The sequence below is a fragment of the Lynx rufus genome, unplaced genomic scaffold (genome assembly GCF_022079265.1).
Source record: "Lynx rufus isolate CCGP_SWC_20201006 ecotype Redwood Valley unplaced genomic scaffold, mLynRuf1.p SCAF_11, whole genome shotgun sequence".
Classification (NCBI taxonomy): domain Eukaryota; kingdom Metazoa; phylum Chordata; class Mammalia; order Carnivora; family Felidae; genus Lynx; species Lynx rufus.
Window position 1 is genome coordinate 4468120 of NW_025814825.1, and position 144179 is coordinate 4612298.

At 37.7% G+C, this 144179-nt stretch overlaps 1 protein-coding gene and 1 long non-coding RNA gene across 3 annotated transcripts in view; both read right to left on the bottom strand.

Moving 5' to 3' along the window:
* The window catches only part of LOC124506832 (uncharacterized), a 14418-nt gene extending 14202 nt beyond the window's left edge, over window positions 1-216 (bottom strand). For both annotated transcript variants that reach the window (XR_006960885.1, XR_006960884.1), the window contains exon 1: window positions 1-216. This exon is cut by the window's left edge and continues 3635 nt beyond it. This is a non-coding gene — a long non-coding RNA (uncharacterized LOC124506832).
* Window positions 217-18914: 18698 nt separating this feature from the next.
* On the bottom strand, window positions 18915-67032 carry TMEM26 (transmembrane protein 26). Its single transcript, XM_047072820.1, has 6 exons — window positions 66842-67032; window positions 51264-51342; window positions 45427-45540; window positions 43288-43508; window positions 25750-25826; window positions 18915-23000 (listed from the first exon to the last, which is right to left on the bottom strand). The coding sequence occupies exons 1-6, from the start codon at window positions 67030-67032 to the stop codon at window positions 22576-22578; spliced, it is 1107 nt and encodes a 368-aa protein (XP_046928776.1). The 3' UTR covers window positions 18915-22575.
* Between the last annotated feature and the right edge of the window lie 77147 nt (window positions 67033-144179).

Consider the following 144179-nt stretch of genomic DNA (forward strand, 5'->3'; position numbering starts at 1 on the left):
AGCCACCATTCTTTTCCAAGCCACCCAAATCACTCCCCTGGGCCACTCTGGTGACTTCCAGGTAGATTTCCTTGCTTTACCTTCCCCTCGACAGTCTGCTTTTAGTGCAGTATCTCAAGAATCCTTTCAAAGTGGAAGTCAAGAGGCTGTGGCACCCGGGTGGCTCAGTCAGTTAAGCATCCAACTTCAGCTCAGGTCGTGATCTCACGGTTCGTGGGTTCCAGCCCTGTGTCAGGCTCTGTGCTGACAGCTCAGAGCCTGGAGCCTGCTTTAGATTCTGTGTCTCCCTCTCTCTATGTCCCTTCTCTGCTTGTGTAGTCGCTCTGTATCTCAAAAGTGAATAAACATTTAAAAAAAAAGCAGAAGTCAAGGGGTTCCTGGTTGGCTCAGGGAGTTAAGCTCTCGACTCTTGATTTTGGCTCTGGTGATGATCTCACAGTTCCTGAGTTTGAGGTCCGTGTGGGGCTCTGTGCTGACAGTGTGGAGCCTGCTTGGCTTTCTCTCTCTCCCTCTCTCTCCTTGCTCTTCCCCTGCTCATGTGTGTGCATGCTCGCACCCTCTTTCTCTCAAAATAAATACACTTTAAAAAATGGAAGTCAAACCATGTCAAGTCTCCCTTCAAAAGCCTCTAATAGCTTTCCACCTCAGTAGGAGTAAAATTAGAAGACTTTACCATACCATGGCAGCTACTCCAGGATCCCAACAACTTCTACTGTGTCACTCTGGTCTTCTTTCTTTCCCTCAAGCAGGTCTATACCTCGCTCTGGGCTTTTGCATTTCTCTTCCCTCTCCTGCAGTGCTGTTCTCCAGATGGCTCCCTATCTCACACCCTTATTTGCTTCATGCCTCAGATGTTATTGCCTTATTGAAGCTTTCTCTAACCAATCTACCTAAAATAACAACCCTCACGTCTATCATTCCCTGCCAACTTTACAGTACTTTTTTTTAACTTCCTTTTATTATCTGTCATACAATGTATTTACTTGCTTTTTAAATTTTTACATTCTATTTCCCTCTGCCAGAACATGAATTCCATTTGGCAATGTTTTATTTTATTTTATTTTATTTTATTTTATTTTATTTTATGGCTCAGTGCTCTACCCTTATGTCTAGGGCAGTGTCAGGCACATAGTGGAGGCCTGTAAACATTTGTTGGCCAAATGAATTAGCTTGTGAATGGTTAATAACAAAATATTGTGAGCTCACTTTATGTTTCCACAAACCCTTGATAGTGGGTCAGGAATTTTTAGTTTTGTGGTAGAAAAAGAAAGACTAAGACTTCAAAGAGTGTCTTAGGACTCTCGCAGTCGCAGGTAACAAAGACCCACAAAGTCTAGACAAACGATACAAGGAACTCCAGCACTAAGACCCATGGTGTCTCACAGAACCAGAGGGTAGGTGTGCAGCCACGTCTGTCTAAATGAAGGCTGTGGGACAAGAATGTTGTCAAGATTACTTTTCCTCCTTCCCTAGGTTGGGCTAAGAAGTATCAAAATTCAGTCTTCCTTTCCTTATATGCTCTTTCATCCTGTCCACCACATTATTTTATTCCTGCAGGTTAGCTTTCTTGCTCCTTTGTTCACATGGCAGAAAGATGTTTTTCACAGCTTACCTTTCATCAACTCTGCTTGGAGGTCGGGGGGAGGGGTGGTGAGGAGACTGATGGATAAAATCCAAGGAGTATGCAGACAAGCATGGCTTCCCAGAGACGTGGGAATCATTTGGAGCTGGTCAGATAACCTTAAAACAATCTACTAAAAAACACGAAAGACATCTTCCCAAAGTAAGACATGTAAGGAGGGGCAGAGGCTGGACTTGACTGGGGTCTTGTGCTCCATATCTTGGGGTTCCCAAATTTCCCCACACATATGCTCTAGTGAGTTACCTGTGAAGCTTTTATAGCCCTTTGATAACTGTAAGCAAGAGTAGTTAGATTAAATAAAAAGATAAAATAAAATTAACGGGGCTTAGGGGAAGGAAAAAAATCAGCATATAGAGATGGGGACTTTGATATTCTGAGAACCCAACCCCAGTTACCATGTTGCTGGAAAGATGGCTGCAGCGGCCAGTGAGTCTGCCCAGATGGTTTATTCATATCCACGGTACTGGAGAGTTTGGGGTTAGAGAAGTATTTGTTTCATATGTAGTTCCAGAGATTGTGCCCAGCGGGACATCAGGGGCGTTGATCTGGCAGAATTCCACCACTGGTGAGCATAGGCCTGCTCTGTAAAATATTTATTTTGTCAAATTTGTATCAACTTCATTCCTTCCTGAAAAAGGAAAGGAGGTAGCTCAGCACTGTTACTGGTTTATAAAAAAAAATGTAATTTACTTTACTTTCTGCCCACAGTTAATTTAGCCCCATTGTGTCCTTGCCCCAAGTTCATTGAAATGTGACTTTAGTAGGGAAGAATCCATGTAAAGATTGTACGTTACACTTTAATGTCGGAAGGGTGGATGAGTTGACATCATATAATGGAGAGTGTATCACCCTTTTACTAAGAGATGTAATAGGAGAAACAGTCTTGACTGTGGAAACTGCCATAATAACTACTATGCTCATTTTTTATTGATGATGGATAAAAATTCTCATAATACTGAAGCACAGGAACTTGCTGGAATATAGCTCTGGGCTGCCCCTGGGGCAGACTTTATTTATGCATCCCTACTTTCGCTATTTGTAATTATAATAATAATATTATTATTAATATTACTACTAATAAATATTAGTACTCTCCAAATTACGCCAGGAACTAGAAGTTTCAGCCATTTTCACCTCGACCTATTCTGCCGAATCTTCTTTTAAAGATATAATGCAAGAAAAACCATAATAACCCTCACCATTGTTCTGGTTGTTAATAGACCTAAGGTAGCAATTTGGAACAGAAAGTGAAATCTGCCCACTGTGGGTTTTGCTGGTTTTGCAACTATTATTGTAGGCTTTTTAAAAATTATTAATTTATAAAGTGCCCTGAGCCTTACAGAATAGAAGCAACTGAGCAGGCTTGGGAAATAAAGTTACATAAATCGCTATTAAGTTAGTAGCACAAACCACAGTGACCCTACGATGGCTCAATATAGTAGTTTCAGGAGAACAGGCACAATCAGGAATTTTCAAAACTGAAAAAAGAAAGTACTTTTAAAAATTAGTATATTTATCTAAACATTTAAAACTGGAGTGTCATATGGAGATTAATTAAGATTCCAGAGAATCAGGGAAAAATACAAGAAGGTCAGGATAATGTATAAAGTTCTTATAAAATTTGATATTGTAATGACTTTAGAAGTATTCGTGAGACTCAAATTACAGTCAGCATAAGAAGGACAGTTCATAAGATGAACACAAGGGAAGAGAAGAAAAAATAATATTAAAACAGGGAGGGGGACAAAACATGAGACTCTTAAATATGGAGAACAAACAGGGTTACTGGAGGGGTTGTGGGAGGGGGGATGGGCTAAATGGGTAAGAGGCATCAAGGAATCTATCCCTGAAATCATTGTTGCACTATATGCTAACTAACTTGATGTAAATTAAAAATATTAAAAAATAAAATAAAATAAAAAGGACAGGTCATAATTGACAACCATTCTTTTCCTGAACTGGGCTTACCCAGACTTAGGAAACTCATCACTGGATGAGATTGTTTGAATGGTGTTGAAGGTGCTGTCTGATCTTAGCACGCAGAGCAGTGTACTTCTGAATAATGGGTTTATTTTTCTCTAATGGGCTCTTGCAACTGTGTAACTGACCAGGTTTCTTTTGAGAAGGAGTCAATTTCTCATGTTCAGGCCTAGCATGGATGGGTCCTTCTAGGACATGTTGTGTTATCATTTCTGAATCCACTTGAAGTTCCCAGGATGTTTTATTATGTTAGTTAGCTTTCTACATCAGGTTAGCTGCCTTACCCACATCCTTACTGGAAAAATGTGGGGGGTTAAGGAAGAAAAAGAAAGGGGAAAAATTGAATTGTTAAAACTTAGACATAAATATAATCTTCTAATGACAAATTACAAAATCTAATTTTTCTAAATTTGCAAAAGTGGTAACTAAATTCCTCTTAAGGGATCAATATCCTTAATGTTAAGTAGCTTTGACAATAAATAGCTTTAATTTGTATGATGTTCATGGGTATAACAATCTTAAGCCACAATTGAACATCACCTCCAAGTTTAATACTGTGAGATCCTTGTTAACTTTCTTAATCCCTGTTTCAATTTATTCATCTATAACATGGTGGTAATTACATGTACCTTGAACAAATCTTAACCTTCGTGCACCTCAGTTCTCTTATCTGTCAAATGGGTATAAAATAGTACCTATATCACAAGTGTATTGTGAAGATTAAATAAGCAGGCATATATAACAAATTTAGGAAAATTCTTTGCACAGTAAAATGTAATTATATTATTATTATTCCTTATACACTTATTTTACAAAGGTTTTATAATTATCCAACATTAATTTCCCCAACTTAGGGGATGGAAATATAGGTTTACCAAAACTGGTGTTATAGTAGACTCTTAATTGGGCTTAAAATGACTATTAAAAAAAATGTATGGATGGGGCGCCTGGGTGGCTCAGTCAGTTGAGCATCTGACTTCGGCTCAGATTATGATCTCACAGTTCATGGGTTTGAGCCCCACATTGGCTCTGTGCTCACAGCTCAGAGCCTGGAGCCTGCTTTGGATTCTTTGGGTTTTGTGTCTCCCTCTCTTACTACCCTCCCCTCTTATTCTCTGTTGCTCTCTATCTCTTAAAAATAAATAAATGTTAAAATTTGTTTTAAATGCATGGTCTGCCATTGTTTCTGTGGGATTCTTTGCTCATATTCATCCTAAATACCACAGGAATTAGCTGCTGCAGAGCTGTAGTTCTCCACTAGGTGATTCAGCACCTTCCCCCCCACCCCACTCCCCCGCTTCTCTGGGACATTTGGCAATCTAGAGTCATTTCCAGTTGTCACAATTGGGGAGGAGTGTGCTAATGGCATCTAATAAGGAGAGGCCAGGGAGGCTACTAAACATCTTAAAATGCACAGAACAGGCCCTGCAATGAAGAATGATCTAGCCCAAGAACCCAGAAATGGACCCACAAACGTATGGCCAACTAATCTTTGACAAAGCAGAAAAGAATATCCAATTGAATAAAGACTGTCTCTTCAGCAAGTGGTGCTGAGAAAACTGGACAGCGACATGCAGAAGAGTGAACCTGGACCACTTTCTTACACCATACACAAAAATAAACTCAAAATGGATGAAAGACCTCCATGTAAGACAGGAAGCCACCAAAATCCTTGAGGAGAAAGCAGGCAAAACCTCTTTGATCTTGGCCGCAGCAACTTCTTACTCAACATGTCTCCAGAAGCAAGGGAAACAAAAGGAAAAATGAACTACTGGGACCTCATCAAAATAAAAAGTTTCTGCACAGTGAAGGAAACAATCACAAAAACTAAAAGGCAACCAATGGAATGGGAGAAGATATTTGCAAATGACATATCAAATAAAAGGTTAGTATCCAAAATCTATAAAGAACTTATCAAACTCAAAACCCAAAAACCAAATAATCCAGTGAAGAAACAGGCGAAAGACATGAATAGACACTTCTCCAGGGAAGACATCCAGATGGCCAACTGACACATGAAAAAATGCTCAACATCACTCATCATCAGGGAAATACAAATCAAAACCACCATGAGATACCACCTTACACCTGTCAGAATGGCTAACATTAACAACTCAGGCAACAACAGATGTTGGCAAGGGTGCGGAGAAAGAGTATCTCTTTTGCATTGTTGGTGGGAATGCAAGCTGGTGCAGCCACTCTGGAAAACAGAATGGAGGTTCCTCAAAAAACTAAAAATAGAACTACCCTACGACTCAGCAATTGCACTACTAGGCATTTATCCACGGGATAAAGGTGTGCTATTTCGAAGGGACACATGCACCCCCATGTTTATAGCAGCACTATCAACAATAGCCAAAGTATGGAAAGAGCCCAAATGTCCATTGATGGATGGATGCATAAAGATGTGGTATATACACACACACACACACACACACACACACACACACACAATGGAGTATTACTCGGCAATCAAAAAGAATGAAATCTTGCCATGTGCAACTATGTGGATGGCACTGGAGGGTATTATGCTAAGTGAAACTAGTCAGAGAAAGACAAATATCATATGACTTCACTCATATGAGGACTTTAAGAGACAAAACAGATGAACATAAGGGAAGGGAAACAAAAATAATATAAAAACAGGGAGGGGGACAAAACATAAGAGACTCTTAAATATGAAGAACAAACATACGGTTGCTGGAGGGGTTATGGGAGGGGGGATGGGCTAAATGGATAAGGGGCACTAAGGAATCTACTTCTGAAATCATTGTTGCACTATATGCTAACTAATTTGGGTGTAAATTTAAAAAAAATAAAAAATAAAATAAAAGAATGATCTAGCCCCAAATGTCAATAGTGCCATGGTTGAAAAATACTAGGATAGAATTTTGTGACCAAAAGGGGAATAACAGAAGGAAGTGGCATAGAGCTGATGGAAATCAAAATCTTTTTTACTCAGTTACTGCTGTTTCTGTATGTTTTTTTAAATTTTGGTTTCTACTTTTGTCAGAAGCTTAAAAAATATGGTAAAAAAAATAAGGAAATGTGATATCATATAGTTTCAAGAGTCCCAGAGACTGCCATTACCCACCTGAATTACCGCTAAATTCATGAACTGGTCTATTTTCGAAAGGCCACTTAGACACAAATTAAGAATCTCAAAAAGATGCTTCAGAGTCTACATCTAACATACATCCTAGAGAAACTGTTGCGTGAGTGAGTCTACAGGGCTTTGCAGAACAATGTCATTGGTAATGGTGAAAAGTTAGAAAATCTAAACACCCATTGAAAAAAATGGATGATGGAAAAAATAATCATAAAGTAAATGAGCCAAATATGTATCAAGTGGCTGGAAGTCAAGCATAATTTGAGTGAAAAAAAACAGGTTGTTAAGCTAATATCATTTCTATAAAATTTTTAAAAACAAAATAATACATTACCAGTTAAGGTGGTGTTTGGCTGTATTTAAAGAAATGTAATGACAGTGGCTTAACAAAAATAGCAGCTTATAATTTTGTCCTGTAAGAATTCACCTGAAGGTGATCCAGATACCAGTGGCTCTAAGGTGCCACCAGGCAAGTCCCACAAAGTGAGGGATGGGACAGTTGTACAGTTAACCAGGCTTGGTCCAGAAGGGGAACAGGGTATGTACATGTCTAAATAAGTTTAATTAGTCCACCTTTACTAGAGGACTCAACAAATTATTTTCAGAGATGCTGAAGCCTATACCCAGGGTTGTTTGGTCACGGCTCATGGCCCATTCTATCTTCCGCTCTTCCATGGACAAGATGACAAGATGGTAACTTCCATGTCACACATTGCACCCATGCTTTAGATCTGAATCTGAATATACCCACTTTTACCAAGAAAACAGTGGTTTTCTTAGAGGCCTCACTTTCTAAACTTCTGCACTAAGCTTCTTGACCAAAACTATGTCAAATCTGTCCCTACTCATCCCTCCAGTCTTTAGCTGCACCAGAGGCTGGGAGGGGGGTGTGAAAAGACCTTCCTGGGACAGGACCAGGGTTCTGATAGAATGTTAGAAGGCAATGTGACAATGATTAAGTAGGCAATTAGAATTGTCTGCCTCAAATATTACATAATGTTTAAAGCTAAATAATAAAGATATAAAAACACGGACTGGGAAATTATATCCCAAATTTATGGAAGTGTTTGCCTCTAGAGAGGGAGAAAGAAGAATATAATTGAGTAGGAGTACAAAAAAGGATTTTTACTTAATCCCCACTTTATTTATGTATGTAATATGAAAAAAATCTAAAGCAAATGTGGCAAAATATTAAAATTGTTTTGATCTGGGTGGTAGATGCATAAATGTCATCCTCAGTTCTTTCATGTAATTTTTCTAAATTAAGGGAAAATCACCACTTTTGTTAACCTTCAACATTCCGAGGCTAGTGGTCAGTATTCTTTTGCCTTGCAAGAAAGGGAGACATGGAAGTATGTGCCAAAATAATGAGACAGGAGAGCTCTGAGATGAGATTTCCAGGGAGCTACATTACCACTGACCACTAAGCTGGGCCATTTTTGGAAGTTCTGACTCCCAACCCCATATTGTATACAGTGTCTCCCAGGTGCATACTCTGAAACAATTCAACTAGGATTCAAGCAGAACTATGGGGAAGGAATTTTAAGTATTCATGATTCATCTTGTTCTCACTGAAAGTCAGCATAAAAGCTTGCACATACAATGTTTCCAAATAGCTGACTGTCCTAACATTTTCTTTCATAAGAGATAGGTCACACAGGATACTCATACAAGAGGTGTTTTTATGAAAGGTACTTTATCCACCCCACCACCAAAAAAAAAAAGTATAATGAATTATTTTCTAAAGCTGATGATTTCGGAGCCTTCATTTTCATGAAAGTCAAAGTCACCCCCACTCAGTAATGAATTCCTTTTGGATGCAATTCAGACTTTCCAAGGTTACCAATTCAGGTTTCACAGAAAAAAAAAAATCATACCAGTCTGACAATAGATATCCAGGAGAAGTTGAGGGACAAAAAGTTAAGGAAGCTGAAAACAGGATGAGGTGACTGGGCGTTTAATGAAGGCTTGGAGGACTTATTTTCATGCCAAAGGAAAGAAGACAGTTTAGAATGGGTTTTAATTTATGCAGATGAAGAAGTCAGAGGAGGAAGAGAAAGGAAGACTTACTGTTTTAGTTTCACTTTTACCTGCTGCAGAGTCACATTCTCCTGACCTAAAGTGCCTCTATGAAAAGGAAGAACCTGGAAGGGAAGTGAGGGGTAGGGGAAGAAGGGGAGGGGAGGGGAGCAAGGGAAGGGGGGGCGGGAGGGAGAAGTGGGTCATGGAAACTCAAAAGGTCTTCTTTCTGTAAAAGAACCCCACATCTTCCCTGTCACTGTGTTTTTCTTTTATTATCTTAATTGTTTTAGAAAACGTGGAAAGGCTTCAGTGTGGGAAAGAGGATAAGTGAGTTTTAGATTTCCCAGCTCCATTAAATATGGAAAAGGAGACAAAAGAAATCACTCTGACATAATTAATCCCAGTACCACAGAAACAACAGCAACAGTTTTCTTTGAACAAGTGTGCACAATACCAATCTCTCATGGGGAAGAGGCAGTCAAATTACTTTAATACTACTGAGGTTGGAAGCTGCTGGGAGCAAACCAGTTCAGGGCCCAAGGAAGTAGAGTGGTAATTTAATCCCTTTCTGATTATGCTAACAGATGTTGTCATTTTATGGATGTGGCTTTGGACCTACTTCCAGGGACATCAGGACAATTTTTCTGGTCAAAGCTAAGTTTGGAAAATTTCAAACCAACGGGAAAAGCAAATCTATTTAGATTTTTAAGTTGGTTTGTGCTCAGTGCTGCTTACTTGTGGAATAGAATCATTTCACAAAGCATTCCTGCCCAGGAATCAGAACCTCTGTTCAGACCCAAAAACTTGTTCATACCCAAAGACCTGACCTTTGCAAGTGTTTTGGCCACTCTGACTGTTCATTTCCTCATTGCTCAAGATACAAAAAAAAAAAAAAATGTTTCTAGAGCAGTTGTGAGGGATTAAAACAACTGATGTGAAAGCATTGTGTAAACTCTAAAATGTTGGGCAAGTGAGATTATTTTAAGGGTATTAGAGATATTATGTGTTATTGGCAGAGAAGTAAACAGGTTTAAGTTTTTGGTTTTGTTGCATGTTTTTGTTTGCATTTTGCTTTTTTATGCAGGTCATTTTGGTCTCAAACTTCCCGTTCAATAGAGTATGTCTAAGATGACCCTGCTTTTATTTCTTCACTTTCAAAGAGGTAAGGTGATATAATATCCCTTCAAGCTCAAACACTCCAAAGCTATGTGACTCAAAGTACAAATAGAGAGCAGAATCTATAGATCTAATCTACCTTGAGTAAAATCCTCGTGTGGACAACATCTGAAAGGAAGTCAACAGTATGACACTGAGACACTTGAAGCTAAAAAGTAGAAATTTTAATAGTTGATGTTTGCTTGGGCTTCTCCAAGAAGTTGGAGAAATGAGGTCTGTATTCTTTGGAAGATTCTGATTGAAAACAGGATTTTTATTCCATTTTAGAAAAGCCATAAGGCAAGGATGCATTCTCTGATAGCCGCTCAAATATTTCCTGAACATTATCCCTTTCAAAGGACTGGAGCTTTGATGAATGTGGCTGTCACCCCCAGAGACGACATGTACCGCATAACAAACAGATCAGCGCCTGGGTGTTTGGTCTTCTATGGAGGAACACAGAAGACCAACATTCTAGGGTAAGCTTATTTTGCTTGGTGCCGATTTTACATCTGTGCAGGTAGGTGTGCCATTTTAAAACACAAATTACCAGGATGCTATAGATCACCAGCACTCAGGCTGTGAAGAGGCACATGTGTGCCGCAGAACCAGAGACGGCTGTGAGTTCAGTCAGGTCTGACTCAACAGTCTCTGAAGTAGAAGCAGCAGCAGACCCAGAAATACCAGCCATTGCCCACTCATGGCTGCTGACTCTCAAGCCAAAATAAACTGGGCTGACTGAACTTTTTTGTCACATCTGATTCAGCAGCATGCGGCTTACTGGGCTGCTTCCTCCAAAGAGAGAAGTGGTGGACATCTGCTCTTAAAAATGACTGACGTGCTCTCCAAGCTAGCATTTTCTCTAAAGTTTTCACGCCATATATCGCTTATGTGAAATTTTAAACTTCTTGAACAGTATTTGCAGAGTTAGGGAGACATTGTGATCTGATCTTCAAGTACAGAGCAGGCACGTTTTCCTTCTAAGATGTGTTGCTGTAATTGAGATTGCTGAATGTGATGGCCCCAAGTGTTCTTCCTTTCAGGCCAATGAATGTTTAAAAATAAATCTCGCTGCTCCCTCCCATGTACCAAATGAGCATCTTCTGCCTTGGACATCTGCTCGGAATACTTTAGATTATCCTGAAGGTCCACATGATGCTTTTAAGTCTCCCATGGTGCTTTCAAATGAATGGTGTCCCACCACTTTGAGCCTAGAAATATGGCTGAGTTCAGACACAAGCCTCTGCAGAATAGCGGCATCCTTTGAAAGAAGGCAGCAGATTATAGCCAAAGTCATTATATGACCAAGATGAGCTCTTGCAATGTTTGAGGGATCCCACAGTGGCCATCCTACAGTGATCAAGAGCCATCAACCTACAAAACATGTTTTCAAAAAACAAACAATGTTCATTCCTTTTAAATCAGTTTTCTCAGATCTCCTTTCTTTTTTGCATCCCCTCTCATATTTCAAAGTGTGTGTTGGGAGCAAGGCCCGGGGACTTCAGGTTCTACACAAAACCTATAGAGAACCAAAAGGAACTCTTCACAGGCATGGAGATAGGTGGGAGGTAGCAAAGTTTAAGGAGGCCATAGGGCATTTTTTTTTGGAAAGACTATGGCTATATATTTCCTCAAAAGCAAGGGGAATGTCTTATTCATTTGTGTATATCTCACATGGTTAGCAGTGGCTTGTGTATAGAAGATATTAAAAGATATTTGTTGATGCCATTGATAATTCACAGAGCAAAAAATTCGCCCACATGTACCATGAGAGTCTCCATGGGGCACAAAAAGATGAATAAAATAAGGTCCCAATTCCAGAGTCTGCCACAGGGGCACCATTTGGTCCAGACTTCAAATTCACAAAAGGCCTAAAATACAGACATTTTTCAATTTTGCACATGAGGTTATACATGCCTTCATAGAAGTAATACTGACAAGATTGAGACCTGAAGTTGTTCATCATACAAATTTAAATTAAGCCACAATATGGGGTGCCTGGGTGGCTCAGCTAGTTAAGCATCAACTTTGGCTCAGGTCATGATCTCTGTTTGTGGGTGGAGCCCAGCGTCAGGCTCTGTGCTGACATCTCAGAGCCTGGAGCCTACTTGGGATTCTGTGTCTCCCTCTCTCTCAGCCCCATCCTTGCTCACTCTCTCTCTCTCTCTCTCAAAAATAAATTAGCATTAAAAATTAAAAAAAATAAATTAAGTCACAAATTTGGAACTCTTCTGATGTTTTGAATCTTTAAAGATTTAATTAATATGGTGTCTTATTTATGTTTATCTATCCAGATATCATCTATCTATCATATTTCTACCCAAAATAAAATATTCACAAATGAATGGCTTCCAAATTATTAATTATGAACATTGTAGTTAGGGGATTGGGGTTCTCTGTGATTTTTACCCTCTTCCTTTTAGTTTTCTGTATGTTTGAAATCATTACATGGAACATATAAGACTTATATAATCACAGAAAAGCAATATAATTACATCATTACACAAAACAAGAAAGAGGATTCAGCAAATGTATGAATGAGGAAAGTCAATCAAAGATGACAACCTAGCTTGAGCCAAAATGGCTGGAATGATGGTGGTTGTGTTAACAGAAATAGAAGGTTCAAGAAAAGGAACTGATTTAAGAGAGGGCATGCTCTGAATCCAAGTGTGGACGTGTTGACCTGGAAGAGCCAGAAGGGCATCTGCATGGAGACGTGGAAGAGAAGCTTGGGGGAAAGCTGGCAGTACAGACAGAAGAGATCATTGGTAGGAGTGAAATTGCAAAGGGATAGATGAGCCCAGATGGACAAGATAGAATTTGTACATTTAGAGAGTGCAAGAGTCAACAGACCCATGGATGGAGAAGGAACCAACAATGAGGGAATATGAGAACTGAAAGTGAGGGTCTCACAGCACCACAGGAGTAGAGGGGACCACAAGGAAGAGGCATTCCACAGCACCCAAGGCAGAGTGTTAAGGAGGAAGATGGCTGGGAATGTCTGTTGTGTTTGGTGGTTAGGTTTTCCCTATGTTCACACATAGGAGTAGGTAAGCATTATGTTCTCAAAGAATAGTTAACTTTAGGAAAAGCTCAAGAAATGACAGTAAATGAACAAAGTAGAATAAATAGATCCATAGTATGATTTTAGTTTTGTAAAAGAATTAACGGCATAAATAAACAGAAAAAATAATGCACTCAACAGTAGTTTTTAAGCAGCTACTATGTGCTAGCCACTGGGGACAAAAAGATGAACAAGACAGATACCCTTGACCTTTACATTTTCACGACAGGTAGGATAGACAGTAAAGATGATTTCAACTAGTGAAAAATGCTAGGAAAAAGAAATAAAGATCGATATCGTGGAGATTATTGAGGAAGTTAAAAAGTGATGGGCTCTCTGAGGACCTTGCATTTAAGTTGGAATCCAAATAAAAAGGATCCAGGGTGAGGGTTTCAGGAAGCACCAGCAAGAACAAAGTCCCCAAAACAGAAAAAAAAACTTGGTGTTTTCTGGGAGCAGACAAAATTTCAGTATGTCTGGAGCTGTGTGGTTATTATAATAGAATATAAGATATGGCCCATGCCCTCAAACAGCTCACAGGTGTGGAAGAGACAGACACACAAACAAATCATTACATACATTATGATAAACATGAGGACAGAGACAAGAACAAAGTGCTGTGAACACACAGTAAAGGAGGAGAGTCACTCAGTTCCGTAAGCAGATAGATGTGATCTTTGAGCTGAGCCTTTGGAAACTTCTGGGGGTTTTTGTTTGTTTGTTGTTTTTGTTTTGTTTTTGTTTGTTTTTGTTTTATTTTTTTGCCAAGATTGGTGACCACTGATGGGAAGTATTGCTAGAAGGGGGAATCTTTGTAAGGAGCAGGGGAAGGCATCACTTAGGCAATATAAACAGAAATATAAATAAATAAATAAATAAATAAATAAAGGAAAAATTACAACTGTCAGCTGAGAAGACCTGAGAAGAAGAGAGGAAAACTTCTGAGAATCACTGACCTGTTGCTTCTCCTGTAGCCTCTAGACTGGGACCATGATAAGTGATAAATCCCCTAGCTCTACCTAGCATTGTTTCTTTGAGGGAAACCCTAGAAATCAGAGACCTGAGACTGGAGCATTTTCTACTTTCAGACAATACCTGCACTCACTCTGCTGGAGTTCCTAAAGGCTACAGAAGATCTTGGCCAATGGGACCATTCTTCCTTCCTTTAGCCATCAAGTCTGGATGGGAAAATGGGCCACCCAGAAGAGATAAGGGGTCAGTAGACAAAGAATCAGTAATAGAGTGGTAGCATTGCTAAAGAACTACCTTTAAAGGCATTGCTAAAAAAAGAAATAGCAAAGTACGCAAACTTTACATTGCTGTGTAAAGGATAATGACATGTTTTGGGGAGCATGAGGCATGAGTACTATGTTATGGTGGAAGGGATGTGTGTGTGTTTGTATGCGTGTGTGTGTGTGTGTGTGTGTGTGTATGTGCACCCACACATGCAAAGTGGTGGGAAACAAAGCTGAAAAGTCTAATTAGGGCCAGCTTGTAAAACATCTTCAATGACTTTCCTGGGACTTTATGCTTGATCTTGTTGGCAATGAGGCATCATCATTTTGAATACAAGAGAGACATGATCCACTGTGCATTTTAGAACAGCTCTGAATGAAGTTTGGAATACTTAGGGGGGATTAAACCAGGAGGGTGGAGGGCCAGTTGAAAAATGACAAGAGTCCCGATGCAAGAAATGATGAGACATTAAATGAGGGCATTAGCAGGTGAAACAGAAAGGGTAGGTTAAAGATTTAAAGAAAATTATGAACAGCATAACTGAAAGAATGTGAGTATTACTTGAGTAGGAAGGATCAGAAAGAAGAGCCATGGGTCAAGGATATCTCCAGTTTTCATGTGGGTGCCTGTGTGGCCGGCAAAGACTGCTAACCATTATATGGAACACATGGAGGGGAGTCTATTGGGACTGGGGTATGGTCAGATAAGCGTTCTATATATACTAAGTGTGAGAGGCTTGCAGAGTGGCCAGGGGAGGTGCAAATCCAGGCATGGAATCCAGGAAAGAGATTGAGATTAGATACCCCAAATCCCCACAAGTTATAGAAGTTAGTTGAAACCAAGAGACCTGATGAAATAATTACAGCTTTTGACCCAGCTGTTAGCTGTCACTCAGGTCATTTGGGAACATTTGAATAATAGGGAAGAACATTCTTTGCCAGAAGGTAGAAACAATCCCCAAGATCCCAGAACCACAACCATCTGAATTCTCCAGCTATGCACTTGGCAGACGCTGAAAATCAGCATCCACAGAGAAAACATATTTTGTCTTGTAGATTCAAGTTTCCTTGCCCGAAATTCTTAGTTTGGATACAAAGACTATATGATATCTGACATATGGTTGGTTTAGGAATTTTCGTTTTCCTCAATAATATGATCAGACTTGCATATGATCCATTTGATCACTCAGCACAATCAATTTTAAGCTGAGTAAATATTTGACAAAACCCTAAACAGCTTACATACACAAGTTAGATGGACTATGAATATGGACTTGGAAACAGATGCAAAGATTCTTTCCGAGTTTTCTTTCAGGGCTCTTCAGTTCTCTATCTCTCCTGGGGAAATCAGTTTGACTCTGTAATTCAATGTGAAATAACTCTGTGGTTTGTTTTGGTGGCTTCATAAATGTCAGGAGGTGTGAAAGTGTCAGACTGGCCATTTCAAAGTTTCTCCATGGTATGCATCAAGAGCCACTGAATTGTTTTGGTTGGTTTGATTTTTCTGTGGTCTTATAGATCTATTCATTATTTAATTTCCCAAGGTTTCAAGCTTCATAAGGCAAGCAGAATTTCACATGGTTTAAACCTTTGATTCATCTAAAGCATCTAAAGATCATTCTTAGTTATAATGGCAAAGTCTATATTTTCTTGAGTGAAAATGATTGATGTGCTTTTGCTTTATTTGCAGAATGATATTGGAGTGTCTACACGTGGCAGAAGGCTCTGTAAGCTGGTGAGGTTTGTTTTTTATTAATAATTGTTTTTTTTTAATTTTTTTTTCAACGTTTATTTATTTTCGGGACAGAGAGAGACAGAGCATGAACGGGGGAGGGGCAGAGAGAGAGGGAGACACAGAATCAGAAACAGGCTCCAGGCTCCGAGCCATCAGCCCAGAGCCTGACGCGGGGCTCGAACTCACGGACCGCGAGATCGTGACCTGGCTGAAGTCGGACGCTTAACGACTGCGCCACCCAGGTGCCCCTTAATAATTGTTTTTAAAATCACTAAAATAGGGTCGCCTGATTGGCTCAGTCAGTTAAGCGTCTGACTTCGGCTCAGGTCATGATCTCACAGCTCATGGGTTCGAGCCCCATATCAGGCTCTGTGCTGACAGCTTGGAGCCTGGAGCCTGCTTCGGATTCCATGTCTCCCTCTCTCTCTGAGCCTCCCATATTCACACTCTGTCTCTCTCTCCTTCAAAAATAAATAAATATTTTAAAAAAGCTCACGGATGTGCAAGTGTTGTTTAAAAAAATAAAATCACTAAAATAATGAATACTTAAGACTTTCAAATTGTGAAAAGTAAAGGAGCTACAAAAAAAAAAAGAATAGAAAAGGTGGGAACATCTATGATCATCAGAAACTTGGGGATCATTTTGTAGGTTTACCAGTCACTTGTAAAGATGAATAACATTTATAAAAAGAGTGACATACTAACCTCATGGTTTGCTCCCTTAGTTTGACCTAGCAAAATATCGAAGTGATTGTTCCTTAGCAGCACTTATGCATCTGCTTTATTCCTTTAAAAAGCTACACAGTATTATGTAGTATAGCTATTTCATAATTTAATAATAATCCTATGGATGGACACTATGCTGCTGCTATAGAAAATACTGCTTTGAATGGCTTTATACCTACATTTTTGTGCACATTATCTGTAGGATACTTCCTTGGAAAGCTGAGTTGCTGGGTCAGATAACAAATGTATTTTTAACTCTGACTAATATTGCCAAATCATCTTCCAAAGAAGTTATACCAATTTATATCCTCACTTGCAATGAGTAAGAACGCCTATTTCCCTTGAGTCCTTCTAATACAACATCCTAAAACATTTTTGAATCTTTGCCAACCTGATAATTGAAAAATGGTATCTTGTGGTTTCGTCTGCATTTGAAAAATGGTATTTCATTGTGGTTTGATTTGCATTTCCTTAACTATTCCTTTTGCATTGAATCATATATCTTTTGCTTATTTTTCCAAAGGATTTGTTTCTCTTATTTGTAAGAGCTGTTTGCTCATTATGAGAAAAATAACAATTTGTTACATTTGTTGCAAGAGTATTTACCTAGGTCATTATTCAATTTTTGAATTCACTTACGGTTTTTTCATGATGCTAAATTTTTTAATTTTTTTTTTTTTGAGAGAGAGAGAGAATGAGTGGGGAGGGTCAGAGAGAGAGGGAAACAGAATCTGAAGCAGGCTCCAGGCTCCAAGCTGTCAGCACAGAGCCCAACGCAGGGCTCGAGCCCATGAACTGTGAGATCATGATCTGAGCTGAAGTCAGAGGCTTAAGTGACTGAACCACCCAGGTGCCCCTATGATGCTAAAATTTTTAATTTTACAAGTGGAAATTTATTATTTGCCTATGGTTTCTAGTTTTACGTATAACTTAGAAAACATTCTCACAATTGCAATTATAATATATTTTTAAAATTTGTAATGTTTAACTCTTTGATCCATCTGGAAATATTTTGGACATAAGGGTTGAGATAGGTATTCAATTTGATATTTTAAAAACCTTAAACCACATACTATACTTTGTCACCCCTCTACTCATGATTTATCATATATCAAAACCCTTATGTATTTCAACCTATTTCTTGACCTTATTCTGTTCCTTTTTTTCTGCCTGACAGAACTGAATTCTCTTGGTTATTGTAGCTGTATAATATATTTAAATATACTGAAAGCTCTTTCTCATTTTTTTTCTTACTTTCAGTATTTTCCAGACTTTCTTTCATCCTTACTTTATCAAAAAGTCTTTAGAATTAGCTTGGGTAATCATTAAAGAGTAAAATCTTATTGCTGTCATTATGGTGGTTGTGTTAAATTTATAGATCAATTTAGGAGAAATTCTTTAAAATATCAAGGCATCTAACTGTTCTCCAATAGAAATGTAACTTATGATGCTAAATTATCCACTGAGGTCTTCAAAATCATTTTTGAAGTTTTCTTTACATAAATCTTGTACCAAGTTTACCAAGTTTATTCCTATGTACTTTATGGTTCTAGTTTATATTGTAATGGAAATCTCTCATTCAAATACATATTTTATGTGATGTATGTTTATATAGAGAAAAGCATTGATTTTTGCATGATGTTAGATTATTATTTTTAATACTGCCGTAGGTTTTTGCATGTTTTTCTGGGATGTTCAAGACTCAATCTTCTAGAATTAAATAGTAAACTTGACTTCTTTCTAATTTCTATATCTCTCATTTCTCTTGTATAACTGCACTGACACCATTCCCCAGAAAATGATAGTGATGTATTTCTGACACCTTTGGCCATTCAGAAATTTTAAACCTTTATTGATCTGTCAATCTTTTCTCTCATAGCTTCTGGGTTTCATGTCTTGCTTTGAAAGACCTTCCCATTCCCCAATGCTAAAGACACATTCCATATTTTCTTCTAATATTTTATAGTTTTCACTTTTACATTTAGTTCTTTAATCCATCTGGAATTTATTTCTATATATTGCGTGAGATAAAAATCTCACTTTATTTTTTCCAGATGGTTCACAAAATTTCCCAACATCATTTATAAAATTGGTCAGTCTTTCCTCGCTAGTTTGAAATGCCACTTTAGTCACATTCTAAAGAGATGTGTTTTTTTTTAAATCCAAGTTTAAAAACTAAATGAAACTAATGACAGTAGACAACAAAGACAAGAAATGCAGACAGATAACAGACATCAAGATAAGGTTCTACACAAACTGTTTAATGTGTATAATAAAATACAAAGGTCATTCATAGCAGAATAGTATAAATATAAATAATTCAGAGAAAATATTCTCACAAAATATTCTAGAAAGAAGGATTTAGAGGAGGGACGTGTGTAAAATATAAAGTTGCAACAGTTGATTATTCGAACATTGTTTAAAGTTCCTCCCATCATAGGGAAAGTTATTTGAAGCCTCAAGGCTATAAATGTTCTCCAGCTGCCTTGTATCAGATATTAGCAAGAGTGGATAAGAATGTCCAGTAAGTAAAAAGAAGTTAGAAAAAACAACAACAACAAAAGGAACAGTCTCTTATAATTCAAGATTTTTTTTTTATGTGCATCTTTAAGGCCCTGCAGTATATTTCAACATTCCACTTTCGTAGAGCTGAAGTAGAGTGAAGGTGGACAGAGGCTTGGCCTTTTGCCTCTCTATCTCTCTTTTAACAGGAGAATGGATTCCGAATCATTGAAATTAAATGCCAAAGAGAATAGAAAGAAGTCAATGTTGAACTCTGAAACTTGGGAGGAAACCCTAAACCATGTGAACAGACAATGCATGCCTTTCCGGGGCTTTGGAAACTTTCCAATAAATAAAAAATTCACAATTAGTATTACAATAGTGAATCCTGGTACTTCTTGGCTCTTTCTGATCTTACAAGGCCTGAAATGCTGCCGCATGTGAATGGAAGCACTGCAGAGCCAACTGATAGATCTGTGCAAGATTTTTCATTTTGGAAGATTAGAGGGGATGTTATTGGCCGATACGAATTTTTATTTTTTTATGTTAGTTCCAGTTTATGTTATCTGTAAATAAAAATTAACAGAATGATGAAAGACAAAGACAGCTAGACATCTTGCACTATGAAGTCACGTCCTTTGAGACCTATCTTACTAAGGTGAAAAGTAAACCCACGAGATGGTTATAAGGTTTGTTTGCACGCAGCGTCGTTGAAACACATACACTGTTTTCTCACAAGGAGAATATGTTTTTATGGAGGACGTTTGATCGGGCTTCAATCAAGCCATTCAGGAACAACTACCACAACAATAACCACAGCACCACAAACAAGCCACTCTCTTAGGTGGCCGGGGATTAGCGTGTCACGTGTCTTGTGCAAGGCTGTAGAGAGGGATGGCTTACAACACATTGTACAGATGGTCTAAATCGTTATCTGATTAGAAATAAAATGGAAGCAAGTCCCAGGCTGTCAATCAATATATGGGCGGTAACTACTGATCTAGCCACTTTACATAGCAAAGGCTGGGATGTTTTCAAACACTCCAACGTTTAGCAATCTACAATAAAAGTATACAATTAAATGAATACAATTCTAACTCTTGCCATCAGGGGTCCTAGGGATAAAACCTGGATTTAGGTTTTGTTTTTAAATAAACGAAATGAATATAGGTTTTTTTCTGCTATAAAAACAGTCGAAAAGAGTGAGCGTACTGGCAGTTAGGTTAACAAATGCTGCCCTTAGCAGATTTTCCTGGAAAACCTTGTACAGCGTGTGTCTATTTTTGCCACTATTCATTGCGGAGTCGGTCCTCTGTGCTCTCTGCCATCCTGGCACTCTAAGGAAAGCAAGACTCTGGACTTCCCATTTCCCAGGCCTTTGGAGGAGTGCTAATTACAAAATACTTTACTTAAACACTAGGAATTCATTCACGAAGCCCAGCCAAGTCTCATTTTTGAAAGCATTTAAAAATATCCTTGCAACAGCTCGTACTACTTTATAGTTTATCTATTTTTAGATGTTCAATGTTTGTTTTGCTGGGAGAAAAAAAATTAAAACATGAAAAGTATGCCATGAGCAACTCTGCAGTAATAAGCAGCACATACATGTTGTGGAGGAAAACATTCAACATAAAACAGTCAACATAAAAACAGATTCCGCGAGGCACTCTTATAAATAGTAGCAGTTATTATTTTGCTTCCAATTGCTAAGCATTTTAAATAACACGCCCTTAAAAGTTGTCAAGTTCTTTACTTTATATAAATATAATTTCCTGATCTTAAGGTTCACAAAATTATTATGAAAATTACAAATGTACTCCGTTAGTTTCACATGTTTAGTTTTATAATCATCACCTTGTTAAAATTAGAAACACAAGGAAGAAAAGGAAGAAACAGAAAGGCGTTATGAGGCACCAAAGCTATGAAGTGGAAAATACCAATTTCTCTGTATAAAAACAGAATTTGCCTAGGAAACTTTTTACCCAATGCTTTGAGCAGATATCATTCACACAGAATTATAGGTAAAATTGTCCTGATTGGTTGTCACACAGCCACACCCAACTTAAGGTCATACTGTGTCTTATCTTTCATGTCCCTTTGAATTCCTCAGCATACTAACAAGCAGGAATTGTGCCTTGAACCCTAAAAGAAGAGTTTTGGAACCGCTTGCCCCACATATAATTACTGCTATATAGTCAGGTAACTTTCCACACTGCATCTTAAAAGCAAAAATCATTTCAAAAGGTTCTGAATGACCTCCATCTAGAAAGTACAGATGTGTATAAAGGGTAACGTATGGCTATTTCAACACTGGGGAAGTGAAGTCGTTAATGCAAGCAAGAAAAGCGAATTTTCTGACATCCACAATGCGGTGGCATCTTCTGAGCCCTGTCACTAATCAAGGGCTGTTGGCTGTGTGTAGGGCTGGTGCCAGCCTCCACCCCCAGTACCTTCCCTGAGACCAAAGGCAGGCTTGGCTCCATAGTGGCAGCTCAGAGGAGTTCTGCCTACCACTGGCGGACTCCAGAAACTATGGTAACACTTAAAGGGACTGAAACACCTTTATTCACTGCTTCAGTGCTTCCTTGCTTCCACCCACATAATTCGACTTGGCAATGGAGAAAACGGTAAAGTAAAGAAAAATACTGACGAATACCGCAAATCATGTTTCAGGGTGGAAATTGTGACTTTGCTAGCATTACCAGTATTTCCTGCCTTACAACCGAAATGGCTTGCTGTGAATTTCGCAGTGCCCAAGCCAAAAGCAATAAAATTTCTGTAAGAGCATATGCGCCATGACAGAATACCACATCAGCCCAGAAAAATGATTTTCCTGGGAAGGTCTGTGCAGCGATGAAGAGGGCTCTCAATGCCATGGAAGCTGGGCAGAGATTTTCACTGCTTCCAGCTCACAGTGAGGTAATTTTAAAAGCACTTTTCCCTTCATTTGTTCTGCATTCACTGAATGTACATTTTTTGATGTCAGGGACATTGCAGAAAAGATCAGATGAGATAGTCTGACAATGGAGCCAAAGTTCAAAGCTTCTCTATTTTCAGGTAACAGCCGTGACAGTTTGTCTGCACTAAATCTTTTTGAGGGCATGTCACTGTAACCCTGTCCATAGCTTTTCAAACAGTTCAAGACAAACAAATCACTTAGTCGTTGAACAACTATAACATCTGATACCATCACACAGAAGTTGTAGCGATAGCCACTAATCAAAGTTCTTTCCATTCAGTCGAAAAAAAAAAAATTCCTCGGCTTTGGCTTAAGATCGCTTTTTATGTTGTTCCTTTGAAAATTATTACATGCCAAAGTTAAAAAAGAAGGGGGGGGGTAGATTCTGTCTGTAAGAGGAACCAGAAAGTCGAACGTTCTAGCTGCACGCTGCTGTCAGTAAGGAACTACGGTGTGGGGTGAGAGTGCTCAGGGGTGACAGGCAAGGCCTGTAAGGGGGTACCCAAGCCCCCATTAGAGCCACTCGCCCAATCTCCAGGTGAGATCCCACTCACAGCTGCCTCACACGGGCAGCTGTGCTCTGCTTTCAGTCTTCCTGGCCGATTTCGCAAGGAAGCACGGACATCCAGCCCCAGCACCACCAAGCGATAGAGTTGCAACACCACCACAAGAAAATTCTTTGCGGCAAAGAACACCAGCATCTGGTTTATCACTTTGAAATAGATCATCAATATGAGACGCACGACAAGGAAGGGACCATCTTGTATGAAGACGCTGATTCCAATGTTCCACAGATCGGCACTGTACTGGCAAAAAAACAGACTGGGGAACCCCTTCATTGCCACAGACAAGGGGCAGACGACATGCTGTACTGAGAACACAAGACAGAACAATTAGCACATCCCTGAAATGTATAAGGCAGAATGAAATGGGGAAGAGCCATTAACAATGGGTGCTGTGCTAGTTAACAATTGGGAGTGATTCTATAATTTAATTCTGGGGGGGGCGGGAAGGTGATACCACCCTTTACATTTAACACCACCCTTAGTCACCCCTTAACTATTTAATATCCTTAGTAATTTTATATTTAAAATCAAGAATCTGTTATAATTTCAATAAAACACCAAAGAAAGCCAGTCATCATGTTTCTATCCATGTAACAAATTTTAGATCACCTTTTACTCTGAATCCTGGGGAAAGCACAATCAATTAGTCTAGCAAGAATATAGAACAAGACAAACTGCTGGGTCTGTCCTTGGGGTCTACTGCATAAGGAGACAGCACAGCCGGGCACTCTAGGCCTCAAGCCAGATAGACTGGCTGCCTCGTTTTTTTTAGCAAGATTCTGGCCAAGTTACTTAACCTTCCTGGGCCCACTTCTTCCTTTGAAAACTGAGGTAACAATGATGTCTGTGAGGAGAGGGGCCCCTATTCACCAGTTCTTTTTGTTTCCACTAGCTCCTCTCTGATTTCTCACTTCTCTCTTTCCCTTTGGATAATGAATGACTTATCTGACTGCTGAGTTTGGGAGACAGAACAGAGTATAGATACAAGGCCCAGATCCTTCTGTATCCTCCCTTTGGGATCTACCTGTTTCCTGGTTGACTTAGTCAGGCATATGTATAAATTATGTTGTGGAAATTCAAGTGTTTATAATTCAAATTGAAACTCAATTCATGTTGAACATATTTTTATAATGGTGGGGGGACAAAAGCCCAAAATAAATGCCATTATTATTTCATTTTGTCTAATGCCTTATGGTTTTGTTTCACAGTTTACAAGAAACACTGGATATAATTACTGATTTTCCAGTTGAACAAAAGGAGGCCCAATCAACAGACGAACCTTTTTGTTTTAATTTCTAAAATGCTAATTTAATTCAAGGTCAAGGGCATAATATAATCCTTTATAATAATGAAGCCTTCCATTTGGAATTTTCAAACAAAGAATGCCTTCGTCTACTGGAGCCTGAAAATATTATGAAGCTGCTTTGATATGGGTGAACATAATGTACTGTTTGTTGGAAAATACAATAGTGATTTAGTCAGAAGTAACATTTGGTCTTTGTTTTTCAAACAGCTGCATAACATTATCACCCCCGAAAGTTTACAGAATTTCTTTCCCAAATAAAAATTTTCTTAGCAAGTCTATAAACCACAAGATAGGGGAGGGTGAGGATCAGCAGAGTGAATGACAAAAGAAAAACCAACATAAGATCAATAGTGGCCTCTCCTAAGAAGTTAGGGTCAGGAAATGGTTCTGAAGGGACCTCCTAAGACTGTTATTCAACATCTAAAGTGATGGTACCTTATATTCTGTTGGGAGACACCACCTGATCAATAAGTATAGACTGGGCACATTATGACAAAATGTGTGTGTGTGTGAGAGAGAGATTTGTGTTACTGGCAAAAATTTGTTTGTAATTATTAATTAGTAATGAGATTTGGGGTATTTTTAAAAAGCCACAGTCATTCTTTCCATCTACTCTGGTGAAAATTTTGTTTCATAAAGTGGTTGCTAAATTCTAAAATTACCTCTGAAAGTTCTGGGCCTATTAACATAAGCCAAAAAAAGATGCAGAGAAGATTAAAAATCCCTATTCTAGATTAATTCTAATCCTGATGCCAGTGGGTAGGGTGCCATAAAAAAGAAGTTAGGTTTAAGGAAAATGTAATTACTAAATCCTAGAATTTCTTCAGAGTAAAGTGGCATCCTGGAGAATTCTCAAGTCAGAATTCCAGGGATCCTTCCTAGAAGTTAAGGGATAACTCCAGATCAATGCTGTCCAATTGAAACTTCTGTGATGGTAAAAATGTTCTGCCTAATCCACTGCCTACCACAGCAGCCACATGTGGCAGTGGAGCACTTGAAATGAGGCTAGTGTGACTGAGGAACCAAACTTTGGATTTTGTTTAATTTTAATTAATTTTCATTTAAATTTCAATAGCCACATGTAGCTAGCAGGTACCATATTGGACAATGCAACTCTAGGTTAGTATGATATGCTTAGAAAACAGTTTCTTCTTGCAAAGTCTCAGGAGTTTATGTATTTATGAAAATAAGGCCAATGGAATTCCAAGGACTACTTCTAAGAAGAATTTTAATTTTCCACGAGACCCCAGAACTGCTCTTACTCCCTTGTGATGTTCTGACAAAGGGACAAAAATGAGCTCCTAAAATATCAAGAAGGAATATTTATATTCCAGCAAATGCGCTAAGCATTTTACAAACCATACCTTATTTAGTCATCACAAGAACCTTCAATCCTAGCTACTATGATTATCAGCCCCATTTCATCGGTGAGAAACTGAGGCACAGATGTCTTAACGAACTTGAGGGAGATTTTCCAACTCATACATGATAGAACCACTTTTGAAGAGAATGTAAACCTGTGCTCTGGTAACGTTCAGTTATCTCCCGCTCACCACGTAACAGGGTGGATCCACTAGTGTATTTCCTGAGTTTCAGTTGACTTTTCTTCTAAACTGAACTGGAATTAACACTGGGATATCAAAATTATTAAAATGATAATCCTCTCAGATGCCTCCTTAGCTTTATTACGGTTTTTAATCAAGAGTTAATCGTTTTCTGTTTCTTTGAGCAAACATCAAGACATTCACCTGCCAGGTCAAGTGGAAACTGCAGCATGCTCCAGGTCCATATAACAAGGATGGCATAGACTAGGGCAGGGCTATTCCTAAAATGCAGACATAATTTTAAATTAGTAATAAAAATATGATCATTTTTTAAGAAATAATTTATCTTTTTTTATATTTGAGTATGCACTAATAAACCTCTTGAGACTTGTCAAAACATCTTGGTGATATAAGAAACCCATGAAACTCCATGCATGATTATAATGGAATAATGAGGAAGTAAAAAAAAAAAAAATAAAACACACAAAGCAAAACTGACACTTAAAATCCAACTCCCACATGTGCCAACATCTGTGTAAATTATGGCAAAGCCTCTTTGTCCCATATTGTTGTCTTTAGTTTTACAAAATCATGGAAACATTATTGGAGATAAATGCTAAGAATAATGTTAGACATTGACTCACAAATTCAGAGGGCTGATTTCAAGAATTCTCAAGAAAAAGTGAGAACTTTTTTGGTAAGATCATGAGACTCTAACTTAAAAATATATCTCAAAAGGACTGGATGATGCTCAACAATGAAACGCTCAGCATATAAAAGAAAAGTGTCTTCAGGTCAGAAAAAAGCGGAAAGATAAATCCAATAATCAAAAATTTACACTAGAATATGTAAGTCAAGGAATATGAGAGTTTCTTTCACTATTGTATCCCCAGGGCCTAGAACAGTGACTGGAAAATAATAGACTCTCAACAAATATTTGTGGAAGGAATTGTTGAATGTACAGAAGAAGGATCCATACTTGGCAAATATACAAATGTCATCGACCTAAAAGAATGGTCTTGAATACTGAAGTCAGAAAGAATAGATGTTATAAAAATACAAAGGATACTATAGAAATGTCAAAGTCGATTTTTTTTAGTGAAAATACAAAGGAAGTTATCAATTTGAGATTAGTGGTATTATAGCAGATTTGATTGCCAACTTCTCTGTCAGGAGGGATTTTAATGTTGGAGAGGAATAGAAAGGCATCAGGGAAGAGTAGTTGAAACCAAAAGAAATGAGGTGATTGTAAAAGATATCTTTAAATGCCTCAAGTATTGAGGCCCTGAAAAATTAGATCTCAAAAACTATGAGCCATCATTATCTTGGCAGTTAATGGCAGAGACAAGGGTGGAGACAAAAAAAATAATAAAGTCTTAATTTTCAAAATGAAGCAGAAGTGTATCTTAAAATACAAAAGGCACATTTACTATTAATCCCTAGTTAGGTTATATAAGTGATTATTTAGAAGATTTCTGAAAGCCCTTATGGAAGACAGTAATTACTAGGAATTAGCACAGCTTCCTTGAGAACAATTGCACTCAGTAAATACTAAGATCATTCTCTCTCTTTCTCTCTTCAATAGAGTTAGGATTACCAAAGAAGTAATGATAAATAAATTAATATCAGACATTTGGGTTTAAATAAGGCTTGTAAAAAAAAGCCTCCCACAGTGTTCTTATTAACAAGATTAAGAAATGTTCTGGGTGTGAGCACAATTAGGTGGATTTCTAACTCTGTAAATGACTCCCCAAAGGGAGCTCTCTGAGGGTTGCTGCAGGCTCTGTCTTTGATTCTGTTCTACTTCACATTTCACCAATGACTTGGTTGCACATTGATGGAAGGCTTCTCATATACACATAAAACATGGAGGTTGGATGGGAAACCATTTCCCCAGAAGACACAATCAGGATCCTAAAAGATCTTGTCAAGTTGTAACTGGAGGACCTAGAATAGGATAGAAGAGATACCATTTCACAGCAGCCACCATAAAGAAAGCTCAAGGATTTTCCCTTACTATTATCTAATTATAAGTCCACAGTGTGACATTATTGATGATTTTCCAAGATCAAATGCAATCATAGGTCTCTTCATAAGGAGTTTAAAGTCTAGAATTTTAAGTGGAGATACCTAGGGAATGGAGTCTATAACTTTTCCATCTTTGCAATGTCAATGTCTATATATAAGAGACCTCCAATAAGTTCCTGAAGTTTTAAATAATTTTGCCCACAGTTTCTGAAGCTCATACTATTTCAGGAAGCTTTCTAAGGGTTTCTAAGGGTCACACTCATATCAATTCTACAAAATAGTTACACTTATCCCTATTAGACCAGTGAGGAAACTGAGGCACAGAATTGTAGAAACTTGTCCAAAGTAATGTGGTTATAAGTGTTGGAAGCAGAAATCAAAACTAGACAGCTGGTTTCAGCATCCACCCTTTTAACCATTGTGCTAAACTTATTTACATAAAGGAAACAGAAAGTTTTAGCCTGCTATATTCTATAATGTTCAGAATATATCTGAAATATTAGGTATTGTGCTTCATGGTTTAGGAGGAAAGTTTATAAAGTTTTTGGTCCAAAGGAGAGAGACTAGGATGGTGAGAGATCTTAGAGCCATGTTCTATGTGGGATAGTTCAAGAAACTAAAAACAAGACAAGAGTCCCTAAAAACTTTATTTCATATACTTAAAGGCTATCATGTGGAAAAGGAATTAAACATTTCTTGTGACTTCAGAGGGCCAATTCAGATTCAAAGGATTTTAGTGGCACCTATAAGAATCCAAATTTTATCACAATAGAGAAAAGTACTTTCTAATAATATCAAGTCAAAATGGAATGAGATGGCCTGGGGTTAGTATATTCTCTATTAGTGAAGATTTTCAAAGAAAGTCTGGACAAAAACTTGTTGAGAAAAAATTCTGGAGAGGATTTTGCAACAGATGTAAAATAGATTGTTCAATAGATGACGACTTTTGAAGTTTCTTCTAATCCCGAACTTCAATAATTCTACCAAAAACTCATGTGCAATTTGTCTGCCAGACAGCAGAAAGCAATGGTGAAGCATGAGGTCTGGTGTTGGGTTGCTGGAGTTCAAACACCAGCTCCAGCCCTCACTAGAGAGATAGGATGTGGGCCTCCAATCCCAGAATATTTACTGACTACATGAACATGAACAAGTAATTTCACATCTATATGCTTTAGTTTACCTGTCTTCAATATGAAGATAACAATAATAATAACTACTGGATTTTACAGCATAATTTCATTAAGTATGTTGTTAAAATATGTTAAACATGTAAAGCTCTTAGAACAGCACTTGAAACAGACTAATTATGCAGGTATTATTTTTTTATTTTTTATTATCTTATAACCTTGAGACTTTCTCAACTTCTCTCGCCTGGCTCAGTTCAGCTTATAAATGGTGATAATGATAGTATCCCCTCATAGTCTATTGTAAAGACTAACTTATCACAATTAAAACCCTTAAAACAGTACTTGGATCACAGCAAGAGATAAATAAACATTATCTAGTAGTAGTAGCAGTAGTAGTAGTAATACTAGCAGTAGTAGTAGCAGTAGCAGCAGTAGTAGCAGTAGCCGTAGTAGCAGTAGTACTAGCAGTAATAGTAGCCGTAGTAGTAGTAGTAGTAGCAGTAGTAGTAGCAGTAGCAGCAGTAGTAGTAATAGTAGTACTAGCAGTAGTAGTAGCAGTAGTATCAACAGCAGTAACAGCAATGGTAGCAGTACTATTTTTATTATGTTGAACATATTTCTTAAACTCTGTGTTTTCATTCTATCATTTCACAAACTAGGGATAAATAATAAATAAATCCTCGCCCTATGTAAGCCAAATTCTAACCTTACAATAATAAACATATATCTTGCATATACAAGTATCTGAGTATACACAAAATAAGGGGAAATGTGAGTGTTGAGAAACATATTAGTAAATTTATCAAAAATAACTTTGGAAAAAATGGCCAGAAAAATTTTGAAGCAGATAAATTTGTATTAAGTCAGATAGTAAAAGTTACTCAGAAAGGTTAAAAGGAAAGTAAATAAATCATTGAGCTTAAATGGCAATCACTCAAAATTTGTAAAGGAATTTTGGAGTGAATTTATCCAACATCATCTCCATTGTCTAACTGTCTCCCCTAATTGTCTCACCTCATTTTCTCATGTGTAATGTCTTCATAAATGTCAACTGAGAAGCTTGTAAGCAGACACTGAACTCTATTCATGAAGAGACAAAAGATCTTGACAAATATAATTATAGATGTGAGTATCACTTCTCCACCTGGAAAGTTAGGGGGATAAAAGACTGGAATTTGGTAGATCAGTGCACCAAATCTACTGGATGAAAAGTAAAAACAGAGTCATACATTGCTAATTTGCTTAACGATTTCTTTTTGGAAGTGTAAATGTTCCTGTAGATAAGAGATCAATGGATAGAATTCACCTAGTTTTTAGAAAAGCATCCAACAAACCTCTTCAGAAAAGGAAAAAAAAAATGAAGGAGAGAGAGAAAAATAAGGTGAGAAAATTAAGTATTATCCTAGCCCAGAAAAAATATTTTACCAAGCAAAAGGAGCTAAATGGACAGAAAACACAGTGTAAAAATAGGAAAATTCTCCTTTGTGTGGTCAAATATAGTGAAATAACTGTAATGTTATGAGAATAGAGTTTTTCTCTTTAAAAATGATCTGTGTCCAAAAAAAGACTGTACATTAAAGATTACTTCTAAATGTGTGAATAACCAGTTAACTCTTCCTGGCAATGATATTGAAATTCAGAATTGTTAAAAATGTTGGAGGATGGCTATAGCAGAATGAAAAGGTCAGCAAAACCTCTCTACAACAAACATACATACTAGACAAATTGTCAAAAACAACCACTTCAGATCTCTGGAAATCAACCAAAGGCAAACAACAAATTGAGTAGCATTTATTTATGAAAAACTGGTGGAGCTTCGGTTAAGAATAGTGGGAGTTTGAGGTATTCTTGTCCATGGATTTTCACACCCCTCCAGCTTGGCTATATCAATGAAAAATTGCACTAGACAGAGTTAAACAGGCGAGGAAGACTTTATTCAACTCTGTTGAAATAAGAGAGAAATATTGAGTTCACCCCTACTGAAACAAAAGGCAAGAGAGATTTTAAGCACTGACGCGAGTTAGTGCAAAAGTACTAGAGAACATTAGAAGGGGAGATTAGTCAACATGATTAGACTATTTGTGTTTGCTAATTGGCTACTAACAAAACCGATTTCTAACTTCTAACCAAGTTAGGCTTCTAACGCCCCAAAGAGACCAAGAGATAGGGGTGCTATCTTTTTTGATGATCACATTTCAAAGGGACATCTTCTACATCCATTACAAAGATATTCCTGGATAGTAAAACACGAAAGAGGCTAGGAGAAGACTTAATCTCAAAGGAGCAGAGAAAGAATTGATAATTGCAAGTTTTCTAAAGTAAATGCTATAAGGAAAGGAAGGCCAGAAGTATATACTCAACAACAGACCTTTTTAAAGTTTAGTCAAAAGGAGGGGAATGTCAATGGTGTCTTGGTCAGTCAGAATAGTAGTTTTACCAGAGAGGTCTTGACAATGAAAACCAGAGGTCCCTCATGGTCACAGTGTGCTGACTTGGCTTGGAGTGATTTGTGAAATGTTATGCTTAGAGGTGTGGTCAGTAAGAGTAATGAACTTAGTTGGAAATGAATGAGAAAACCTACAGCCTTGCTACTCTGAGGTTGCAATCTCAGTTGGGGTGACTGGCAGACTAACTTGAATTTTAATGGAGAAATTTTGAAAATAAGAGCCTTAGAAGGGCTAGATAAGGTCTCTGTGTATGCCAGACATGTGCCAGGAAGATCCAAGAAAACCCAGGGGAATTAAAAGCTGAATATATATGAAAACTTTCTGAATTTAAATGTGCTATCCAACACACATACATATCCATTGGCAGAGGATGGAGGTCATAATGGCTTGAAGTGTTTGATCACAGATCCTGTCCAAATCATTGGCTGATTAGAGTAGGTATAACCTTAATAAGCCATGCTAAAGACAGATAAATAGAAGAAGGAGTTAAAAAAGAAAAAAGAGCAGAGACATCAGTGGCTACAATCCAATGGAAGAGAGAGTCCTTAGATTAAGTTCAGGCAATTTATTCAGACAACAAAAAATAAGAAGCCTGAGTTAAAAGGGAAGAGTCGGGATAAGATTTGGTACAAAATATAATTTAAAATGTCCAGTTACCACCAAAAATGTAAAACATGCAAAGAAACAGTAATGTGTAACCTATACTTAGGAAAAAAAAATCGTAGAAATTGAAGTCTAGAAGGGTGCCTGGGTGGCTCAGTCTGTTAAGCATGCAGCTCTTGATTTGTCTCAGGTCATGATCTCACTGTTTATGGGATTGAGCCCCATGTCAGGCTCTGTGCTAATAACACAGAGCCTGCTTGGGATTCTCTCTCCCTCCTCCCCACCCCCACTCTTTCACCCTGAAAATAAGTAAATGAACATCAACAAAAAAAAAAAAAGAAATTAGAGTCTAGGTGTTGGAATTAGCAGACAAAGGCATCAAAGTAACTATTATAAATATGTTCAAAGAATAAAATAAAACTATGTTCCATGAATTAAAGAAAGTGTGATGACAGTGATTCAACAGATAAATAAAGGAGTATAAGCTGTAAAAAGAATTAAATAGAAATTCTATAGTTCAAGCTAGGGGGCCCAAAATGAAAAATTCACTAGATAAACTATATAATTTGACTGTACATATAGATTTAAGATGATGAAAGAAAGAACCAGTGATGTGGAAGATAAATCAATGAAAACTATCCAATTTGAAAAAAAGAGAGTCAAACAGATGGGAAAAAATAACAGTCTCAGAAACCTATGGACCACACTTAAACATACTTATTTGTGATAGGAGTCTCAGAAGGAGGAAGAGAGAATGAAACAAAACATGTTTGAAAAGATGATGGCTGAAAGTTCCTAAATTTGAGGAAAAAAAATTAATTTACAGATCCAAAATAAAAAATGTTGTAGTAATAAAGACAAAGAGAACCATACCTACATACATCACAGTAAAATGAATGAAAGTCAAAGAGAAAGAGAAAATCTTGAAAACAGCAAGTTGTACTGGGTAACAACAAAGCAATGGTTAACATCTCATCAGAAATAATGAAGAAACAGTGGAATGGTATATTTAAAATGCTGACGGGCACCTGGGTGACTCTTTGGGTTAAGTGTCCAACTTCAGCTCAGGTCATGATCTCGCAGTTTATGAGTTCGAGTCGTGCATTGGGCCCTCTGCCGTTAGTGCAGAGCCTGCTTCAGAACCTCTGTCTTCCTCTCTCTCTTCCCCTCCCCACTCATTCTCTCTCTCACTCCCAAAAATAAACATTAAAAATTTTAAATAAATACATAAATAAATAAAATGCTGAAGTAAAAATTGACAACCATGAATTCTCTATACAACAAAACTATTTTTGAAACATGAAGGCAAAATAAACACATTTCTGGACAAAGATTGGGAGAATTTGTTGGTAGCAGATTTGCCTTAGAAGAAACAATAAAGGAAGTCTTTCAGGTTGAAAGGAAATGATACCAGAGAGTAACTCACATCCACAAGAAGGAATAAAGAGCATCTTCAAATTGTAGGCAAATATAAGAGAACACATAAATGTGTGGTTATCTTTTCTTCTAATTTCTTTAAAAAAATTAAAGTCTATAAAATAATAATTATAAAACTGTATTATTTGGTTTATAACATACAAAGATGTAATATATATGACAATAATAGTAAAAAAATAGGGGGAATAAATGGAGCTGTTGACTTGTAATAGAATGTGAAGATTTAAAACATATTGTAATCTCTAAAGTAACCAGTAATAATACAAAAAATCAATTAAAATTGTTTATTAAAAATTTTTAACTAGTAAATGAGTAACACAGGAATAAACACAGGAATAAAAAAGACCTAGGAAAGAAAAAACAAATAGTAAAATGGCAGACAAAAATCAACTGAATCAATCATTACATTGCATATGAATGGAATAAACACACTGTAATAAGTTGAATGATGTCTACCCAAATTTCATGTATACAAACTTCAGAATGTAATCTTATTTGGAAATAGTCTTTGCAGATGTAATCAAGTCAAGAGGAGGTCATATTAAATTAATGTGAGTCTTAACCCAATGACTGGTGTCCATGTAAGGAGGGGAATATGTGGAAACACTGGCAGAAACACTGGGGAGAATGCCATGTGAAGACAGAGGCAGAGATTGGAGTGATTATGTCTACAAGCCAAGGGACACCAAGAATTGCCAGCAACCACCAGAATCCAGGAAAGAGGCACCAAACAGATTCTCCCTCAGAGCCTCCAGTAGAAACCAACCTTGTCATCACTTTGATTTGGACTTTCAGCCTTGAGGACTATAAGAAAATAAATTCTGTTGTTTTAAGACTTTCAGTTAGTGGTATTTTGTTATGGCAGCCCTGGGAAACTAACATATACTCCAATTAAAAGACAAAGAATGGGACGCCTAGGTGGCTCAGTCGGTTAGGTGTCTGATTTCGGCTCAGATCATGATCTCGTGGTTCATTGGTTGAGCCCTATGTGGGGCTCTGTGCTGACAGCTTTGGAGTCTGCTTCTGATTCTGTGTCTTCCTCTCTCTCTGACCCTCCCCAGCTTGTGCTCTCTCACTCTCTCACTCTCAAAAATAAATAAACTTTAGGGGCGCCTGGGTGGCGCAGTCGGTTAAGCGTCCGACTTCAGCCAGGTCACGATCTCGCGGTCCGTGAGTTCGAGCCCTGCGTCGGGCTCTGGACTGATGGCTCAGAGCCTGGAGCCTGTTTCTGATTCTGTGTCTCCCTCTCTCTCTGCCCCTCCCCCATTCATGCTCTGTCTCTCTCTGTCCCAAAAATAAATAAACGTTGAAAAAAAAAATTTTTTTAAATAAATAAACTTTAAAAAAAAGACAAAGATTGACTGGGGCAAAAGATGCAAATCCAACTATATTTAGTCTATAAGGGACACCGTGTAGATGTAAAGATACAAAGAATTTGAAAGTACAAGGATGGGAAAAGACATCCCATATCATAAGAGATGATATGAAAAAGTATTGAAAAAGGAAATAGACAACTCAGTAATTAGAGCTGAGGATTTCAATGTCCCATTCTCAATAATTTATAGAACAACTAGACAGAAAATCAGTAAGGATATAGAAGAATTAAATAACCTAATAACCAACTTGACACAACTGACATTTACAGAAAACTCGAGCAAACAACCTGTAAATACACATTCTTTTCAAGTACATATAGCACGTTCTCCAGGATAAGCTATATGCTAGGCCATAAAATAAGCCTCAATCAATTTAAAGGATCAAAATAATTTAAAGACTACAACAGAATTAATAGAAAAAAACAGAAGGAAATTTGGGCAATCTCCATATGGAAATTAAATAGCTTACATTCTAAATAATCCATAGGTCAAATGGTAAATTGCAGGAGATATTGGAAAATATTTTGAACCATATTAAATAAAAAGATAAGATATCAAAGTTTATGGGATACACATAAAGCAGTGGTTAGAGGGAATTCTGTAGCTTTGAATGTCATGTTAGAAAAGCAAAAAGATCTCAAATCAATAATATAAGCTTCCATCTTAAGAAACTAGAAAAAAAAGCAAATTAAATCCAAAGCAAGCAGAAGGAAGGGAAAATTAAACATCACAGCACAAATCAATGAAATGGAGAACAAAATAATAGAGAAAAATCAATGAAGCCAAAAGTTCGTTATTTTAGAACATGAACAAAATTGATAAATATGACTAAGTAAAAACAGAGAAGACACAAATGACTGATTCAGAATGTAAAAGGGGGCATAATAAGTGACCCTATAGAAATGGACACAAGTATAAGAAAATCATTTTATGGACAACTTTATATAAAAGACTAGATAATTTATTTAAATGGGAAAATTCCTAGAAAGAAAAATGCAATCAAAACTAACTCAGGAATAAATAGAATAACTGAATAGGCTTACAAATAATTATGTTGAATTAGCAATAAAATATCTTCCAAATAGAAAAACCTAGGCCCAGATGGCTTCATAGATAAACTCTTTAAAATATTTAAAGAAAAATTAATACCAATCCTTTATAAAATCTTTCAGAAAATAAAGAAAGAAGGGATGCTTCTTGAGGTATTCACTGAGTGCAGTATTATCCTAATACTAAAGCAAGAAAAATGTATCATTAGAAAATATTCCTATAGATCAATATGCTCATGGGCATAGTTGTAAAAATTATTAACAAAATGTTAGAAAACAAATAACAGCAATACTTAGAAACCATTATATACTATAATCAAGTGAGACTTATGTTGACTCAGGACATCAAGGTTGTTTTATCTTCTGAAAACTAGTTAATGTAATACACCATATTTATAGAATGCAAAACACCATCACATAATATTCTTAATAAAAATAGAAAAATCAATAAACAAAACTCAATTTCCGGGGCGCCTGGGTGGCGCAGTCGGTTAAGCGTCCGACTTCAGCCAGGTCACGACCTCGCGGTCTGTGAGTTCGAGCCCCGCGTCGGGCTCTGGGCTGATGGCTCAGAGCCTGGAGCCTGTTTCCGATTCTGTGTCTCCCTCTCTCTCTGCCCCTCCCCCGTTCATGCTCTGTCTCTCTCTGTCCCAAAAATAAACGTTGAAAAAAAAAAAAATTAAAAAAAAAAAAACTCAATTTCCATAAGAAAGAAAAAAAAAAGCAAGCAAGCAAGAAACTCTCAATACCCTAGATATAAATAGGAATTCCCTCCAACTGATCAAGGGCATCTATAAAGTGTATCTGTGCAAACCTATACCTAACAACATCCTTAATAGTGAAAGACAGAATGCTTATCCTTTGTGATTAAAATGCCTACTCTTATACTTCTAGTCAACATTGTACTAGAAATTCTAGCCACTGCAATAAAGTAAGAAAAAGAAATTAATGTCATGCAGATTAGAAAGAATGAAAACTATCTTAATTACAAATGGCATTAACTTACATGTAGAAAATCCTAAGGAATTTACAAAACTAATAAACAAGTTCAGCATGGTTGCTGGGTACAAGATCATAATAAAAAAAAGTCAATTGTATTTTTATGTAGTAGCAATATTACATATTAAGAAATTAAGAAATTTAAAAAAATTAAGAAATTAAGAAAATAATTTTGTCAAAAAGAATAAAATACTTAAGAATAAGCTTAAGGAAAAGCATAATAAGGCCCATATATCAGAAACTTCAAAACATTGATAAGAAAAGTTAAGGAACATCTAAGTAAATGATGAGATGATTCATGTTTACATATTAAAAGACTTAATATTAAGATGTCCTTTCTTCACAAATTGATGCTTAGATTTAATACAATCCTTATCAAGACTCCAGCAGGATTACTTTATAAAATTTGACAAACTGATCATCAAACTTAAATGGAAATACAGAGGACCTAGAATACCCAAAAACTTTTTATAAAAGGACAATGTTAGAAGACTTATAGCATCAAGTTTCAAACTTATCATAAAATTCCAGTATCACAATAGTATGTTATCGGCGTAAGGATAGATAATATAGAGCAATAGAACAAAATAGAAAATATAAGAAAACTCTTACAGATGTGGTCAGTTGATTTTTGACAAATATATCAAGGCAATTTAGTAGGGAAAGTCTTTTCCACAAATGGTGCTGACATAATTGGTCTCAGCTAGGACAAAATAATGTTCTGGTACAGTGCCAAAAAACAACAACAACAAAAAAGACATAACACCAACTTAGATCCTTATATTACACCACAAAAAAGTTAAGTCAGATTATTATACACGGAAATAGTTCCAGTTTTGATGAGGAAAATATTTCCTAGATATGGCACCCAAAGCACTACTTAAAATAAAAAAATTGATATGATACATTATCAAAATTTTTAAAAATAGTCTTTGAATGACAAAAAATGAAAAGAAAGCTGTATACTTGCGGGGAGGGGGGGGGAATTACATTTATATACCTAAAGAAGAACTTGTGTCCAAATATAAATAATGTAAAGAACTCTTACAAATCAACAATAAAAAATCGAACAAAAAATGGATGAAAATTTGAACAGACACTTCGCTGAAGGAAAATATAGGATTAGCTAATTAGCACATAGACAGATGCTCAACATGTTTAGTCATTAGGGAAACAGAAATTAAAACTATAATATGGGGGCATCTGGGTGGCTCAGTCTGTTAACCCTCTGAATCTTGATTTCAGCTCAGGTCACAATCTCATGGTATGTGAGATGGAGCCCTCCATGCTGTCAGTGTGGAGCCTGCTTGGGGTTCTCTCTCTCCCTTTCTCTCTGCCCTGCCCCTGCTCTCTAAATAAATAAATAAATAAATAAATAAATAAATAAATAAATAAATTTTAGAAACATACAACATGTTGTATGGAACCACAAAAGACCCTAAATAGCCAAAGTAATGTTGAAAAAGAAAATCAAAGCTGGAGGCATCACAATCCTGGACTTTAGCCTGTACTCCAGTACAGACTGTAATCATAAAGACAGTATGGTATTGGCACAAAAACAGACACATAGAACAGTGCAGTAGAATAGAGAACAAGAAATGGACCCTCAAATGTATGACCAACTAATCTTCAACAAAGCAGGAAAAAGTATACAATGGAAAAAAAAAAAACAGTCTCTAGCAAATGGTGCCAGGAGAACTGGACAGCAACATGCAGAAGAATGAAACTGGACCACTTTATTACACCATACACAAAAATAAATTCAAAATGGATGAAAGGCCTAAATGTGAGACAGGAAAGCATCAAAATCCTAGAAGAGAAAACAGGTAACAACCTCTTTTACCTCAGGCATAGCAAATTCTTACTTGACACGTCTCTGAAGGCAAGAGAAACAAAATTAAAAATTAACTATTGAGACCTCATCAAGATAAGAAGCTTCTGCACAGCAAAAGAAACAATCAACAAAACTAAAAGACAACCAACGGAATGGAAGAAGATATTTGCAAATGACATATTGGGTAGAGGGTTAGTATCCAAAATCTATAAAGCACTTACGAAACTCAACACCCAAAAAACCAATAATCCAATGAAGAAATGGGCAAAAGGCATGAATAGACACTTTCCAAAGAAGACATCCAGATGCTCAACATTGGCTCATCATCAGGGAAATACAAATCAAAACTACATTGAGATACCACCTCACACTGGTCAGAGTGGCTAAAATTACCAATTCAGGAAAGAACAGATGTTGGTGAGGATGGAGAAAGGGGAACTCTTTTGCACTGTTGGTGGGAATGCAAACTGGTGCAGCCACTCTGGAAAACAGTATGGAAGTTCCTCAAAAAATTAAAGATACAACTGCCCTACAACCCAGCAATAGCACTACTAGGAATTTATCCAAAAAATATAGGAGTGCTGATTCATGGGAGAACATGTACCTGAATATTTATAGCAGCACTATCAACAATAGCAAAATTATGGGAAGAGCCCAAATGTCCATCAACTGGTGAATGGATAAATAATAAGTGGGATATTTATAAAATGCAATACTACTTGGCAATGAAAAAGAATGAAATCTTCCCATTTGCAATGACATGGATGGAACTGGAGGGTATTATCCTAAGTGAAATAAGTCGGTTAGAGAAAGACAGATATCATATGTTTTCACTCATATGTGGAAGTTGAGAAACTTAGCAGGGCACTGTGGGGGAAGGAAAAATAAATAGTTACAAACAGAGAGGGAGGCAAACCATAAGAGACCTTTAAATACAGACAACAAACTGAGGATGGAAGGGGTGAAGAAAATGGGTGATGGGCATTGAGGAAGGCACTTGTTGGGATGAGCACTGGGTGCTTCATGTAAGTGATGAATCATGGAAATCTACTCCCAAAGCCAAGAGCACACTGTATACACTGCATGTTAGCTAACTTGACAATAAATTATATTTAAAAATGAAACTAAAAAGTAAATAAATAAAACCCTGCAATATGATATCACAAGAACATAACAGAATGTTTATAATCAAAATACTGAAAAAATGGTGAAAATGAGAAGAAATGGAATATAAAAATATACAGCCACTTTAGAAAACAGTTTGGTAGTTTCTTAAACAATTAAACATGTACTTAACATAAACCCAGTCATTCTACTCCTAGGTATATACCCAAGAGAAATAAAAAAAGATCTATACAAAGGATTTTAGTGTATGTTCATAGCCATCTCATTCTTAATAGCAAGATAATAGCAGTACACACATATATCAACTATTAAATGAATAAATAAAATGTGGTATATGCATGGAATACTATTTATCAATTAAAAAGCGGCTAACTACCAATACATGAAACAGTGTGAATGAACCCTAGAAACATTCTAGGTGAAAAAGCTACACACAAAACACTACATATTTTATGATACCTTTTACATGAAATTTCTAGAAAAGGACACTGTGCAGAAAGAAAGCATATCAGAGGTTGCCTAGGGTTCGCTGTAGGAATGAGTGAGAATTGACTCCAAACAGCTATAAGGAATCTAGATTCTGATTATGGTTACACATTAATAAATTTACTAAATATCGAACCACAGAATTAGAATAGTTGAATTTTATGGTGTGTAAAGTTAAGCTCTTAAGAAAAATTTGCAGCATCTCACAAGTCCATGTAAATTCATAACTATTAGGCAAATGAACTTAAAGTGAGCATACAGAAAGAAATTGATTTAAGTTTAAAAAATTGAATTTGAGATATTTAGCCAGGATGCAGGAAAGAGAGCTAGATATCATCGTGGTGTATACATTATTGAAGGTTTTCTCCTAAATCTGTCAGCCCAAATTATGGAATTAAATAAAAATAGAAAATAAAATGTTATAAAAATAGGTAATGCTAAGTGGGTTATAATGAAGTAGCCTCCTTTACTATTGCACGTGAACATCTTTCACAAGCACATTAAATTTATTTTTCATGATCGTCTTTTTTAAGGTCAAAGGGGAAGGCTATACCCCAGTGGGAGAGGTTTAAGTCTCTCCTCTGAAGAGATGACATTTGCAGTGTCTACCCTTCCAGTACAGAAGATACTGGTGACAAAATCAAAACTCAGAAGGTGGGTTTTAAGAGGGAGAAAAAATTCTAAATTCTTTCTGAGTCTGAGTAGTGATGGAGTCGTGTGGGAGGAGACTACAGAAGGTCACTGACACCATGTAGTTATATCAAAAATAAAATGAGAGGAGCTTGGATGGTTCAGTCGGTTAAGCATCCAACTCTTGATTACGGCTCAGGTCATGATCTCACAGTTTATGGGATGGAGCCCAGTGCAGAGCCTGCTTAGAATTCTCTCCCTCCCTCTCTTTCTGCCCTTCTCTTGCTCATGTACTCTCTCTCTCTCTCTTTCAAAATAAATATTTTAAAAAGTAAATAAATTAAAAAAAAAAAAACTTCAGTCTGAAACCATGAAACCTAAAAGAAATTTTAAAACAGGGGTGCTTGAGTGGTTCAGTCGGTTGTGTCTGACTTCGGCTCAGGTCATGATCTTGCGATCTGTGAGTTGAAGCCCCGTGTTGGGCTCTGTGCTGACAGCTCAGAGCCTGGAGCCTGCTTCGGATTCTGTGTCTCCCTCTCTCTCTCTGCCCCTCCCCTGCTCATGCTCTGTCTCTCTCTCTGTCAAAAATAAATAAACATTAAAAAAATTAAAAATTTAAAACAATAACCAGGGCATACTTTATTTGATCCCTTCTCATGACATAATACAAGTTTAAAATGAGAAAAAAAAAAAGGTTTTTGAAATCTTCACATTAATTTGTAGGTGGCAGGAGAATTTGCTGAATTGAAATTACCTGGATTGGGATACGACTGTGTGTCCAGAATTTCTCTCACTACTTACTCACCATTTGCTCTTCAGTATCCACCTAGCACATTGCCTGGTACACACCAGATAATCAATCTACAGTTGATGAATGAATGAGTACCTCATGATTTTCAAAGTTTTTTGGTGGAATTAAGATTTTAATGACTAACCTATTGAATATTTAACATCTATTGGCAAACACTGATCTGTTAAATGCACCTTGGTGTCATTTCTGGATGGACCTAATAAACAGACCATTAAGATAGCCGAGTTAGTCATTTCTTATGTTTTTATTTTATTTTAAAAAATATTTATTTCTTTATTTTGAGAGGGAGAGAGAGCACACATGCAAGCAGAAGAGGGACAGAGAGAGGGGGAGAGAGAGAACCCCAAGCAGGCTCCAGACTGATAGCGTGGAGCCAGATGCAGGGCTTGGTCTCACAAACCCATGAGATCATGACTTGAGCCAAAATAAGATTCAGACACTTAACTGACTGAGCCACCCAGGTGCCCATTTCTCGCATTTTTATTATCAGCCCTACAAAACATATTCCTCCTGAATACTCCATTTCCTACCCTATATCCCTCCCATCTCCCTAGATATTTAGCATGTATGTGTTTATTTCTATACAGTTTGGCTAGTCATATTTGTATTTTTATGGCCCTGTCACTGTGCCTATATAGTTACTTATTGTTTTTATGTGCTTGGTCATGATTTTTTCATGTTTTTCTTGTAATCCCATTGTGTCATAAGTGTCCTAAAGTATCTGAAAATTTGTTATACAATGTAAAACACTGGCTAAATGTAAGGTATTAAAGATACAAAACTGAAATCAACATTTTGAGGACAATGGATCAATTTAAATTGAATTCTTTTTAAAATTCTACGTGTACTTAATAAAGTATAAGAAAAATCAGTACAAGTGGAATAGGAAATGATTATATACAGGTAACCTATGGTTACAGATATACTTTGTGCTATAATTGGGATATTAAGTTTACTCAGTAAGTTAGTGCATTTTGCTCAGCTTTATGTTTCGTTATTTGAGAAACACAGCATAAAGTAAACTGTAGCATTAAAAGCCAGCTTCATTGCAATTTATTTTTATAGCATAGTGCAAAACAACCCAAGCTGAAAGTACATACAGGCACTCAGACTTAAATCCCTAAAGGTAAGAAAGTAGTTCCATAAACAGATGTGATCATGGATTCTGAGTTTATTTGCTTGTGGCAAAAATAAAAGTACCAACTCAATAAGTTTTAATTTATAGGCATCTCCACCAGAAAACCTTTGGGCACTTTGAACAAAACTGACTAAAAATAAAATTTAGTGAAAAAACAACAACAACAACAACAAAAAAAAACCCCAACCTAATCTGCCCCATTCTCCACTCACACGAGGGAATATAAATTCTCACCTGGGTAGATGAGAGATTTCCTTATGTCTTTTCTAGGTGATTTCCTGGAACAGTAGCTATGCTCTGCTCTAGAAGAGAATTTTATGATTGGGGGCATTCCTGGACATTTGAGAATATGAGAGAGGAGCTATGGATGGTGACTCTACCTCTAGGTTTTCTGATCACCACAGCCCCATAGGTTAGCTATGGTCATGCAGACATGTAGAGCCTTTCTGTTCTCACCCAAAGGAAATATTATTTGCCCATTTTCCTTAGCAGAAAGTTCATGTATATATAAACTGGGCTCATACCTAAACCTGAACATCAGGAAATTCTATGATTGTATCACTGGTCATATGATAGACTGGAAATCCTTATATTTCTTCTGTAAATAAAAGAATAGACACGTATGAGGGCCTGACCTTGCAGGCCTACTTACCTCACATTTTGTTCCTCCAGGGTCTCACTTGTGAATTCCAGTATGTCAGCAGCTGTTCCCACAAACATAAGGAGAAGTTGAGAGAGTTGGTCCCTAGTGATCCCGCCTCCAATGGGTAGAAGCCATCTTCCAATTATGAGCATTAGCAAGAATGTCTGATGGAGTCCCAAAGTCCAAACTTTTTCACATACTGTAGATAAGTTATTTACAAAAACTTTGGCCTGTGTAACAGAAATGTCATACAGAGAGAAGGACCATGAGCTGCCACCTTGGAAAGTGATGCCATGTTCACCATGGCTTTCAATCCACAGTTTTTGTGGAAGGTCATTTTCATAAAAATGATTCTTCACTTACTAAAGAAAATAAAGCTCCTTTCAACTGAAGACTCTGGAGAAAAAAAGCTAAGATGGTTCTTAAAATGGGGCAGCCTTATAAGAAGTAATTTAAACCTCACACTTGCTAGTAGGATTGTAACATTTGGTATTTAAAGAGCCAATCTGATGACGTTTTAAAGATCACTTCTCATTTTACTTTCTCTGTAACAAAGTATGACACAACACATAGCAAAACTTTTTAAATACCATATTAAAATCACAAAAAAAATCCTTGTATTTTTCTTTCAGAGATTTCAAGTCTGAATTTAGTAATCTGGAAATATTTTAACATGGTAAAAATCTCTTGTTTTTTATTGCTCTAAAACACTGCTCCATCAAATGAGAGAATGTATAATAATGTTTATTAATTACGTAAATGTAAAGAAAGAGACTAACTATAGTTACTATTTTTATTTTGAACATTTAACATAATTGAAAAATCTATAAGCTAGCAACCAAATTTTATTCTGCCTTTAATCTTGGACTCTGAGAAAAATTTACACCCCTTTCTTGTTTTCTGAATGATATCTCTTGCCTGTTTAACTTCTAAATCAGTTTTAAAATATATTACTGGCCCTCAGAGGCTATAATCTTTTAAAGACCAGGAATGTTGGTCTCCAGTGGATTGGATAGTTGATTCTGATTTATACAAGTAACTTGACTATGTTTGTGCAAATCTATTTACTCCTCTCAATTACTTACTGATGTACAGGTAAAGGCAGGATAAGACAAGGCAGGATGCTAACCTGATTGAAGCCACGCATGAAGATCAGTGATCTTGCCTTTACACACTATTTCCTATTTCTTCTATGAGACTTCATATACATCTTACTCAATTCTTTTTTTTATGTTTATTTATTTTTGAGAGAGAGAGGGACAGAGTGTGAGTGGGAGAGGGGCAGAGAGAGAAGGAGACACAGAATCTGAAGCACGCTCCAGGCTCTGAGCTGGCAGCACAGAGCCTGACGCAGGGCTTGAACTCATGAACCGCGAGATCATGACCTGAGCCAAAGTCAGACACTTAACCGACTGAGCCACCCAAGTGCCCCATACATCCTACTTAATTCTTATAGGAAGCATACTAGTGGGGTAAATATTAATACTTTCAACTGTCAGATGAAAAACTGAGATACAGAGAGATTAAGTGATTTTTTCAAAGTGATGTCAGTCAGCTGTGACGGGAGCTTGATTTAGAATCCATGAATTAGACTGAATTAAATCTCTTAGAATCAATAATCTATCTTATTGTTGAAACCATGGCTCATTGGTACAGGCCTGGGCCTTGAGTCTCTCTCCCATATATCATTTCCTAATAGGCCATGGTTAGTTTGACAAATATCAGGCATGTGAAGAACAAAGAAGTAATTCTATTTTGGCTGAAAATCTTCCCTATTTTATTAATGTAAACTCCTAAAATATATACAGGACAGATCCCAATCTTTTAACTATATCATTCCTTTACCAAAAATATGTATCTCCCTTTGTGCATACATTGTCTGACCTAAGTGTTACAGGTTACTTAATGCTGCAAGTTAAATATACCTATTAATATACAGGTATATTAGATATATATGACTATTATGCATGTTAAATGTGTTTAATAAATATAAAAATACAATTGTTTTGCAAAATCCTGAGCAAACAATTAAATGATTGGCAAATTTCCTCAGGAAAGAATGAGCTGCAAGGTGTAGAGCATGTTATTCTCACCAAATGAAAAGGTGATTTGCCAGATCCTTTAAAATACAGTGGAAAAAGCTCTCACCGTCTTAATGAGATCATCTGCTCCATTGGCTTGTTCACTTGACATCAAAGTTTGATTGAAGTTTTCTTTGCTGCTGGTATTTTGTGACATCCCTTCAGATTGGCTACTGCAATGCTAAGAATTTTGTAAAAAGGCAATATGTAAAAAAAAAAAAACAAAAACACAATAGGTAGAGTTCCAAGTGGCTTCAATTATCTAAGCAATTATGAGTAGATATGCGGAGTTTACACAGCATGCATAAACATTTCCAAAAATCAGATTATAGTCTTGAGATAGAAAACCACTTTTCAATTAATATGAGAGCAGACTCAACTATACATGTTTTATTTTCCCACAAGTCTATGAGGATGTAGAAGCTCCAAGTTCATTGTGCAGAGCTGTAGAATGTTTTAAGTTTTAATTTTAATTCCAATTAATACACATACAGTGTTATATTAGTTTCAGGTGTACAATATAGTGATTTAACAATTTCATACATCACCCAGTGCTCATCTCAAGTGCACTCCTTAATCCTGATCACCTATTTAACTCACCCCCACCCCCACCCCAGCTCCTCTCTGGTAACCATCAATTTGTTCTCTATAATTGTCCGGTTTTTTTGTTTGTTTGTTTTGTCTCTCTTTTTTCCCCCACTTTGATCATTTGTTTTTTTCTTATATTCCACATATGAGTGAAATTATATGGTATTTGTCTTTCTCTGACTGGCTTATTTCACTTAGCATTATACTCTCTAGCTTTATCCATGTCATTGCAAATGGCAAGATTTCAGTCTTTTATATGGCTGAATAATATTCCGTTGAATATATATACCACCTCTTCTTTATCCATTCATTTATCGATGGACACTTGGGCTGCTTCCATAATTGGTCTATTATAAATATGCTGCCATAAAAATAGGGGTGAATATATCCCTTTAAATTAGTGTTTTGTATTAATCGGGTAAATACCTCATAGTACAATTGCTGGATCCTAAGGTAGTTCTAGCTTTAACTTTCTGAGGAACCTTCATACTGTTTTCCACATTGGCTGCACCAGTTTGCATTCCCATCAACAGTGCACAAGGGTTCGTTTTTCTCCACATCCTCGCCAACACTGTTCTTTCTTGTGTTTTTGATTTTAGCCATTCTGACACGTGTGAGGTCATATCTCATTATAGCTCTGATTTGCATTTCCCTGATGATAAGTGGTGATGTGCATCTTTTCACGTGTCTTTTGGCCATCTGTATGTCTTCTTTGGAGAAATATCTGTTCATGACTTCTGCCCATTTTTAATTGGATTATTTGGTTTTTGGGTGTTGAGTTTTAGAAGTATATATATATACATATATATATATATATTTTGGATACTAACCCCTTCTCAGATATGTCATTTCCAAACATCTTCTCCCATTCAATAGGTTGCCTTTTAGTTTTGTTGTTTCCTTCACTGTGCTGAGCTTTTTATTTTGATGTAGTCCCAGTAGTTTATTTTTGCTTTTGTTTCCCTTGCCTCAGGAGACAAATCCCAGAAAAAAATTGCTACAGCCAATGTCAAAGATGTTAATGCCTGTGTCCTCTTCCAGGATTTTTATGGTTTCAGGTGTCACATTTAGGTCTTTAATCCATTTTGAATTTATTTTTGTGTGTGGTGTAAGAAAGTGGTCCAAGTTCATTTTTCTGCATGTTGCTGTCCAGTTTTCCCAGCACCACTTGTTGAAGAGACAGTCTTTTTCCCATTGAATATTCTTTCTTGCTTTGTCAAAGATTAGTTGACCATATAGTTGTGGGTTCTTTTCTGGCCTTTCTATTCTGTTCTACTGATCTACATGTCTGTTTTTGTGCCAGTACCATACTGTCTTGATCACTACAACTTTGTAATGCAACTTGAACTCTGGAATTGTGATGCCTCCAGCTTTGCTTTTCTTTTTTTAAGATTGCTTTGGCTATTTGAGGTCTTAGGTGGATCCAGACAAATTTTAGGACTGTTTGTTCTAGTTCTGTGAAAACTGCTGTTGGTATTTGAGAGCTGTACAATTTATGGAGTCATAGTTGGGTTTCCTTTCTTGAATCCTGGAACAATTGCAAAACAAATCAACAACCAATGACAGCATTAAAACATGTATGATCTTGGCCAAAGTGTTGATTCTAAGAGTTTATTTCTTGTCCAGAAGGCTCTTTATCTAAAATACCATTTGCTTAGGTCGGTAATCCAATTACATTCAATCTTGCCTGTTAAGCACTGTAACAATCAAAAGAATTATCATGTTCACCCATCAAAATATACATTTTAGTGGCAGTTTGAAAGTCAACTTAGGTTTACGAAAAATTTGACAAAGACCTAAACTAAATGTTTTCCCCCCTCACTCTTTCATTTTGTGTGTAAATTTCTGCAGGTGGACTGTGCATGATTTTTATCCAGATGCTGGGAATCTGAGGTAGAGAAAAGATTTATAAGAGAGAAAAGGGGTGGCACTTGAAAATGTAGTGGTAGCCACTGATTATTTCACACACTGTTTAAAAAAAAAAAGATTGAAGATTTTGTTTTAAACACCTGCAGGGCTAACATACTTTTGAAACATACACAAACAGATGCACACAGCACTGCCATCACCACCACCAGCACCACATATCCACACTCATGTATTTGGGTTTAGAGAAACTATTTTTTTTCAAATGCTAATGCTGTGAGAAGTATATTTTTCTTAATTATTTTGGATACTGCATCGATCATTAAATAAACCACTTGAAAAAGTAAAAAGAAATGTCAAGAAGCTATTTTTTTTTCTAGTCTCTCCCAAAACAACTAGTGTTATGAGTGAAATGACAAGAATAATTAGGAAAAATGGCCATGTGCCATATCTCTAAAAGCAAAAATCCAGCTGTTTGCACACTATTTTTTTCTGTACAGCTAAGGCTCCAAGAAAAGATAATGAAGATAAAAAATTCAATCTTTGAACCAAGCAACAAATCCTCATTGCATAGTAGCTTTGTGAGAATCAAATAGGCAATAGGAAACAAATTTTGACCACTTTATTTGCAGGCATGAAAGCACAGTGTATATTAAAAATGGTGACCTTCATATGTTTTTTTACATCCTTATCACCAAAAATCCATAGACATATTATTTAAACAAAGTCATCTGCACTGCAGTAGCAAATAGCTTTGTAGTCCATATTAAGATATTACAACCTATCTGAGTCCCATTCCATTCTTGTAATTCTACTTACTACAAAATGATGAAATTTTCCTTTAAGTGGCAACTGCATTTGGACAGCAAAAACCAACTGGTTTGATGCCTACAACCTAACCCAACTTGTATTGTTTTCATGGTAATATTATTTACATTTCGCGTTGTATAGGTGAGTCATGTAGATGTTCTGGGTACCAACAAGCCACTTTTTCATGGGCTATGTCTTAAAAACTCTTACTAGCTTCAAAAATATTCCTTTGGGTCAAACCAGACTAAAACACCTTCAAGACTAGAAACTTTTCATTGCTTTAATTTTGCTACTTTGTAAATAGACTTGAGAGTTACGGTCATAGTTGTTTTCAGCTATGTAGACCTAGCCAGATTCAGAAATGAAGGCACAGAATTGATCATTTAAGATTTGGAATCTCTTCATGAAATAGGTCAAGATGTTTTACGAATGCCAAAACACAGGTTAGAACTTTTAGGATGTAGAATACATGGAAAATGTGAAAAGAAACTAATTATTCTTTCCTGTCATGAAAAAAAAGTCAGATGATTTTGATTCAAAACTCCTGTAAAACATAGAACATGTAACTGAGAAAGGCAGTGTGGGTTAACAGAGCAGGGATCAAGGCCTAGGTGCTAAGCCCCAGAATTCTTACTGATTAGCTGAGCAGGCCTTGAGAAAATTACTTAATCTTTCTGAGTCTTAGCCATCCTCTTTTATAAAGTAGAAATATATATATATATATATATATATATATATATACACCATGCCTAACTTATGGAGTTCCTGAGTTCATAAAGGAGAAAATGTATTTGAAAATACTTTTGGAAAAAAAAGGATGATATAAAGAAAAGTGGTTATTATCACAACCAAACATTTTTAAATGAATGGACTAAGAGAATTGCTGTGCCTCCCTTTTTTCTGCCATTTATTTTCCTTAGATGCAATTCCACTACTGTTTTGTCTCTCTTTCTCTTACTTTTTTCTACTTCCATCTCTGCCCACCCTGCCCAATTCAATCTTTGGGCATTCATTTTAATTTTTAGTGTCAAAATGAGTCAAATCCATTACTACTAAAGGTCCAATTTCTTTTGTAGTATGAAAATTAGAGAGGTACTGCCTGGGGCTCAAAAATCTTTTTTTTATTAAAAAGAGAGCTTTTGGTTGCATGCTATTTGTTGTAATGGGATTTGACCTGTATATCAATTAACTGTGCAATGCATTTATATTATAAAAGCGTTTGGGGAAATGAATTGTTATTGTGGATGATAGTCATGTTATAGAATTGGATGTGAAGGAAAGAAATGATTCAAATCACCAGAGCTTATTTCCATAACCCTGAAAGTTGTAAGTAGTAAGGAAATTGAAACAGTCCCCTAACTCCTCATGGTACAGTTTTAAAAACCATGATAACTTGAACCAGTCTATCTATTGTTACAAAAATATTTTTGCCACAGACATAGAGATAGCCTATGACTTTAATACTTTTTAAATAGGAGATTTAAGGCAGATAAATGTTTTCTTTATGCCTGTTTTATTGGTGTGTGCTTGTGGAATTCTTCAAAAATAGTCCATAGAGTTAAATTCCCCTGTGTGTACCTAAAATTTGGAACATTTTCCAGATGCAGTTTGAATATCTGAAACATACACAAGAGGCTTAACTTTACTATAAAATGATTGACTGTAGGAAAGAAATCTGTATAGGGGCAAAGTCTTATCTTGACTAAAGCATTTTATCAGTAAAGGTACTAAAATTATACCATAGCGAAAGTTCATCTGTAACCTAGTTCCTTTATCCACGCTCTGAAGATGTGAAGTGTGGTCTGGAATCTGATGGGATCTGCCATCCACAGTATGGAGCCTTAATAACAACAGATTGTGAGACTATTCCAAGAGCCTGAGACTTAGGGTTGCCCATGTGAGAAGCAACTCGCTTAGCAGCTCTTTCTTTATATATAGATTAGGGACTCTTATTGGAAACCACTATTTTTTAAATCAGTGTGGTCCTCATACATATAGTCCACCTTTCCCAATGGTGGGTGCCATACTCCTCTCCTTTACCCTGAGTGTCTGGCTCCAGAATAGAATTCCTATTTCACTAAAACAGATCATAGGACTTTAGGACTCTCAAAAGGGAATCTTTTGTAATCTGTAAGCCCTAAATTTTAAGATAGACTATTTCAAATAGACCCTCTAAGTTTGACTGTATTTACATAGCAGGGTATAGACAATGGGTTTCTATTTTTTTTTTTTTTTTGCTATTTTTAAAAATATTTCAGAGTATGCTGGATTATTGAGCCCTGCCCATTCTTGGTACAATATAGAAACTCATTAAATCTGTAAAGTTTAAAACCAAATTTTTACACACAGCCTGCCCCCATATAAACTCTAGCATATTCGGAGGTTAGGGGATGCTTAGGAACAAGATCTCTAACATAAATTGTTAATTAATTATGTAATTTTAAATCTTAAACAAATGTAACATTTTTATTGGTTTTGACAGATTGTGAATTCACTTTCTTTTGCTAATGGCCTCTTACTTATTCAATTCTTGATAACTCCAATTCCTCTGAGACATGCATTTCTGAAACAAATTGGATTATAGTATGAAAGTAGTTTATTGATGAATTTTCCACTTTCCTACTTTCCAAAAGGCCATACCTGGGTCTCATGGTGCATTTCAAGAAGCCATAATGATGGAACAATGCTAATCAGATATATAAATATGGCTGGTGAAAACCTGTGGAAGAAGAGAAAAAGATAGTTTCGTTTTTACAAAAAAAAAAATTTAAAGAAAACAAAACAAATGCACATACCCTGATCACATCCAGTCAATCCTCTTTATCTCAAGTGTTCATTTCAATGGGGAAAAAAGCATTATGTGATTTCTGCCATATGGATTATAGAGAAACAAAGTAACTGCAAAAGGCACTAGCAGCTGTCATTCTCACTGAATTTCTAATCCAATTAATAGAAGTTAATTTTAATATGGTTTAATGGGACACTGCCAACTAGTTGCAGGCACAAAACTGGATATTTTGTGTTTAATATGTTTTACAGATAGCAAATACAGCAACAGTAAATCTTCTTGGATTTCTCAGCATTGCAATTTCAGGAAAATTGGCTGCATTTTTTAATATTAACCTAGAATTCTGAAAGCTCAAATAGTAACATCCTGCTAGAACACAAAAATCAGATGATAATGAATAGGAATGAGCAAAATCTACTGACTGTATCTGCTAAGCCTAGTGAAAATAAAAATGCAAACAAACAACAACACATGAAGTGCTCGGTATTTTTTTAAAGCTATCTACATTCATTATTTCTGGCTCAAAATTCCGAGGGCAGTTCAAATAGTGGGCCTTTATAATCAAAAATAATCAGTTTCAAATATCAGTTTTGCCAGTGACTCTCAGTTTGCTTCCTAATCCACAAAATGGGGACAGTCACTGTATTAGTCATCTTGGACTGCCATACCAACATACCACAGATTGGGTAGTTTAAACAACAGAAACTTATTTTCTCACAGTTCTGGAGGTTGGTAGTCTAAGATTGGGGTTCAGAGATGATTGGGGTTTGGTGATGTCTCTCTTCCTGGTTTTTAGAAGACACCTTCTTGCTGTGTCTTCACACGGCCTTTCCTCGGGGCACATGCACTTCACAAGGAGAGAAAGAGAGATCTCTCTTCTCCTCTTAAAAGTCTATCAACCTTATTGGCTTAAGATCTTACCCTTATGACCTCATTTCCTAAAACCTCTATCTCAAAATAGAGTCACTTTGGGGGTTAGGGTTTCAACATATGAATTTATGGGAAACAGAATTCAGTCCATAGTGGTCACATTTATCCCACAGAGGTCTTTATTATACTTTCTGTAAAGAATGCCTAGCAGAGGTAGGCACATCATAACAGGTAATTACTATTAATATTTTTATAAGACATTATACAATGAAAATGTGTCCTTAGAACTTTGAAATAAGAGAAAAATAGCATACTTTCCAAATTTATTTCTTCAAATTGCACTTCATTTTAGATTGGACTATTGCTTTATAGACCATCTCAAAGTCAAAATTGTAAGCTAATATAATTTTATTAAAATACTTATAGTATATGCATGTGGTGGTTTAAAATGACCTAAAAATTAGAAATGCTAATTCCTCAATAAATACAATTATTCAAGATGAATTGGTATTAAAACCATATTATTATAACCCAGGAGAGAAAAGTGACCAGACCTAAGTGGAAGAAAACATCTAGAATGGACTTTTTAAAGAAAGGCTCTTAACCTTTTCACTAATATTGCCTTTTAACTTCTGGGGAGAAGAAAGAAAGGACAAAAGAAAGCGAATTCTTTAAAAATCAGTATTTAATATAGAAATTCCTCCATCTTTGATTTCCTGCAAAGAACCAATTTTGAAACAAAGGTTATAGGTCATGATATTATTGAAATCTTGGCAGATGGCTGGGCGATGGAGAGAGAGCAAAAGCCCCATGGTTGAACATCCGCCTAAAAAAAAGGGGGGGGGAATTAATTCCTTGACCTTACATATCAAGGGAAACATCAGGAGAGAGTATTTCCCTTGTGTGACTAAGAAAGGAAATGATTTCCAGTCGCAAGGACATTTGGAATATGTAAATGTTTGTTCTGCTATGTCAAATGTCCACTGGACTGCAGTTTTCTTGACTCTCTTGGGATTAATTTTGAGATTGACTCCCCTAACAATGCCATTACAATAATATCTAAGGAAACTCTGGACTGAACATATGATAGCTCTTAAACAAGGTTAAACAGATAACAACAACTCTTAACATCTTCTATGCATGAGGCTTATTTCTATAATTGAAAAATAAAATACTATCCCATTTCAAGATACTTCCTCTAATTAGGAATCTGGTTATATCAAAACACCAAAACTAAAAACTTCAAGATCCAAGATTTTCTATGTTGCCTGCCACAGAAAATCTAAATTCTGTAATCTGATATTCAAAGCTTCAATATTCTAGTCTTTCCACTTCCCTTTTCTCTTCCTGTGTCATAGCCCCAAAACAAAATAAAATGTTTTCTCTAAAGTTCCCCTCACTTCAGTTCACCTTCACAGACTTTTTTGACATAAGTGAAAAGGAGGTAGAAAGAAGCAATCGCACCGAAAGCCCAAGAATTTATCCTATTCAACTCAGTCCATAGCCTTTTCCTCACATGTCCCATCCTCTTAACCCTACACCTGAGAGGATTTGCTGGAATTTCAGGAAGCTTCCAGGTAGAGTTATTGATGAAATGCACAGCACCCCAAGGTAAATAATAGCAAAGCAGCATCAGGAGGTCCCTTCTCTCCTTCCTCTCCTTCTAATTCCCTGCAGCAGGCAGTGGTCATTGTACAGCTGAAATTAAATTAAAACAACAGCAAAACTTATGGAGAAAATAGAAGTCTCAATTATCTAGGGAAGTGTTAAAATGTGTCTAAATATATTGTATTTTGGATATGAGGATTACATTTTAGCCATATATAGAACAAAGTGTTCCATGCTCCGTTAGCTTGATTAATCTGAGAAGAGAGGTTCTGAAATGGTTTTAGAGCAAATGTCCTCCCAAATTATGACTGCCTGCTATGGAATGCTGTCCTCTTACATCTCTACCCATCAACATCCTACCTGTATTTCAGAAGCATAGCAGGAATTAATCTTAGCTTATATTTCTCCCGTGACCCAACATATTCTCCCCTATTTCATGGTTATGTGTATATAAGCCTTAGCTTTCCTAATAAAGGCTCCTTGAAGGGAGATTTTTGAGTCTTCTATATATTTATGTCCCTTCCCTCTTACTTCTCATTCATCTTTTCCTCTTCTCAGTGGTATCAGGTGTCTTACTAAGTCTTTAATAAATGCTTACTAAGCACATCCTTAAATGTTTAATCTGTGAATTTATGAATAATGGGAGGACTAAGCAAATGGAGGGAATGAAGGGTACTAGCATCTACCTGACTTTTATTCCCATTCCATGAGATCTAGTATGCTCCCGGAGTGTGTCCCTTGAGGAATTATTACACTGCAGTAGAAATTTCACAAACCTAGGAGACCCAAATTTGAATCTTGTCTCTTCCAGGGTAGTGGAATTCACTACCTTCCCTGTGACTCAGTGTCCTCATCTATAAAATGGAGACCATAACACCCACCTCCTAGGATGGGTGTGAGGATTAAATGAGGCAGTGTGTGCCACGGGCCTGATGGCGTACATGCTTAATACATGTGAGCTACTCCCTTGTCTAGGCTCCGTTCTACAAGTAAACTCACAGCTACATAACTGGTACCTACCCAGAGGGCACCAGTTCGGAAGACTGTTTCTTCAACCAACTCACAATCAATCCTATTTTCAAACTATAATTCCCCAAACTAAAGCTATTTAAGACATCTTGAATCAAAAGAAATTGTTTGCGCTGCTGAGGACAAACTCCATATTCGATGTTATGGCAATTACTGTTATACAGTTGTGGTTTGCATGGGCCATTTGCCCATGATGACCTACAGAATGTTGCACGGTCAGGGCCCGGGCTAACTCTTGGGCTTTGTTGCTTGCCATTTTTCCTCACTGTGCTCCTATAACATTGTTTTTCATTCATTTCTGGAGAAAACCTATGTGTCTTCCTAACTCAGGCCTTCACACATGTATTTCTCTCCCTTGAAATATCTCTTTATCCCACCCACTTTTCACCCGTGTATCTCCTTTTCATAGCTCATGTCAGGTATATGGAACTCTACAGAAAAACTTTTCTTGTCCCTCCAGTCTCAATTAGATTTCCTTGTCATGCTTGTCTATAGCACTCTTCACTTTTACCTTATAGGTCCTCAAAATTTATAACTGTATGTGTGTGCATGTGTATGTGCAAGTTTCCCATCAGTTGTCTCCTGGCAATTGTAGGTAGTATAAGCACAAAAAGTGTGAGTGCATCATTATACCCTCAGGTCCTCCCACAGTACCTGGCCCAAGGTGGGTTACCCATAAATATTTATTGATTTGATAAGGCGTTGGTTGATTTTTCTGTTTTCTATTTTCTTGACAATCTGTTGCTGGTTTAGCTAGAAATTTCCTCTTAAAATATTATCATAAATGGAATCTTATCAGAAGTTTTACTGAAGAAATTAATTATTCTGTTCTTATATGAATATAATATTGTTTTGCTACTATGAAAGATTTAATATTTCAAGGTGACACTCTAGCCACTACTTATTAGTTAGAAGGTTTGCTATATTCTTGATCATGCATTGTCAGTGTAATTCACCTTTGGAACCAAGGAGAATCTGAACTCTAAAAATTAAAAACTAGACCCGACCCCACCTTTTTCTATGTAATTAATCAAATTGTGTGCCTTTTCTTAGGAGCTACCAAATAATTTTACTCCAGTCTTTATGTCTTAATGGCATCAGAAGTAAGTCAATGCCAAGTATTTTGTACGAAGTCTAATACCATAGAAGGATCTAGCCAACCCAGAAATAACTTAAATCAGGTTTCTGGATACTTGTTTTTAAATATAAGATACACTATTTATTCACAAGCTAACAAAAACTGATAAACTTATGATCAAATTCAGAGGATATGTCCAAGTGGGAAATTTTTATAAAATGTGTACTACCCCAGTACTAATCCACTATCTGCCCTTAGAGACTCAGCTTTACTATAATACCAATTCCTACTACTCTGTCAGAATACAGAATGTGTGCAACATTAATACTTTAGTGACAAATTATTTGAATTAGCTATTTTTTAAATTAATATCTTCCTAAAGATATTCTTTCTCTCCACAGAAGTTTGGTATTTTAGTTTTGGTTTTGAAACTTCAGGGTTTATTCACCCTATCAGTTCTCATTAAAGTACATGGCAGGAGTATCACCTATCTTGAAGGTTTTTTTTTCCCTCTATTTGTTTATGTACTCATTTGTTTACCAAGTAGAGATGTTTATTTCCTACATGCTAGACACTTCCCTGAGCTGTTAAAGGTCTATCCTCATTTTTTTTTCAGTTCGTTTCATCCAAAAATATTATTTATCATAAAAAGTTGTCATTTCAACAAATTACAGTATTTTTCACAAAATGATTATTTCATGACATTTAACAATTTGGCCCTACAAAGGGATCTTATTTACCTTAGTTCACCATTAGTCTAAAATCAGGATTCCATTTTATTTTTTCTAAAAATGAGTTAGTGCTTCCTTATTGAGAATGTAAGATTCATTCATCTCAGAAGCATATCACAATATAAATAAGCAAATAGAAAAATTAACTATCCTATTGCCTACGACCCTGTTTAGCTTTCCTCTCTGCAAACAATGAGGATTCTAGTCTTCTAATCATACGCATGAATCAGAAAATAGATAATATTTAAGTGAAGCAAAATAATGTTCCAAGATTACTTCAATGTGGATCATGATTTTACTTGTATCTCATTCTTCAGTATTCCCTACTCTACAAAGGTGCATTGGAGTTGTAAGGATACTAGTTTCACAATCTCACGTTCAACTGCCTTGAGTATCCTCAATAAAATTTCCAGGGCATTTTATAATAATAGGCCTAATTTCATGGAAATCAAGAAACTGGGTCAAGATACCCTTTCACAAGCCCCCAAAGGGTATCTCACAGTTTAAGGATTGTCTGCCCTCTTTCACGCAGACTGCTTTCTCCAAGTGGGCCTTAACATCCACGATTTCCCTCTGGGCTGCTCATCAAGGGCTTTATGTCAATACAGAGCAGGAAAGAGTGGCCAATATGACAGCCTCAGCATACACCTCCAAATGTGCCCAATGCTCTTGCAGACCACTGAACCTCTGAACACTTGGGAAGTCACTAGTTCAATTCCAGCCCCCACCCTTTTGGTGGCCTTCTTAACTAGCTTACCATAACCTCACAATCACCTCCCTCCCAGAGCCCTTTGCCTGTGCCCGCCCACTAGGGAGGGGAGGAGGCCAAAACTAACTGGGCATTTACTCATGAGACCTGCCCCTAAAAGGAAAAATTTAACAAGGAGTGTGCGTGTTTTAATAGGTGCCAAAATCAGATGATGGGTTTGTCTGTCTGATCTTATGAGAGAGCGGACTAAGCACAAGAACAGAGAGCCTGGGAGGAATTTCATAAGGGCTGGAAATACCCCCTGCAGTGGAACCATTCTTCATACCTCAAAAGCCCTTTAAAAAATGCCCACTTTTAGACTTTGCAAAGAGAATACCTCCAAAGGTGAATATTAGGGCTCTTAATTGTAATTTTCATTGATTGCTGCTGCCGGTTGTTTTTTTTTTTAAATAAAGTCATATTCCCAAATTATGATATAAGCTGGCAGCAAAATTAGTACTATATACTTCACTTAAAATTTTCCAAAAGGATACCTAAAGCAAGAACAAGCTTTATTAACATTGGAGTCGCTCACGTTCAAAACTCAGCAGTGTGCTTTAGGACGACTAAACAAAATCTGCATCAATTTTAGGATCTATGTATTATTTTTCTCATGGAAAATTTCCGAGGCAAAGAAAATCGTGGCATCTTCTTAAATGAATTGGTTCCAACTAAAACCCTGCCATCATGATATTGCCTCCACCTGAAAAGCCCTTCTCTCTTCTCTACACTCTTGTAAAACCCCAGCTACTACAGAAGCTCGTACATAAATCACTTACCTGAGAAATTTTCCTTGTCTAACAAGCCTACTGTACTGATCATATCTTTATTCTGCAGACATTCTGCAGTCTTGGGCTTAATTCGTGGAAAATTATTTTGTTCTCAGAGTGTTGTTTTCTCCTGTTCCCATATAACTGCCTCTATTTTATATTCCTTCAAAAACATCATTATAGCACTTAGTACAATAAATGATTGTTTAATGATTAAGTGAACTTAAATGTTAATGACTACAGGAATTTTAATGGTCTCTGAGAGGATAAAATGCATGATGGATGGTATTTATGTAATGCTTTAACTTATTTCATTCTATAAAAGACAGTGGTATTTATTTCTGGTCTGTAGAAGAGATTGTTTCTTTACTTTGGGACCCAAAATAAAGGCACTCGAGATTTTTCCTTCTCTTCTGTTTTGTTTCACATCCTATTTTGGTTTTACAAGTATGTCTGCTTGTGCAAGTATGTCTCTGAGCCACGTCCATGTGTAGTCTGGACTTTCCCAAAGTCTGCACTAGGCAAAATCATCCCAGTGCTCATTTTCAGGTCCCCCAGAATTTTGCCAACCCAAGTTTGAAAAATAGAAAAATACTCTGACCCTTTCTTTGCTATCGGGAATCCTTGATCCTAAAAATTTATGTAGTTGTATTTTCCACAGAGAAAACCCAATCAGATGTTGAATGCAGAGCACAAGAAATAGGCTGATGGAGTTCAGTGCTGGGATGGAGACTCCTTCTCTGAGGTTTTGCTTCCTCCTTTGCCAGGAGAAGCAAGAATAATACCTCTGGGGTTATGATGAGGACCAAATCAGGTAATGTGGACAATGTGAATTCTTGGCTCAGTAAATGTGAGGACTCAGTGGATGCTAGGAATTGTTTTTGTGATTTTTTTATAACTAGTTGCGACCTTACATAAGTGATGGAGTCCTGCTGTGCAGCAGTATCCTCATCGTAAAATGGGAATGAAGATTAAAACTAACTCATGGGGCACCTGGATGGCTCAGATGGTGAGGGACCTCAACTCAGGTCATGATGTCACAGTTTATAAGTTCAAGACCAGGATCGGGCTCGCTGCTGTCAGCGCAGAGCCCGGTTTGGATCCTCTGTCCCCCCTCCCTCTGCCTCCGTCCCACTTGCGCTCTCTACCTCTCAAAAATAAATAAACCTTAAGAAACCTGAAAAAAAAAGATAAAAACTAACTCATAGGGTTATTGCGAAGATTCCCGGAGATAATGGATGTAAAGCAGGCTTGCAGTATTGTTAGTACTCAGTAATTGATAACTGTTTCCACCCCCATTATCACCATCACCGTCCCCTTCATCATCATACTCATCACTACTGTTAACGCACTGTCAGAAAATGGCACAGCCAATTTATCAGGAAGCTATTCGAGGTGGATTAAAACAGGTGTGTGAGATAGGAGGCTAATTCAGGGAAATAAGAAAGTAAAGGAATACTGAAGGACCCAACAAGGGCTGGCAGCTGCACTGATGGTAGAGAGCACTTTTTCCCCCCTAAGGAATATTAATTGTTATTCTGATAAGTGCACAACATTGTTAGCTGTATTCCAGCTGGCTCTGTGAGGTCAGACAAATCGAGGATAAAATATAATACCCCTTCCTAAACAACTACTGTGGATTCATACTCAGAGAAAAGAAACAAAATCAGGCGGCGCCTCAGTGGCTCTTGTCCGTTACGCATCAGACTTCAGCTCAGGTCATGATCTCATAGTCCATGAGTTCGAGCCTCGTATGAGGCTCTGTGCTGACAGCTCAGAGCCTGGAGCCTGCTTGGGATTTTGTGTCTCCCTCTCTCTTTCTGCCCCTCTCCGCTCGTTCTCTGTCTCTCAAAAATAAACATTTAAAAAAATTTATAAAATCAGTCCCCACACTAGCATTTTATACCAACAATCTGTATGTCCTTAATATTATTTCCATGTGACTTTCAAAGAACACTTTTTGATACTTGCATATAAAAACCCTATTTTATTTCAAAACAAAACACTGATTTTTTTTAACAGAATAATGTAGATACCCTAGATCTAACTCTTCTGATAACAGTCCTTCAGAGGACCTTCTGGAGTAGTGAGGGATGTGCACGTGAGGCGGATAAACCTTGATGGAAAAGTGAATGTTCCACTGTTGGAAAAGAAGTTAAACTATTCAGATTTGTCCTGATGCTGAATGCAAATAATGGCACTACCATGAGAAAGGGAAGTGCATGGAATTTAGAAGTAAAGATATATTTATACTGACTCACGAGAGCTGCCCACACCAATTTGCACTTTGCTTCTCTTCCTGTCAAGTACAAGAAGTTACAAAATATTATAACCATAATTTTCAGTTCTAAATGTCTCAGTTGAACATACTCATGGAAAAAGCATGGCCATCACTTAATGGTTCAGTTTCCTGGGGGTCCCATTCTTTTAGAATTATTATTAATTATGCAGACACAATTATTGCTTTCGTCCCAAGTCCATTGTGAAATAAAAGAAGAAAATACGACTTTTTCTTGGGAGTGAAGCACAGTACTAATTCAAGTGAGGGTAAGACTCTTCTTAAGCTATGACTCAGATCACTAAAAACAAAGTCATTTGCTGCTAACATTCAATGTGTGCCTCCAAAAACATGCAAATTTAAGTCATCCTCATGCATTGGGCTCAAGGTTCAGGATATAAAACACATACACACAAACACATGTGAAGACAAGTATTATAAAACTGTACACACACTGCGGACAGGGCTGATAAACCCAGTGCACTGTCGGAAGTGTTACTAGAATAACTGAAAAGCTAAAGAGAGGTTTTAGGAAATCGGGACAGCAAGTGCAAACAATAAAAGAAATAGTCTATCTGCAGGGAGAATGTCCAGTGTGCAAGTTGGCCATATGGAAATCACAGGGTCTGCTTCTAAACCCTTTTATTTCATCCTCTCTGATAGCCAAAAAGATGAGCAGGAGAAGAATGCTTTTATTTCCCAACTTTCTCGCTGGCATTTTTGTAAACAATTTGTCGAACACTACAGAATTAACATCAGACAAAGAATTTCTCCTACACTACCCAAGACTCCTTCAAGATCAGGCTTCATGTGGCATCTGTCAAGTCTAGGTTTCCATCTCTGCTGTTGAACCTTCCAAATACAATTGAGTATTCAAAACAGATTTCATTCAGCTTTTGTTTTTTGTTTTTGTTTTTTACAAAACTGTTTTGAATTTGAAACCAGTTTAGGATAGAATCCCTTCTGATTCTTAATTCGTCTTTCCTATTTTGAGTTCGGAGATACCCAGATATTTGCTAACACATGATGCTTCAAATAAGATATGGTAACAGTATAAAATCCAGAAGGAATTTTTCTGTATTGGCAAAGGACATGGGGAAGAGTAGAGATAAGGAAGAGTAGAAAAGAAAGCCAGTTTTTTTTGTCTTCTGGGGGTGTGTCAGAAATGTCCCAGGGCACACTTAACTCTTCCCTCTCTCTTTTGTGTTTCCCCGGCTCTTCCCACACTGGCTTTTCCTCCTGACAGACTCAGCTCAGATGCTGCCTCCCCAGTGAGGCTCTGACCACCCACTGGAATCTTCCCCTGCTGCTTCATCCATCTGGAACTCCTGCCACTCAAGCCTCCAGAGTTCTGATCACTCATTTGTTACTTACTAGCTCACTTGTTTATTATTTACTTCTTTATTTTCTGAGTCCCCTGACCAAATGTGAGTTCCCTCCAGGCAGGATTTCACCCATTTTATTCACTTCCATATTCCTGACACTCAATGTCTAACACATATTGGCTGTTTCAGATATTTTTGTTGAATCGAGAATCATAAGGCTGTGTGCTTCCTCCGGAGAAATCTGCTCAAGTCTCCCTACACTCACCTCCCTCAGGATATCTTTTACCTACACAGCCTTTGCACTCCTGTCTCTTACCCATTTTTCCTGATCCAGCTCAAATGCCATGACATCGCTTGTCTCTACCCACCCCATCCCCAGTACACTTCGTCACATCTTTTCTCCTCTAAACTGTTGGACTCTTAATACCTCTGCTCCTTCAGTTGATTTCACAGTTCTGTGCCTCAGTCTCCTCATCTAAAAATGGGGGAAGACAGAGAAACAGAAAATCGTTGCAGTTGCTGTTAGGGTCATGTGGGCTAATCTGTGTAAGACACTTAAAAGAGCCTGCACGTCAACAAATGCTAAATATTCATAATTATTCTTATTCCCACACATTTGAGCACTTAATCAAAATACTACCCTTTATTTTAAAATCTCAGGTGTGTTTGTTTTCTGTTTCTTTTGCCTATTCACACAGTGTCTAGCATAGTATTGCATGTACTTATTAGGTGATTCAACAAACAAACATCTGATTAAACTCAATAAAGGAAAAAGGAAAGAGAGATAATGAAGAAAGGTGACCAAATAAGTGAAGTATTTTATTAACTCAATTATATTTACCTTATATGCTTAGGATTCTGAGGAAGAAAGCTCAGTGCTTAAAATTCTGTACTTTTACCAATAAATTCAACTTAGATTTCTATTTATTCTTAGATACCTCCTGCTTTCATGTGAACAGGCTTCAAACTTGTCACAGTCTTGGTCATTTCTCTAACCCTTGAAAAATACCTGATCGGTAGTGGCAAAAAATCAACAGAAACATCGTCTTGTGCTTGACTTTACCTAAATGGTAATTCATGGATCTATTGAATTGTTAACTGGACCATAGAGAATAAAATCAAGAAACAATACAGCAAGTGATACTAGTCTCCATCTTAAAGAAATATAAGTGAACATGCACATGAAATCAATAAATACCAGGTGAAAAGGAGCGAATTCTACTAGCACACATTTATTGAGCTTAACAGGGGATGTGTCCGTTGGCTTGCCCTCTCTATTCTATAGGATTCCAACACATTAAACTTGTCCAACTGTAAGTTATTAGTGTTGATGTAATGTTGCTGTCCCCCGACAGCTGAGCTCAGCAGTGCTAGTGCCATGTTTCCTTTCCAAAGGATAGCTAAAGAAACATTCTTTGGACAAGTGTAATATGTTTGCTATGTTTTAGGAAACTTTGTTCACATTTTCCTCTATAGCTCAATGTATCATTCCATGATTTCTGTAAGTTTGATTTACTTGGGGCCACGTGCACATTTTAGTAAAAAGAACAATGTTCAAAGTAGCTCTGAGTAGTCTAACGGAGGTTCATGGATCCGATGTTCCAGAAAAGAATCATTCACCTCTTGTGTATACAGACCTTAATCTACCATTCAGGCATTATTTTATTAGTTGATTGAGTTTAAGTATGGGAATGATTCATCTTCTTATTCTTCTTCTTGACTTATAAATGGATAATGTATTCAATTGATACAAAGGATAATTCTTTAACAAGTTTTTTAAAAATTTAGCCTATAATACAAATAATTCTGTAACTTTATTCTCCTGACAACATACCATAGACATCCATCTAGGTCAATAGCTAAACTCTAGCTCATTATTTTTAATACCAGTAAACTATATATAGTGTGAGTATATTACAATTTTTCAAACAGTCATGATAGATAATCAGGTTGTTTTTAGCTTTATTTTCTACGTACAAAATGGAAATTAATATTTTGTACATATGCCTTTACATATGAGTACTTTTGGATCTATAGGGTAGATTCTAAAATGTAAGGCCAATGAATCAAAAAGCATATAACATATAGATCTGCATGCAGATAGATGGATAGATGGATAGATCTGCATTTTCCTGTATACAGATATAGACACTGTCATAACATGTACTTATCTCTTTTTTTATTTCATCAGTCTTGATTTTCTGATTGAAACTGTTTTTTAACAATCACATATAACAAAAACTATGCCTTGCCTTACTCAGAAAACTTCAGCCCAGAAAAGAAATATGTCCCAAATCAAATCCTTTTTCATTGTTACCATGTTATATCAGGTATAATTTTCTATATTTTTCTATATTTTTTAAGCATCCCATCTTCTGACTTTTTTTCCTTTTGACAGAATAGTGTGTGAACTTTGTCCACCACAAAAAATGACCACATTTGCAGACTCATAGAACAAAGCATTTGGTAAGATCAGTAGAACAAAGCATTATCAATCACATTTCTACTTACATTATTTATAAGGACTCATTTGTTCCTGAAATTTTATAAGCCAAATCTACTGTTTTCTTTGCTTATTTTAAAATATTAGTCTAGATATGGAGCCAGCACAATTTTTCTGAATTAGTGCTATAATACACAGTATACATCATTGGACTGTTCCGAAATAAAGGTGAGAATGTTTTCTTTTTTTACTTCTTGATTCTGAATCAATGGTTTATTGGCCAGTCCCTCAAGTAAAGGTTTTGGACTTGTACAGACAGAAAATGTGTCCAGTTGACACAAAGTGTTTTTTAATAATAAGAAGAAAAAGAAGAAAAACCCTAGGATCTAGAAAAAACACTCCTTTTTTATTCATTGACTATCAAATATATTATTTCACTTGATTTATAACAACCTATATGTATTTATAGATGAGGAAACTAAGGGTGAGAGAGGTTAAGTAACTTACTCAACGCCTCAAAGCAAGTACGTGGGAAAGCCCAGATTACTCCATTTTTCTTCTGATCTTGAGACCACACATGACTACGTCCCCAGTTCCCTATTTAATTCTACACATTGATCACCCATTTTTGCCCCAATCTCTTTCCTCTCTTAGTGGTAAGTTACATACCAGTCTGAATCAGCTGCCAATGATGGTATAGACATGGAGGTAAAGTTTCAACTGGCTACAGTATTTCTATACAACTGAAGAGGAATTTTGACTTCACATGAGCTAAGGCCTCTGGTTTACTCTTGGAGGGAGTATATTTGGAGGGAGTATATTGAGGGAGGATATTTTAGGGCTGGTTGAGTTGGTCCTTCCTCTAAGGTTGACATTTCTCCCAGAAGCTGTGATAGTTGGTGACAAGATTATCTTTCATGGAACACTTTTCAGCCTCAGACCTCATGCTCCTGTTACAGAAGGTATTTTCTACCCTAGCATCTTAAAACTGATCAGTAAAAAACTAAATAAATCTCACATGACCTGCTGCGTGAACACTTTTCTCCGCTTCTGTTTGTTTAACCCTAAGGCTTATTGGGGGAAGCTAATGCCATTTTTTTTTTTTGACGTTCTTAAAAGGTACATTGGAAAGTACCTCAAATCTCTCCTGCTTAATAAGCTGTTCATAGTGAGAGGGAGGGATAGTAACATTCCAATCCTTATTTTTGTTATATTAGGATTCTACTTGAATAATTTTCTCATTGATAATTCCAGAAATTTTTCAACAGTGGAAAATTTAAGCAAGATTCACATCATCTTAAGAGACAACAGGATCTCATCCTTGAACTGTCACGAAATACACAGCCTTTTGCAGCTTAATCTATAAAACTATAGAGAGGGGTTTTCTTTCCCCTTAATTTGGTGGCTAACTATAATGCCATCGTGTATGTAACATTTGAATTGACTAATAATATTTTCTTGTAGATTAGGTATTTTTAAAAGTATCGACATATGAAAACACAGACTTACTGGTGGTTTTTGTTGTTTTGTTTTGTTTTTGTTTTGTTTTTACTAATGTATAGCAAACATTTTACTGAATTTTTATGTGACCATAGTTTTAGTTTTTAAAAATTAATATAGGAAGAGGCCTAACTTGGAGAACTTTGGGATGAAAACCTCCTGGGAGTGGAGGGATGGAGGTGGAAACTCTTTGTAAATGGCAAAATAATCTTTTTCTCAATTCTTCTATTCCATTCAAATCTTCAGGGAGCAAATAAAACGTCAGGCAGTTCTTGCAGGTTGAGGTTGCATGGCAACCCTTCTTTGACAAGATGAACTTACCATTAACCAAGCTCGGAAGGAACCAGGACACCTGAAGCGGGTGCCATGCCAGGGCCCCCGGCTAAAGGAAGCAAAGAGGCACAGAAGTGCTTCGAGGGACTTCTCACCCTGGGAGATTGTTCTATGCACACAAGCTCTCACAAAAGTCGCTGGTGCCCAGCGAAACGTATCCCCACACCTGCATGCGAATGCACACGCACACACCCCAGGGAGCAGGGCCCATGGACACCCCCTTGCCCCACGACTCCCCAGTGCACACGCACACAGCCCAGGGAGCAGGGCCCGTGGACACCCTCTTGCCCCACACCTCCCCCTCTCTGGAGCCATCCCCACACCTGCATGCGAATGCACACTCACACACCCCAGGGAGCAGGGCACATGGACACCCCCTTGCCGCACGACTCCCCCTCTCTGGAGCACCTTCTGTAGAGCAGGCAAGCGCCTCCTTTCTTTTTTCATATCTTCCAAGTTACCAAACCTGGGACTGGGTGACACCGGGCAGCGACTGAGCCTTCCCTGTGTAGCCCTGGGACCGCGAGGTACTCCGGCGGGTCCCAGAGATGCGCAAGGTCTCGCGCTCCTTGGAAGCTCCGGGCGAGGACAAAGAGGGTCCGTACCCGAGTAAGGAATCGGCGGGCTGCGGGGAGATGGGTTCTTGGGCTGCCCGCGAGCTGTAGGGCACAGCGCCCAGGGACTCCGCGCGCCCGCCCTTTCCCGGGGTGCGCTCACCATTTGTAGCCTCTGCCGCGCTTGAACTTGAGGGTGAGCCCAGTCTCCAGAAAGAGCAAGAGGTTGAGCAGCGCGAGCAGCCAGTACAGCGGCTCCTTCTTCACCTCGGTCACTCGCCAGACCCCAACCAGCGAGTGCAGCAGGAACAGCAGCCGGGTGGCCAGGGCGTTGAGCAGGACCAGTCCCTCCATGCCGGCCCGCGCGCTCTGCCCGCCGCCGCCCCCCGCCCGCGCCCGGCCGCCCCTCTCGGGAGCCCCGGAGCCCGCCCGTGGGCGGGGACGTGACAGCTGGAGACCCGCCGCTGCCGCAGTCCCGGCTCAGCCTCCCGCGCCCGAAGGGGAGACAGCGGCTCGCCCCTCCCCCAAACTTCCTGAGAACTCTCGGAGAGGGGAGAATCTAAACCCAGCACGTCTAGACTGTTGGGCTTTCCAGGAAGTCTGGGGCTGTGCCGCCGGGGCTCCGGGTCCGGGGCGTTATTCCCCAGCGCTGCCCACTGCCCTCCCAATGCCGGGAGTCAGGCTCCATCCCGGCCCTCAAGCCCGTCCCACCCGCAGGGGCTTCCCCCAAACTCTCCGAGGGCTGGAGGGGAGTGAAGGTCCAGGTGCTACGGAGTCTGGAAAGGGAAGGGGGCCACATCTGCGGCATCTGCTCCCTGGCTCTTCCGCCGAAGTGGTTTAATTCACTCACTCTTACAGGAACACGCTCTCACAGTGACTCTGAGATGGAACCCAGGAGGGCCAAAGAATCCGCTGTCCAAGCAGTTTTAGAAACGCTGTTCCTGCGCCGCTTGGAGAATGAAAACTTCACGGGAGGGGAGGGAATCCGCCGGGGCTTTCTGAGAGCTCCCCGCACCGCATTTAGGGGGCAGGTGGTCCAGGTCACTTGCAGTCTTTGGGCACGGTGTTACCAAAGCAAAGGGATGTTCTTTATTAAGTCGTCCCTACTCCCCCCCCCCCCCCGCCCCGCCTCCACTAATTTCATCTGAAAGAGGGAGGGTAGTAAGGCAGGAAGACAGAGGGGAAAGTGAGGGAGGAGGTAGAAGATAAAGACAGGAGTTGGACTGGAGGGAGAAATTCATGCAGCTGGAAACTGCGCCCTGGAGATCAATGACCAATGAATTAAACTTTGGTGTTCCAGCATCCAAGGCGAAGAGGACACTGAAGTCAGGGTTTCCCAAAACACCTTCATGATTTAAAAAAAAAAAAAAAAAAAAAAAAAAGTTTTTTAAGTTAGTTAGTTAGTTTATTTATTTATTTATTTATTTTGAGAAAAACAGACAGTGTGAGCAGGGGAGGGGCAGAGAGAAAGACAGAGACAGAGACAGAGAATCCCACGCAGGCCCCACACTGCCGGCGCAGAGCCCAACACAGGGCTGGATCCCAGGAAACATGACCTGAGTAGAAATCAAGAGTCAGATGCTTAAGGGATTGAGCCACCCAGGTGCCCCATGATTTTTGTTTTCCTGTTTGGTTTCCTACCACCTGTATCACTATTTATTTTACATTTTTATTTAAATGAACTCAAATTTATACTGAAATAATTTTAAATGAAACTTTATATCACTCATAAACGGAAAAAAAACAGTATAGTAGGCCATAGATGGAAGGTAATTACAAAATTAAAATAAAATGAAACTAAGTTATTGAAATCTCACTAAGTATTAACCACTGCCTTCTAAGGCTCTTGTACCTCAGCACCCCTCTTTCTGGGAAGAGAAATAAATGGTAGTCATGTTACTACCAAGCAGGAATATTCTCTCAACTGCATTAGTAAAATTGAGAGAAAAACACAAAAGGAATATTTTTCTTGGTTAGGTTTATTCAACTTAGAATCATCCCATACCTTTCTTAAAATTAGGTTGCAAATTCTGAATTCTATGATCCATGTGTTCATTAGGTGAAAAAAAAATCCAGTTGCTTAGATGCTCAGTTATTTCTGATTAACTGTTATTAGGAAGATTTTCTTCATCCTGTGGATGTGCATTCTTCCATATCTTCCAGGGAACCCAGCAGTGAAATCTCTGGGATCGCTTATTATAGTGCTTTTCATTGTAGGCGGATAGCACAGTGACCAGTGACCTCACTCACACTCTTCAGTGGCACACAAGAGCACTGTGCAGTAGGGCAGTGGGGGGCAGGGTGGTGTGGACCCCGGTGCCCTACAGCCAGGCCAGCAGGCTGTCTTAGACTCCTGGCTCGGTCACTTAGTAGTGCTATAAACTTTGTACCTCAGTTTCCTCATCTGTATATGGGGTACTAAACTCATCAATTCATAGGGCCATTGTGGGGATGAAATGAGTCAATCCATATAAAGAACCTGGCAGCTAAGACGTGCTTGGTAATCACTGATGATTCTTGCCTGGACCAAGAAAGTTAGTTCTGGGAGTTGCTCTTTGACGATCTGAGACAATTAATACTCAGAGTGGAGCAACGAATGTGACCCTTGCAAGGCCTGTCAAATCCCGGCCGAATGCCACCAGGAACATATCTGTTGCTGAACAAATGAGGTTTACTGCTCTTTGAAGGAAAGAGAGCACAGTCTGGGGAGAACTGAGCGCATCTCAGGAAGAAGGCATTGGAAAGGACTCACTAAGAAGCGCTTGAACTTCTGTTCAGTGATTTGAGGACAGCTAAGAAAGTGGGGTGCTACTCTAATTGGATGCTCCCAGGAAGTGGGGTTAATTCTATGATGGGGTGTCTTAATAAAGCTTATTTAGTTAGGGGTCAGTTAGGTCAGTTCCATGGTTTGGGCAATGTTCATATTTTGTCTGAGTTCAGGCAAAATTGCCCAGTGATCCTACTTCTGTCTCACTCCATCAGCCTCGCAGAGTGGCCCTGCTTGATGTTCATGTTCTGTGAAATTTTTGTCTTCACGGGAGGATGGAAGGGCCTGGCTGCCTCTCTCCTCTTTCTCAAGCCTCCTGGGAAGGGCTCCAGGAGAAGGGTTTAACAAAGAAGGGAGTTGCTCTGCTAGCTTCCAAACATCTATATTGCTTCTTGATTTGAAGGTTTAGATTCAGTCTAAGTTCCATTACCTGGGGGTCTGAAAAACAAAATTGTCATTAAATATAACTTTAAGGTTATTTAAAAAAATATTGTTCCTAGGCTCATTTTAGAAGACTGGAGGCTTTGAGAACTACCTTGAGATCTCCAATCCAAATAGATCACACATCTTTTAAAAAGAAAAAAATTAAGCAATTTAAAAAAATCCTACTCTTCTTTCTTTTTATAAAAAAAAGTGTACTTATTTATTTGAGAGAGAAAGAGCATGAGCAGGGGAGAGGCAGAGAGAAGAGAGAGAAAATCCCAAGCAGGCTCAACACTGTCAGCACAGAGCCTGATGAGGGGTTCGATCCCACAAAACATGAGATCAGGACCTAAGCAGAAGTCAAGAGTCTGATGCTTTTTTAAAAAAATTGTTTTAAGGTTTTTATTTCTTTTTGAGAAAGAGACAGAGTGCCAGCAGGGGAGGGACAGAGAGATAAGGAGACACAGAATCCGAAGCAGGCTCCAGGCTCTGAGCTATTACCACAGAGCCCAGCGTGGGACTGGAACCCACAAACTGTGAGATCATGACCTGAGCCGAAGTTGGACGCTTAACCGACTGAGCCACCCAGCACGCCCAAAATGTCTCTTCTTGAAAAAGCAATCTTAGCCTCATACACCCAGTTCTTGTGATATAGAGTTGGATTGCATGTAGTGGAACCAGCTCACCCTATTGTCCCAGGGGACAGCAGTCGCCACACTTCTCTTGCCTTCTGAATGCAAAGTGAAACCGTTGTCAGGCTTCTCTGTCAATTAGAGTGGTTTTGCTTGTATGGAAGAGTCTCTTTCATGCTAACTCAAGTAAAAGGAGTAGTTACTGGAAGGTCTAACAAGGTCTAACAAGGAGATGAAACCCCTTGGAAATCAAGCACAGAAGTACAATAGAGGCTTGAGCAACTGGAATTGTAGGATAGCTGTGGACTGGAGGGGCTCTGGGATTTCCTAGTTGCAGTTTATAGACCTTTTCACAGCAACTCTCTGCCACTGTCCACTTACAAGCAATCTCTCCACATTCTGAGTTCAAACTCCTGAGAAAAGGAATTCACTGAATTTTTTCAATTCTAGTTACCAGCCTGGTAGGCCACACATTGGACCAGTGAGTAGGCTATTGATGGACTGTAATTCAATCATTGGCCATTCCAATGCAAAGCCTGGTGTTGATGCTGCTTTCATCATCCTTCACCATGGGGTTCTGGGTAGGACAGTTTGAGCAGAGGAGGAAGGGCCACAGCAGGCATATTGACTGATGCATCTAGGACCATCCGTCCCTTGGCTGATATGTACACATCCTATTTCTACAGTGTTAGAGATGACCCTGTCTGATACTATTTAAACATTGTAGGCACAATTATGGCCTCCAAACAGCAATGCAATCCAAAATCACATCTGCCTCCAGAAGCCACCAAAGCTGCAGTCGGGTCTCAAAAGCCACAGCTTCCTATTAATGTTCATTCCTCCCTTGACTCCATTTTGGTCTTTAGACATCATTCATATACATACACACATACATACATACATACGTATGTATGTATGTGTGTATGTATATGACATGATGCATCGTAAAAATCATACACTGTAGGAAAGTACACTTCCACTCCCCAGAGAAATTGTTCACAATTAACACCTTCCATTTGCATTTTTCTTGGCAGTTACAATTACATCTTTTAAAATATACCTTATATTTCTCTGTTTCTTAATTTGCCAACTCACAAAATTTGAAAGCTGGGGAGTCTGATACTCCCACAATATTTTATTTCTTCTTCACTCCACCTCTACTTCCCAAATTTTGTTAGAGATGATGTTGTCTATGAAAACAACATACTGCTCCCTAGATATAATTAAATATATTGCATTGGTCTTAAAAACTGAAAATCAACACAAAATATTTAAAATATGTAGTTAGTATTCAATGTAATTTTCATATGCAATGTACGTTTTCCTCAGAACTTTGAGAACATCTATTATTTTTCAGAATCCAGTATTACTGATAGGAAGTTTCATGTACATCTCATTGTCTTCTCTTTGTAGATAAGTATTTTTTAATCTCTGGAATTATTAGGATTTTTTTCAAATCCCTGGAATGTTTATCATTTGAATGTGTGTAAATAGATATTGGACTTTTTCCATTTACACTACCCTACAGATTAGTCTTGTTTCTTTATTTAGGAAAGTTGATCTTCTGTTATTTCTTTGATAATTTCTTCCCTATTGTTTCTGTTTTCTCCTTCTGGAATGCTTTATATTTTCCATTTTTGTCTTTTTGATCTATGTTCTGATAGAGCTTCCTAACTTTTTCTTCCCGATGTCTGACTTAATCTTCAGATGATTTTATCTTATTGTTCAACTCTATCAGTGTTTCTTTTGGCCAATTTATTTTGTAACAAGCCTTTCTTATTAACTGATTAATTAATTGATATCCCATTTTTTTCATAGCAGCTTGTTATCATTTGATGGATGCAATAGCTTTTAAAATTCCTTTACTATTATTCATAATTTTATCTTTCCTGATGATCATTTCTGCTTTCACTTCATTGATTGCTCAGTTTTTATTCATTCCTTCTTTCACTTTCAGGGTTTTATAATCTGGTGATCTTCAAAAAATAGGATGATTCTTTGTTGTCCATTTATATTTGCAAACAATGAACTAGGCTGGCCAGGAGACAAATTTGGTAGAGGTGTTCTGAGTTGCTGTCTACTGAATGAGAGAGTCGGTTATGGACCTAAGGACTAGGGCAGGATACATTTGTCAGATCAGCTTCCCCATGGGATTCAGTGAGGAGAAGCAGACTGTGATGTCAAGGTAAGGAGAGTTCCTCTGAGAGCTGGTGCTTAGGGTATTCATTCAGTCCTTGATAGAGCATCCTTGATTTATATTCTCTATGTCATTCCCCAGCCCTGGCTACTGTAAATATCCATATCCACTCCTCATGAATGCTCTGATTTTCTTTATACTTTTACTAGGAGTCTCACCCCACTCCCATCTTTCTCAAAAGTACAGCTCTCAGATTTTAGCTTGACATCATCAATAACTCTGAGTAAGGAAGCAGAGAAGATCCTCAACCATTTCCACTGTCCTGAGTAGAGTTAATGTGTAAATCCCTTGAGAACAACTTCTGTTTGCTCTTGCTGGTATGACTTCAGCTTCTATGGGGCTCTCACAGAAGGCCTGTGCTCACTTCTGCTTAACTCAGGCTATTTTCTTCCCTTCTGGTTTCTCCACTGACACCAATCCTGCCTGTCCAATTCTATCTTCCTGAAAGTCCTCAAAAGTCCTGGTCCACCCCCTCACACTTTTCCAGTACTGTTTTTATTGTGTCCTCTTTGTTTTTAAAAATTAATTCTACCATTTCAAAGGTGAAATCTTAGTTTCTAGATCAAAATTTGAATCCAAAAACTCAGATTTCTTGGCTGTTCTGAAATATGTGGATTAAATAGAACAGCAACTGTTTCACATTATGTATAATAGTGGAGCAAAAGGAGAGTTCTATTAAGTTAGCAGTAATAGTAATGATTACTCTTCTTTAAAAAATTAAGTAAATTTCAGTGGTAATTATCAATTTTCAGACACTTCAAATTTTTTTTTAACCTTTATTTATTTTTTTTTTTGAGACAGAGAGAGACAGAGCATGAACGGGGGAGGGTCAGAGAGAGAGGGAGACACAGAATCTGAAACAGGCTCCAGGCTCTGAGCTGTCGGCATAGAGCCCGACGTAGGGCTCAAACTCACAGACCGTGAGATCATGACCCTCAACCAACTGAGCCACCCAGGCCCCCCATTTTTCAGACACTCCAAAAGCTAGCAAGGAAGATAAATCTAAAGTGTAGGTGAAGGACTTGGAGGAAGGTTGCCTTCTTCAAACTGCTTTCTTCAGGCTCTGGCTTCACCTCCTAAGTGATGCAGTTGTAGGCAAATTACTTAATCTCCTTGAGCCTTGGTTTCTTCTCTATAAAATAAGAATAATGATAGTACCTTTGTATTTATTGTAAGGATTAAATTGGTTGATATTTCAATAGTGCCTATAAAAATGCCTGAAATATAGCAGGCACTCGGTAAATAATTGTTGAATAAATAAATGAAGATATGCATGAGGGTTGAATAAACAACACCTTAAAACAGAATTGTGTGACTGCCCAGCTGGTAGATACCATAGCTGAATCTTCTTCTAGGGCTAGCTGCTTGTAAATGATAGGGTAAGTAATAAAGCTGGTAAATGTCATTGGTATGAGCTCAAGGCCTCATTTCTGAAGGAGATGACAGATAAGTGGAGTCACTGCATGGTTGGTTGTGAAGATAACAGCAAGTCTGACAATGCTGGTCATTTTTACTGCCTGGAATAGTGTGAGACTCATCTTCCAGGATTGCTGAGTAATTAAGATTTTGACTCTGGAGTCATAGGGCTTGGGTTTGAATCACAGCTCCTATTATGAACTGAATTATGCCCCCCACCCCAGTCTACATATTAAATCCTAACCTCTAGTGCCTCAGAATGTAACCGGATTTCAAGATAATATCTTTAGAGGTGATTGAATAAAATCTCAGCCATTAAGGTGGATCCTAATCCAATTTGACTAGTGTCCTTCTAAAGGGAGGAAATTTGGGCACACAGGGAAACACCAGGGATGCACAAGCACAGAAGAAAGACCATGTGAAGACATAACAAGATGGCAGTCATCTGCAAGCCAAGGACAGAGGCTTCAGAAGAAACCCAACCTCCCAATCTCAGACTTCTTGCGATCCAGACTGTGAGAAAGTAAATGTCTACTCTTTAGACCACCCCATCTGTGCTGTTTTGTTACAGTAGCCTGAGCAAACTAAACACTTCAAGCATGTGATATCTGTAAACGTGGGTGGGTAGGTTTCTCTCTCTGAGCCTCAGTTTCCTCATTGGCAGAATGAGGATATTAGTAGGACTTAATCCATAGATTTTGAGGATGAAATGAGATTGACATTTAGCACAAAGCCTGCCTCACAGGCAGAGCTAAATATGTTAGCTATTATTATTATTATTATTGCTATAATTATAAAAAGTGATCTTTATTATTGCTGTTATTAGTGTCTTCAGAGGGACAGTTATCAGGTTCCCTCCCCATCTGATTGAAAAGTGATTCACACTTTTGTTCTGAAACAAAATGTCACATCCTTTTGTAATCACAAGCTTATTTTATGGATGAGAAAACAACCTTCTTTTGAATGATTTTTGGGGTTTGGTAAGAAAGCTTGAATATTTACAAAAGTAAAGTATGACTATCAAACACAATATAATCAGCTTGAGAAAGAAAGTTTATTCAAAACACGAATTTAGATCATGATATTTAGTTTATGTAGTTCATGTACTTGATTCATTTAAGTGGGCATTTTGACCCATTTTAAATTTTTTCAAACAAGCCTACGGTTACAACTATGATTTGAATATACTCTATAGCATTTAATCATGAAAACTTATTTTAAGTTTTTTTTTATTGATGTGTAGTTGACATACAATATTATATTAGTTTCAGGTGTACGACACAGTGATTCAACAATTATATACATTATTTGGTGCTCACCCTGGTCATTGTAGTTACCATCTGTCATCATACAAAGTTATTACAATATTATTGTCTACATTCCCTATGCTGTACTTGCCATTCCAATGACTTGTTTATTTTATTTTATTTTTAATTTCATTTAAATATAAGTTAGTTAACATAGTGTAATAATGATTTCAGGAACAGAATTTAGTGATTCATCACTTACGTATAACACCCAGTGCTAATCCCAACAAATGCCCTCCTTAAATGCCCATCACCCATTTAGTCTATCCCCCTGCTTAACACCCCTCTAGCAACCCTCAGTTTCTTCTCTGTATTTAAGAATCTTTTATGGTTTGTTCCCATCTCTCTCTTTTTATTTTATTTATTTTATAACTGGAATTTTGTTCCTTATTTTCCACTTCATCTATTTCACCCATACCCCTATGCACCTCCCTCTGGCAGCCAGTAATTTGCTCTTTGTATTTGTGAGTCTATTTCTACTTTTTTGTGTTTGTTCACTTGGTATGTTTTTAGGTTCTACATATAAGTGAAATCGTATGATAATTTTTTTTTCATCTGACTTATTTCACTTAGCATAATATCCTGTAGATCCATCCATGTTGTTATAAATGGCAAGATTTCATTTTTTATGGCTGAGTAATATTCCATTGTGAATATATACTACATTTTCTTTATTCATTTATCTATCAATAGACACTTAGGATGCTTCCATACTTTGGCTACTGTAAATAATGCTGCTCTATAAACACAGAGGGACGCATCTCTTCTTGGTTTAGTGTTTTTGTTTTCTTTGGTCAATACCAAGAAGTGGAATTACTGGGTCACGTTAATCATGGAAATTATTAACCACAGGAACACTAAAATGAATTTACACTGAAAAGCATTGTAATGTGTTACTTCCTATAAATGCTTCTTCTAGATATGATTTAGAAGGTGGGTAGGGTGCCATGAAGAGATTGATGAGGTGGCAGTCCTAATGCCTTAGTTCTAGCCCTGCCTTGGGGTCTTTCTTTGTAAAATCGAGCTGAAAGGTCCAGCCTTGCACACTCTATGATCCTTAAAAGAATCGCATGAGGAAATGAACATGAAGATGCTCTGTGAAAATACATTGTGGTCAAGGTTAGCATTACAATGTCAAGTCATGATGATAGTATGTGCCCTTGATGTGATGTGATGAGAATGGCACCTTATCTCTGAGGTCTTCCTCCCCAAAGCCCATACTCCTAGTCCAACCATGAGACAAACTCAAAATGAAGGACATTCTGTTGGATACCCTACCAGTATTTCTCAAAATTGTCGAGGTCATGAAGAATAAGCAAAAGACTAAGAAACTTTCACAGACCAGAGGAAGCAGACAAGATAACTAAATGTAATGCAGTTTCTTGGATGGGGACAAAAAGCATATTGCTGGAAAAACTAGTGAAATCCAAATAAGGTCTACAGTCTGATTGCTAGTAATATATCAATGTGGGTTCTGTAGTTGTGACTAATGTAACATGGTAACATAAGTTGTTAGGAAGAAAGAAACTGGATGAGGGGTATATGGGAAGTCTTTGAATTATCCCTGAAATTTTTATGTAATCTAAAACTATTACAATATTAAAAAGTTTATTTTAAAATGCTTATAATATTTTATTTGGTTATTTCTTGGCAGACATAGGTGCCAAGAAAGCTCCAAGGAGAGGCACCTAGTCCAACTACAGGACCAATTTTAAGGAATCCTTCATGGAAGAATGACCACCCTAGATGCCTTAGAAGATAATTGAGGAGTTAGCCAGATGGAGAGAAAGGAGGTAGGGATACCAGGCAGAAGTAATTTGTCCTCTGAGATTGCAAGGAAGGAAGGAAGGGTGTGAGTTTAGATAAAGCAGGGGTTGAAGGGCAATGGGAAGTCAGCCGAGATCAGCCCTGAGGACACCAGTCATCACAGTGAAGTAGGATCTGAGACCGTGTGCTGAATTGAGTGGGCAACTTGGGGAGAGTGATAAAGATTTGGACTGTGGCTGAAGGAAAAGTCAAATGTAAGAAAAGGTAAATAAAAGGCTAGTGAACAATTCTGAGCTGGTTTGAACACAAACAGGGGAATAAGCAATTTCCTTTGGCAGCGTTCAGCTGTCCAAGTGTAGAGAAGGTACAGAGGAAGTGGATCTTGGGTTCAGTACTCCCAGGCAGGATGTGCAGACTATAGGGATCTAAAGGAGCCAAGAATGGCTGGTATCAGTTGTTCAGTCATCAGCTGTAAAGTCCAGAATTGGCAGGGCCAAAAGGGAAATTGAAGAAGCCAATGGACTAAAAGAAAATTGAGGTAGCAAGACATTTGATGTTTCTCTAGGGATAAGGGCAAGTAAAAAGAAATCTCTTAAAAGAAAATTTAGTAGAAAATAAGACCAATCAATGTATGAAGCTTCTGAGTAAATAAAATGAGATGCCCAGAGAGTTGAGAGAGGCAGAGGCCTTTCAACCCAGGTGACACTGACTTCAACAGAGGATACTTGAGGGTAAGAACTCGATGGGGTGCCAGGAGAATGCATCCTGGGTGTTGGTGCTGTCGGGGGTGCAGAATGGCAAGGCAGTAAGGGATGGAAATGTAGCAAGAAGAGGAGATAGGTGGAGATGCCTTCTGCCTAGTGACCAAGGATTACAGAAATGGGAAGAATGGCTAGAAGGGATTGCTTCTAATGTGGCCAGGAGGGAATCAGTTCATGTTGAAGGCATGAGCTTTGAGATCAGGCCAACCTACCTCTGTTAACTACAGGCAAGTACATTAACTCTCTAAGCCTCCCTGTCCTCACTTATAAGAGCTTTGCTCTCAGAGGCTATTGTGGCCCTAAAGAAGGCCAAGCTCTTGTACCACAATAAGTGGGAGATACATACTAGGTGGGAGCCAGTGGGTTTTTTCTCAACTTTGAGTGTGGCTGAGCATCCTGGTGGCCTGGGCTGTGTATGCAAGGCCTGCACACAGTGGGCAGAGAGCCCCAGTGGGCAGAGAGCCCCATGCTGCTGCCCTGGTGCCAGGCAGGGAGAGTAGCAGTGGCAGGTTCTGGTATAAGTAAGGGCTCTGGTTTCAAAACCAGTAAGCAAGAGTTTAGTATTGAAGGCTGTTTTGAAATACAAAACAAGGGAGAGGCCAACATCCCAAATCATTTCTGTAGATATGTGTTCTAAAAACAATTCCCTTTGTGTCCCTGATTGTTTTCCAAAGGGCTAATCTCTTGTCCACAGGTAGGGAGGAGGCATAGACACAGTAGGAAATAAGGAGAGGGGAAAGAAGTTGAATTGAGGAAGTGGCAGGAATAGAGATGAGAAAAACCTGTGTAGAGGCAACACTGTCAAGTGAACTCAGTAGAATTCCATGGCTCTGGGTTTAGATTGTGTTTATAAGGAAAGGGCCATTCATGAGATCCATGGGGTCTTTAATTCTCATTATATATAACATGTTGGTTATATTTATAAAATAGAATCATAACTACATCTGGAACCTTTACACAGAAATTAAGGTTGACGTATGTGCCAGATTGATTTATATTCTCTGATAAGATGGTAAAGTAAAGATTTATTTTACTTTGCACTCTTACAGCTTGGATTATTATTCATACTTTATTTTGCAAATTGGTGGTAACCCAACTGCAGCCAAATCAAGAGTTCACATGCCAAGTTTTGGTCTGAAAAAGTTTTTGCATCCAATATATATTTGGCCACAAAAATAAGGAGATCGAATAATAGAAGAGAAAAGAAAGTGCTTTATGTACTTTGGAGGTCAAAAACAGATGTGAATAGGGTTCTCATGGAGTGTGGCTAGCTAACATCTGGTAATCCCTAATGCATTTCACTGTCCATTTGTAAGTTTCCCCCAATGTTTAATATCAACAGCTATATAGGAACGTAGTGACTTGCACAAAGAATAAAATTTATAGATATCAAGGACAAAGCCAGAAAATTACTCTGTTCTTGGCATCCATCCTTCCTGGGCAAGGACTTCATATTTTCTTTCTGTTGATGCTATGTTTAATAAAGCTATGTGATTGGTTCGGTTGAGACTGAGCTGAACATGTTTTGTTTTGTTTCTTCTCTACGACTCAGTGACAAAAGAAACATAAAACCTTCTGCTTACTTTAATCACAGACCTCAGGTTTCTTCTATGAAATCTGAAGAAGAATTGAGAAAACATCCCCAGAAGGACTAGTTGTACCTATAATGGGGGAGGAGGGTGAAAAAAAGGTGGTGAGGAATGTGGATAATTTAGCTTATTTTCTTCTCTTGGCACACAATCCGATTTCTTGTTCCCTTTCAAACAACTCTCTTCTACAAAGACAACTCCCATTTGCAATGAAATTTGCAGATGACAGCTGACCTGTCTGCATTTCTGACCACAAAGGTTAAAGATGGTGGGGGTTGTGCTGCAAAGCAGATGAAGAAGTTATGATTCTTATTGCTAAATGCAGTCACTGAGATTGGATATATATTCTCCATCTCATCCACAGATCCATATTGCATTACATAAATTAACAGTAATCTACACATTCCTTTGACAGAGCAGGCTGGGCTGCAGAATTGCTGGATTTGTAACTAATTCAGAGATGACAGCAAGGTATCAACTTGTGTGCCTACTCAGGTCCACTGATAGTGTCTGCCAGGAATAGGAGACATTAGAAGAATCCCAAAGTTCTTCAGAAGCTCTGTGGGAAAGTGCCTTGTTGGTAGGTTTGATATGTTTGCCAAAGAGTAGGCGTGGAGGGTAGCAGCATATGATCCCTGGTTTAACCAAAAGAGTTTTTCATAATAAGATCTGTTTCCTAAAGTTGGGAATTTTAAATTTAAGATCAGCCTACAGTAACAAATGAACATGTGTGTTATGCAGTAATAGTAATACATCCAATCATATGATAATGCTTTGTGTCTTCAGAAGAATTTTCACACGAGACTCTAAAGTGATTTCATGAGATAAAACTGGGATGTATTTTTATCCCCATTTCCAAATGAGGAACTGAATTTCAGAAAAAAATAAGCAATTCATGCTAGGTCATGCAGCCAGTAAATTAGAGAATTTAGGAAATATTTTGTCATCATTTGAATATTTTGTAATCACTCAAATTTCTGACTCAAATTAGGAGTCAGAAAACTGTAAGAACTATGGCTATGATTTTCTGATTCCTAAATTGTGCAACAACAAACTGTAACCCTGACTACATAGGAGACATTTACAATAAATGTGTGCATACACGATTAAATGACAATAAGTTGGAGATAGCTGACCTTTGAAAGGTAGGGATGATTGTATCAGTCAACTTCTCCAGAAAAAAATACATAAAGAGATTTATTATAAACTGTTGATTTGTGTGATGATGGAGGCTGGCAAGATTAAAATCTGCACAGTTTGTGTCCCAGTTGGAATCTAAAGAATGGCAGGCTAAAGAACCAGGAAGAACAGATGTCCCAGTTTGAAGGCCATGAGACAGGAGAATTCACTCCTACTTGAGGGAGGTCCAGACTTTTGTTCTATGTAGACCTTCAACTGGTTGGATAAGGCTCACCCACATTATAGAGAGCAATCTGCTTTACTCCATCTATCAACTTAAATGTTAATCTCATTTAAAAACACCCTTACAGAAAAACCCAGAATAATGTTTGATTTGACAAAAAATCTGGGCCCATTCAAGTGGACACATAAAATTAGTCACCACCAGGGGCGCCTGGGTGGCTCAGTCAGTTGAGCGTCCAACTTCAGCTCAGGTCATGATCTCGTGGTCTGTGAGTTCGAGCCCTGCGTCGGGCTCTGTGCTGACAGCTCAGAGCCTGGAGCCTGCTTCTGATTCTGTGTCTCCCTCTCTCTCTGCCCCTCCCCCACTCATGCTCAGTCTCTCTCTGTCTCAGAAATAAATAAATCTTAAAAAAAATTTTTTTAATTAGTCACCACCAGTCCACCCTTGTCAACTTGTCACCCTTACATTTCTCCTTAAACCATACTTAATCTTAAAATAAGGCAAATAGCAAGATCGTTCTTCTACCTAACACAATATAACTATCCTGGGTACAACCCAAAATACTCTAACCCTTTTCCCAGAAGAGGAAACAAAGCCCTTGAGTGATATTTACTCTTCTCTTTGATATCTCATAACTTAAGTACTTGGGAAATCAGATGTTATAGACTGAGTTCCCTCAAAATTCCTGTATTGAAACCCTAATCCCCAATGTCACTGTACTTAGAGAAGACTTTTAAGGAGGGAATTAGAGTTAAATGAGGTCATAATGGTGGGACTCTAATCCGTTAGGACTGGTATCCTTGTAAGAAGAAGAGACACCAGATCTCTCTCTCTTTCTCTCTCTCTCTCAATCTGTGCATGCACAGAGGAAAGACCATGTAAGGACACAGCAAGAAGGTGGCATTTGCAAGCCAGGAAGAGAGGTCCCATCAGAAATCAACCCTGAAGACACTTTGTTCTTGGATTTTCGGCCTCCAGAACTGTGAGAAAGTAAAACTCTGTTTTCTAAGACCCCAGTGTGCGTTATCTTTCACAGCAGCCTGAGCTGACTACTACAGTGATCAAGCCTAACCTGAGATATTTGTTACTATCACAGAAGAGGGAATTTATTTGAAGTATATCAGTCCAATTATTGTCTGTATGTCTTAAACCATTCCATTAAACTTCCAGTCTGGGCACAAACCCTAGATGAGGCTTTTTTTATAAAGGGTATCTGAAGACATACTTTCCTGGTATTTTGAGGGCTGGATTGCAAATTATAAATTTCTAAATCTTCCCATGTTTCTTCAACAAAATTTCCAATAGTAGGAGGATGACTGTGAAAGAGAAGAGACAGTCAATATTATGGGGTGTTTACCATATGTTGAGCCTGGTAGATAAAATGGGGGAAAGACACACTTTATCCCCATCCTCAGGTATTGTTCTAGTGAGTGCCTTAGATTCCAGGGTGGGGATAGAGTATTTCTTCCTCTGAATCTTTTTTTTCTAATTTTATTTATTTATTAGGTGGGGGAGGGGCAGAGAGAGGGTGAGAGAGAACCCAAAAGAGACTATGCACTGCTAGCACAGAGCTCAATGCTGGGCTCAAACCCACAAAACCGTGGGATCATGACCTGAACCAAAATGAAGAGTTGGATGCTTAACCTACTAAGCCACCCAGGTGTCCCCTTCTTCTGAATCTTTAAGCTGTCATGGTAAAAAAAAACCTGATTTTAAAGGGCTTATTTGGAGGGTCTAGCAGAGACCCCAGCTATGCGAATAGGCTTAATTGGAGGTTATTCCTCTCTGGCTGTGGGAATGATGCACTTATCATCTTTGGCCATCACCAGGAGTAACAGATGCCCTAGTTTGATCACCTTGACATCTCGACTTCATGCCACCAGCTGGGTTATAAAAAGTGTGATTTAGGTCTGAGGAATTTGCCATCAAAGACAGCGTGTGTGTGTGTGTGTGTGTGTGTGTGTGTGTGTAATTTAAAATTTACTTAAATTATAGTTACAGAGCCAACTTCTAATTTGTTGCAAGGCCCATGTTTGTATGGAGGTGGTTTTCATTCTTTGGACTATTTTTTGACAAAGTTGAAGAGAGAGCTCTTGAAATACTTTCAATGTTAATATAACACCTTTATGCAGTATGTCTTAAGGAAAAGCCAAACAAAGGCTGGTCTATAACAACACTAGGTGTTTCAAATTTTCACTGTGCTGCATTCATAGATTTTGGAGATGGCCTATGAAACTGTAAATAAAAGCAATACAATTTTTCTGTGAAACAATTTCTGAACTCTCCAATAGGTACAATGTTAGATTCATTTAATAGATTGGTACAGACTTTCCTTGGGGAAACTAAAGGGTTTTTTTTCCCCCTCTTTCTGTATCAAAAGTTGATAAAGCAGAAATATTGCACAAATTCCATGGCTACAGAATCTTTTCTTTTTATTGAATAGCAGTTGTGGTTTGAAGAGTAACTCTCTTCAGAAAATTGTGGAGACTTCATAGCAATGGCTGCAGCTATTTGGACTTGCCAAATTACCTAATGGAATAGGTAAGCTTTATGTCTTTAAAATGACCCACTTTTTTTTTCTTTGAAGCCTCTGGTACAGAATTGTATGAAATTGACTGTAATTCTTAGTGTTTCATCTTTTCAAACCCCCAATATAGGGGGAAAAATTGGAATTTTTTAACAAGCCCATGATCTAAGAGTTACACCAATGCTGCCTATGTTTCCCATACACCCTTACGAAAAATCATATATCAACACAGCTACGGCTAAGTTACTAACTTCTATCAACTTCTACAACAATGACGACAACAAATTCCCAAGGTTGTGGTGGTAAAATGAGTGATGAATGATGAATGGAAACAGTAGGGAGCAGGTTAACAGACAGTGGTACTCTTTATAAGAAGTTCAAGAAACTTCAAAAATAGCCTATGATCCAATCCAATCCAATTTTGAATCAAGGACATTTAAGACAATTTTTATCATTTTCTAAAACTACTAAGAGTTGAAAAATTACTCACATATGAAGATATCCTTAGTGGAATTAGCTAAACATAGATTGTAATAAAAGAATATCTTGGTATGGTTGACCATATAAACCTATCAAGAAATTTGGAGGCCAGAGTTGAGGCTCGGGCATGTTAGCATCAGAGGTAGATGACAGGTCCCTTTCCTCCACATTTCAAACTCCCTCTGTATCCTTTTGCCTCTACTCCCAGCTCCCAGTCTCACTCCAATTGGACCCAAGGAAACTTGTTCTCCTGCCTTTGGAGAAAAAGAGACTGTTTATTCTTCCCTTACCACCCTACTCTCACACTGCACATTCCCCACTAGTAAACCTAGTCATGCCCCAGGCTTCTGTGGGACCCATAAGTCTCAGAAACTTGAATTCCATCCACAGCAGGGATGTAGTTTGATGGGAGGTGAGTGTAAAATGAGAGACACATGGCAGGAGAGCCACTACAAGGAGGGCCCTGAGAGAAATCATTTGCCAAAACTGATGAAGAGTTCTGGCTCTGTGAGTTCAAACTCAGATGAGCAGTCTGAGCAGGTGAGGGAAGAACAGTCCTGTGTGCTCTACAAGGTGGTTCTGTAACTCCCGCCCTGAGTCACCTGCATGCTTTGGGTGAGTACCACAACCAGCCATCACTAAGGAAACAGGTCACTCCACCATGGCACATCACCTGGAAGCATAGGTGTGAGAAGGGAAAGGCATTCTCCTACTATCTTTTGGAAGAAAACCAAAGAGCCAACGGCAAGTGGCGATGGAGCTCAAAGGCTGTGTGGACCTGATGATGCTCCAGATGAGGATATCAGCAGGTGATCAACACCACCGCATGAGTAGCCAGAGCAAGAGCCCCAGTCTGTCGAAAGGACACTGACACTCAATAAAGTACAAATGATACGCAGGGCATCCACCTGCCCTCAGGGACTTGAGGGAAGACTTTTGGTGACTTTGTCTGCAAACTGGAGAGCCACAAAAGCCACAAGTCCAGGCAACATTTGAGTTTCTTACAACTTAAAACACATTTGATCAAAACTTGTTTAAGATTATATAGGGCGCCTGGGTGGCTCAGTCAGTTGAGTGTCTGACTTCGGCTCAGGTCATGATCTTGTAGTCCATGAGTTTGAGCTCCACCTTGGGCTCTGTGCTGACAGCTCAAAGCCTGGAGCCTGCTTCGGATTCTGTGTCTCCCTCCCCCACTCATGCTCTGTCTCTCTCTCTCTCTCTCTGTCAAAAATAAATAAACTTTAAAAAAAGATTATAGAGCAAACCAAGGTTAGTTTAAGAATATATATTAGACCCTTTACTACTTCTTTCATGGACCACCTGCTCCCTTTATCTTTTTATTTGTTTGTTTGGGTTGTTTCAGTTTTAGTCAAGAAAGGGCAAAAGTGAGTCTATTTAGTTCTACACTTTTTCATAGCAAAAGAGGACCTTGTTTTAAATTCTGCACTCCTGGGGCACCTGGGTGGCTCAGTCGGTTAAGCGTCCGACTTCAGCTCAGGTCACAGTCTCACGGACTGTGAGTTCGAGCCCGGCGTCGGGCTCTGGGCTGATGGCTCAGAGCCTGGAGCCTGCTTCTGGTTCTGTGTCTCTTTCTCTCTCTGCCCCTCCCCCATTCATGCTCTGTCTCTCTCTGTCTCAAAAATAAATAAACGTTAAAAAAAAATTTAAATTCTGCTCTCCTAATCAAATACTATCCCTGTGAATTAAAACTTGTGCCTTGACACCAGAACCCACAGTAGTATAAAGACAATAGTTGAATTCTGGGAATAGGAGGTAAGGAGAAAGAGTAGAGGGTTGAGGACTTAGCCTTTGGGAACGCTTGTAGTTAGGCAGTGGAGGGACCCTAGGAGAAGCAAGAGCTCAAAGCCAGTCCCCAACCCAGTTGTTTATAGTAACCAGTAAAAATACTGATGCTTGTGTATACTTTAAATATAGAACAAAGTGGACTTACATGGACATATATAGAGATGTACATATATGAATGATTTCTTTCTCTACATAAATCTATATAGATAGATGATAGATAGATAGATAGATAGATGATAGATATCACAGATGCATATATGTGAGGTAACAGCAAGAGGCAGGAGAAAATAAAATTTATTTTATTTTAAAAGAATTTATTCCCTCTGATTCCTTCCAGTGTCACCCCATTTCTACCAGTGACTCTTTCTGGGATTGCTGCTTCAATCTGATGGACTTTGTTTCATGGCTCAAAGCTTTGTCTGGGCTTCTTGTCCTTGTTCCTACATGTAAGCTTGAAGGAGATAACAGCTTCCCAATGGTACCGATCCCAGGGTGCTTTAGCACCTTGTATTGACTCCTTTAATTTTACCAACACCTTTGTAAACTGTTTCTCATTAGGCTTGTCTCAGTTAACCTTTTGAGGGTTCCATCTGCTTCATGATGAGACCCTGAGTGTGATAGGATCCATGTTCTTGTTGATTTTCCTATAAGACATCCAAGTGAAGATATAAATAGGCAAGCAAAAATGAGTCTGGAGAAACCCTAAGGCTGGGAAAGTTTGGGCTAGGGAAAATGACATTTAAGAATCTTCAGCATACAGATGCAGAAGGGGATAGGTATGACCTTTTAGTCTTGGGGAAAGCAAGCCTCCCTTCTCACAGAACTGCCCACTGTCTTGAATTACCATCTTGCTGAATTCAAGGCAGTCTTGGACTGCCCCACCCTCACATTCAAGAAGCCTGACATCTCGGATTAAAGCCTAAACTAATTACCATCCTCCTTCTTAGTGTCTGTCAAGACTAATTTCTCCATGCCTCACATCACTGTTTACCTTGCTTATGAACAGAAGCCCAAATTTCCCAGGCATCCACTTTGGCCAAGGCTCTCATCTCCTTACTGCTGGGTAAATCCCCATAATATGAACTGATTCCTCTCTCCCCTTCAAACTCTTTTACTTGAAGCAATTTTAGATTCTTAATCATATATTTATTTAGTCTATGCCCATAATGGACTATTCAAAAAGATGGCTAACATTTGTCCAAGAAGAGCACAAAATAAATTCACTTAAACCATTTGTTCATAATTACAATAGACACAATGCACTTCATCACTGAACAAACTCCATAATAAACATTTGGCCATGGGGACAATGAGGCAACTTATACTGATCATTTCTTTACTATTTTGGGTTTACACTGACATACATGGCCACAGACAGTTAATTGGATCTGTAAATACTCCCAGTTAAGTTTAATTAGTTCTCTGTGCAGGATCTAAGGTTATGATAGTTCTGGTGATAATTTTCAATATTATTTATTTAATTCCACAGGACATTTGTTTTAAAAAATTGACCTAGAATGTGCTCTGAGAGAAAAAAAAAAAAGAAAAAGAAATTGGATAAAGGAGTGAGAAATAAGAGTATGAAAAGATTAGTTACTCTGTAAAAAAAGCCAATATGATTGTAGAAGTATTAAAATCCCTGTAGGAGATTTACAGAGAAGTCTGCCCTGGATTAGAATTTGATATCAAATAACTTAACTGAAGTCATACAATTTCTGTGCCATTTGTAGTTGAGTTAATAGCATATGTTCCTGGAGGATTACAGCCAATGATTAAGGAAATTAGGTTTTGTTTGAATTTAATTTAGTTATATAAAGCTGCTACTATAATTTACAGCTTTGATATTTAATATTTAATAACCCAGATCTTAGAAGAATACTAGATATAGCTGTGTCATTATGCCTTGAAATATTATTCCCATAAGTCATTTATATTTGCTGGCTGATAGAGATGTTCATCAACTAGATGGACTCAACAAGAGTCCACTGATAAAGCCACTGCAGTTTTACAGTTTGCTGAGTCCCTTGTACGTTTCCACTCCATTTCCCACACCTGTAACTTACTGAATCATAATTTATCTGGCCGGTCAATTGTCATAATAAAGAAACATTGCAGCCTTACTTCAGCAGCCAGCTGTAGGAATGACTCAACTCTGCCGCCTTTCTCTCACATTTTATGTATCTGTGCCATTAAAAACCATAGGAATTTCTCTGTGACTATTGCTCCCTCATTATTTTTCTTTCTAGTTTTTCTTTCATTGCTTTGCCACACTTTTTCCGTATCCATCTCCTTGACTTTTTGCTCCTTTTATTCCTTCATTGTTCAGAGACTCTGTAGTAATAATCTCAATTTCTTTCCTGTATAGATCTGTATCTCTTTGTAAAAACTGAATTTTTTCCTCTAATTTATAAAAATTCATCTGGAATTTCTGGCCCTATAGATTAGCATCTAAACATTCCTAATTTTTTACTCCCTCTATATTTATACTACTTCAGCTGCTTTTCTCCTTCAGGGCTTGTGATTTAAACCTTTTATCTCCTTTATTCACATGTCTTTTATTGTCCTTAAGAATCCTTCTCCTCACTGTTCTGGTTAGTTTTGTTCCTCACAGTTGCTTTTACTTCTTAGTTTGCACTTCCTTCAAAGACAGGTCAAGTCAGCCCTTCAGAAAATTCACAAGGCACAGTCTCTAGACTCAAAGATTTTAAAGTCTGAACAGAGAATTTACTCAGAAATACCTACCCTAACAATTTATTATATGTATAATATATATATGTATATATAATATCATATAACTAATATAACAATATGAAACATACATATACATATGTAAATTATATATATTCATTATACATTATACATATACAGAATATATATATATTCTATATTCATTATATTTATATATATACAGAATATATATATATACGCACACACACACACACACACGCACACACATATCTTCTATAGGTAGATGGCAAGGAGTAGAAACTTATAGAAATGAAATAGTTAAAGTTGGACAATACTTAAACATGCAAGTTAAAACACCAAGAGTTTGTTTGAAGGGAATGAAGAAATACATTAATGCATTATAAGAAATGAGGGTTTTTTTTTTTTATGCTTTCCTGCCAGCCCTCTAAAAATTTCAACTTCGTGAGCACAATTAATGATGATGACGATGATAATAATAATAATAATGAAAACATAGTGATTAAGAACTTGGGTTCTTTTTTTTTTAATTTTTTTTTCAACATTTATTTATTTTTGGGACAGAGAGAGACAGAGCATGAACGGGGGAGGGGCAGAGAGAGAGGGAGACACAGAATCGGAAACAGGCTCCAGGCTCCGAGCCATCAGCCCAGAGCCCGACGCAGGGCTCGAACTCATGGACCGCGAGATCGTGACCTGGCTGAAGTCGGACGCTCAACCAACTGCACCACCCAGGCGCCCCAGCACTTGGGTTCTTTAGTTAGATTGGCTGGCTGGCAATCTTGGCTTTGCTGCTTTATAACTGTGTGACTTAGGATAATTTCCTTAACCTCCCTCTGTCTCAATTTTCAAATATGTAAAATGAGAATAACAATAGTACTCTGTTGACAAAGTTGTTGCATAAAATTTATAAAATGTTCAGAATCCAGTGTCGGGTATAGTAAACTCTTAATAACTATTCAATATTGTTTATTATTATTATTATTGTTACTGCTAATGCAAAATAAAGCACTAATTAGTAGGAAATAGTGGATCGAAGTGAACATTATGAAACAAACAACCATCCTGACAGTAACTGTAAAGTCATTTACCTAATTTGTATCTTTTGACATTATTTTGCTATTTTTCTGGAGTTAAGAATTCTTAGGCATTCTTTGGAGTAGCTCCCAAATAACACAAACTGAAGTCACCAGAACAATATCAACAACCATTCTTCCTGGCTAAAAATTGGTCCACATGAGGAATTGAAGAAAAATCCTGCATCAAGCATATTTGAGATACAAAATATTTTTCTTTTTAAAATTTCTTTTTTAACTTTTAATTTTTGGTAACTGGAGATAGTTGCTTCGAATCCTACAGAGCTTGGAGACCTGGTGGTTGTTAAAATTTTCAACACAAGAACTAGAGAAACAGTACATTTGTGCTAATGTAAAAAACAGTACCATAAAGCAACATCCAGAAGTAGATCAAAAGCTCTCACAACTCAGGTTAGAATTCCATAATTTATTTTAAGAGAATTCACTGAGCATTCATTGAGTGCTGGCTATAGAGAAGTCACTGGATTTTCCCCAGTAAGGAAGTTAAAAGCAGAAGAGGGGGTAACTGAAACAACAGTTCTAATCCTTAATACCTAATACAAAGGAAATGACAGAGTTTATTGTGTTCCACTGAGTCATGAAATACACCAGAACACTCCACAAAAGAAAGAAAATTCAGATTGATCAAGGAGAGAAACAAGATTGACTTTCTCTAGCTCTATTTTTATTTATTCACAAACTGGACCCAATAGCATACTGGAAACGGTAAAAATCTACATAGTGACTAATACCAAATAAAACATCGCCAGCTAAAGGGGATTATGGGCAGAATCTACAAGATATAGAAAGACAGCAGCAGGGACAAGAAATCTAAGTTTAAGTTATCTAGAGGAGAGAGGACAGTGATGGGCATTCCTGGGAACAGATTGCCAATAGTAAGAAATAAGGCAGTAGAACCAAACCTAATAGTTATAAGGTTTTAGGAATTGCCAATGGTTTTGAATCAGGAAATTTGGGTGTGCATCACAGCCATGCCATTTATTAGCTCCCTGATCTTGAGCAACATTAAGCCTGTGGAGTTTTATTCTCTAAGTAAGGACAACAGAAATAATAGTATCTCTATGCATTACCACCTTATAGGATTTGAGGCTAGTTAAATGTAAGTATACTTTGAAATTATAAATATAAACATATGAAAGTATAAATTAAATTTATACTTTTTATACATATAGCACTATTGGAATATAAATTGTTCTTTATTTGAAAGAGAGAGAGCATGAATGGGAAGAGAGGCAGAACGGGGGGAGAGAGAGATAGAGAGAGAGAGAGAGAGAGAGAGAATTTTAAGCAGGCTCCATGCTCAGTACAGAGACTGACATGGGACTCCATTCCACAACCCTGGGATCGTGACCTGAGCCGAAATCAAAAGTCACATGCTGAACCATCTGAGCCACCCAGGTGCCCTGGAATGTGAATTGTTAGTATGATTCTGCCTTTGCTTGAGTTTTCATTGGTGAGGATATTACTTTACTTAATCATGTTATTTTATGAATTGTTTAAAGGGAACTGTCTGTCCAATACATGAAAAAAAATCTAATTTCTACACTGGTCTTAACTATATCCCCTCATGCATCACAATTAAATTTAATCCTCTATCTAATGTTATTTCTTCAAATATTAAATGATAGCTATCATGATATCCTTTAAGCTTTATATTCTATCTATTAGAGAGGAAAATTCAAGGATTGGTTCAGTTATGTAATGACATTAGAGCTCTGGATTGTGTCTGGTTCCATTATTTACTCAAAATATGATATAGTTTCCAGGCCCTGGAAATCCTGGTCATTTTCTGCTAGATTCCCTTGACTTTAATATCCTTCTCAAAATTTGGAGCCTATATCATTGACAGACTCTTGCCTAGGTACACATTCCCACTCCTGTTGACCTTTCTCCTTGCCAGCAGAAGCCTGTTTGGTTCTGGTATAGGAGGGTGGTGTGCTCAAGAAAGGCAGCCTCCCTTAGCCTTACCCCCAAAACCAAGAGGTGAATATTAACAAGTTTAAGCCCATCATGGCAATTTTATTACCCTGCCTTCTTCACAGTCATGTGATGGAGTCTTGGCCACTGAGATATAAAAGGAAGTCGTTAGGGGGGCTTTTTAAAAAGTTCTCACTCCTTAGAAAAGACCCTAGGAGGGGCGCCTGGGTGGCTCAGTCCGTTGAGCCTCCAACTTTGGCTCAGGTAATGATCTCACAGTTTGTGGGTTCGAGTCCCGCATCAGGCTTCGTGCTGACAGCTCAGAGACTGCTTTGGATTCTGTCTCCCTCTTTCTCTGCCCCTGCCCCACTCACACTCTGTCTCTCTCAAAAATAAACATTAGGGGCGCCTGGGTGGCGCAGTCAGTTAAGCGTCCGACTTCAGCCAGGTCACGATCTCGCGGTGCGTGAGTTCGAGCCCCGCGTCAGGCTCTGGGCTGATGGCTCAGAGCCTGGAGCCTGTTTCTGATTCTGTGTCTCCCTCTCTCTCTGCCCCTCCCCCGTTCATGCTCTGTCTCTCTCTGTCCCAAAAATAAATAAAAAACGTTGAAAAAAAATTAAAAATAAATAAATAAATAAATAAATAAACATTAAAAAAAAAATTAAAAAAAAAAAGACCCTAGGAGCACCTGGGTGACTCAGTTGGTTAAGCTTCTGACTTCGACTCAGGTCAAGATCTTACAGTCTGTGAGTTCAAGCCCTGTGTCGTGCTCTGTGCTGACAGCTCAGAGCCTGGAGCCTGCTTTGGATTCTGTGTTTCCCTCTCTCTCTGCCCCTCCCACATTCGCACCTCTGTTTCTCTCTTCTCTCAAAAGTAAATAAACATTAAAAAAGCTTTTAGAAAACTTCCAAGTCCAAGTTTAACCCCTATCCTGTCTGTGGGAAGCTTGTTTCTGAAGTTGTGAAGTTTGAACCTGCTACAGAGAACTAGAGATGATGGCAGGAGAAAAGTCAAGGTTATTGTAAGGCCACCAACCCATAGCTCCTTATCCATGAAACCACTGAATTCACAAACATTCATTTTTCCCTTTTCCAGACATTCTTATGCAGGATTGTTTAAGCTCCATTTAAATGTGTAGCAGAATCTGTTGATTCCCCAACCCATCCCTTCTGCCCACCTGAAATGATCTGTTGCTATAACAGCTAGTTGTCAACACTCTGATGTTTTTCTACCTCAAATTCCTACACCTCTTCTCTTCCTGAAGGTGCAATGATGAGATGGGAGAGGATAAGTTTTAGCCTCTGCTTTCTAACCCTCAATCAACAGAGAATGGGATTTAATGGAGTTAGGGATCAAGCCACTCCACAGTCTGGTGGGGCATTTCTGAAATGCATTATACACCATTTCTCAGAGGACTCCAGCAGAATCCCAATAGCCCAAAGCAGAAACCCACTTAGTAACACAATCTTTGCTGGCTTATTTCCATTCTTTTGCTCACTTTTTCTCCCCTCAAATTGCTTTCCTTGACCTTGGGATCACCTTTTAAATAAATTTTATGTGCATAAGACCTTGTCTCAGGGCCTATTTTTGAGGAACCCAAATTAAGACAAGTTGGGTATTGTATGACTTGTAGCTGAAAGCGTTCTGGTGCAAATGTGGTAGAGTACTACTGCCCAACAGAACTTTCTGTGATGGTAGAAATGTTCCATATCTGTGTGGTCCAGTATGGTAGCCATTAGTCACATGTGGCTATAAAGGTTGTGAAATGTGACTAGTGTGAATGAGGAATCGAATTTTTCATTTCATTTCACTTGAATCCACTTAAATTTAAATAGCTACATGCTGCTAGTAGCTACCATATTGGTGAGTACCGTATTGGCCAATTGTGAATCAAGTGAATGAGAGAATTGCCTCCTTATTTTTTTAAATGCCAGAATTATATTCCACAACCATACATTTTGCTCAGCGAAGACTCATATTGCCTAGGCTTTATGAAGAATACAAAGAAGAACAACATAAGCAGCTTCTGCTTTCTAAAACCCAATCCAGTCAGGGAAACACACTAACATCTAAGAACAAGATACATGTTGTAAGAATGGTATAAACAAAGCACTATGGGAAATAAAAGGATGCACAATTAATTTCTACCATAGAAATCCAAGAATACTTCACTGAGGTAGCATTTGAGCTGAATCATGAAGATAAATACAGTGTCTTTAGGGGGGACAGGAAAAGAATTACATTTATAGATAGAGAAAGGAAACCTAGGGAAGCAGTACAAACAAGAAGGAGAATGCAAGTGGCCCAACAAAGCTATAGAACAAAACGTCAGGTGAGGCCGAAAGTACACAGAGCATTGCATTTCATGTTAAATACACTTAACTTTCATTCTATGAGGGATAGATAAGTCTTCAAAGTGTTTGAGCACAGGTGGTGATGACTGTTTGTTAGTAGCATAATTGGTTATAAATAGGAATAATTGGAAACTCAGAATTCAGTTAGAAGTCTACAACACCAGTCCACGTAACAAATGGTGTTGATGTGAACTCTGTCCATAGCATTGAGAATAAAAACAAGAGGCAGGTTCAGACTTACCTAACACGTAGACGTGCTAGGTCCTGACCACAAACTGAAAGATGGTTATGAGACCAGAGTTGGAGATGGCAAGAGACTCAGGGAGGGATGAGGTTTGGGGGCAAAAGATACACGGACATGAAAGAGGTGCTCAGTAGACAACTGGACAGACAAATGCCAGGTGTTGGTGGTCAGTTGCGTCAAAAGATGCAGAGTATGAGCAGGAAGAATGAGAGAAGCTCTTGAAGTTGACTTGTAGCTCAAAAGGATGAAGAGTTTGGAAAAACCAAAGTGAAGCAAAGGGAAGGATTAGCTTTTGTTTTGTTGTGCTTTGTTGTAAGAACCACAGTATTCTTCTAGCTAATGTTGGGTAAGAGATGGCCACTGTTTAAGTTCACTTGTTGATTTGACTCATTATTTCAGGCTACTGAGTTTATTTTTTGACTACCAGTTACTGCACAGAAAAGTGACTGTGTTTTTCCAGTTGTTTGTTTTTGTATTTCTAGCCTGGGTGCATTATTTAAAATATAAAATAACTGAATACAAGGAAAAGCTAATCACTTTCCTGAAAGAGGAAGTGGTATTATAAAAATTGTGTAGTGGATGCTGTGGTACACAGCCTGTGCTGTGGTACTGTCAGCTCCTAGCTGAGTTCTTTTCCAGGAACTATCCTTGGCCTTGACCACTATACTTCTTCCTTGGAGGCAGCCTGTAACCATTTACTGGTTGATGTAGCACTTTTGTTTCAATCCTGGTCAGTTCGGCAGTATCATCTCAGCACTTAGCTCCCTCAGGGATCAACTGAAGCCTGTGTTGGAACTTCGTGGCAGATCAGCTTCTCCATTGCACCCCTCACCCAGTCTCTCCCACGCATTATTCCCAGAGCACTCCCAATTAAACTAGGTGCACGCAAAGCTCCATCTTGATGTCTGTTTCCCCGAGGAACCCCACTCAAGGTGAATTGCAGAACAAAACCTTGGTATTTTTTTGAACTGATTTCTGATTTTTTAATTTAATATTATTTTTTTTTTTTTTTTTTAAATTTTTTTTTTTTTTTTCAACATTTATTTATTTTTGGGACAGAGAGAGACAGAGCATGAACGGGGGAGGGGCAGAGAGAGAGGGAGACACAGAATCGGAAACAGGCTCCAGGCTCTGAGCCATCAGCCCAGAGCCTGACGCGGGGCTCGAACTCACAGAGCGCGAGATCGTGACCTGGCTGAAGTCGGACGCCCAACCGACTGCGCCACCCAGGCGCCCCTAATTTAATATTATTTTTTGAGAGAGAAATAGAGAGAGCGCAAGCAAGGGGAGAGGGGCAGAGGAATAAAGAGAGATTCCCCTGCAGGCTCCATGGCTCAGTGCAGAATCCGAAGCAGGGCTCAATCCCACCACCCTGGGACCATAACTTGAGCCATCTGACTGAGCCACCCAGACGCCCTCTGATAAAACCATTTTAGATATCATTTGAAGTATCAGGATTCTTTTTACATTTGAAAAAGAAGATTAATGAGGTTTTTAAAAAGTTATGTTAATTTAATCAGCATGGTGCTGGTGCAACAATATGGAGCTTCATAATATATCAAGGTCATTGACATCACAAAAATATGATAAATATTAATGGCATAACATTTAAAGAGGAGAGGAATGACTATTCACTAAATGGTGCTGGAAACACTGGATAGGAAAAAAAATTTAATTCTTATGTATTTAAATAAATGCCAGATGGGTTAGTTCAATTTTGCCAATAATCAAGGAAACAAATTTGAACATCCGTGAGATATTGTCTTTGACTTGTCATATTGATGGAAAAAGCATTGATGAGGACATGGGGATAAAGGAGTGCCCTTATATACTGTTAGTGGAAATGTAAATTGCTGCAGCTTTTGAAGGGCAATCTGATATGTACTATGAGAAACTTTCAAAGTGCATATCTTTGATTTAATTTATTAAACTTTTAAATGGAAGAAAAATATAAATATTAGGAATAACATATATACATGAGAAACTTTATAAAACTTAAGAGTTTTTACAAATTTATTCACTTGTGCACATGTAAAAATAAGCATGTGCAATCACATAACCACCACCCAAATCAAAATATGAAATGCTTTCAGCACTTTACAAGTCTCCCTGGTGTTCTCTCCTAGATAATATTCCCCTCTCAATAAGTGAGTAAGACAGACACATTCTCTCATGGAACTTATGGTCTATTGGGGGAGACACTTTTTTTTTTTGAGAGACAGAGTGTGTGCACATGCATGCATGCGAATGGAGGAGGAGCAGAGGGAGAGGGAGAGAGAATCTTAAGTAAGTTCCACACTCAGCACAGAGCCCTACGAGGCAGGGCTTGATCCCACTACCCTGGGATCATGACCTGGGCAGAAATCAAGAGTGAGACATTTAACCCACTGAGTCACTCAGGCACCCCTGAGGGAGATAAATATTAAGTAAATAATTACACAAGTGGTTATTAACAATTTATATCAATATTACAGTGAAAAATTATAAGTGCAAAAAGAGAAATACTATGTATATTGGGGAAACTGAGGGAAGACACATCAGAAGAAATGATATTTAACATGAAAGATGAGAAGGAGTTAGCTAGGCAAGGAAAGTGGGGAAGGAAAAAACCTTAAGGAGAGGGAACAATGTGTGTTCCTAGTTGGAAAAGAGCTTCAAGGGTCTGAAAAATAAAAATAGTGTTGGTTAGCACAAGAATCAATGAAGGAGGCTGCAGAAACAGACAATAGCCAAACCCTGCATTAATAAGCTAGCAAAAGATGCTTGTTTATACCTAATCGTAATGGAAAGCCACTCAATGGTTTTATTTTTTTTACCTTTATTTTTATTTATTATATGAAATTTATAGTCAAATTAGTTTCCATACAACACCCAGTGCTCATCCCAAAAGATGCCATCTTCAATGCCCAATACCTACCCTCCCCTCCCTCCCACCCCCCATCAACCCTCAGTTTGTTCTCAGTTTTTAAGAGTCTCTTATGCTTTGGCTCTCTCTCCCACTCTAACCTCTTTTTTTTCTTTTTTCTTTTTCCTTCCCTTCCCCCATGGGTTTCTGTTCAGTTTCTCAGGATCCACATAAGAGTGAAAACATATGGTATCTGTCTTTCTCTGTATGGTTTATTTCACTTAGCATCACACTCTCCAGTTCCATCCACGTTGCTACAAAGGACCATATTTCATTCTTTCTCATTGCCACGTAGTACTCCATTGTGTATATAAACCACAATTTCTTTTTTTTTATATATATGAAATTTATTGACAAATTGGTTTCCATACAACACCCAGTGCTCATCCCAAAAGGTGCCCTCCTCAATACCCATCACCCACCCGCCCCTCCCTCCCACCCCCCATCAACCCTCAGTTTGTTCTCAGTTTTTAACAGTCTCTTATGCTTTGGCTCTCTCCCACTCTAACCTCTTTTTTTTTTTTTCCTTCCCCTCCCCCATGGGTTCCTGTTAAGTTTCTCAGGATCCACATAAGAGTGAAACCATATGGTATCTGTCTTTCTCTGTATGGCTTATTTCACTTAGCATTACACTCTCCAGTTCCATCCACGTTGCTACAAAAGGCCATATTTCATTTTTTCTCATTGCCACATAGTATTCCATTGTGTATATATACCACAATTTCTTTATCCATTCATCAGTTGATGGACATTTAGGCTCTTTCCATAATTTGGCTATTGTTGAGAGTGCTGCTATGAACATTGGGGTACAAGTGCCCCTATGCATCAGTACTCCTGTATCCCTTGGATAAATTCCTAGCAGTGCTATTGCTGGGTCATAGGGTAGGTCTATTTTTAATTTTCTGAGGAACCTCCACACTGCTTTCCAGAGCGGCTGCACCAATTTGCATTCCCACCAACAGTGCAAGAGGGTTCCCGTTTCTCCACATCCTCTCCAGCATCTATAGTCTCCTGATTTGTTCATTTTGGCCACTCTGACTGGCGTGAGGTGATACCTGAGTGTGGTTTTGATTTGTATTTCCCTGATAAGGAGCGACGCTGAACATCTTTTCATGTGCCTGTTGGCCATCTGGATGTCTTCTTTAGAGAAGTGTCTATTCATGTTTTCTGCCCATTTCTTCACTGGGTTATTTGTTTTTCGGGTGTGGAGTTTGGTGAGCTCTTTATAGATTTTAGATACTAGCCCTTTGTCCGATATGTCATTTGCAAATATCTTTTCCCATTCCGTTGGTTGCCTTTTAGTTTTGTTGGTTGTTTCCTTTGCTGTGCAGAAGCTTTTTATCTTCATAAGGTCCCAGTAATTCACTTTTGCTTTTAATTCCCTTGCCTTTGGGGATGTGTCCAGTAAGAGATTGCTACGGCTGAGGTCAGAGAGGTCTTTTCCTGCTTTCTCCTCTAAGGTTCTGATGGTTTCCTGTCTCACATTTAGGTCCTTTATCCATTTTGAGTTTATTTTTGTAAATGGTGTGAGGAAGTGGTCTAGTTTCAACCTTCTGCATGTTGCTGTCCAGTTCTCCCAGCACCATTTGTTAAAGAGGCTGTCTTTCTTCCATTGGATGTTCTTTCCTGCTTTGTCAAAGATGAGTTGGCCATACGTTTGTGGGTCTAGTTCTGGGGTTTCTATTCTATTCCATTGGTCTGTGTGTCTGTTTTTGTGCCAATACCATGCTGTCTTGATGATTACAGCTTTGTAGTAGAGGCTAAAGTCTGGGATTGTGATGCCTCCTGCTTTGGTCTTCTTCTTCAAAATTCCTTTGGCTATTCGGGGCCTTTTGTGGTTCCATATGAATTTTAGGATTGCTTGTTCTAATTTCGAGAAGAATGCTGGTGCAATTTTGATTGGGATTGCATTGAATGTGTAGATAGCTTTGGGTAGTATTGACATTTTGACAATATTTATTTTTCCAATCCATGAGCAGGGAATGTCTTTCCATTTCTTTAAATCTTCTTCAATTACCTTCATAAGCTTTCTATAGTTTTCAGCATACAGATCCTTTACATCTTTGGTTAGATTTATTCCTAGGTATTTTATGCTTCTTGGTGCAATTGTGAATGGGATCAGTTTCTTTATTTGTCTTTCTGTTGCTTCATTGTTAGTGTATAAGAATGCAACTGATTTCTGTACATTGATTTTGTATCCTGCAACTTTGCTGAATTCATGTATCAGTTCTAGCAGACTTTTGGTGGAGACTATCGGATTTTCCATGTATAATATCATGTCATCTGCAAAAAGCGAAAGCTTGACTTCATCTTTGCCAATTTTGATGCCTTTGATTTCCTTTTGTTGTCTGATTGCTGATGCTAGAACTTCCAGCACTATGTTAAACAACAGCGGTGAGAGTGGGCATCCCTGTCGTGTTCCTGATCTCAGGGAAAAAGCTCTCAGTTTTTCCCCGTTGAGGATGATGTTAGCTGTGGGCTTTTCATAAATGGCTTTTATGATCTTTAAGTATGTTCCTTCTATCCCGACTTTCTCAAGGGTTTTTATTAAGAAAGGGTGCTGGATTTTGTCAAAGGCCTTTTCTGCATCGATTGACAGGATCATATGGTTCTTCTCTTTTTTTTTGTTAATGTGATGTATCACGTTGATTGATTTGCGAATGTTGAACCAGCCCTGCATCCCAGGAATGAATCCCACTTGATCATGGTGAATAATTCTTTTTATATGCTGTTGAATTCGATTTGCTAGTATCTTATTGAGAATTGTTGCATCCATATTCATCAGGGATATTGGCCTGTAGTTCTCTTTTTTTACTGGGTCTCTGTCTGGTTTAGGAATCAAAGTAATACTGGCTTCATAGAATGAGTCTGGAAGTTTTCCTTCCCTTTCTATTTCTTGGAATAGCTTGAGAAGGATAGGTATTATCTCTGCTTTAAATGTCTGGTAGAACTCCCCTGGGAAGCCATCTGGTCCTGGACTCTTATTTGTTGGGAGATTTTTGATAACCGATTCAATTTCTTCGCTGGTTATGGGTCTGTTCAAGCTTTCTATTTCCTCCTGATTGAGTTTTGGAAGAGTGTGGGTGTTCAGGAATTTGTCCATTTCTTCCAGGTTGTCCAATTTGTTGGCATATAATTTTTCATAGTATTCCCTGATAATTGTTTGTATCTCTGAGGGATTGGTTGTATTCATTCCATTTTCATTCATGATTTTATCTATTTGGGTCATCTCCCTTTTCTTTTTGAGAAGCCTGGCTAGAGGTTTGTCAATTTTGTTTATTTTTTCAAAAAACCAACTCTTGGTTTCGTTGATCTGCTCTACAGTTTTTTTAGATTCTATATTGTTTATTTCTGCTTTGATCTTTATTATTTCTCTTCTTCTGCTGGGTTTAGGCTGCCTTTGCTGTTCTGCTTCTATTTCCTTTAGGTGTGCTGTTAGATTTTGTATTTGGGATTTTTCTTGTTTCTGGAGATAGGCCTGGATTGCAATGTATTTTCCTCTCAGGACTGCCTTCGCTGCGTCCCAAAGCATTTGGATTGTTGTCTTTTCATTTTCGTTTGTTTCCATATATTTTTTGATTTCTTCTCTAATTGCCTGGTTGACCCACTCATTCGTTAGTAGGGTGTTCTTTAACCTCCATGCTTTTGGAGGTTTTCCAGACTTTTTCCTGTGGTTGATTTCAAGCTTCATAGCATTGTGGTCTGAAAGTATGCATGGTATAATTTCAATTCTTATAAACTTATGAAGGGCTGTTTTGTGACCCAGTATATGATCTATCTTGGAGAATGTTCCATGTGCACTCGAGAAGAAAGTATATTCTGTTGCTTTGGGATGCAGAGTTCTAAATAGATCTGTCAAGTCCATCTGATCCAATGTCTCATTCAGGGCCCTTGTTTCTTTATTGACCGTGTGTCTAGATGATCTATCCATTTCTGTAAGTGGGGTGTTAAAGTCCCCAGCAATTATCACATTCTTATCAATAAGGTTGCTTCTGTTTATGAGTAATTGTTTTATATATTTGGGGGCTCCGGTATTCGGCGCATAGACATTTATAATTGTTAGCTCTTCCTGATGGATAGACCCTGTAACTATTATATAATGTCCTTCTTCATCTCTTGTTACAGCCTTTAATTTAAAGTCTAGTTTGTCTGATATAAGTATGGCTACTCCAGCTTTCTTCTGGCTTCCAGTAGCATGATAAATAGTTCTCCATCCCCTCACTCTGAATCTAAAGGTGTCCTCAGGTCTAAAATGAGTCTCTTGTAGACAGCAAATAGATGGGTCTTGTTTTTTTATCCATTCTGATACCCTATGTCTTTTGGTTGGCGCATTTAATCCATTTACATTCAGTGTTATTATAGAAAGATACGGGTTTAGAGTCATTGTGATGTCTGTATGTTTTATGCTTGTAGTGATGTCTCTGGTACTTTGTCTCACAGGGTCCCCCTTAGGATCTCTTGTAGGGCTGGTTTAGTGGTGACAAATTCCTTCAGTTTTTGTTTGTTTGGGAAGACCTTTATCTCTCCTTCTATTCTAAATGACAGACTTGCTGGATAAAGGATTCTCGGCTGCATATTTTTGCTGTCTAGCACCCTGAAAATCTCGTGCCAATTCTTTCTGGCCTGCCAAGTTTCAAAAGAGAGATCAGTCACGAGTCTTATAGGTCTCCCTTTATATGTGAGGGCACGTTTACCCCTTGCTGCTTTCAGAATTTTCTCTTTATCCTTGTATTTTGCCAGTTTCACTATGATATGTCGTGCAGAAGATCGATTCAAGTTACGTCTGAAGGGAGTTCTCTGTGCCTCTTGGATTTCAATGCCTTTTTCCTTCCCCAGTTCAGGGAAGTTCTCAGCTATTATTTCTTCAAGTACCCCTTCAGCACCTTTCCCTCTCTCTTCCTCCTCTGGGATACCAATTATGCGTATATTATTTCTTTTTAGTGTATCACTTAGTTCTCTAATTTTCCCCTCATACTCCTGGATTTTTTTATCTCTCTTTTTCTCAGCTTCCTCTTTTTCCATAACTTTATCTTCTAGTTCACTTATTCTCTCCTCTGCCTCTTCCATCCGAGCCGTGGTGGTTTGCATTTTGTTTTGCATTTCATTTAAAGCGTTTTTCAGCTCCTCGTGACTGTTCCTTAGTCCCTTGATCTCTGTAGCAAGAGATTCTCTGCTGTCCTGTATGCTGTTTTCCAGCCCAGCGATTAATTTTATGACTATTATTCTAAATTCACTTTCTGTTATATTATTTAAATCCTTTTTGATCAGCTCATTAGCTGTTGTTATTTCCTGGAGATTCTTCTGAGGGGAATTCTTCCGCTTGGTCATTTTGGATAGTTCCTGGTGTGGTGAGGACCTGCAGGGCACTTCCCCTGTTCTGTGGTGTATAACTGGAGTTGGTGGGCGGGGGCGCAGTCAGTCCTGATGTCTGCCCCCAGCCCACCGCTGGGGCCACAGTCAGACTGGTGTGTGCCTTCTCTTCCCCTCTCCTAGGGGCGGGATTCACTGTGGGGTGGCGTGGCCCGTCTGGTCTACTTGCACACTGCCAGGCTTGTGATGCTGGGGATCTGGCGTATTAGCTGGGGTGGGAAGGCAAGGTGCACGGCGGCGGGGGGGCAGGCTTAGCTCGCTTCTCCTTAGGTGATCCACTTCAGGAGGGGCCCTGTGGCAGCCGGAGGGAGTCAGATCCGCTGCCAGAGGTTTGGCTCCGCAGAAGCACAGAGTTGGGTGTTTGCGCGGAGCGAGCAATTTCCCTGGCCGGAACCGGTTCCCTTTGGGATTTTGGCTGGGGGATGGGCGGGGGAGATGGCGCTGGCGAGCGCCTTTGTTCCCCGCCAAACTGAGCTCTGTAGTCCGGGAGCTCCGCAGCTCACCCTCCCTTTGTCCTCCAGCCTTCCTGCTTTCCGAGCAGAGCTGTTAACTTATGACCTCCCAGACGCTAAGTCGCGCTTGCTGTCGGAACACAGTCCGTCAGGCCCCTCTGCTATTGCAAGCCGGACTCGGGGGCTCTGCTTGGCTGGCGAGCCGCCCCTCCGCCCCGGCTCCCTCCCGCCAGTCCGTGGAGCGCGCACCGCCTCGCCGCCCTTCCTACCCTCTTCCGTGGGCCTCTCATCTGCACTTGGGTCTGGTGACTCCGTTCTGCTAATCCTCTGGCGGTTTTCTGGGTTATTTAGGCAGGTGTAGGTGGAACCTAAGTGATCAGCAGGACGCGCGGTGAGCCCAGCATCCTCCTACGCCGCCATCTTCCTGTCGAGTCCCTCTCAATGGTTTTAAAGGAAAGTACAACTTAAAATGATCATTTTGGACCACTGTGAATACAATGGGTTGTTGGGAAGACAGTGGAATTTGTGAGACTAGAAAACAAAACGAAAGGAAACAAAAAATAGAGAATTCCAAATGTATTTTGAAAGTTGCCTCTACTGAGCTCAATGACCAAAAGGATGAGAAGGCTGAGAACAACAGAGATTTAAATTTATGTAAAAGAAGAGCTTTGAAGGATCTACATAAAACTGCTGACTATTACCTCTGCTTTGGGTTTGGATGAGGGAGAAGGATTGAGGTAGAGTTTCACTTTCTACTCTGTACTCTCCAAACTAAAATGGTGGTGGTGGTCATGATGATGGTAATGGTAGCTTCAAGTTGTTTAAAGGACCTTGCATTATTACCTGTGATTAATTGCCTTATTTAAAGGAAATAAAGGAAAGGTCATTAATTTGACTTCATAAAATAATTTTTATTCTATAAATTAAAGATACCATAATTCATATTAAAAAGCAAAGTATAAAACTGAAAGCAATATTACTACAAGTCTGATAGTGGATTGAGATAATTATTGAGTGGATTGAGTCAAATTATTAAGGTTTGGATATTTTCCACACTAATCAACAATTCACAAAAGGATAGAAATACTTTTCCTAGCTTTATTGAGATATAATTGACATATAATATTGTGTAAGTTTAAGGTATTAAGGTTATTGATACACGTTTCAAAATGATTACCATCATAGGGTTGGCTAACACCTGCATCACATTACATAATTACCATTCCTTTTCTGTAATGAGAACATTTAAGATCTAATCTTTTAACCACTTTCAAGTACATAGTACAGTGTTATTAACTTTCTTAACCATGCCTTACATGAGATCCCCAGAATTTACTCACCTTAGAACTGGAGTTTGTATCTTCTGCCCAACATCTCCGCTTTTCCCCAATCCTCCAGCCCCTGGTAACCACCATTCTAGTCTCTGTTTCTATGGCATTTTTAGAATCTACGTATAAGCGATGTCATACAGTATCAGTCTTTCTCTGACTTATTTCACTTAATATAATGCTTCAAATTCTATCCATGTTGTGGCAAATGGTAGGATGTTCTTTCTCATGTCTGAATTTTATTCTATTGTATAGATACACCACAAATTTTATCTATCCATCCACTGACAAACGCTTGTGTCATTTCCGTATCTTAGCTATTTTGAATAAGTTTGTAATGAACATGGGAGTCCAGATATCTTTTTTGATACCCTGTTTTCATTTCCTTTGAATATATGCCCAAGAAGTTGGATTACTGGATCATCTGGTTTTCCATAGTGACTGTACCAAATTACATTTCCATCACATCTCAACCAACACTTGTAATCTCTTGTCCTTTTGATAATCATTCTAACAGGTGTGGCTTGATATATTATTGTGGTTTGATTTGAATTTCCCTGATGATTAGTGGTATTGAGCCTCATTTCATTTACCTGCCATTTGTGTCTTCTTTGGAAAATGTCTATTCAAAAAAAAAAAAAAAAAGGAAAATGTCTATTCAGTTCCTCTGCCCATTTTTTTAATCACATTGTTTGGATTCTTTGCTGTTGATTTGCATGAGTTCTTTATACATTTTAGATATTTATCAAACTGAGATTGAAGAGTCAGAAGGGAGGTGGAGGAAGGAGTGAGATGGGCCATCTCAAGCATCAATGTAGTAAGTTAAATTGTTGTGAGTCTGGCAGTTAGGCACTACTGTATATGTGTCATTACAATTTTCATATTCTTTGACTTGAACTTTTACCCCAGGGACTCTATTCTCATGAAATAACACAAATATTAAGATGTCTTTTTGCACTCTCTGTAGCCATTATTGGTAATACAACATTGGAAACAATACAAGGCACAACAATACAAGGTAAATGGTACATCTGTGATTATCATAGTCATTTAAATTTACATGGAGAAATGCTTAAGCTGTCATTTGAAATGAAAATATATTTTTTATGTCTTCTTGATGCATTACCCTTTTATGACTCCTGCCTATGCAGGCTATACATATACGTAGCCTTAGTTCTACCAGTATCAACAACCAGATTTTACCACAATGCAGCCACTTGATTTTAATCTTGGGCAATCTTTGGAAGGCCCAATTTACATCCCTGTCTGCCTTATCTAGCCTCTCAGATCTCCAGCCATTCCATTTAAGATGGATGGCATTCCCTGCAGGAACACTACAGCAGGATTCAGATCCATTGGATTGTTGTAATAACAACAATATGTTGTTATATATGGAATAACAAACACATTCCAGAAGAAATAAATTAGAAAGGTTAAACTCACTGTAAGATAATCTGAAAATCTGTTAAAAATAAAAAGAGGGCTGCTATAACAGTCAATGTAGATGGAAGAGAGCAATAGCCAGCAAAAAGGAGAGCCGAGAATTCATACTTGTCAGTGTAGCCAGTCCTCTGCCCTGTGTCTAACACACACTCCAAATCTGCTCAATGGCATGATTCCAGGTTAGTTTTGTCTCTGCACTGGACAGCAAAATATTTGAAGGTCTTTACCTGCTAACTTACTTATATACAAACTTGCATAGCATCAAACAGTTTACATTCAAAATGTATTTATTCTATTCCTAAAACATCTAACCTTGAGAGCAGGAGACTGAGAAAATTCAGACCCCGTAATCTCTGGAGAATGCATGGGGCGGGGGTGAGATGGGGTGGGGGAATAATAGAAGACTGACCGTCATTCTCCCCTTTGTTCACATACTTCATACATTACAGTTCCGTATTATTTTTCAACAATTTAAATAATGAAATGCATCAGTTTCATTAAAAATACACAGCTAAAAGCATATTACTATGTTTCCTATAATCTTTCATTATTTTTAATGATATAGGAGTTGGAAGCTGGAAGAATGTATAGATATGGTTTACCTGTATTTAAATTTTTTAAAAATATTTATTCATTTTTGAAAGGTAGAGAGAGACAGCGCAAATAGGGGAGGGGCAGAGAGAGAGGGAGACACAGAAACAGAAGCTGACTCCAGGCTCTGAGCTATCAGCACAGAGCCCAACGCAGGCTCAAACTCATGGACTGAGAGATCATGACCTGAGCTGAAGTCAGCCACTTAACCCACTGAGCCACCCAGGCCCCACTGTTTATCTGTATTTTAATCCTATTCAAACCCAGGATGAGAAGTAGCTGCCTGAAGCAAACCCAACAGAAGAGTAGTGCTGTTAGTGGAGGTGCTGGCAGTGGTAACAGCAGGCGTAGTAGCAGAGGTAGAATTAGTGGCTATGGCAATAGCGGTAGAACTTTATGCGTGTCCATTCAGCCCTGTGGATTTTTGTGACCTTCTTTATCATCATCATACTAATAAACAACACTGTGACATCACTGTGAAATCATTCCCATTTCACTGAAGGGAAGAATGAGGCTCAGAGCTTTTGCCTAACAAATACTAAAACCAATACAAAATTCTATCACTTCATTCCTAGACCTGTCAGTTTCACTATTTTTCCAGGAACCTTCATATTTATTCATCCCAAGCCAATACACACAACAAATTGGCACAAGTATATTATAAATTCAAGCGTGCTGTGTTTCTCAATATGAAAAAATTGAATCCAATAATTTTTAATTATTTAACTGACTTATTCTAATCAATAAGTCTAACAGAATAGTGATGACTATAAAGCCTTCTGATTGTATTTATCTCATTGTCAGTGACCTTTTCCCAGAAAAGGTAAAACTGGAAAGGTATGGAAATGAAGTTCAGTGTGTCCTTGGGACACATTATCATTTTGAAGTAGTTCTGAGTAGGAAATGATCTACTATCGTGGCTGAAAATGAAAATTGCTGCAGGGTCATCTGGATTTCAAAAATTATTCTAATGAATCCTAAGCCTAACATAAACTTTATGTGAGTTATCACCTTATAGTAACTGGTGCTAACAGACGCCATCCCTAAATACTATCATTTGATGACAATTAATAAGCCTTATAAAAGTTTTGCTCCTGAGCAACTCACCTCCTGCTAAAGAAACTGTAAATCTTCACTCTACTCTGCGATTTCTGCTGAGACACACACTTCAGGAGTTAAATTGGTGACCATTTTAGAATTGTGAATTTTAGCATCCGTGAAGTCTGCCAGTTTGTTATTTTCATGTTGCTGTGAATCACTTCCTAACTGTCATTTCCTTTTACTTTTCCTGTCATTCCTAAGGCTCCACCACAGCCTGATACTCACTGGAATACCTAATACTCTGTTGTTTCTGTAGTGGCCAAGCCCTTTTCTCTGTGACATGAGATGGTGCACGTGCCTCCATCACTACTGCCATCACTGCCACCATCACTCAGGAAACACTTGCCCAGCACCTCCTCCTTAGCACAGTCTGGATAAAGCCTGCTTCTTTCCTTGAAAAGGGACCATCCTTCTTTGTATGTGCAGATATTCTTCCTTAAAGCATTTTTTAAAATTTTTGTTTATTTTTGAGAAAGAGTGTGTGAGCGGGGAAGGGGCAGAGAGAGGGGGAGACACAGAATCTGAAGCAGGCTCCAGGCTCTGAGCTGTCAGCACAGAGCCCAACGTGGGGCTCGAACCCATGAACTGTGAGACCATGACCTAGTCCCTTTAGAAGTTTGACTCTATAACCATGGGTGTAAGTTAAAAGGAGAGGGGCCCCTCAGTGGCTCAGTAGGTTAAGTCAGAGTCTTAGCTGACTGAGTCACCCAGGTGCTCCTTCCTTAAAGCATTTCAATAGCAGTTGTACATTTATTTTTTGCATCAATGGGCTCTATTTTCCATTTAGATTTTGATCTCATGAAGATATAGGAAAAAGATGAAACTAATGATACTGATGATTTTAAATGCTAACATTGTGTAGGGAGTATTTTACTGGCACTAAACATTTACGCCATGCATTTACTTCAAGCAGAAAGATGAGAAAGTGAAGCATCAAGAGGGGATACCATGACCAAGAATTTTTAGGGCCTAGAAATAATTTCCAGCATTAGACTTTTCAGAAGAGAATGTGAGATAAAAAAATAACTCCCCCTTCTTTTATTCAGATATTGTGCTCCTTGTTTTGGTTGTTACATTTTTCTTCTTAACCTGGCATCTTGGGTTTGGGGGGGAGGTGGGAGAGGGGGATTCATTATGTACCAAGAATGCATCCAAGCATTTTACATGCAATATCTCATATAAATGTTACAATAACTTAGAAACAAAGGCTTAGAGAATTTAAATAACTTATTCAAATCAAATAGCTAATAAGAAGCAAAAGCCAAGACTTAGACACAAATCTTTCTCTAAATAGAATTTAAAGCTTTAGTATTTTGGAAAAATATACCAGGAGCTTCTACTTGATTCAATAAAATTTTTTTGTGGGACATATTGCCTAAATCATATTTGAGTTATTTCACTCAGCAAATCTATCTTAAGCACCTATTGTGTATTGGGCACTATTTAGATATTGGCATGAAAGTTCTGGCATTCCCGATACAAAGAAAAAAAATAAACTTAAAGGAAATTGCATAGGGTGAATTATAATGAAGTGAATGTCACAAATTATGGCATAAGAATACAAAAGGCCTGGCTATGCACAAAAATAGCAGAAATTATATGAAGCTTGTAGCAAGATTGATTACAAGTTTTAAGGTATCAGTCAGAAATACAATCCTGCTTGAAAATAACACAAAGACATGACATGAGTAATTGCAAATAATCTTCTATCTGTATTTAGCGTTGGCTGAGCTTTTATGAGAACAAGTTGTTCCAGTGTGACCACATTATAAGCAAGATACAAGAAACTTGGAGAGAGTCCAGAGGTCTATAATGAAGATAATTAAAATGTAAAAAGAAAAATCCTTGAGGAAATATTAGAGGATTTGGGGCTATTTTGTCTGGGGAGAGCAAGAATGTGAGCAGGGACAGCCTTCATAACCATGTCAAAATACAAAAAGAATTTTCAGAGAATGGGAAATAGTTGTTCCCCTTTTACACTAAAGAGAGAACAAAAGAAACGTGTATTCCCCAGATGGCAACACCATTAGGATGATATTATCCTGTTTAAGGAGAGTCATCTTCATTCTCCCTCTTGGGACTTGTAAGTAGACAGAAACAAAAACTTTATGACCAGAGGACAGAAGTTTCTCTTCTCACACCTTTCCTGACACACATAGCCAGAGTATCCATCTACCAACAAAAGGCATAACTCGACAACATAAACGTTCCTTCATTCTCTGGAGGAATGTACAGCAGAGGCCAGAGGTCTGAAACTCTTTTGGCTGGTCATGTATTTTATAAAATTGAATTATTTACCAAAATTAAGAAAAATATTTTATATAATAATAGAAATCCCTTATTCCTCTAGTTAAAAAAATAATCAGAATACCAGAGAAACCTGGCGCCAGCCTTCCTGAGCGGAGGGTATATAGTGCAGTTCACATTCAGTAGTCCATGTGCACGGGGTGCCTGCGTGGCTCAGTCGGTTCAGCATCTGACTTTGACATAGGTCATGATCTCATGGTTCGTGAGTTTGAGCCCTACATCGGGGTCTCTGCTGTCAGCACAGAGCCTGCTTCAGATCCTGTCTCCCTCTCTCTCTGCCCCTCTCTGCTTGTGCTCTCTCTCTTTCAAATATAAGTAAACAAAAAAAAATATAGTCCATGTGCAGTGTGCCCAAGTCCCCACCATCTCCTATACCACTCATACCTTGCTTCTTTCACTCCTTCTTGCTACCTGTCTAGTCCCTTTAGACATTTGATGGGTGTGAGTTAAAAGGAGAGGGGTGCCTGGGTGGCTCAGTCAGTTAAGCATCTGTGGGACTCTTGATTTCTGCTCAGGTTATTATCTCACAGTTCATGGGTTCCAGCCCCACATCTGTCAGCACAGAGCCTGCTTGGGATCCTGTCTCCCTCTCTCTTTGCTCTTCCACTGCTTTCTCTCTATTCCTCTCTCTCTCTCAAAATAAATAAATAAATAAACATTAAAAGTTTTAAAAAAATAAAAGAAGCAGTGAAAGGGGCCTTTGCCAAACCTAACTGGCTTATGGAGTTGCCTCCTGGTTCCCTCTTGCTATCGATTTATTTGGAGCTATGCAACGTATTAGTGCTAGTATAGGGTCCCTGAGCAATAGTGCACGAAGAGGAGATACCAAAAAGAGATAATCCTCCATGGTCTTCCAAAAGTATTCTACAGAGCAAGGCTTTTCTAAGATTGGGACCGTGTAGTAGGGACCTCTTCAAGACACAAAGAACTGTAGCACTGGATTTTCTTGGAGAATCATTTTTATTCAATGAGAGGTCTTTTTAAAAAAATGATTACTATACTAAAGCAAAGTATTATATTATGCAAAATTCAAGAGCATTTACAAGATAAAGTACAAAAGTTAAAGCCATTTGTCACTAGTAACAGAGAACCAGGTTTGCATATTTCTGCCTTTGGTGGTAATTTTGTTGGCAGACTTTGAGGAGCATGACAGATTTCTGCCAACTCTACATCATTTTAACTTCTATTTCCTGTAGCTTCAGTCTCTCCTGAATCTCTTCTTGGAATTCTTATAAGTATAGGGTATGTGTCCAAATCACAAACAAATCCTAATTAAAATTATTCCCACAAAAATTAAGGAACTCTTGATTAGAAATGTTATTTTAAAATTTATCCCCAATTTGGGGCACCTGGATGGCTCAGTCAGTTACGTACAACTCTTGATTTTGGCTCGGGTCATGATCTCATGGTGTGTGGGTTTGAGCCCCACATCAGGCTTTGCACTGATAGCATGGAGACTGTTGGGGATTCTCACTGTCCCTCTCTCTCTGTTCATGCTCTCTCTTGCTCAAAATAAATAAACATTTAAAAATCTCTTCAGCCAGGTGGCCCCAGGCTCCCTACCACTCAGTAGCTATGTGACTTTGAACTATGATCTTCAATTTCATCGGTCCTTCATAAGATTTTTATGAGATTTAAAGGTGTCAATATTTGTAAGGCATCTAGAAAAACACTTGGAATATAAATCAGTGGTACAAATCCTGGTGTGGGGAAGTTTGAATTTTCTAACGTTTTATTTTTAGGTAGAAGGGCTATAGCTATTCATATAAGGAGCTTCATCACCTCAGACTGAGGTGGTAACCTTGGTTTGAATATATCTGTCAACCAACTCTCCAGTGATCCAACCTGTAGTAGCATTAGAAGAGAAAGCCAAGTGCCAACAAATAGAACTTCTAACTCCAAACAACTATTTAACTAAGTTTGACATCCCAAAAAGCAATCAAAAACTAGAACAAAAGGAAACTCTGCCCAAATAGTATGTATTTCAGAAATGGGAGAGACTTGGTCTCTAAATTTTATTTTGAAAAATCATATTTTAAATAAACGGGGAAATATTTAGCCCTATTCTATTCAGGAGCATTTAAAGAAGACCAACTCTAGGTATTTTTGGTATTTGTTAGGTGATGATGAATTGTTTTTGTTTTTGTCTGAAAGATTCTAAAGGCATAGGTTCTATTCTAGATATCATACTCAAAAGATTAACTAGACCCCATTAAAAACACAAGATTATGCTAAGAGTAAGAATCCATGTGTTTGCTCTATTATAATATACTCCATGATTAAATGGCAGTAAAAACCTAGCCAACTTCAAGCTTTTCTGATAAGCTTTGTCTGGTAGTTCTTAAACTTTTTGGTCTCAGAACCACTTTACATTCTGAAAAACTATGAAGAACCCCAAAGAGCTTTTGTTTATGTGGATTATATAAACAATTATTTATAGAACTGGAACATTTAAAAAGAGAAAAATGTAAATATTTCTGTTCATGCCATTAAAAATAGCATTAAATCAAATGGATGCTAAAATAAATGACACCTTTTTATGAAAAAATAACTACATTTGCCAAAGTCAAAAATGAATAAGTAAAACCATTAGTGACAAGCGTGGCATTGTTTTCAAATCCCTCTAATGTCTGATTTCAGACAATATGGCTGAGTTCTCATATCACCTACTGCATTTATCTGCTACAATACATGTTTTGGCTGAAGTACGTGAAGATAATCTGGCCCCCACAGATACTTTGGAAAGGAAGAGTGTTTTAACAGCCTTCTTAGACAATTTTGTATATTCTTTTTTGATAGTATACTCAAACCTGGAAAGTGGTAGTTTCTTAAAGGTTAGTTGCAATATGGAATCGGAAACAATATCAGTGAGTTTTCTGCACTCATTGTAATTATATCTATATATCTGTCTTGTACTTTCAATGTTTTTTTTTTTTTACCCATGCATAATTTTGTAACATTATGCATCGGTCATTTGGAAAATTTGACTCGCTGAATTATGTAAACAATCCAAATGATGACACAGCAATGTCAAAAAACACAGTTAATTCATATACCATCAATCTTACCAGAAAAGCCTTTCAGAATTGAAATACTTTGAAGCTCATGGTAACAGATAAACATTTTCTGAAATTCTAATTTTATCTTGAGAGCGCCAATTTTATCATTAAGAATGAATGCTGTCATTTGTTTTCCTGGAAGTAGGAGGCTCACCTGTTTATTCGTAAGAAAATGTTCAAATACTCAAGTCAGAATAATTACAGTTTGTCAGTTCAGCTTGTAACAATCACACAAGGGGTTTCCTTCCTGACAACCATTATGCTCTGGGATGCAGCAGAAATGTTTCACACACACTTCCCTCTTCACCACATAGAATATTAAAAAGATTTAATAAAATCCAGAGTTCGGATTTAATAAAACTAATAATTTCTGTCGCTTCATCAAGGGCATTCTTAAGTAAAACTGGCATTTTCTCTGCCTTTCTTTTTCCCCGGTGAAGGCTGGTCATGGTGCATATGACCTCTACAGCCACCGTACCCTTTGATGCCCCTGCCCTGACGCATGCTAAGGTGCCAGCTGTTTGATCGTTGCTTTTGCACCATCACTACATGTAGACCGGGGGAGGGCCGGGGTGGGGGGGGGGGGAGTCAAATACCATCTTAGCATTATTATTGAAACAGTTTTGACCTCACGGACCTCTTGAAAAAGTTCCGAGTCAAACTGCAGACCACAGTTTTGAGTACCGGTGACCTAGCTTCGGGACATTCTCTCTTCTCTGAATTCCTATAGTGACTATCGCCTTTACAGTTTGTTTAATACTGCCTCTTTTCGCATCTCTTCTGTCATCATCTCGAATTGCCATTTGCATTTTTTATTATTATAGTTATCTTTCTGCAAGCTCTGCTTGGTTCCCTCCATAGGTAGCAGTGTCTCGCTACTCCAAACCTGGTGCGTGGATCGGCAGCATTAGCATCACCTGGGAGCTTGTTAAAAATGCAGAATTTCAGGGGCGCCTGGGTGGCGCAGTCGGTTAAGCGTCCGACTTCAGCCAGGTCACGATCTCGCGGTCCGTGAGTTCGAGCCCCGCGTCGGGCTCTGGGCTGATGGCTCGGAGCCTGGAGCCTGTTTCCGATTCTGTGTCTCCCTCTCTCTCTGCCCCTCCCCCGTTCATGCTCTGTCTCTCTCTGTCCCAAAAATAAATAAACTTAAAAAAAAAATGCAGAATTTCACCCTAGCATTATCGAATCACAGTCTGCATTTTAACAAAACCCACGGGCGATGTGTATGCACTGGTGTAGTGGAGACCCAGAATATTCACCTCTCAGTCTCTTTTTCAGTGTCTGTCATTACTCTATTAAAAAAAACACTCCAATTCCATCACATGAGGTTGGCTCCACGTTTCCCTTACAGAGGTGGGTGTATAAGTCAGGGAAGCTATTTAGAATACTCCATCTCTGTGAACAGAATGATTGGTCCATGGATGGGCATGTGTAAACCAGGCCAATCTGAGTTGTTTTTCAGAAACATCTGCATGCTAGGAGAAAGGAAATGCCCTTTTCTCTAGGATTGTTAGCTGTAAAGTCAATGTAAATCTAAAATTGCTGCTGGCCATTTTTGGTGCAACAAGAAGGAAAGCTCTCTGAAATGATTGCAGAAGAGGAGGTCAGAAGTCAGAGATGAAGCGAGACCCTCGATGACATCATTTGAGCTCCTGGATCCAGCTCTGCTTGAAGTCATATATCCTCATGATTTGCAGTTGTATGAATCAATAATTCTGCTTCCTTGGCCGAAGTTAGTTTGAACTGGCTTTCTGCTTCTTGCAGCCAAAAGAGTTCTGACATAAGGCGAAATAATCTGTAAAGCCAAAGCATATAATTTGTATTTTTGTAACCCTAGCAAGTGCCTTGAATATGATGGTCATTGTTATTCATCAGCTCAGCCCTCATTTAGTTGAATCTCCTCATTTTATACCTTTCTAGAATGTTCATTGGATAATGTCACACCTGGCTCAAATACTACAACTGATCCTAATCAGCGCAGGGAGGAGTGAGTATATATGTTTAAAAAGCTTTACACAATTAGCTGTACCAATTCTTAACAGCTTCTCTGTTAATTCTTCTCCACCTGTACCCTTTATCCCATTTTCCGGTTCTTGAAGGAATCCTATACTTTCATGCCACCAAGACTTTGCACATGCTATGGCCACTATACCCTGGATATCTGATGATCTCCTATTTGTTCTTGAAGAGCCTTTTCAAAGATCACCTCATTTGGGAAGTCTTTCCTAATGCCCACTCATTCCCTCCCTGAAATTCTATTCCTTCTGGATTCTTTATCAAGCCTTCACAAACCGTATTTAAAATTTCTTGCATATTTGTCAGTGTAGGCCACAAAATTGTGAACCTCCTGAATGCAGAAATTTCATCTTTCATCCCTGTGTTCCCAGGCTTAGTAGAGAACCTGACACTTACTAAGCACCCTTTAAGTTCTTATCAAAATCAAATTATAAAAATAGCAAGTAAGACAAGGATTTTAGTCATTACCCTTGAACTCTGCCATTTATTTGCTCTGTGACCTGAGTTAAATCACATATGCTACTGAGATCCTGCAGTTTTTCCTCCATAAAATTTTTCATCTCCTTGTCTAGTATGATAATTCCATAGACTAGCAGGCAGGAAAATGACTCCCCCCCCACCGATGCCTATGCCTTAATCCCTAGAACCTGTGACTATGTTATATTACATGGGAAAAGAGACTTTGCAGACATACTGGAAGTTATAGACCTTGATATGGTGAGAGTTTGGATTATTCAACTGGGTCTAATCTAACCACAAGAGAAGAATATTCTTAACTGAGAAGCAGAGGGGTAGGCAGAAAGGAGGGATCAGAAAGTTTCAAAGCTTGAAGAAGACTTGATCCACCATTGCTGGCTTTGCAGATGGAGAAAAGAAGCCATGAGTGGAGGAACGTGGGGAGCTTGTAAAAATTGAGAATAACCCCTGGCCAATAGCCACAAAGAAATGGGGACCACAGTCCTACAACCACATAGGCATGAACTCTGCCAACAATATGAATGAGCTTGGAGAAGAATACATCTCCACAGCTTTGAGGAAGGACAACAGCCCTACAGACACCTTGGTTTTAGCCTTGTGAAACCCGCATCAGAGAACAGCTAATCCAACCTGCGCCTGTACTTTTGACCTACAGAACTGTGAAACAATAAATAGCTGCTGTTTTAAGTCACTACATTTATGGTAATTTATTATGCAGCAATAGAAAACTAACACATATGTAATATAACATTTTATAACTAAAATTTTGGGCAAATATGTGCTGTTAGAATTTGATACTGTGATCTATTGGGGATTTGGGGTGAAAGAATGTGCTGAACCAATGTTGGATCTATTATAAGGAGGATAAGGGAGAGAGAAGAAAGGAAGTGATGTTAACGTCATGAATTTAGTTTGCTCTTCAAATGTTTAACTTTGAGGTTGCCTCTTACCAAATCCCTGGAGATTTGGCCTTCCTGCATACAGAGAGGTTTTATTAAAGCTCAAGTCTCTTGTAAAAGCTTTTAATAGCTTTCTTTTTTTAAAAAAAAATCATCCTTAGCTCTCTCTTCTGCCCTATTCTCCTAAATGCCAGAGAGCTCAAAGATACGAAAGAAACACAGGAGACAAAATTAAATCAGGGGTCCTCTAGCTTCTCCATTATTCAAAGCACTTAGTGAACTAGAAATGATTTAAGAGTGATACAACCAGACTTCCTAGAGTAAATAGTTTTTATTTTCCTGATTGGTAAGCAAGAGAAAGAAGATTCCATATTCTCATTAGCAAAGACTTTGAATTATCTTTTGCCAAAACAAAGAGAGCATCTTTCTTCCTGTCTAGGCTACTTTTTTAAAATATGGAGGCAAATCAAGAGAAAAGGAAAGGAGATTACAACTTTATTACTGCTTTTATTGGATAGCTATGATATGCCTGCAGGCTACTGGGCACTGCACAGAATACAGAAATGAGACCCTGAGTACTCAATCTGTAATGTAAATGAAGCCAATCAGAATGTAATATCGTTACAAAGTTCAAACCAAAGCTATGGTGTTTCTCATAACTGCACTTGGAGAGTTGAGCAGTTGAGACTCACAACATGCTTCATAAACATTAATTAATTATGCTGGGTTTAAATTTAATTCCTCCAGTGGATAGAACGTATGCACCGAAGATGAAAGGGTCAGCCGTAACCTGATGCTCATTCTAATTCTGGATTGTAGGATCAGCTAACAATAATCACAATAATAGCTGACACTTGTAATCGTCAAAACACCCTTTAAGCATTTATTAATCAACCATCCTGCCACCCTGTGGGAAAGATAAATATTATTGTCCTTATTAATAGCCTAAGAAGTTGTGGCTTCAAGAGGAATGGTTTTTCCCAGGATTTCCCAAAAATATTCCAACTGAAGAATCAAGGATTAGAATCCCTATACAGACGAGGAGCAGACCTTAAAGGTTACCAATACCACGTGATGGGAGGTGGTTCAAAGTGGTAAAACTTACAGAGGGCTTCTGTGCCTGATAAATGGTCCTAGGGTACCCCTAACAAAGAGGGGAAAGGGTGATGAATTGGAACACTGATGTGTCCCCAGAGAGAGTCTCCCCCTCAGGGAGTTTCTTGTGAACAACAATGCATGTTTTCCCAATTTCCCCACCATGACCGGTCCTGGAATGCTCACGGACTGGATTTAAAACAGAAGTTAAAAACTTCAAGCCCTAAAGGCAACACAGAGCCCACAGAAGTGACTGACTAGCCCCGCATAGTGTATTATTTTTAATTAAACATTTTTAGGTGCCAGCAGACTTGTATGCTCTCCATTGGGTGTGAAACAATGCGTTTGACACCCTGGGTATTAGCATATGTAGAGCACACCATTCTGGGAAGCTCCAGGAGGATGTGTTCTCCAGGGAACCATCCTTGGGAAGGATAGCTCAGTGAGGGCACTAGGGCACCTCCGGTTTGTAGCCATCAGTGCAGTTTTTTCTCTCCATTCTCTGACCCACCTCTTATTTTTCTTGCTTTTCAGCCTTGATCTTTCCACCCATGGGTCTGGCCTTCAGACTTCCAATTCAGAGCTTTTACACTGACTTTCTGTCTCCTGGGAATGTTCTTAGTCCACAGTCTTAACCCCTTATCCAGTCAGATGTCACTGCCACCCACCCTATTCCTTCCCTTGCTTTATACTTCTTCCTAGCAATTATCACACCTGAGGCTACATGATATATTTGTTTGTTTAGTTACTTTTTGATTTTCTGAATCTCTCACTAGAAAGCAAGCTGCCTGAGGACAGATCTCTTTTGTTCACTACTGAAGCACTCAGCTCTAAACCTGATGTACAATAGGTATGCCACATACTTGGTGAACCAATGAATTAATAAATTGAGAACACATTTCCATGTCAGTTCTTACATATACATCTTCATTATTATCTTAATAGCTGCATAATATGCCACTAACACCTGAATTTATTAAACAGTCTTTGTTTTTTTGGAAATTGAGGTTGTTTCCAATTTTTCTTCTTTTAAACTAGTGTAACAGGAAAAGCGTGTTGGGGAGGGGTGAGTGTAACAAAGAGGAAGGGATCAGGCTGATCCCTTGGTAGTCAGGGGCTGCTCTGCTACCTCACAAGCCACCTGATTCTAGAGACTACATCTCTTTTAACCCTGAGTTCCTGCAGCAGCCCCTCCCAGGCCCGCGGCTTTCCTGCTGCAACTTGTTCCCGTGTCTAGTTGTCTGGGTCTCAGTTCCTGCTTAAGGATGACAAGATATGGAGCTATATACATGAAGCATGTTCTCTGTAAATGTCAAGTCCCTTCCTACCCCCACGGATCAAAGGGGAAGGCACTAAGTTCATGATCCCTTTCCCCTGTGGTCTTAGCCTGTGCCTTATCCCCTTGGGAGCTAATCATGGCTAGAGTAATCTAATTACACTAATTTTGGATAATGCATTAATGTGAGAGGTTTTGGACGGCCAAATAATTATCTGGTCAATTTGGAGCCTTTAGGAGAGATGATCAGGCATTGTGATTTTCCAAAACAGTTCTGGGAGGGGCCCGAAAACTTAGGAGGGAGAGGGAGGGTGTCAATGGCTACTATCAAATAAGTCACGTTACCTACTCGGTTCACAGAAAAATCTAATCCAATGCCTTATTTCCCCAGCTCCTCTCTTACACTATGTCAACTCAGCCATAAGAATATTTTAGGCCTGTCCTAAATACAGCCCTCAGTTTCTAGACAGCAGCTGAGCACGGGAGCAAGTTGGAAGTCAGTGCTCAGACGTTGCCGAAAACAGATTTTGATCTTACGTTGCTGAGACCTCCCCATTCCACAATGCATACTGAAATATAGCTTTTGCTTCTCATATAATGCTAAAATGCAAAATTGCTGAGTTTATTTCCTAGAGGCAAACGGTATTAATCTGCATACCTGAAATGCTGTTTCAATATTCATCTTTGTAAAAGCATCTGTAGGTTTTGTCATAAACACATAGTGTTTAAGGAAACTAAATTAATTACATGCACTTTAATATTGAAAGTACAAAATAACAAACCTTTCCTAGAATGCATATTTTATCTGTCTTGCTGAGAGGAAAGACAGATGAAAGAAAAATGTGTACTTAAGTATTCATTTAATAGTGTGGATGGTAAGGGGCAAACACGTGTGGATGAAAAATGAATGCTATCTTCAGATATTTGTGAAATAAATGGAATAGAAATATTTGTGACTAAAATAAAAGTATAATCTCGGGAACTACTGAAACAAATATCATCACTAATAAGATATTTCTGAAGGCTCACAAAAATATAATCAATTTTTCAGTTCATAAAATTTCAAAAAATGGAATTTACATTTGCTAAAGCAATTAACAAATTCTAATTTACGCAGTGTTGATGCTTCTAATTGGCAGCCGTGCATTTTTATGAGGCTTCTTGTTAATCTCTTATGGTAATCAAACTCACAAATTTAAAATTCATTGGTGTTCTTGATACATGTAACTAGTTAAAATTCTTAATTAAATTAGGGTGACTAAAAGAAAAGTTGTTTTAAAAGTAAAATTATAAAGTGTTATGACTAATGCTGTACAAATTAGCATAAAGTAGGTTTGGGAAGAATCATTCCGACGACTTTGCAATTAAGAGCACCTGCTATTAGTGCACTTGTTAAACTTTTATCAATTAATCATTACTCTCTCAAATAGCAAGAAAAATTGAATGTTGTGAATATGAAGAGAGTGATTAATTGCAAGTGGCAAATTGCTGACTGGCTCCATTATTACCTGTGCTTTAAGGATTTTTGGAAATAAATGTGTATTATCAGTTTTGTGAATACATAAATTTTACTAATGTGTTCAGTATTGGTTGGTTTTCTATCTTTCTTATTCAGTAATAATTGTTTTCTCAAAGTATTAAAGATGACTTAGAGAACATGGATTCTGTAGTAGGATATTATTATGGCTTCATCAAAAACATTTAATGATTGTATTATTGAATCTTATCCTCTAAATGTATACCATCCATATTTTCCCATCTCAAAAAGCATGAGAAGAGGGAAAAGTTGTTTTCTTATGGTGTAAAAACCAATCCTTATTTGAAGTACAATTTAGGATTAAGAAATATAGTACTGTGACTTCAAAATGGTAATTAATTCTCAATTTGGCCTGCTGTTCTCAACCTAAGCCTTTAGATTGCAAAGGACATTTTTGTTAAGGCTCATTTTATTACAAGTTAAAATTGCAAAAAAAAAATTGACTTAGAAATGTGTTTCTAAATCAATGCAGCAATGGCAGAGTACCTAAAGTATTTGCTTGAATGTACTTTTCATTATTCCAAGATTCACACAGGGATCTCTAATGGTCCCTGAAAATCCAGAGATTATCAAGAAATGTGACTTTAAGTACCATGAAATTGCTATAGCTATTTATCTTAGCCACTCATAGATAAAGCCATATAACTGTTAGATGGAAAGAGTCTCAAATGTAGGAAAGACTTCAGCTATATTTTATATTTAAAAAAAAAAAACTACAGGACATTGTTCTAAATTAACAAGAAGTGTCGAAGGTTGTCAGGGGGAGGAGATGAACTTTAAACCAAACCTTTACAAATTCCAAATTCAACCAAAAAGTAATAAATTTCAAATAAGATATCTGTTCTTACCTTCTGGGAAAAAATTACCCCACACTGTATTGCCATCTCTTAAAACTCTGAGATCATGAACTGCATCCTCACATTTACTTGAACTCTTGTGTTGGCCTTTCAGATCATGTTTGTTCATGACTGTCTGAGCCATTAGAAGGAAGTCACTGTGGATGGTAACTATGGTAACCAGATTTAGTATGGTGATCATTTCACAGCGTACACAAATATCAAATTATTATGTTGTACACCTGAAACTAATATAATGTATGCTAATAATACCTTAATAATAATAATAATAATAATAATAAAGACAGGTATAGATCAGAATTTTTTGTACTGGAGCATTCTTTTTTTTTAATGTTTATTTAGTTTGGAGAGAGAAAGACAGAGCATGAGTGGGGGAGGGGCAGAGAGAGAGAGGGAGACACAGAATCTGAAACAGGCTCCAGGCTCTGAGCTGTCAGCACAGAGCCTGGTGTGAGGCTTGAACCCATGAACCATGAGATCATGACCTGAGCTGAAGGTGGACGTTTAACCCACTGAACCACCCAGGTGCCCCTGGACTGGATCATTCTTTGTTGTGGGGGGCTCTTTATAGTAGAGGATATTAAGCAGTGTCTCTGGTCTCTATAGAACTTCTGCAGTTGTGACATCCACAGGTGTTTCCAGATGTTGTCAAATATTTCCTGGGTGGTAGAATTGTCCTCCATAAAAAAGCACTCGTCTAGAATGATCTAAAATTCTAGATAATTTTAATGCAGTAAATCAGATAGATTAAGCTCCCAGCTATGGTTTCCCCTTTCAGGTGTTGTCAACTATACCACATGGATTCATTTTCTGGTTCTGCTACTCACTATCTGTGTGATTTTGGTTATCTCCAAACTTTAGTCTGTTCATCTATATAATAAGAATGATAGTAAGTTCCCACTTAATAAAATTATTGTGAAAAGTAAATAAGATAATGAATATAAACACATAACCATGTCTGGCACATTATTAGTCCTCCATAAAGTTGGTTGCTATTTTTGCATTACTATTTTAAGCTATTATTGATCCAGTATTATTTCTAAAACCGTGGAATCCTAATTGTCTAGATGTCTTCTTGAGTTGTACTAGAGAACGTTTCAAACATAAATTAATGGTAATAATATACATTTGTTTTGTCCTTTAGAGGGTCTAAATCCTATCACAGAGGTTATTTTTTAGTTTTTCCATCAAAGAATATTTTTAGGATCAAATAGTCCGTTGAACATAGTGAAGGAGGACGAAAGAAATAATCAGAATTGCCTTGATTCCAAAACCAGACAAAGATTACACTGAAAAGGAGAACTACAGACCAATTTTCCTAATGAACATGGATTCAAAAATTCTCAACAAGATACTAACCAATAGCATCCAACAATACATTAAAAGAATTATTCACCACGATCAAGTGGGATTTATACCTGGGATGTAGGACTGGTTAAATATCCACAAATCAATCAATGTGATACAGCATATTAATAAAAGAAAAGATGTATGGTTACATGATCCTCTCAATAAAAGCAGAGAAAGCATTTGACAAAATACAGCATCGTTTCTTGATAAAAAACCTCAAGAAAGTTGGGATAGAAGGATTATACCTCAAGATCATAAAAGCCATTATATGAAAGACCCACTGCTAATATCATCCTCAATGGGGAAATTGAAAACTGAGATCTTTCCCCCTAAGGTCAGGAACACAACAAGGATGTTGACTCTCACCACTGTTACTCAACATAGTGATGGAAGTCCTAGGCTCAGCAACCAGACAACACAAAGAAATGAAATGCATCCATGTCGGCAGGGAGGAAGTCAAACGTTCACTCTTCTCAGACAACGTGATACTCTATGTGGAAAACCCAAAAGATTCCACGAAAGAACTGCTAGAACTGATCCATAAATTCAGCAAAGTCGCAGGATATAAAATCAATGTTCAGAAATTGGTTGCGTTTCTGTACATCAATAATGAATTAACAGGAAGAGAAGTCAAGGAATCAATCCCATTTACAATTGCACCAAAACACATAAAATACCTACGAATAAACTTAACCAAAGAGGTGAAAAATCTATACACTGAAAACTATAGAAGACTTATGAAAGAAATTGAAGAAGACACACACACAAAATGGAAAAATATTCTATGTTCATGGATTGGAAGAACAAACGTTAAAATGTCAATACTACTGAAATCAACTTATATATTCAGTGCAATCCCTATCAAAATAACACCAGCTAGAACAAACAATCCTAAAATTTGTACGGAACCAGAAAAACCCTCGAATAGCCGAAGCAATTATGAAAAAGAAAACCAAGGCTGAAGGCATCACAATTGCGGACTTCAAGATGTATTACAAAACTGTAATCAAGACAGTATAGTATTGTCACAAACAACAGACACTTAGATCAATGGAACAGAATAGAGAACCCAGAAATGGATGCACAAACATATGGCCACAAATGTATGGCCCACAACTAATCTTTGACAAAGCAGGGCAGAATATCCAGTGGAATAAAGACAGTCTCTTCAGCAAATGGTGTTGGGAAAACTGGACAGTAACATGCAAAAGAATGAACCTGGACCACTTTCTTACACCATACACAAAAATAAACTCAAAATGGATGAAAGACCTAAATGTAAGACAAGTAGCCATCAAAATCTTAGAGGAGAAAGCAGGCAAAAACCTCTTTGACCTCAGCTGCAGCAACTTCTTACTCAACATGTCTCTGAAGGTAAAGGAAACAAAAGCAAAAACAAACTCTTGGGGTATCGGCAAGATAAAAATTTGTGCATGGTGAAGGAAGCAATCAGCAAAACTAAAAGGCAACCAACTAAATGGGAGAAAATATTTGCAAGTGACATACAGATAAAGGGCTAGTATCCAAAATCTATAAAGAACTTATCAAACTCAACACCCCCAAAAATAATCTAGTGAAGAAATGGGCAAAAGACATGAACAGACACTATTCCAAAGAAGACATCCGGATGGCTAACAGACACATGAAAAAATGTTCAACGTTACCCATCAGAGAAATACAAATTAAAATCACAATGAGATTCTACCCCACACCAGTCAGAATGGCTAAAATTAACAACTCAGGTAAGGACAGATGTTGGCGAGGATGTGGAGAAAGAGGAACCCATTTGCACTGCTGGTGGGAATGCAAACTGGTGCGGCCACTCTGGAAAACAGTATGGAGGTTCCTCAAAAAATTAAAAATAGAACTACCTTCTGACCAAGAAATTGTACTATTAGGTATTTATCCAAAGGATACAGGTGTGCTGTTTCAAAGGGGTACATACACCTCAATGTTTATAGCAAAACTATCAATAATAGCCAAGGTATGGAAGGAGCCCAAATATCCATTGACAGATGAATGGATAAAGAAGATGTGGTATGTATATACAATAGAGTATTACTCAGCAATCAAAAAGAATGAAATATTGCCATTTGCAACAATGTGGATGGAATTTGAGTGTATTATGCTGAGTGCAATAAGTCAGTGAGAGAAAGACAAATATCATATGAATTCACTCATATGGAATTTAAGATAAAACAGATGAACATAAGGGAAGGGAATCAAAAATAATATAAAAACAAGGAGAGGGACAAAACATAAGAGACTCTTAAATACAGCGAACAAACTGAGAGTTGCTGGAGGGGTTGTGGGTGGGGGGATGGGCTAAATGGGCAAGAGGCATTAAGGAGGACACTTGTTGGGATGAGCACTGGGTGTTATATGTAGGGGATGAATCACTGGGTTCTACCCCTAAAATCATTATTGTACTATATGCTAACTTGGATATAGATTTTAAAAATTAAGAAAAAAAGAAGCCTAGTTTGGGGCTTCAAAGAACTTAAAACCTAGTCAGGAAAAATGTGTTCTACACATAAAATCACTAAAGAAAAATAGGTGATGTTGTTTCATACATATTTACTACATTGCAAACTTGTTGAGGATAGTAATAGTCTTGGACACCCCTTTAATTCCGTCACTGGCACTTTAGAAGCAGAAGCAGCTCCATAAATATTGGCAGGATGAAGGCACGGAAGGAATGTCAGAATAAAAAATGTATTTTCTTCCAAAATATCCCTGACTTATTACATGCCCTTGTTGAAGCCAGTTCTGTAAGTTGGTCCCTCAATAAATGGAGAAAATAATAATGCCTAATACCTGACATTTATATAGCCCCAAATAGTTTACAAAGCATTTTCACTTACATTATCATATCTCATGATAATATATCATCAGCCCCATTCTCCTCCAAGAGCTCAGCAATTTAATTACTGCAGCTATATCATGGGTCTTGGCCCCAGAGTGTTTCTCAGCCTAGGATATATTTCAGTCCCTAAATAACCTTGATCTTATAAGACTATGTTTTAATAACACGAGGCAATTTTATCACATATAATATTAAGTTATAAATATAAGATCACTTAGAATCTTTGTCTGGTAGTACAGAACCACGAGACTAGGTACAGCCCCAAGAATCAGTTTTGTCTTATCCTTTTACAGACAAGGAGATTCAGACCCACAGGCAAAGAGAATTTCCCAAGTTCTCTTGGTGAGTCACTGGCCAAGTCAGAATTAGAAGCTGATTGTTCTTTTATTGTCTCATGGTATTAATCATTACAGAAGACAAAGGATTTAAATCTAACTCAAATTAGTCAAGCTTCCTTTGGCTCTGTGAAAATATTTCACTTGTAAGAGCGTGTACATTTTTAAGCCTCTCATTTATTAACTCAGTAAACTAATGAGCACATAATTTAGTTAGCCAATATGGGACGTAGTAATGTAATGCAGCTGACATTCCTTTACTAGTTATTTGCTTATGAAATTTAAATGGAATTTCTTTCTTCTCAATTTCTGTTTTAACATCTAATATACATTGAGGCAATCATCTTCATTTTAGAGAAATTTTCAACTGTCATTAAGTGAAAATGAATCAAATATTTTCAAGCATTATATGTACCCATCATGAACTTTTATTTTCATTTTACTCTCATTTGATATTTTTGGAGATCTAATAATCATGCAACAAGCTTTATATGCCACTTGTGTTATACAGCTCCTCATAGATTTAGGCAATGAGTCTCTTACTCCTTTTGGACACAGACATGTAAGATGAGGCCAATAAATATTGAAAATGTTGTTGGCTGCATGCTAAGACTTAAAGAGCCACCAATTATAATTATGCACTTGTCTAGTGAGTCATCGTCATACAATTTGAAACTTTATAGGGTTCTTTACATAGAAAAGCTTTAATAGCAAATATATACAATGACATACAAGTGATTCAACCTGCAATAATTATATTTAAGGATAGAATGAAGGACCTTAGGGAGTTAGGTATGTAATCATTGGTGAGTTATTAAAACAGAAGTTAAACTTTTGTCTAACACTTTCTGAAACTGGAGGCACTTTTTGTGCTCAGGGTTGGCTGAAAATAAAAAGATTGTGATAAGTTGTAAGCTTCTAAAGGACAGAGACCATATTTTATGCATTTCTCTATATGTTATCATGTAGTAGACATTTAATAAATTTTTAACTGAACCAACTCTGTCTCTAGAACATTAGGTGAACTATCAGCCCTTCTCTGAAATCTAAGGATGGCATGGCTTCTAAGGAATCTTCTGCCTTCTCCTTCACACACAACTAGATTTAAGTAACTAGATTACATATGTGGATGCCAACTTGTTGCTAAGTTTGCCTGTAAAGTTTCTAGAAGTTAGGTTGGCTAATTCTGTGTCACCATTGAGATTTCCCACCATTTTTTAAGCTAAGAAAAATGACTTATTTAAATAGTAAATCTCAAATCTTAAATCCTAAATCAAGAGAAACATGGTATTCTCAAAAATACCTGGCCACTAGGGCCAATTGCTGCATGTGTATCAGCAGTATTATTAAGAATTGGGGCACCTGGGTATCTCAGTTGGTTAAGCTGCTGACTTCGGCTCAGGTCATGATCTTGTGGTCTCTGAGTTGGAGCCCTGTATCGGTATTTGTGCTGACAGCTTGGATCCTGGAGCCTGCTTTAGATTCTTTGTCTCCCTCTCTCTCTCTGCCACTCCCCCACTCGTGCTCTCTGTCTCTCAAAAAATTAATAAACATTAAAAAAAAAAAGAATTAAGGAGAACTTGCACAGAGAGGAATCCTAGTAGAATTTCGTAAATGAGATCAGTTGTGGAACCCTCTTAATTTGTCAGAGCCCATGATGGGCTGCTCAGGGAAACAGACTAACAAAACTTGAGGAGAGATCCATTTTATCACAGTCAACAGTCTTACCTTTCTTAGGAAAACATTATGGCTGGTATTCTCCAATCCTTTGTCTATGCCCCTAAGGGAGAATAATTTAATGACCCACAGAAGTTGCATTCCTTGAAGGGTGATTTAACCAGCCTTTGATGCCTACACCCTAATAACAATAGTTAACTCATCCAGAAACTTCTATCATGTCTCCTTGCAAGGTTCACCAATACAGAGGCTTGCTTTTTGCTATGAAAGCCCTAACACAGTATTATATAAACTGTGAGCCTGTACCCAGCTTCCCTTATCCTCTCCCAGATTGAGGAATTGCATATTCTTACTGTCATGCCCCTCAGCCAACACAACTCCCCTGGGTAAAAGTCCCATCATTTTCTGGCCGTGACTAACTGACCAGTATAGGTAACCATCCCAGAAGCCCTGGAGTTTCAAAAATGCAAACTCTTGCTTATAAATGTTCTCAAGAGACAAAATGAGATTGATTTGCCAGGTCGAAGATGAGCTCTCCATTGGGAAAAGTGGGCAGGGAATGCTCACTGCACAGTAAATCCAACAATTTCAATGATTTATGCCTGACAAGCTCACTTGCATTGGGTCACTTGCAAGTACTTCTTGAAAGGCAAAGTTTGTTATATACGCCGGAATGTTGTGGGTCCCAAAGTTAAGGAATCTAATGTGCTGAACTTGATGGTGGTGAACACAATTTCTGTATGAAAGATCTTAACTTCAGCGTGTCCATCTCTCCAGAATTACAGCATTTGATTCTTTATCTGTTGGAAGAAAATATTTTTAGAGCATTGTCCATTCTTCGTCCTGGTTTGAAAGGACTTTCTGGTAGCAAAATAAGCCACTCGCAAAATTGGGAGGAGCTCATATCACCAAAACATCTATTCCAGTGTGAGCTTTTATCTGGTATGGTGGATGCAATTTGTTATAACAGATAAATTCCCTTGTCAGAGAAAACACCACCTGCCTAGATGAGTTATTTTCGGTCTTGGCTGCACATTAGAATCACCTGGACAACTTTAAAAAATACTGATGACGAGGCCCCATTCAAGATATTCTTATTTAATTGATCAGGGCAGTGCAAACCCTTTAGTATTATTTTTTCTAATTCCCCAGTGAGTGCCCAGAATTGAGAACTTCTGCTTAGATTTATAATCTCTCTTTGATAATCTTTTAAATTTATTTAGCTTTACTATGTTCTACAAAGATAATCTTCCCTAGAGGACTGAAGGGGAAGATTGATGATGAACTCAGTAATTTCCCTACCTGAAGCCATTGGGGGAATGGATTGGTCATCACTTCCCACTGGGCCACTATTTTAGATATAGAAAAATTAACCTAAAAGGGATATTTATCATTAGATGTGTTCATGAACTGAAGTTGGTGGTGCTAAATGGTAGATATAAATCCAGAGGAAATATTACACTTGTCCCTAGATCAAATATTCTCACTTATCATTTATCATCCAAAGACATATTAAAAAAAGTCTGCTTTAGTTACTCAGGGAAGAGGTTTCTCCCCTCACTTTCTTTTAACAGATTAATGATGACTTAAACCTGGTCTGCCCTTGATCTCATAGGGTCTGATTTGACAAGGAGGGTTGGGCAGCCAAATGAATTCCTGACCAGATTTGTGTGCAACATTTGAAGTGAAAAATAATAAAGGGCTGATTGTGGTTTTACAAATTTCCAATCCTTTTATGATAGGGAGGTCTGGTTCTGCCAAGGTGGAGTAGCCCATCCTTCCCAGACCCCTCCCTTCACAACTGAACAACCCTGAACATAACACAACAAGCAAGCATAGGAATTCTCTGAAAGGTGGAAGGAAGTCTGGTTGCAAAGAGACCTCAAGACCTGAGAATAACATGCCAGTGAATTTCCTAGTCTCCTTATTGCCTGACATATCCTCACAGGTCCCAGAGAGGGCAGTGCAGAAGCCTCCAATAGGCACAGACCAAAAACCAAACAAACAAACAAAAAAGACAAGGCAAAACACATAAAAAAGAAAAAGAAAACCTTCAACAAGAGTGCACTCATCCCAAGCCGAGGGACCAGAAGATGTGGGGCCTCAAGTTAGAAAACCTTGGAAATACCCACCCTACTCTAGTCAAACACCAAGGGGGGGGGGAAAGTCACGCTTTGTACCCATGCAGTTCAGTCCTGGAGTGGAATTTTGATTTACCCCTGTCCCTACCCAGGCAAAATCAGACAGCACTTGGATTCCCCCATTGATTGATGTACAGAGAGAAGGGAGCTGACCTTTGATCTCCTGCCCAGTGGAAGTGGACAGTGCTCCAATTTCCCCACTGGGGTGGTGGGGTCTTAGGGAAGCTGAGCACCCACACCCACCTGGTATCAGGAAACACTAAACAATGGGTACTAGTTGGAGCTGATAAGTGCTCAACTTTCACCCCAGCCCTGGAGGCAACAAGACTAAGTGGGGAGCTGAACCTCCACACCCACTTAGCACTGGGGTGGTGGAGTGAAGTAATATAAGGCAGGGCAACTGACAGTCCGCTAACTCCACAGGTCCCTGTCCCTGGTATAAGCAGGGCCAAACATGGAGCTGAGCACCCCTAACTCCTGGCATCAAAGAGGCAGAAGAGGCAGTAGTGCATTGCAGGAAAAATTGGAATGCCTCTGGTGTCAGAGGAATCCAGTGTGGAGCTGAGTTTCCAACTGGTGTAGTGCCTGCAGGCAACAAAGCAGTGTGAGTCATGCCACTTTTGCCAAGGTGAAGTGGACCAGGCCCTTCAAGAAGCTGAACAAACACAATCACCCAGACCTTTAGGTGCAGTTTAATAGAGGCATGGCTTGCACACACACAAAAAGATGATTAAATAGGAGCCTGAGTCCCCTAATATAATTTCCAAAACGTCTAGACTAGAATCAAAAATTATGCATGAGGCACCTGGATGGTTCAGTTAGTTAAGCATCTGACTTGGCTCAGATCAGGAGCTCACTGTTTGTGGATTCAAGTGCCACGTCAGGCTCTGTGGTGACAGCTCAGAGCCTGGAGCCTGCTTCTGTGTCTCTCTTCCCCTTTCCTGCTCGCGCTCTGTCTCTCTCTCTCAAAAATGAATAAACATTAAATTTTTTTTTAAAAAAATTATGCATCGGATCCAGAACCAGGAAAATTATGACATGAATTAGAAAAGCAACAAACAGGGGCGCCTGAGTGGCGCAGTCGGTTAAGCGTCCGACTTCAGCCAGGTCACGATCTCACGGTCCGTCCCCGCGTCAGGCTCTGGGCTGATGGCTCGGAGCCTGGAGCCTGTTTCCGATTCTGTGTCTCCCTCTCTCTCTGCCCCTCCCCCGTTCATGCTCTGTCTCTCTCTGTCCCAAAAAAAATAAATAAACGTTGGAAAAAAATTTTTTTTAAAAATTAAAAAAAAATTAAAAAAAAAAAAAAAAGAAAAGCAACAAACAGACACCAGCACCAAGATGAATCAGATATTGGGACAATGTGACAAATACTGTAAAACAACCATCATAAAAATGTTTCAATGAATAGTTACAACTTCTCTTGAGACAAACAAACAAAAATAGAAAATCTCAGCAAAAAAATAGAAACTATTTTTTAAAAGAATCAAATGGAAATTATAGAACTGAAAAATACAATGAGTGAAACTGGACAACTTACTGAATGTACTTAGTAGTTGAATGGGAATGACAGAGAATAGAATCAGTGAACCTGAAAACAAGCCGATAGGATTTATCCAACATGAACAGTGAGGAAGTAGACTGAAAACAGTCTTGGGGACCTGTGGGACCATAACCCACAGAAATGTACAGATTCAAGAAGCCTAGCAAAACTCGGATAGAAAAAAAAAAACAAAAAAAAAAAAAACAAAGAAATCCAAGCCAAGATACATTGTAACTAGATCTCTGAAAACTGAAGACAAAGAAAAAGTCCTCAAGGCAGCCAGACAGAAATGGCATGTTATTACTTATGGGAAAACACCAAATCAAATGAAAAGCCCATTTCTCATCTAAAACCACAGAGGCCAGAAGAAAGTGACACAACATTTTTCAAGTACTGGAAAAAAAGAATTGATTGGTGGATTCCAATTTGATAAAAATATCCTTCAAAGATGAAGGGGGCATAAAAACATTCTGAAAAGAAGGAAAACTAAGACAATTTATTGTTAGCAAATCTGTTGAAGAGTGACTATGGAATGTCCTTTAAACAGAGAAGAAATGATAACTGAAGGCTTTGAACTTTAGAAGGCAGTAACATCAGAAGGGGTAAAAATGGGTAAACACAATAGGCAATCCTATTTCTCATGAGATTCTTTTATCATTTTTGATGATTAAAGCAAAAATTATAACCCTATGTAATGTGGTACTTAAAGTATGTGGAGTAAATACTAAGGACAATTGTGTTTAAAAGGTGAGGAGGGAAATAGTGCCATTTGAGACAACATGGATGGACCCAGCAGGCATTATGCTAAGCGAAATAAGTCAGAATGCAGAAAGACAAACACATATGATTCCACTCATAAATGGAATCTAAAAAAGGAATAAACAAACAAAAGACAGAACCAGAACTATATATACAGAGAACAAACTGATGGTTGCCAGAGAAGAGGGGGTTGGAGGATTGGGCAAAGTGGTTGAAGGGGAGTGGAAGATACAGGCTTCCAGTTATGGAAGGAATAAATCATGGGAATAAAAAGCACAGCATAAGGAATACAGTTAAGGATATTGTAACAGTGATGTATGGTGACAGATGGTAGCTACACTTGTGGTGAGCACAGCATAATGTAAAAACTTACCAAATCACTAAGTTGTACACTTGAAACTAATGTAACATTGTGTGTCAACTATACTTAAAAAAAAAAAGTGATAAAGAAAAAAGTGGAGATGGTAAAAGGACATAAATGGAAGTAAAGTTCACTCAAAGGGGTAGAATGTTGATAACAGACTGTGGTAACTCACATATGCATAATATTATACCCGGGACAACCACCATTAAAAATAAAATACTGTAAATAAAAATAAGGAATCCTTAAAAAGTGTTCCAGTAACCCAGAAAATGTTTTAAAAGGAGAAATAGAGGAAAATTAAACAGCAAACAAACAGAAAACACATCCTTTCTTCTATACTTTTTGTTGTCTTAAAAATATATATATATCAAGTATCCATGTAAGAGTACCTGAATTTGGCAGTCAGATCTAATCACAAGGAAGACTCTGAAACATTATTACCTAGGGTATAAGTTCAGTAAGTGCACAAATAAGCTTTTTAAGTGAGAGATTAAAATAAGTACTCAAATTTTATTCTGCCCTCAAAATGGTAGACTTCATATTAGTCAATTTTTGGTTGTTTATATAACTAGAATTAAGTTATGATCCCACCTCTTTAGATTAAAATGAGATATTTACTATTTTTAAAGAGCAACCTTTGGGGCGCCTGGGTGGCACAGTCGGTTAAGCGTCCGACTTCAGCCAGGTCACGATCTCGCGGTCCGCGAGTTCGAGCCCCGCGTCGGGCTCTGGGCTGATGGCTCAGAGCCTGGAGCCTGTTTCCGATTCTGTGTCTCCCTCTCTCTCTGCCCCTCCCCTGTTCATGCTCTGTCTCTCTCTGTCCCGAAAATAAATAAACGTTGAAAAAAAAAAATTAAAAAAAGAGCAACCTTTTACTCTTTCAACATTATAGAGTCATTAGCTTGTCAGAATAGTTATGTATATCAAGTACTTCAAATATTTTCAATACAAATGAAATAAAATGTAGTAATAAATTGAAAGCTAAGGTTCTCAGGCCAACATCCCACTAAATTAAAAGATATATAAGATCCTTTTCTTTTTTTCTAATTTTGGTCACTATTAAATTTTTTAAATCATCTGGTGAAAAGATTATTCAAAGTAGTAAAAGACTGGTGCTTCCGTTAGCATTGTTATTTTAGTATATATATATATATATATATATATATATATATTTGCTCATTTGTACTTTGTAAGATTTCCTCAGTATGCACTGGTTGCATAATAAGATAAATATTCCAGGTTTCCATTATATAATGGCCATTAGCAAATTGTAATTTCTCTGCACATACTCTCCCAAAAAAAAATGTACCAGTATGGCAGGCAAGCAATTAATAACCTCATATAGGGGATGCCAAAGGAGGAAAATACTCAAAGTATTTTTAGGAGGTGAGTACAACGTTGAACCTAAAGCTGAAAACTCAAACAATGAAAACTACAGATAATGCAAAAATCTAAAATAAAATATTGGCAAATGAAATAAAACAGTACATTAAAATATAATGTATCCTGACCAAGTGGGGTTTATTATAATAATGCAAAAATCGTACAACATCATAAAAAGCCTTAATTGTCATTAAATACATTAATACATTTAAGGAAAAATTATCATACATCTCCCTAGATACTTAAGAGGTATGTGAAAATTCAACATCAGTTCTAACTTAAAAACAAAACAAAACAAAACAAAAAAACAGGGATGCCTAGGTGACTCAATCAACTGAGCATCTGGCTCTTAATTTTGGCTAACATCATGTTCCCAGTGTTGTGGAATCAAGCCCCATGTCAGGCTCCACATTGAGTGTGGAGTCTGCTTGAGATTCTCTCTCTCTCTGTCTGCTGCTCTTCCTTGCTTGTGTGCTCTCTCTCTCTAAAATTAAAAAAAAACTGGGGTGCTTGGGTAGCTCAGTTGGTTAAGTTTCAGACTCTTGATTTCTGCTTAGGACATGATCTCACAGTTCCTGGGTTTCAGTCCCACGTTGGGCTCCACACTAGTGGTGTGGAGCCTGCTTGGGATTCTCTCTCTCCCTCTCTCTCTGCCCCTTCCCACTTGCTCTCACTCTCTCTCTCTCAGAATAAATAAAAATAAAAAAATAAGAAAAAAATTAAAATAAGCTTTCTGAAATAAGATTTAATAAATTCATCCTGAAATGATTACGTTGTGTGTAGGTGCATGTCTGTCTCTGAGTGTTGATGTTTCTGTACCTCAAACCAAAATGTAACATTTATGTATAAGGAAACACTCAATAAATTCTCACTGAGACAGAAATATTGGAAGGATGGTTATTGTCTACATTACTCTATACTCTTGTGTTAGAAATATTATCCAATGTGATTAATAAAAATTAGAAGCATAATAATTATAAAAGATAAAAACATATCTTAGTATATAAATATATATAATATAAATATGTATAAAATTTATATATAAAATAAAATGTGTATAATATAAATATGTATAAAATAATATAAATATATAAATAAATATAATAAATGAATTATGGTAGTGTGCTTGAAAGGATCAATGAAAATAGGATTATAAATAGTAATATAATTCTATGATGTGTCAGTATCTAGAAATAACATGTAAAATTAATATGTCCTATGTGTAAAAATTGTTAGTTAGAAAAATTGGTGGAAGAAAAGATCCCACAACAAAAAAAGTAGGAGGAAACAAATAAAATAACAGATAAAATCTATACATGGAAAATAATAAAACACTAGTGCAAGGTGCAAAAATAAACTTGAACAGATAGAAAGGCACTATATGTTTGGATTGGGTGATTCAATTCCTAACAAGTCAATATTATTTGAGTTAATGTAGGAAATGACATATAAAACATGAGCACAATAAAAATGCTAATATTTTTTGTAAAGCTAGAAAACTTGAGTCTTGAAATACAGAAGCAAAGAGTCAAGAAAATGTTGAAAAAGAAGAGCAATGAAAAGTATATTGAATCACACTATTGTAAAGTCATTATATTTAAACAGTGTGATATCATGTCCAAGAATAGACAGACAAAACAATGAAAGTGAATGGAAAGTACAAAAATAGAGCAAGTATATATGGATATTTATAAACGTGGCATTTTAAATTACTGGGGAAAAGCTAGCTTTTACAGTAAATTGTCACAGGACAGTTGGAAAATGGGAAAGCCTTTCCAATCATGATTCAAATTATGAAGCAGTAACGGAAAATATCAATAAATTCAGCAACAAAAAGTCTTTTGCATAGAGAAAAGGAAGAAGAAATAAAGCACCATATGTAAGTCAAAATACAAATCTATTCGTCAACCTTTGTAAAGTTATGTTGTATAAGAGGTCATCTCAGAACCTCAGTGGAGAGCAACAACAACGTTTTTTTCGCACTTGGAACTCTGGATTGGCCATGGCTTGGTTCCACATCGCCCCGCCCCCTTTCATGGAGCCATCCCCTTCTGAATCACTGCCATTCTTCCAACTGTCATTTAACACTCCTACGTGTGGTTCATGAGGTTTCCATTTGTTTCACATCTTTGCCAACACTTGTTTTTAATTTTTGTTTTTCTCGTGGGTGTGTGTAGTAGTGGTTTTAATCTGCATTTCCTTAGTGACCGATGATGTTGAACAACTTTTCCTGGACTTGTTCATCTGCAAAGCATCTGCACGTTTTTTACTTGGTTGTCTTCATACTATTGAGTTGTAAGACTTCTTTGTATATTCTGAATCCAAGTCATTTGTAACATGTACATTTTGCAAACATTTTCTCACCATCTGTGACTTGCCATTTAATTTTCCTAATGGCATTTTTGGACAAGCAAAAGTTTTTAATTTTGGTAAAATTTAGTTACAAATGTGTTTTTCTTTTGTGACTCATATATTTTATGTCCTATCTACACTACTTTTGCCTTACCCAAGACCACAAAGATTTTTTTTGTATGTATTTTTTGTAGAAGTTTTAAGTTTTAAAACCTTTGTGTTGGGGCTCCTGAGTGGCTCAGTCAGTTGAGCATCGGAACTCTTAATTTCAGCTAAGGTTATGGTCTCACAGTTGGTGAGATCAAGTCCACCACTGTCAGGTTCTGTGCTGACAGTGTGGAGCTCTGCCCCTCTCCCGCTTGATGTGTGTGTGTGTGTGTGTGTGTGTGTGTGTGCATGCTTGCATGCTCTCTCTCTCTCTCTCCCAAAATAAATAAATTAAAAAAAACCCAAACCTTTGTATTTAGGTCCATAATCCATTTTGAATCAAATTTTGTGTATGGTATCAGGAAAATGCCAAAGCCCCCTTTTTTCCCATATTGATACCAGTTATCCCAACACCATTTATTGAAAAGACAATTTTTATGTCATCAAATTATCTTGGTAATTTGTCAAAAACTAATTTACCATATAATCATACATCTATTTCTCAACTCCCAATTCCGTAACATTGATCTAAATGTCTTTATTGATGCCAATATCATACTACCTTGTTTACTGTCTGAAGTCATGTTGTATAAATCCTCCCAATGCATTTTTCTTTTTCAAAATTCTATATTCTATATCTTTTGTATTGGCATATAGATTGTATAATCAGTTTAACAATTTCTTTAAAAATGTCTATTGGAATTTTAATTAGGGTTGTGTTAAATTTATAAATAAATTTAGAGAGAATCAATACCTTAACAATATTCAGTGTTCCAATTCGTGAACTTTGTATGGTTCCCCAATTATATATGTCCTCTTTAACTTCATTCAGCAATCTTTCAGTTTTCATTGTAAATATATTGTACATGTTGTTAAAATTATCTCTAAACATTTTATGTGTTTTTAATGCTATTATATCTTCATTACTAGTATCTAGAAACAACTGATTTTGGTGGTACTAGTCTTATGTTATCATGTGATACTGTTATATTCACTCACTAGTTAAAGTAGCTTTTTTTCATTTCTGTAGTGTCCTTAGGAATTTCTATGTACTTCATGATGATATCCACAAAATAAAAGCAGTTTTATGTCCTCCTTTCCTGCATGTGTGTGTGTACTGCATATCTGTGTGTATTTATTTTCCTTGCTTTATTGCACAGGCTAGGACTTCCACCATAATGTAGAATAAAATAAATGTGGCAGAGATTCTTGCCTTGTTCCCAGTCTTAGAGCAGAAGATTATTTAGTCCTTCACTACTACGTATGAAATTAGCTGAATGTTTCCTTCTCTTTCCCTAATATTCACATTTGGCCAAAACTTTTAAGAATAGTGGATGATGCATTTTGTAAATTTTTTTTTTGCTACATCTATTGAGATGATCATATGCTTTTCTCCTTTATTCTCTTTATATGGGGGAATTACATTAATTGAGTTTAGAATGTTAGACTAACCTTATGATCTTGGGATAATACCACTTAGTGGTTATGTATTATCTATTTTTTTGTATTGCTTGATTTAATTTTCTAATCTGGTTAAGGATTTGCATCTAGTTTTATGAAGGATATTGGTCTTTAGCTTTGTTTTCTTGTGATGTCTGTGTCTGAATGTGGTAACAGGCTAATGCTGGACTCATAAAGTGTTTGAGAAATTATTGCATCCTTCTCTATTTTCTGAAAGAATTTATGTATGATTGGTGTTATTATTTCTTTCTTAAATATTCAATAGAATTCTCCTAGGAAGTCACCGGGGGCTGGAGTTTTCTTTTGGGAGAGCTTTTAAGTAATGAATTCAATTTATTTAGTAAATGTAGAACTATTCAGGTGTTTGTTTCTCTGTGAGTCAGTTTTGTAATTTACACCATCAAGGAATTTGTCTGATTCATTTATGTTCCCAAGTTTATTGGAATAAAGTTGTTCATCATATTTCCTTATTATCATTTTAATGACTGTCAGATCAATAGTGATGTTTCTTATTTTATTCCTCATAGTGGTCATTTTTGTTTTTTTATTCTCTCTCTCTTTTTATGATCCATCTACTTAGTTTATCACTTTTTTCTTTTTTTTGCCATTTCAAAGAATCAGCTTTGAATTTTATTGATCTCTATTTTTTCTGTTCTTTTTTTATTTGTTTGTTCTTATCTTTATTAATTTGCTTGCTTAAATTTTTATTTGTTCTCCATTGTTAGAATCTTATAATGGAAGTTTAGATCATTGATTGTGTACTCTTCCATTTTATTTATATAAGCCTTAGAAAAATATAAGCAAAGCTTTAACTATATCCCACAAATTTCAAAATGGAGTTTTTTTCTTTATATTTACTCCCAAAGATTTTCTAACTTCTCTTGTAATTTCCTTGTTGTCCTAAGGACAATTTAGAAGTATGCCAGAGGTCTACTGGCCATTAAATCTACTAAGTGATCAAACTTAGCACCACCAATATTAAGATAACCTGACATCACGTGCCTCTTGATATGATGCAAAGTACACACCATTACTATAAAATACCATCTTCAAAAACATTTACTATGAGTATGGTCTTTAGATGCATCTTCCAGCTTTCCAGAAATAGAGGATAGAGAAAAACAATAAAAACACCAAAAAGTGGGGTGTCTGGGTGGCTCAGTTGGTGAAGCATCCAACTCTTGATTTGAACTCAGGTCACGATCTTATAAGCTGGGTGTGGGGCCTACTTAAGATTCTCTCATGTGCTCTCTTTCTCTCTCTGAAAACAAAAACAAAAATAAACACAAACAGACAAACAAAAACACCAAGGAAACAAACTGATACATTCAAAATGTGGGACATTCTGAAAAAACTGACTTGGTCTTTTTAAAAAGTCAACGTACATGAACAAATACTTCTTTAAAAATAAAAAAAAATAAATAAAAAGTCAACGTAATTTAAATACCTAAACAAATTAATTTCTAGGAGACTATTCTAGATTTAGAAATACTAGAAGCAGACAACTGTAAATATGGCCATTACCTATTGCTGAATCTTGATGATGGAATTTAGTTTTTTAGTTTTTATGCCTGTTTGAAATTTTTCATAATAAAAAATTAGAAAAAAAATCTAGTTGTTTGACATTATTGACTTAATTGGATATTGATCAGTTCAGTCGAAATACCTAAAATGAAAGTACATCAACTTTAGATACTGAATTTTCTTCTCTTCATGATGATCTAATTATTCAATAGGATGTACTATTTTAAGGGACTTCATTAATTTACCATTATACTTGCAGAAGATAAAGCAATGGTCAAAACTAAAAAAATAAAATATTCATCATATCAGCAGGAATTTCTGCTTGATTTATTATGCAGAGATGATGGCAGGGTTGTGATTTGGGCAACATAAAAAGGAATAGAAAGCCAGATAAGTAAGATCCTCCAGTCTTTTTTTTTTTCAGTTTTAATTATGTATGTCACCCACAGTTCAAGCCAGCTGGTATGTTGAACTCGGAGTAAAAAAAAAATAAGATAACATTAGGCATTAATTCTGTTCGCTTCTACAAACCAATGTTTTGTCTCCTTAATTAGGCTTGGTTTTTGCTATTAAGAAAAGAATGTCTAAAATTATTCACCCCTTTCCCTCACCCAAAAATAAACAAGATGCCTTTTATTTATTATTTTTAATGTTTACTTATTTATTTATGAGAAAGAGAGTGAGAGAGAGGCAATTGAGAGTGTATATGAGCAAGGGAGGGGCAGAGAGAGACAGAGACAGAATCCCAAGCAGGCTCCATGGTGTCAGCACAGAGCTGGATGGGGAACTTGATCTCATGAAATCATAACCTGAGCCAAAATTAAGAGTCAGTTACTTAAGGGACTGAGCCACCCAGGTGTCCCTAAAGAGGATGTCTTTTAAAGCAAACTCTTTGACACAACTTCCTGGTAAGCAAGTTTAATTACAATTCTCTTTCTTAAAGTTTTACTATTTGTAACTTTCATCAAAATTTTCAGGGCAAGTAGGATAACAAAATGTCTAGCTGCAAAGGAATTCTGATTTCTTCTTTTGTTATTAGCCATTTAAGTACTAATTTCATTAGATTATAGGATAGAGTTCTGTCTCAACATTTTATACCTTAAATTGGGAACTACTATAAAGCAGGAATAAGTAGAAATAGGACTGGTGTCTGACATAGCACCATAAAACAGAAATGATTAATAGTAAGGTTTATATTGATGGTCGTCATTTGATGGCCAATTATATCATGGATGTGGGCTTTGCTCACCTCCTGGGACTAGGAGCTCTGTTCACTCTATTTTTAGTTGGTCCTTCTCTGAGCAAATATAACTAATAATTTGCAAGGTAAGATGAAATATTGACAATAGGATAAAGAACATTCAAAATACCTTGCTTCTTATCAGCAGCTCAGCAACTGGTACTGTCTTCATAGACCAGAGGTTGGGAAAAAAAAATAAAAAGTTTTTCCTGCAAAAGGTCACATAGTAAGTAATTTCGGATTTCTAGGCCAAACCATCTTTGTCACAGCAACTGAACTCTGCCATTGTAATGCCAAAGCAACATAGACAATACATAGATGAAGCGGTGTGACTGTGCTCCAATAAAACTTTATTTATAAAAATAGATAGCAAGTCAGAATCCAGTCATAAGCTATACCTGCCATCTCCTAGCATAGATGATCAAATCATTCAGTAAGCAGATGGCATCTGATGTAGAATTTGGTTCTTGAAAAAACACAATTGGGGAAGTTAAAATATTTTCAGAGGATAAGAAATTACTTATGATTTCCCATTTTGTCTTTTTAACGAATTAATTCTCATTTACTATTAGTATGAAGGTACAAAAGATAGAAAAAATAAGCTTTGAAAATTAAATACATATTAATGATTTGTATATTTTCATTCTTTTTGTCCCATGCAGCCATGCAAATTTAACATTTCCCTCTTCTCAAAAGAGGAAAATAATACCTTCCTGAGGTTTTGACTCAAACTTTATTGGACAAAGGTCAAACACCGAGCAACAGAAGTTACTTACATGTGAGGATTCTGTGTAGAAATGCGGCAAAAAATATGAAATGAATAGAATGCTTTTAATGTGTGCAGCATTGAAACATTTTGCTCCATTGTAAAGAATTTTTTCAAGTCCAGCAGTGACCTTCCTACCTAATGGCTACTTTCTGACACATACATCTCATGAGAATTGAAGACAATTGTGGAATACCCAGCTCAAAGCCTGACATACAGTTTCTTAAAAAAATAGTTGTTCTATTTGAGAGACACATGCATAGACTCAGATGTGACCAGACAGCTTAAAATACTAAAATTGACTTTATGTGGCCAATAAAGCCCCCTGGAAATATCAGCCTGATACCTCGCTTACAACACTCCCAGGATTCTTACCAGGTGAGTAAAGAAGGTCACTTCCTACCAGGTGCAGGGATCTGAGGAAATACTAAATTCCAGTCAAAGCCCTTGGGAATATAACCAATGTTTCCATTGTGCCTACTGCATAGAGAACAAATTCTTACTGAACTATGCAAATAAGTATATTGCCATAAAATTTTTTAAAAATAGTTGTTAAAGGCCTGCTCTGAGAAGCTGCGTATGGATTCTAGGGACGATTGTCTGGGTGTGATTGCAGTTGTGTGACATTAGGCAAACAGCTTAATGACCTCTCCATAACTTAACTTCCCTCTCTGTAGAGCAGGGATCATAATATCAACCTCCTTAGATTATGTTGCGGAATAAATGAGTAAATATGCATGAAACACTTTGAAGCACTGTCATATAGTTAGGAAAATATAAGTATTGAATGAATTTATATTAACTAACCTACAATCTAAACTTGAAATTTCTTTTATGGCCCTTATGTAAAGAGCACTAGGGAACCATATAATTAATACTTATTTTTTTATTCTATTCAAAATTGATTTTTCAGTTTGTAGTAGATATCACTGCTGCTCATTTGATTCACCCACAGACATGACTTTTCTGGCCAATAATGTGTGACCAGAAATGAAAAGTATGAGGATGTTTCTTTTGAATATGAGATCTTTCTTTGGTAATAATCATGGTTATGGATAGGCATCACAATCTAAGAAAATCATGATGAACTCTAACCCTCGATGTAATGGAAATGTGAGTGCTTTCCAAATATTAATTATGTTAGGGAACCATTTGTTAATTTAATATACAAAATTCCTAAGAGAGTTAAACTATCTGATCCCCTCTTTTGGTGCTCACCAAGATCAAAGAATTTAAAATTCCAGAGATCTCTCTAATTACTAGCTTTCACTTTGCTGAATATGATGGGTAAAAGCTGTTTCATGTGTTCCATCTTGTCTTTCTTTTCCATTTTCTTTTAATATAACACTGGCTCACAGCTAGGCTTTTTGGGGAAAAAAAGTCTTCCATTAGAGAAGCAAGATGTAGATTTTAAGCAAAAATTAAAAGAACTCCATTGAGTTGTCTATAGATTTCTTTCCATCTTCCATAACCATAACTTGATTTATAGGTTCTACAGACACTTCAAGTTTATATTCTGGGTCTATATTAAAAGATATAGCTTAGCCCTGTGGTAAGCACATTATTTATGTACCTCTTTTCATATATTCAACAACCCTCCTCTGAGAGCATATTTTACAAATAAGGATATTAACACTCTTAGAAATGCAATTTAGGTGCACCTGGGTGGCTCAGTTGGTTAAGCATCCGACTTCGGTTCAGGTCATGATCTCATGGTTTGTGAGTTCGAGTTCCATGTGGGGCTGTCTGCTGTCAGGACAGAGCCCACTCTGGATCCTCTGTCTCCCTCTCCATCCCTCCCTTGCTCATACTCTCTCTCTCTCTCAAAAAGAAATAAACATTAAAAAAGTTCTAATGCCATTTATTGAACCACTAATATATGCTAGGCATTGTTACGGGTGTTTTACATTTGTTATTTCATTATTTCATGCAAACTCTTCAGTGGTAGTGTTACCATATTTTCAGGTGAGGAACTAAGCTCAGAGGTCTTTATCTAAAATCCACACTCGCATTTAATCTACTCCAGTTTATATCTCTTCTCTTTCTACATTCCTTTAGCATTTTTTTAAAGTTTATTTATTTTGAGAGAGAGAGAAGGAGTGCTAGTGGGAGGGTGAAGGGAGAGAGAGAGAGAGAGAGAGAGAGAGAGAGAGAGAATCCCAAGCAGATTCCATGCTGTCAGTGCAGAGCCCAGTGTGGGGCCCGAACTCACGAACAGTGTGATCATGACCTGAGCCGAAATGAAGATTCAGATGCTTAATCAACTAAGCCACCCAGGCATCCCTCCTTTAGCATTTTAGAATGGATTTTTATTTTTAATCATTATTTTATATTTTCCCCCTTGTCTGTCAGATAAGAACCTTTGTGATAATTTATTATTCACAAAAGATAACTAATACAACTGTTAGCCAAGTGACATGCTAGAGAACTGGAACCTTTTCATTTCTGCTTCCCACAAATTTGATTTAACAGATATTAGAGGTTTTATATGTTAGGCATTAGATATTGCCCTTGTCTTCAAACAGGCTCTCATATAATGGGGGATGGATGAGAGAAAAAAATTTAAATAAGGCTTTTCCAAAATTAAACTCAAAGTAAGAACAATAATGGAAATACTAAAGAACTTGCATAGATAAATGAAATTAAAAATAAACAGACAATAATCAATGAAAACAAAAGTTGATTCTGCACAAAGATTCACATAACTTATTAACCTCTAATTAGAATGATTAGAGGAGAGAGAAAACGAAAACATAAATTATCATATGAGGAATGAAAGAAAGAACATCACTACATATCTTAGAGATAAATTTTAAAAAAGATACTAGGAAACATCCATTCATGAAAACAACTCTCAACAGGCTAGGTTTGAGTAAAAACTTCAGAGCTAATATCATCCTCAACTGGGGGAAAACTGAGAGCTTTCCTTTAAGGTCAGGATTAAGACAAGTATGTCCCCATTCTCTCACCACTTTTATTAACATATATTGGAAGTCCTATGCAATCAGACAACAAAAAGAAATAAAAGGCATCCAAATCAGTAAGGAAGAAGCAAAACTTTCACTATTTGCAGTTGACATGATACTATATGTAGAAAACCTGGAACACTCCACCAAAAAACCTGCTATAACTGATAAACAAATTCAGTGAAGTCACAGGATGCAAAATCAATGTACATAAGTATGTTGCATTTCTATACAGCAATAATGAAACAGCAAGAAGAGAAATTAAAACCATCCCATTTACAATTTCACAAAAATAATAAGATACCTAGGAGCAAACCTAACCAAAGAAGTGAAAGACCTATACTCGGAAAATTATAAAATACTAATGAAAGAAATTCAAAACAATACAAAGAAATGGAAAGACATTCCATGCTCATGGATTGGAAGAAAAAATGTTATTAAAATGTCTATACTACCTAAAGTGATCTACACATTTAATGCAATTCTTATCAAATTACCCACAACATTTTTCACAGAACTAGAACAATTTTTAAATTTGTATTGAATCACACACAAAAACAATAA

What these genes read in the sequence shown, in the direction of transcription:
- TMEM26 (XM_047072820.1), bottom strand. Translation starts at nt 67,032, where the DNA reads ATGGAGGGACTGGTCCTGCTCAACGCCCTGGCCACCCGGCTGCTGTTC. An exon ending in CAGATGATCTCATTAAGACG is followed by an intron (nt 43,509 to 45,426) that starts GTGAGAGCTTTT and finishes TCTGTTACACAG; the next exon opens with GCCAAAGTTTTTGTAAATAA. An exon ending in CTGGAGGAACAAAATGTGAG is followed by an intron (nt 25,827 to 43,287) that starts GTAAGTAGGCCT and finishes TCTGCATTTTAG; the next exon opens with GAATAGCCCTGCCCTAGTCT.